Source organism: Saccopteryx leptura, chromosome 5 (assembly GCF_036850995.1).
Source record: "Saccopteryx leptura isolate mSacLep1 chromosome 5, mSacLep1_pri_phased_curated, whole genome shotgun sequence".
Classification (NCBI taxonomy): Eukaryota; Metazoa; Chordata; class Mammalia; order Chiroptera; family Emballonuridae; genus Saccopteryx; species Saccopteryx leptura.
The window spans coordinates 180,929,165-181,044,995 of NC_089507.1; the positions used below are offsets into that span (position 1 = coordinate 180,929,165).

Here is a 115,831-nt window from a genome sequence, read left to right on the forward strand (position 1 = left end):
AAGCCTCTTCAACAAATGGTGCTGGGAAAACTGGAAAGCCACATGCAAAAGAATGAAACTCAACTACAGCTTGTCCCCTTGTACTAAAATTAATTCAAAATGGATCAAAGACCTAAATATAAGACCTGAAACAATAAATTACATAGAAGGAAACATAGGCACTAAACTCATGAACCTTGGCCATAAAGAGCACTTTATGAATTTGACTCCAAAGGCAAGGGAAGTGAAGGCAAAGATAAATGAATGGGACTACATTAGACTAAGAAGCTTTTGCACAGCAAGAGAAACTGACAACAAAACAGACAGCCAACTAAATGGGAGATGGCATTTTCAAACAACAGCACAGATAAGGGCTTAATATCCAAAATATACAAAGAACTCATAAAACTTAACAACAAATAAGCAAACAATCCAATTAAAAAATGGGAAGAGGACATGAACAGACATTTCTCCCAGGAAGAAATACAAATGGCCAACACATATATGAAAAGATGCTCATCTTCGTTAGTTATTAGAGAAATGTAAATCAAAACTACAATGAGATACCACCTCACACCTGTTAGATTAGCTATTATCAACAAGACAGGTAATAACAAGTGTTGGGGAGGCTGTGGAGAAAAACGAACTCTCATTCACTGTTGGTGGTAATGTAATGTAGTACAACCATTATGGAAGAAAGTATGGTGGTTCCTCAAAAAATTAAGAATAGAACTACCATATAACCCAGCAATTCTTCTACTGGGTATATATCCCCAAAACTCAAAAACATTGGTACATAAAGACACATGCAGCCCCATGTTCATTGCAGCATTGTTCACAGTGGCCAAGACATGGAAACAACCAAAAAGCCCTTCAATAGATGATTGTATAAAGAAGATGTGGTACATATATACTATGGAATACTACTCAGCCATAAGAAATGATGACATGGGATCATTTACAACAACATGGATAGACCTTGATAACATTATACTGAGTGAAATAAGTAAATCAGAACAAACTAAGAACTGTATGATTCCGTACATAGGTGGGACACAAAAATGAGACTCATGGACATGGACAAGAGTGTGGTGGTTACCAGGGGGAAGGGAAGGGAGAAGAGGGGGGGGTGGGGAGAGGGGAGGGGCACAAAGAAAACCAAATCAAAAATGATGGAAGATAATTTGACTTTGGGTGATGGGTATACAACATAATCAAATGTCAAAATAACCTGGAGATGTTTTCTCTGAATCTATGTACCCTAGTTAATAAATGTCACCTCGTTAAAACTAATTGTCTAAATAAATAAATAAAATAAAATAAAGTGGAGATTAGTTGAAAAATAAAAAAAAAGGAAAGAAAAGAAGGGACATTACTGCAGATTCTATGCACATAATAAAGAAACATTTTGGGCCCTGGCCGGTGGCTCAGCGGTAGAGCGTCGGCCTGGCGTGCAGGGGACCCGGGTTCGATTCCCGGCCAGGGCACACAGGAGAAGCGCCCATTTGCTTCTCCACCCCTCCTCCTTCCTCTCTGTCTCTCTCTTCCCCTCCCGCAGCCAAGGCTCCATTGGAGCAAAGATGGCCCGGGCGCTGGGGATGGCTCCTTGGCCGCTGCCCCAGGCGCTAGAGTGGCTCTGGTCGCGGCAGAGCGACGCCCCGGAGGGGCAGAGCATCGCCCCCTGGTGGGCAGAGCATCGCCCCTGGTGGGCGTGCCGGGTGGATCCCAGTCGGGCGCATGCGGGAGTCTGTCTGACTATCTCTCCCCGTTTCCAGCTTCAGAAAAATACAAAAAATAAATAAATAAATAAATAAATAAACAAACAAACATTTTGAATAACTCTATGTTTGATAACACAAATTTGATAACTAGATTAATGGTGCAATTCCTTGAAGGACACAATTTACCAAAACTCAAATAAAAAATATACATCTTCTTCTCAGGCAAAGAAAAGATGAAATACTGCCATTTGTGACAACATGAATAGATGTTGAGAATATCATGTTAAATGAAATAAGTCAGACAGAAAAAGTCAAGAAACAAATGATTCCAGTCATATGGGAGATATAAAGCTGAAAACAATAAATGAACAAACAAACAAACAAAAACTCATAGACACAGACAATAGTATGGTGGTTTCCAGAGCCAAGAGGGTAGATGGTAGTAAAAGGTAAAGGAAATCAGAAGACTTGACTTTGGGTGGTGGGCATGCAACACAATATATAAATGATGTGTCACTGAAGTGTGCTCTTGAAGCCTATATAGTTTTATTACTATTGTCACCCCAATAAATTTAATAAAAAAATTTTTTAAATGTAAGCAAAAAAATAAAATAATAATAAAGTGTCTTTAAAGAAAATCGAGGCCCTGGCCGGTTGGCTCAGCGGTAGAGCATTGGCCTGGCGTGCGGGGGACCCGGGTTCGATTCCCGGCCAGGGCACATAGGAGAAGCGCCCATTTGCTTCTCTACCCCCCCCCTCCTTCCTCTCTGTCTCTCTCTTCTCCTCCCCCAGCCAAGGCTCCATTGGAGCAAAGATGGCCCGGGCGCTGGGGATGGCTCCTTGGCTTCTGCCCCAGGCGCTAGAGTGGCTCTGGTCATGACAGAGCAATGCCCCAGAGGGGCAGAGCATCGCCCCCTGGTGGGCAGAGCGTCGCCCCTGGTGGGCGTGCTGGGTGGATCCCGGTCGGGCGCATGCGGGAGTCTGTCTGTCTCTCCCCGTTTCCAGCTTCAGAAAAATACAAAAAAAAAAAAAAGAAAATCGAGTCAAGGAGGAAATCAACAGTTGAGACCATCAGGTGTGGAGTAGAGGCTCTGCCTGAGGGGTAGGATTGGGGTGAGAAGAAGGGACAGTCTCTGCTCTCAGAAGTCCCCTGGCAACTATCACAGATGCACCAACTGCAAATGACAGAAACACTTCATTCACCAAAGACTTGAGGAACTCCACGTGGAGAGGTGAATGGTTAAGGCCTGAGACATGAGGGAGAAAGAACATGTGAAAGATAGGGGGAGGACAGCGTGCACCCTGCACTCTGGATAAGAGAATGACACCAGGTCAGTGGGACTTGGTGTACTTGGCCCTGGTGGGCACCAGGCAGCACTCAGGGAATGTGTGCTGACACAGATGCGCTAATGACCAGGATGATTGAGGGCCTAATAGTGGTAACCAGAAAGCTCCCACAAGAAAAGTGAGTCGTCGACAAGTGGTACCTACAATTATCTGCAGCCAGCAGCACTCCACTTTGGATGGAGGGACTAAGAAGGGAACAACTCATATTTATTATTATTATTATTATTCACACATTGAGCCCAACGATGTATCATCAAGAACCCTCCTTACATTGTCCCACTTATTCCTGATACCACCACAGAACTGTGCATTAACACTGCTGTGTGCACAGGAAACTGAAGTTGGGCAAGGTTAACAACAGTAAACAGCAGAACCAGGTCTCAAACCCAGGTGTTTGGTTCTCCATGCAGCCCCTTTCCCCCTGCGCTCTCGCAGCCCAGGGGCCAAGCACCGGACAGCGGTCAGGGATCCACTGAGAGCCAGTTCGTAGTTTTGCCAAACTGCCTGGTTAATTTACTAAAACGGCCTCTCCAGGTGTATCTTCAACGTCTGAAGTATTTCAGAATCCCTGTTTCCCATCAGCAAAGTTGGAAAGGTTATCAAGCTACAGCAAATATATTTTAATGAAGTCCAATTAATCAATTGTTTCTTTACAGTTAATTGTTTTGCCTTTTACATTCCTGTCTATAATCCACCTTGAATTGATTCTGGGACATTTATCTGCAATGCACTGTATGTGCGGGTACCTGGCCCTAACTGTTGCCCTGTGAGAACATGAACTTGAAGCATGGTACAAACATTGATGCTCTGGCTACTGCTATCACTGTGATTAACAGACTATCCTTCATCTGTGACCCAGAAGACTTGTGTCTCCTACCAGCCTCCGTGAAACTTGCAGGCTAATTTGTTAAATTGGAAATAGGATAAACTCTCTAACCCTTCACAGTTCTTGACATTCATGTGCAAGAAAACTTTTATTATTGTAAATCACCGAGTTGGGGGGTGGTTGTTACACAATGTGATTGTGCAATAGCTGACTAATAAACGGGGTCATTTCATTAGTATAATTTGGCAAACTTTGCCAAAAACTACGACTATTTTAAAGCTCTTCATATGTATTGCCAATTTGCTTCCCAGAAAGGTTGTTCCACAGTCCATTCCCACCAACCAGTGATATTTGAGTGGATTTTCCCACAGAAACGCTAGTCCATTCCCCTGCATGCCTCCCCAAGAAATGGGCCAAACTCACAAGTGAGTCTGTGAAGGCAGAAGCCTGTTAAGTGATCGTGTGAACTGGGGATGGGTCTGTTGCCAGGAATAACATCATGGGGAGCCTGTGCAAGGCCCTGAGTGAGGCCCCATTAACCCATGGCCTGCTAAAACCAGCCCCAGATTTACATAATAAATTGTATCTCTCTCTGGCGCCTTCCTGAGTCATCTATCTGCAACACAAGGTTGGTGGAAAGTGCTAGATGGTACGCTTGCCAGACCGTGGCCCTGAGGCCAACACTTAATAACCTACTTCAAATAGGACTGTTTTGTGACTGCCCCCTGTGGCAGGGAGGGGAGCCAGCTGTCTCTCTGTGTGGGCCTTTAATTACCAGAGGGTATGTTTGCTCTCTCCTCACCTGCCCCCACTCTTAGAGATTAAAAGTTCAAACCCACACCACCTCCCCAAACAAAGGGCCACCATAAGCTTGGCCTACAGAGGCTCTGGAGGACAGGATGAAGGCCAAAGACCTTTGGGAGTCCCAAGGGGGTTTTCACGCAGACTATAATTGAAGCATTTAAACATGCAAATTCCATAGAACCCCTCCTCCAATTAGGTCGGAGCAATCTGCATTAAACCTACAGGCTAAGGCCCTGGCCAGTTGGCTCAGTGGTAGAGCGTCGGCCTGGCATGCAGGAGTCCCGGGTTCGATTTCTGGCCAGGGCACACAGGAGAAGCGCCCATCTACTTCTCCACCCCTCCCCCTCTCCTTCCTCTCTGTCTCTCTCTTCCCCTCCCGCAGCCGAGGCTCCATTGGAGCAAAGTTGGCCCAGGTGCTGAGGATAGCTCTATGGCCTCTGCCTCAGATGCTAGAATGGCTCTGGTTGCAATAGCAACGCCCCAGATAGGCAGAGCATCGCCCTCTGGTGGGCATGCCTGGTGGATCCTGGTCTGGCGCATGTGGGAGTCTGACTGCCTCCCCGTTTCCAACTTCAGAAAAAAAAAAATAAAAAAAATAAAAGCTACAGGGTAGTCTTGTTGATGAAGGGTTCACAAAACTCAGGGCAGGGGTCAGCAAACTTATTCTGGAAGAGTCCACATAAAGTGTTTTAGCTTTTTGTAAGGCATATGGTCTCAACTCTGCCACTGTAGCCTAAAAGGAGCCACAGACAACACACAAACTCATGGGTGTGCCTGTGTGCCACTAAAACTTTATTTATAAAAACTGGTGGCTGGCAGGCTGTAGTTTACTGACGACCCCTGACTCAGGAGATGGTGGTTAAAAAAGAGAACTTAGCCCTGTCCTCAGCTGCTGAGGTAGAAAATTTTTTTCATATATTTATTTAATAAACACTTATATAGCACCACTATGTTCCAAGCATTTGAGGTAACTTTTAAATATTGATGCACTTAATTATCACAATGACCCTATAAGGCAAGTACAATTATTCTCTCTGGTTTGGTACAGAGAGGTTAGTTAACTTGCCCAAGGTCACAGAGCAGTAAATTAGAGTGTCAGGATTGGACTGCAGGCTCTTGTGCTCTTACCCATCACCCTGTGCTGTGAGAGGCAAGTAGGCCTTTGCAGAAGGAGCAGTCACTATATACCCTGCTCAGCAGCAGCCTGGGGGAAATGGGAGCAGTCAGAGGTGATTAAAACATAGTCCCACCCCTAAGGAGCTCCAGCCCTGTTGGAAGGAGGACAGTGCAAATTAACAATGAGAAGAAGTAAAGCAAAGCATGGGCTAAAGGGTTATTCCATTTCTATGAAGACCAAGAGCTAGCAAAAGTCACCGATGGGTACAGAGGTCAGAAAAGTGACGACCTTGGAAAGTGCCAACCGGGAGAGGCACAGAGAACCTGCTGCACACTGGGAAGGACTGACGTCCTCATCGAAGCATCTGGTATACCCAGGTAACATAAATCATCAAGCTGACTCAAGAAAATATAAAAATTTAGAAGAAAAAGAGAATGGTGTTTTTGGGAGGAAGCTGCTCCGACTGCAGCTTCCTGAGGCTGCAGTAGGGAGGTTGTCACAACAGGGCCTTCTGGGCGCTGTCGGGTCCCTGAGCCCCAACCTTACCACCCCAGAGTTTTATGGAAAGGAATAGGGTTCTGGATGAGCTATGAACCAGTGTATTTTGGGACAACACTAGCCAAGGCCTTTCCCACAAACCCCTCTGGGTTGGGCTGAGGTCCTCGACAGGAAGCCGTCTCAGATGCGGGATGTACAATGCAGTCACCCAGGAGACCGCACAAAGAAGGATGGAGAAGGCCTCTATTTGGCAGTCGGCCGAGATGAAGACCAAGTCCTTGACCCTGCCCAAGGCCCTTTGAGGGGAGGCCCAGATTGTAAACTTTTTTTTGTTGTTGTATTTTTCTGAAGTTGGAAACCGGGAGGCAGTCAGACAGACTCCCACATGCGCCCGACTGGGATCCACCCGGCATGCCCACCAGGGGGCGTCACTCTGCCACAATCAGAGCCATTCTAGCGCCTGAGGCAGAAGCCACAGAGCCATCCTCAGCGCCCGGGCAAAGTTTGCTCCAGTGGAGCCTTGGCTGTGGGAGGGGAAGAGAGAGACAGAGAGGAAGGAGAGGGGGAGGGGTGGAGAAGCAGATGGGCACTTCTCCTGTGTGCCCTGGCCTGGAATCAAACCCAGGACTCCCGCACTCCAGGCCAACGCTCCACCACTGAGCCAACCGGCCAGGGCCCAGATTGTAAACTTTTTCAGGCAAGGCTCCTCTTGGGAATCCTGACACTTTACACAGGACTGAAGACTACCTTTTAAAATTGACTCTGGGTACTCCCTCTCCCAAAGGAAGGTACGTTCCAGTCACCATCCCCAGCTCAAAGGTGCAAAGCTGCTCACAGCTCCCTGGTTGGAAAGGCTATCTCATCATGGTGTGGACCTCGGACATCAGGCCCCAAGAGAGGCAACATGGAGGCTCAGGTTTTTTATTTCCTGTCCCTCAACTTTAGTAAACCTTAAAGCCCAAGCAGAGATGAGGTCAGAGCTGCCCTCGCCCCCTCATACCATCTACTTGCCCACAATTCATCTACCCATCCATCCATCCATGTACCCATCACTCACCCAACATGTCCAGACAACTCCCAATCATCTTCCAAGCCATTTAGCCACAAACTCACCAGCACACCACCTCCGACGTGTCATACATCTCTCTTTCGAGGAGCTAAGGACCTTTGGCAGTGATTTTCCTCTGGAGCTGGACTGTGTGTGCCGGGGGTTTTCAGAGGGGGCGAGATGATAAGGGGTGCCATAGTCAGGAAGCTTCAAAGACACAGAAAGGTGGGAAAGGTGATAAATATATGACTTCTCAGGTTCAGATCTGACACTTGGCTTTGTGAGCTTAGATAACTTCAAGTAACTTCTCAATGCCTTGCTCTTCTGACCTGCAAAAGCTGGTGAGGGAAATTAACAAAAAGGTCACAAACCTTCATTCCTCCTTGTATCCATACCCTTTGCAATGTGACTGCAGCTCCTCCTGTTGAAGGATGAAGTCTATTTTCCTACCTCTTGAATCTGGCCTGACCTTGCAACTTGCTTTGGCCAATAGACTGTGGCAAAGTGCTGAAATCTTCTGAGCAAGATTTCAACAAGCCTTGGCACCCTCTGCCTTTCTACCTCTTCTCCTCCACCTGCCTCCCACTCTCAACCCTGCCCCTGCCACAGAAACAAGCCAAGGTGAGTCCTGTGGAGGATGACACACCACATGGACCAAAAACTCCGGCAGCCCAATCAGCAGCCAGCTCACATCCAGATGCTAAGCTCCCTCACTGACCTGTAGCTGAGTACTGACCCATGAGAGTGCCCAGGTGAGACCAGAGGGGCTGCCTATCCTGAATTATTCCTCACAGAATCACAAGCAAATAATCAGTGGCTGTATTAGGCCACGAGTTTTGGCATGGTTTCATGCACCATTGCTGTGGCTCTAGGTAAGTGATAACCAGGATGATACAACAGAGCTGTGGAGGGAATTAAATGAGGTGGTCTATGTGAAAGTGTTTAATTCAGTGCCTGACATGAAGCAACATGCCATGAATGTCAACTATTATTCTTGGTGTAAGGCACCGTGTCCCATTGGAGTTGGAAACTGTGATCTCAGCCCAGTTATTTGTGCTAGAAGTCGACTCCACCTGAGCATCCAGCTGGCTGCTTGTGGACCATATGTGGCTCCACCTACAGAAGCCTGGGCTCTGCCTAAAATTTCTAGCAAAACCTTTTTAGTTATATAATTAGTAGGCACCGGGTACTAGCTGAGGAGGGATGCATGAAGTGTGGTCAACGTGTGGTCATGTTGGGCTCATCGGCCATCTAAAGATGAGGCACCTGCCACAAGACAGCAGGCAGGTTTCAACAGTCTCTTCCTGTGAAAGAGAAATGCGGTGCGGCCAGCTTCCCAGAGGCTGTTGCCGTCATGCTGTGGAGCTGCTGGGCTCGCAGGCCCCTGGGTGCGAGGGGTGCAGACAGCTGTGGAACTGCTGGGCTCGCAGGCCCCTGGGTGCGAGGGGTGCAGACAGCTGTGGAACTGCTGGGCTCGCAGGCCCCTGGGTGTGAGGGGTGCAGACAGCTGTGGAACTGCTGGGCTCGCAGGCCCCTGGGTACGAGGGGTGCAGACAGCCTCCAGAGACCAGCCTGACTCCCACTGCAGAAGAGCTTCCAGCATAGCGAACTGGGAAAAATCTGTGGTGCTACTTGACTCTGATTGATATTCTAATTTCAGAGTGAGTATTTCACAGAGTATGCAGCACCAACACAATGGGTTATTTGTACAAGGATGGTTTCGGATGCCTGGTTTGTAGTGTCCCAAAATGGGGAGCTGCCAGACAGCCACCACAGGGGGATGGTGGGAGAAGCCAGGACACTTCTACACCTGTGAAATGTTTTGCAGCTCTGTCTAAAAGTAAATTTAAACCGATGCTTGTTGGCTTGGATGGATCTCCATGATATATTGTTAAGAGAGAAAATCAAGCTGCACAATTAATGCACAGAGAAAGATCCTATTTCTATAAAACTAAATCCCATCTAAGCGGACAAACACTATGATATGTCTGTGTGGGTGAGATAAAGGTACGGAAGGGTACACCTGGGGAAGACTGGGAGCACAGTATTAGCTTTTCCTTTCTATCTAGTTTGGAAATAAGTTCAAACTTACAGAAATGTTGCAAAATAAAAACAGTACAAAAAGCACCTATATACCCTTTACCCAGATTTACCTAGTAGTAACATTTCACCCCTTGAGTTTTAATATTTGTACTTGCCTCCCCCCCACACACACACACTCATCCTCTCCCTGTCTCTTCCTTTCCCTGGTTTGTAATCTACACACATACACATACACACACACGGGCGCGCACACCAGTTTTGTGGGTTTTTTGCAGGGTTGAGGGGTTCCTTATCCATCTGAGGATAGGGTAAATACATCATGGCAACTTACCCCTAAATACTTCAACATGCATCTCCTAAGAATAGGACTGTTTTTGTAATATCACCACAGCATACCGGTCAGCTTCAGAAATTTAACTTTGATACAAAGTATGTTCTCCAATCCCAAGAGAATTAAACTAGAACTCAATAACAGAAAGGTATATGGACATTTACCCAAGATATGGAAATTAAATGACTCACTTCTAAATAACCCACAGGTTGAAGAGGAAATCACAGAGAAATTAAAAAATATTTTGAATTTAACTGTGTTAAAAAAATAAAATACTTTCAAGGCCCTGGCCGGTTGGCTCAGTGGTAGAGCGTTGGCCTGGCGTGCAGGAGTCCCGGGTTTGATTCCCGGCCAGGGCACACAGGAGAAGTGCCCATTTGCTTCTCCACCCCTCCCCCTCTCCTTCCTCTCTGTCTCTCTCTTTCCCTCCCACAGCCAAGGCTCCGTTGGAGCAAATTTGGCCTGGGCACTGAGGATGGCTCCATGGCCTCTGCCTCAGGCACTAGAACGGCTCTGGTTGCAACAGAGCAATGCCTCAGATGGGCAGAGCATCTCCCCCTGGTGGGCATGCCGGGTGGATCCCGGTCGGGCACATGTGGGAGTCTGTCTGACTGCCTCCCCGTTTCCAACTTCAGAAAAATACAAAAAAAAAAAATACTTTCAATAGCACCCTTTTGTACCTGCTGCAGTGTTGCCCGGCGCCTAACCCAGCTGCCCCAGCCAAGCCCCACCAACGTGCAGACACATGAGAAAGCAATACTTACTGCTATGGACACCTGAGGCTTTTGTGCTTGTTTACTCTATAGCGATGACAGATCAATGAAGTAGTTAATATTTATAAAACAATCTGTATGTACAGATCATTGTGAGACCTTTACTTATATTAAATCGTTCATGCAGCAATCCTTTTTCACAGATGAAGAAATTGAGTGTAAGTTGCTTGCCCAAGGTCATGTAGTGAATAAACTGACAAGGGTTGAGACACAAAAGCACAAAAGCCAGTGAATCTAGTTTTCTGTCTACAGAAGTGCAGAAAGAAAAAGAATAAACATCGATATGATACACGAGTAAAAGTGGTTGTGATGATAAAATGAAATTAAACATTGAGTCAACTTCTACACAGGAGAGGAGAAAGAGGGACCTTCTGCTTCATTCAGAACAGGCCTGTTACCAAACATGGGGACAGACCTTCAGGCTCCCAGGAGAAATGCAGTTTAAAAGTGAGATGAGGAACCTTCAAGGGCCAGGGCTAAGCAAAGGCATGGAATGGTGGGGTGGGGACACGCATGAGAGAAAGAGCACAGATTTCCATCCCTAATTAGTCCCTGCAGCATGTGGGTCTCAACCTTAGCATCCGATAGAACCACCCAAGCTGGGAAGCTTTTAAAATCCTTATGCCTGGCCCTACCTGGGTGGGTCAGTGGATAAAGTGTTGTCCTGGCGCACCAAGATCGCAGGTGCGATCCCTGGTCAGAGAGTGTCCGAGAAGCAACCAATGAGAACACAACTAAATGGAACAACTAAGTGGAACAATGAATTGATGCTTCTCTCTCCCTCCCTCCCTCCCTCCCCTTACCATCCCCCACAATCAATGGGAAATTTTTTAAAAAATCTCTACATCTGGGCTTCACCCTAGACCAACTACAGCTGAACAACTCAGGGGCATTATGGGCACCAGTTCCCCACCTCCTGTGCAGTCAAAAATCCACATACAAATTTTGAATCCTCAAAACCTTAACTATTAATAACCTACTGTTGATTGGAAGCCTTACTGATAACATATACAGTCGAGTTACATATATGCTCACAAAAATTAGAGGATATTTCAAAATCAATATGAAGTGATGAAATACTTAATTTTTGTGATTAGCGTATTTTTTATACGTTACATGCAGTGGTGGGATTCAAATAATTTAACAACTAGTTTCTGCCCTAATGACCGTTTTAAATACAAAAAAAAAAAACGATATACCGAAAGGTAGTTTAGTATTTCATGCATTTAAAACTTAAATAAGGGCCCTGGCCAGTTGGCTCAGCGGTAGAGCGTCGGCCTGGCGTGCGGGGGACCCGGGTTCAATTCCCGGCCAGGGCACATAGGAGAAGCGCCCATTTGCTTCTCCACCCCCCCTTCCTCTCTGTCTCTCTCTTCCCCTCCCGCAGCCAAGGCTCCATTGGAGCAAAGATGGCCCGGGCGCTGGGGATGGCTCCTTGGCCTCTGCCCCAGGCGCTAGAGTGGCTCTGGTCGCGGCAGAGCAACGCCCCAGAGGAGCAGAGCATCGCCCCCTGGTGGGCAGAGCGTCGCCCCTGGTGGGCGTGCTGGGTGGATCCCGGTCGGGCGCATGCGGGAGTCTGTCTGACTGTCTCTCCCCGTTTCCAGCTTCATATAAAAAAAATTTTTTTTTAAAACTTAAATAAGAATAAAAGAGGTACACAAAGCTAGATTATGTCATAAGAGTTTCAAATTATTAATGAAAACGTATTAAATAATACCTGACCAAAAAAAAACCCAATAAAACTGTTATTTAAGATATTTTCATATTGCTTCTTGATTGTCGTCCTCACTTGCAATTTTTTTCACCTCTAGACGGAATGAATATTACTATGGGCGCTTAGAATATGATGTCATGCAGATGAATGTTAAAAAAACAGTAAGAAATGTCAATTTGTGATTTCCAGATTGGGCAGCTGCCCAGACACCCACCTGAGGGAGAACCCTGATTATAAGTGCCATTTTAACAACTGGTTTTCCAAACTCAACAAAATACTAGGTATCGGTTCTGCCAAACCTGTGCAAACTGGCTGAATCCCACCACTGGTTACATGTACTATATAATGTATTCTTACAATAAAGTAAGCTACAGGGAGAAAAATGTTCTTAATAAAATCATAAGTGCCCTGGCTGGATAGCTCTGTTGATTAGAGCATCGGCTCAAAGCGCAGAGGTTGCTGGTTTGATCCCCAATCAGGGCACATACAGGAACAGATTGGTGTTCCTGTCTCTGTCTCTCTCCCTTCCTCTTTGTCTAAAATCAGTCAATTTTTTTTAAAAAAAAGGAAATCATAAATAAAAAGAAATTTACAGTATTTATTGTTTTAAAAGTTCATGTGGTTGGCTCAGTGAATAGAGAATCATCCTGGCATGCGGACATCCCAGGTTCCATTCCCGGGCAGGGCATGCATGAGAAACAACCATCTGTTTCTCTTCCCCTCCCTCTCCCCCTTCTTTCCCTCTTTCCCTCCCACAGCCAGTGGCTCAGCTGGTTCGAACTTCACCCCAGGTGCTGAAAATAGCTTGGCTGGTCTGAGCGTTGAACTCAGGGACTAAGGATAGCTCAGTTGATTCAAGCATAGTCTTTAGACAGGGGTTGCCAGGTGGATCCCAGTCAAGACACATGCAGGAATCTCACTATCTCCCTTTCTTGTGGAAGGAGGGACAGACTCCTTCTTCCCTGAGAAGGAAGAAATGAAAAGAATACAAAGGAGAGGAGCCAGCTGGGGTAACCGAGGCAGACAGTGATAGATTATCTATATCCCATAGTTACAATACAAAACAAGAACAGCAGGATCTGTATGTAACTATGACCAGTGATCTGGAAACCCCTTCCCCCTTGTTTACCCCACTGAAGCTTTCCCTCCCCTCTCCTTGAGTTCTGGGAAACCTTAAACAAAGAGATCACATGCCCATTGCTTAGATACTGTGAAGGTATATAACCTGTAAGAAAGTCAACTTTGGGGAGCCCCTGTTTTGGAACTATAAGCCCCACATACTCTGCTGGCTTTAATAAATCCTACTTCCTTCATCAAGTTGTCTGGGCATTTTTGTCCTCCCTTGATCGTTGCAAATTCCTCACACTTAAAAAAAAGTTCATGTACAAGTGGCCTCACACAGTTTAAACCCATGTAGGTCCAGGGTGCCACAGCGTACCAAACTTTCTGAGAACAGGACCAAAGCTGGAATTTTAGCCGCCAAGGCTGAGATTACAGAGTTCCAGCCTCATTTTAACTGGGGTTTCCACCACCCCCCTGAGAGTAGCCACCATTAGTGCATGCCTGCCCACTACCAGGCAAAATGCCAGTACGTCACATGTTTTCCCAGGTGCTATGTCTTTAACAAATTAGGGAAAACAAAGCACAGCCAGCCAGTACAGGTGCAGGATTCAAGTCTAAAGAGTCCGGTGGCCAAGCCTTTTCTATCCCTGCCACACAGCTCTGCGATTCAAATGACGGGAGAATCAGGAGAGAAAACGAGTTTCTACGAGGTTCAAAAGGGAGCCCAGGCTGGATAGATAGAAAGAGCAATCCCCTGTCACTGACTGGGGAGGACCCTGCAGAAGGACTGGGGTTCCTGGGATGGCCGCCCTGCTGAGAATGATGCAGGCATTCCTGGGGTCTAGGACTCAAGGGTCCCCAACCCACTCTGGGTTCGTGGCTTTGAGCAGGAAAGAATTCAAAGGTGAGCCAGCATGGAGTTTAAAGTGAAAGTGTGTTTGTCAGTGAAGCAGTGAGACAGGGAAGCCCCCCACATTAGCAGAATTTGCTTCCTTTGTTGAGATTCATTTAATTGGGGGTGTGAGTAGAGTATTTAATAAAAGGGAGGAATATTTAGGATTTTCCCAGGATAGGGGTGAAAATTTCTCTGAGAAGCTCTGTCAGTCATTTTATGTCCTTATATAGGTTTTCCATTTTGATCATGGTAGCTCGGGGTGTGTTATTTAGATGATGATGTATTACAATGAGCATATAACAAAGCTGAGGGTTACTGTTGGGTGAAATTAGTTGCCATGTTGGACCGAGCTGTTCTCTGCCAACTTTAAGCCATAAACTTAGTGGTGAAGGTGGTGTTACTATATTCTTGATAGTTCCTGTAGCTTCTATCGACTGCGTCTGTTTCCCCACACAACCTGTCTCAAGACCAGGCATCACGGATAATGGGAGCGGATGAAAGAGGGAATGGGCTGAGAAGCTGGCACAAAGGGCCCCCAGAGACAGAGAAGAGATGGCCCCCTTACAGCCCTCCCTCCCAGGACTCGGAAATGTTGCACTCGCCGGGTAAAACAAGCACTGGAGACGTTTGGAGAGTTTTAGACAAAGTTTTATGGCCAAGAGAAAAAGAAAAAAAAAAAAAAAACCTGCGCAGGGGTGAGCTCAGGTGGCAGTCACCAGAGTCACACCGAGCGCCTACAGCCTAGGGGTTTTTATAGCGTAGCAAGCAAGCGGTTCATATAGAAGCGAATTTTGCGTTTAGCAATTGGCTAGGGAGGTCGTGCACAGTTACAGGGGGGGTATTACTCAGTGGAGAATTTCAAACATAAACTTCTGATAAGGGTCTCTGACTCAATGCAGGATGTTGCTGAACTCTTTGTTCTCAGCGTCACAGGGACCGTGTACACTCTTGGCAGCCCCAGCATGTCAGTACTCCCTGAATCTAACAGGAAACAGGAATGGCAGCTGGCTGAGGACCTGGAGAAACTGCTGCAAGGTCTGCCCTTGGGTTGTTTTGTTTTTGCCATGGTTCCTCCCTCCTCTTGCCCTCCCTCCCCTCACGACCCCCTCCTTAGTAGTCATGAAAGTCATGAGGGACCCTATCCACAAATTCCCCAGATGGGACCGGCCATCTTAGAGTCAGATGAGAATCACCATTTCAGCTGTAGAAAGGACTCATATAAATAAATGAGACACATCAAAATTCCCCTATTCCTTTGAGATTAATAGACAAAGGATATAATTTACATAAGAAGAAATAATACTAGGAAACAATGAAAAATGTTCAACCACACTAACAGTTTTTAAAATGGCAAATTACTGCCTGTTTAACAATTAGAAAAAAAATACCTTAAGTGATAATACCTGTCCTAATAGTTTTGAAGTGAGATTGGTACCTTAATGCATTAATGAGCATACTGGCAATAAAAATTGGCAATGAAAATTTTAATAGCCTTTGACTTAAAAGTTTCATTTCTGAGAATTAATCCAGAAGTAAAAATATCCAATCCATGGCAAAAAGCCTTAAGCACAAATACATTGTTAACCATAAACAAAGGGTGACTAGCAAAAAGGATTTATTTAAAAACAAAGAGCCTGACCTAGTGTGGCACAGTGGGATTATAAACATGATCCTGTGGTTGCTGGCTTGAAGCCCAAGGTCATTGGCTTGAGCCCAAGGTCACTGACTTGAACAAGGGTTCAGCTGTAGCCCCGACCTCCTGTCAAGGCACATATGAGAAAGCAATCGATGTACAACTAAGGTGCCGTAATTATGAGCTGATGCTTCTCATCTCTCTCCCTTCCTGTCTCTCCCCCCACTCTCAAAACAAACAAACAACAAAAACAAGAATTGAAATCTGGCATATGCAGCCATGATGAACCACATGCAAGAAGAGAAACAAGTAAGATTTTTTTACTGGGTTAGAGGAAGTTAAGTGGAGGGACTGTTATAACCATAGAGCTTTGTTTTAACCACAGAGTTCTTCCTGTATGGTGTTCCCAACCCACAAAGGGTGTAAGAGTTCCTCCCATGGGCTCACCTGATTCTTGTCTAGGTTAAGGGCTATAAGCAATTTTAACATGGTTTACTGTAATGTTATTTATAAAAGCAGAAATCTTAATGAGGAACCATAAAAGAATAACTAAGAAAATAGCCACTAAAAATTGGTCATGTAACCCGTTAAGCAACTTGAAAAATATGACTGTGATATGACATTAAATAATAAAAGTCGAACACAAAACTTCATGTGCACCATGATTATGCTATGCTTAAAAAATAAACTAACCTCCCAAATGAAAGCAAATTTAGAGGGTACAATTATGTTTTTCCTTTGTTTTAAAAATGTTCAATAATGTTGATATTAATTTACATACAAAACATCTGCTTTATTTTAAAGAAGCACAACCACTGAGACGCAGGATGAAAGATGAATTGAAAATAAGACAATGAGAAGGCCAGCGCAGTAACTCAGACAAGACCTGCGGAGAGAAGGGGACAGAAAATGGTGAAGAGTTACACATTTAGAGAGCCGAATGGCCAACCTTGGTCTTGATTGGCTAGGAGGGAGAAGAGTGGAGGATTTAGGATTTAAGTTTGGGCAACGCATTGACTAGTGAGTGGTACTTCTCTCTGAGCTAGAAAACACAGCAAGGGGAGAAGACTGGAAGCAAAAAACACCTGCAGTTTCTTCCTCTTTCTTCTTCTTTCTCTTTTAAAAAAGTAACATCTTTATCATGGTATCATGGTATAATTTACATGTCATAAAAGTCACCTGTTCTAAGTGCATGACTCAATGATTTTTCACATATTTACAGAGTCGTGCAACCATCACCACAATTCTGATTTAGAACAATTCCAGTAAGAAGCCTGTACCCTTTTACAGTTACTCCCCGTTCCTATGCCCATACTGGGTAACCCCGATCTGCTTTCTGTCTTTGTAGACTTGTCTTTTCTGGATATTTCATACAAAAGGAATCATACAATCTGTTCCTTTGAGTCCGGCTTCTTCCACTGAGCATATTTTGAAATGTTTTGATGTATGATTTTTTTTGGTCCATGTTATAGAATTGATCAGTACTTCACTCCTTTTTACTGCTGGGTAGTATTCCATTGTACACATATACATTTGTTTCTCCAGTCATCAGTTGATGGATACTTGGATTGTTTCAATCTGGGGGCTATTGTGGTTGTTTTCATTTTTCCTGAAAAGACTGTTGAGTCATATGACCCTCTATGTTTAACATTCTGAAAAACTGCCCAACTGTTTTCCATGTTCCATTCTCACCAGCCACGTATGAGGGCTCTAATTTCTGCAGTCTTGTCAACACTTATCATGTCTTTTCGATTACAGCCACCCTAGTGAATATAATGTGCATTTCCCTAACAATTCATGACACTGAGCATCTTTTCATATGCTTATTGCTCATTAGTGTATCTTCTTAGGAGAGCTGTCCTTCTAAGTCATTTGCCCATTTTTAAGTTGGGTTGTTTGTTGTTTAAATTGGGTTTAATAGACGGTTTTGAGAGCAGTTCCAGGTTCACGGAGAAATTGAGCAGAAGGTACAGAGATTTCCCACAGATCCACCCTGACCCCACATATACAGCCTCTTGCATGATCAACATCCCTCACCAGAGCAGAGCACTACTACAGTAGAACCTACACTGACATCATAATCACCAAAGTCCGTAGTTTACATTAGGGTTCCGTACGTCATGGTGTTCCGTATTCTATGGGTTTGAACAATATATAATGACACATCCACCTATCATACTGAGTAGTTTCACTGCCCTAAAAGTCCTCTGTGCTCTATTAATTCCTGCCTCCCCACTCCCAGAAACCACTCATCCTTTTACTGTGTCCACAGGTTCACCTTTTCTAGTTGTAATCATACAGTATCTAGTAATATGTATTTAAGTTTCCTTCATGGTTTTTCAAGCTCTTTATTTTTTTCTATTTATTTATTTATTTATTTATTTTTATTTTATTTATTTTTTTACAGAGACAGAGAGTGAGTCAGAGAGAGGGATAGACAGGGACAGACAGACAGGAATGGAGAGAGATGAGAAGCATCAATAATTAGTTTTTCATTGCACATTGCAACACCTTAGTTGTTCATTGATTGCTTTCTCATATGTGCCTTGACCGCGGGCCTTCAGCAGACCGAGTAACCCCTTGCTGGAGCCAACGACCTTGGGTTCAAGCTGGTGAACTTTTCCTCAAACCAGATGAGCCCGCACTCAAGCTGGCGACCTCAGGGTCTCGAACCCAGGTCCTCTGCATCCCAGTCTGATGCTCTGTCCACTGCGCCACCGCCTGGTCAGGCGTTTTTCAAGCTCTGTAGCTCATTTTTAGTGCTAAAAAGATTACATTGTCTGGATGTACCATAGTTTATTTATCCGTTCATCTACTGAAGGGTATCTTGGTTGTTTCCAAGTTTGGGCGTTATGAATAAAGGTTCATGGGCAAGTTTTTTTGTGCACATAAATTTTCACCTAATTTGGGTAAATATACTGCTCACAAAAATTAGGGGATATTTCAAAATGACAATGAAGTGATAAAATATCCCCTAACTTTTGTGAGCATAAATAGGAGCTATTTCAAAATTAATATGAAGCGATAATATATCCCCTAAATTTTGTGAGTTGTGTACAAAGGAGTCCAATTGCTGGATCAGATGGTAGGAGAATGTTTAATTTTGTAATAAACTGCCAAACTGACTTCTAAAGTGGCTGTGCCATTTTGCACTCGCAGCAGCAATGATTGATACTGTCACTCTGCATCCTCATCAGCATTGGTGTTGTCAGGGTTTAGGATTTTAACCTTTCTAACAGGTGTGTAGAGGTATTTCCCTGTTGTTCTAATTAGTGATTCCCTAATAATGTATGATGTGATCACCTTTTAATACACTTGTTTGCTCTCTGTATTTCTTCTTTGATGAAGTGTTTGTTCAGTCTTTTGCTAATTTTTTAATTAGGTTGTTCATTTCCTTATTGTTGAGTTTGGATAACAGTCCTTTATCAAATGTGTGCTTTCCAAAGATTTTTCTCTCAGCTTTTGGCTTGTCTTCTCAATCTCTTTTTCTTTTTTTCTTTTCTTTTCTTTTTTTTTTTTACAGGGACAGAGAGAGAGTCAGAGAGAGGACAGACAGGGACAGACAGACAGGAATGGAGAGAGACGAGAAGCACCAATCATTAGTTTTTCGCTGCAACACCTTAGTTGTTCATTGATTGCTTTCTCACATGTGCCTTGACCGTGGGCCTTCAGCAGACCCAGCAACCCCTTGCTGGAGCCAGCGACCTTGGGTCCCAGCTGGTGATCTTTTTGCTCAAACCAGATGAGCTCGCACTCAAGCTGGCGACCTCGGAGTCTCGAACCTGGGTCCTCCCAGGTTCAACACTCTATCCACTGCGCCACCGCCTGGTCAGGCTCTTCTCAATCTCTTGACAGTGTCTTTTAGAGAACAGAACTTTTAAATTTTATTATTTTTTAATCACTGTTTTATTTTTCAATTAGTTGACATACAATATTATATTAGTTCCAGGTGTACAACCCAGTGATTAGACATTATATAGCTTACTAAGTGACCATCCTGTAAGTCTTGTACTCATCTGACATTGTATAATTATTGTAATATTTTTTACTATATTCCCTATGCTGTACTGTACATCTCCATAACTATTCTGTAACTCCCAATTTGTACTTAATTTCTTCCCATTTTCACCCATTCCTCCAATATCCCTCCTATCCAGCAAACATCAAAATGTTCTCTGCATCTATAAGTCTGTTTCCATTCTGCTTGTCTATTTTGATTTTTAGATCCAATCATCAATAGATGTGTATTTATTGTCATTTTATTGCTCATATTTTGATCTGTTTTATTTCATCTTCTTAAGAAGACCCATTAACATTTTGGGTAATACTGGTTTGGTGGTGATAACTCCTTTAGCTTTTTCTTGTCTGGGAAGCTCTTTATGTCCTTCAATTCTAAATTATAGCTTTGCTGGGTACAGTCATCTTGGTTGTAGGTCCTTGTTTTTCATCACTTTGAACACTTCTTGCCAACCCCTGTTAGCCTGTGTAGTTTCTATTGAGAAATCAGCTGACACTCTTATGGGAGCCCCTTGAGGTAACTGCTTTTCTCTTGCTGCCTATAAGGTTCTTTCTTTGTCTTTACCTTTTGCATTTTAATTATGTGTGTTGGTGTGGGCCTCTTTGGGTCTATCTGGTTTGGGACTCTCTGCATTTCCTGAACTTTGTATGTCTATTTCCTCCATCAGGTTAGGAAAGTTTTCTGTCATGTTTAAAAGATTTCAATTTCTTGCTCTCTCTCTTCTCCTTCTGGCACTGCCGAGATGTGAATGTTGATATGCTTGAGGTTGTCTCAGCAGCTCCTTACACTAGCCTCATTTTTTTGGGCGGGGGGATTCTTTTTTTTCTTTTTGCTGTTCTAATTGGGTAATTTTTGCTTCTTTGTATTGAAAATCACTGATTTGATTCTTGGCATCATCTACTCCACTGTTGAATCCTTGTAAATTATTCATTTCAGTTAGTGTATCATTAATTTCCGTTTCTTTTTTTTCTTTATGGTTTCTATGTCCTTTTTCATGCTGTTGAAGTTCTAAGCTTCCTTATAACTATTGTTTTGAACTCTGTATCTGGTAGTTGGCCTCCATTTATTTTAGTTATTTTTCTGGAGCCTTCTCCTGCTCTTTCATTTGGGACATGTTTCTTTATTTCTGCATTTGGGCTGTTTTCCTATGTTTGTTTCTGTATTAGGTAGAGCTGCCATGTCTCTGAGACTTGGTAGAGTGGCCTTGTGTAGTAGGTGTCCTATAGGGCCCAGTGCCATGGCCTCCCCAGTCACCTGAGCTGGCCACTCCAGGTATGCCCCTGTGTGGGCTGTGTGCACTGTCCTGTTGTAGTTGAGCCTTGATTGCTGTTGGCATCACTGGTAGGGATTAGCTCCCTAGCTGATTCACTCAAGGACCAGCTGTGACTACAGCAGAGGAGCTGCTGTGAAGGAGTCAACCCTATGGAGCAGAACTCGCTTCAGTGGGGGCTCTGGTGCTTACCGAGTCTGCCCCTGGAGTGTGTCACTTTTGGAGGTGATAGGGTTGTAATCCAGGTGTACTGGCTCTGGGGCTTCCTGAAAGGTGCAACATCAGCCACTGCCTGTGCCCTGCCTGGGGCCACCTGGCACAAGCTACAGAGCCATGTTCAGATAGCTGTTACTTGCACTGGGATAGAGATATCCAGATGAGACCAAGCTATGAACCAAGGCCAGCTAGTATTAGAGCCAGGCCTGGGACCATTTATAGAGATATGAGGTATGCAGAGGCCAAATGCTGCTTGTGTGAGATTTTAGAATAGTGCAAAGCATGAAGAAAGATCATCTGTATAGGAAAGTCACTGAAAATGGCTTGAGTGGGCCTGCAACTTGGGTGGGGTGGGGGTCTCAGGGAGTCACCTAGGTGGGGCAAACAGTGTAAGCCATGTTGATGGAAACTCAGATTGCTTACTTGTTGGCTCTCTGAGGGGAGGAGTCTCAGAAAAGGAACAATAACCTCTGTCAGCATTTTTGTCTGGCAGAAAGCTGCCTCCTAGCTCTTGCTCTCATGCCAAACAATTCAATTATTCCTTGTATGTCCATTTCTTTTCAAGCTGCTGGAGCCCAGAGGGTATGATCGGAGTCTGTCCATAGGCCCTTTTGGAACTGCCTGGGACTCCAGCAGCCCTCTGTCTCCCTCAGCCACAATCCCGTGGGTTTTTACAGCCAGAAGCTATAGAGACTTCTCTTCCTGGCTCTGGAACCCTTGACCGAGAGGCCTGTTGTGGGGCTGGGACCCATCACTTCTTGGTGGGAACCTCTACAGTCAAGATATCCCTCCCAATTTTAAACCAACACAGGTGGGTGTGGGACCAGCCCATTCAGTGACACTGCCCCTCCTTCCAGTCTCGATGTGGCTTCTTTAAATCCCTAGTTTTAGGACTTCCATTCAGCTAGATTTCAGGCGGTTTAGAATGGTGGTTGTTCTGTAGTTTAGTTGTAATTCTGATGTGGGAGGACTCAAGTACTGCGTTACCTATGACGCCATTTTGACCAGAAGTCAGAACTTTTTGTTTTAATGAAGTCCACCTTATCAAATCTTTATGGATTGTGCCTATAGTGTTGTAACTAAAAAATCATCATACTTAAAATCTGAATTTTCTCCTAGATTATCTTCTAAGAGTTTTACAGTTTTGCATTTTACATTTTAGGTTTATGATCCACTTCGAGTTATTTTGTGAAGGGTATAAGGCAGGCATAGCCAACATATGGCCCGCAAGCCAAATGAGTTTATGCAGCCCACAATTAAATTTTTAATATTCTCCGCACGATGCAATGTGGAAATGAAATAAGTGGTACTTTTAAATTGTTATACATAAACTACAATATCTAACCACTGTACAACAATGAAAGTTAAAATCTCAGCTACTCAGAAGCAGAAGCGTCTTTGATTATTGGAAATCGAGATATTAAGATAGTGATACACGGAAAAGAATTCCACGTGTGACTAATCTAGGGTTAACTTCCAATAATTGACTGAATGGTTTCACGATACTTCTTTATTTTTTTAAAAAATTCCATTATAAAGATTTACAACTTTTGTACTCATCTGTGCAATTTTTATAAGCAATTAAATACTGGAAAATATGGAAATTTTAAAAAACTTGCCAAGAAATATTTAGTAATCTTCAGCTCAACTTATATTTGTGAACAAACTTTTTCTTTACTGAATCTAAATAAAAGTACAAGATCAAGATTGAATGATTTACATTTGGAGGCTGTGTTAAGAATAGCTACTACAAGTATAGAGCCAGATATTAAAAAAATAATAGGCAATGCAGAGCGCCTCAACACGTCACATTAGTTTTTTTGTTAATTTGTTGTACTAAATTACTTACATTTATTCATAAACAAATTACATAATAAAATTTTGTTTATTTAAATGAATCGTTTTTGTATTTAACATTTTTTAATTTTAATATTTCATCTGGCCCGTGAAAAATGTTTCTTTCTAATCTGTCCCAGGGCAAAAACTGTTGGCCACTCCTGGTATAAGGTCTGTCTAGATTCTTCTATTTTTCATGTGGATATCTTCTTGTTCTAACACTTGTTCTATCATTTGTTGAAAAGACATGTTTTCTCCACTACATTGCTTTTGCTTTTTTGTCAAAGCTCAGTTAGCTATATTTATGTGGTTCTATTTCTGGCTTCTCTATATGTGTACATTCTTTCACCAATATCACAATGTCTTAATTACTGTAGCTTTATAGTATAGTGTCGGCCTTCCAACTTTGTTCTTCTGAAATATTGTGGCTATTCTGGGTCTTTTGGCTCTTTGTGTAAAATTTAGAATCAGTTTGTTGATATACAAAAAAATAGAAACTTGCTGATTCTGAAACTGCGTTGTATCTCTAGATCAAGCTGAAAAGAAATGACATCTTCACACAATATTTTTTCTATTCACAAACTGAGTCACTTCCCACTTATTTAGTTGATTTCTTTCATCAGTTTTACAATTATCTTCATATAGAACGTGCACATATTTTGCTAGACCTAAGTGTTTCATTTTAGAGGGTGTGAATATAAATGGTATTGTTATAAATTTCAAATTCCACTAGTTCATTGCTGGCAGATTGGAAAATAACTGAGTAACCTTGTATCCTGCAATTTTGCTATTCACTTATTAGTTTCTTTTTGTTGTTGTTCCGTAATTGCTTTAGCCTGTTTATGTAATAAATTACATTAATTGATTTCCTGATGTTGAACCAATCTAGCATACCTGGGATAAATCCCACTTGGTTATGATCTATAATTTTTTTAATAGTGTTGGGTTTGTTTTGCTAATATTTTGGTGAGGATTTTTTGTACCTATGTTGATGAAAAATATTGATCTATATAAGCGATTTTATTTTTTTAATTTTTTTTCTTATCAAGTGAGAGGCAGGGAGGCAGAGAGACAGACTCCTGCATGTGCCCCAACTGGGATCTACCCAGCAAACCCCATCTGGTGCTGATGTACTGCCCATTTGGAGAAGCTGCTCCATTGCTTGGCAACCAAGCTATTTTAGCACCTAAGGTGAGGCCATAGAGCCATCCTCAGTGCTTGGGGCCAACTTGCTCATTTCAGCCATGGCTGCAGGAGGGGGTAAAAGAGAGAGAAAGTAGGGGAGCGGGAGGGATGGAGAAGCAGATGGTTGCTTCTCCTATGTGCCCTAACTCAGGACTTTCATACACCAGGCCGACGCTCTAACACTGAGCCAACCAGCCAGGACCAGAAGCAATTTTCAATCAGTGTGCCACAAGAATTTTTAAAACATGCAATACCTATTTAGTCAGGGACAGTGACCTCTTCTCCCTTAGATTGTCAAATAAAAATATATAAAAATTATACCTATGTTAGATCAGCTGACTTAAGCCCAAGGTCACTGGTTTGAGCAAGGGGTCACTGGCTTGGCTGGAGCCTCCAGTCAAGGCACATATGAGAAAGCAATCAATGAACAACTAAGGTGCCACAACTATGAGTTGATGCTTCTCATTTCTCCCTTCTTGTCTGTCTGCCCCTGTCTCTCTCTTGCTGAAAGAAAGAAAGAAAGAAAGAAAGAAAGAAAGAAAGAAAGAAAGAAAGAAAGAAAGAAAGAAAGAAAGACAAAGACAGTAAGTTATGGATATTCATCCAGATTTAGCTTCAAGAATGTTCAATACAGTAAGTATTCTTTACAATAGTAAAATTGAAAACAAGGGGGATTTTTAAAATTATTGTACACTACTGTAATGAAATGCACTCCTATCATGTGATTTTTTAAAAATGTATAACTTCAAATGCTGTTTGTGGTGACTTAAAGAAAAAAAAATATATATATATTATAGAACAAGATACATAATATGATCACAGTTCATTTTAAAAATTAGTATATGAAAAAAGGTTGGTATATGCAAGGGCTTGTGTGCATAAAACAAGACAATGGAAGCTTTATACCAACATATCTAAAGTGATTGGCTCTTTTGGGTTTTAGGGCTTCTTTGGTATCTGGTAACAGAAGCCAAGTTGAGGTAAAGCAAAAAAAGGTCATTTGACATGTTGTCCAGAAAAGGCAAACCCACAGACAGAAAGCAGATTAGTGCCTAGGCAGGGCTGGGGGCAGGAGTGGGAGTGAATGCAAATGAGCACCAGGGATCTTTCTGGCCCCGTGTTCTAACACTGGATTGAGTGATGGTTATACAACTGAAACATCACTGAATTGTGCAATTAAAACTACTGAATTTTATAGTATGTAAATTATATCCCAATAAAACTTTATAAGGGGGAAGAGGCCATTTACTGCAAGAATAGGATGGGTGTCAGGGAGGTCTTTCCGGATTCACAAGGACTCACAACCAGGACTCAGGGAGCCTTCTCACCTCACGTCTGTCTGCGACTGTTCACCCTCCTGTTCCACTCCTCTTTAAGGCTGGCTCAGAAACAAAATAGAATCAAAAAACTGTGGCCATCCCAGAGACCCTGCACTATTATGGTCACTAGTAGAATTCCTTACTCAATTCCCAGCATGGATAAGGTGCACCAGCGATGGCACACCCAGAGGCCCAAAGGGGAACGATTCTCAGCGGGACAGTTGCCATGTAAGTATTAGAGCCTTAGATGACTTTTCCCTAATGACCTTTTTTGATTGAGTATGCTTTAGTGCGCACCCATCCAGGAACTACATATCCTGCTCTTTCTCCCTTGTGAAGCCCTACTACCTGAACTGGAAGATGGAACATGTGACTGGCTGCAGCCGATGGGTCAGCAGTAAGCATGTTATAAGCAAAGGCTTAATAAACACTTGCAATTAGAGTCTGTTCTGCAGGAATGTTGGAAGAATGCTCCTTTGTAGAACCCAGCCACCATGCCAGGAGGCAGTCCAAGCAGCCACGTGGAAAGGCCCACCTGAGAGAGAACCGAGACCCTTGGCCAACACCTCCACCCGAGCTCCCAGGTGACGGCAGCTGCCCCAGTGACCCTGCTGGCACAATGTGGAGAGATGTGCCAGAAACCCCACAGGATCCAAGAGAAAATAAACTGCTATGGTGTTCAAACATTAGATTTTGTAGCGGTTTCTTTTTTTTTTAATTTTTTTAATTTATTTTTTAGTTTTTTGAATTATTTTTATTTATTCATTTTAGAGGAGAGAGAGAGAGACAGAGAGAGAGAGAGAAGGGGGGAGGAGCTGGAAGCATCAACTCCCATATGTACCTTGACTAGGCAAGCCCAGGGTTTTGAACCAGCGACCTCAGTGTTCCAGGTCGACACTTTATCCACTGCGCCACCACAGGTCAGGCCTGTAGCGGTTTCTTATGTAGCAATAGGTAGCTAAGACATCCTTTATTCTTTGTCATCAGATAGTTCTGGTAAATATTGAAATGCATAACCTACAAGGCATTGAGTAACTGGCACCAGGCTGAAGTACCTTTACTTTCCCACCACCCTGCCGCGATGCCCTGCAGCGGTGGTGGGCACGCAGGGATACTTGCCGGCACTTCGCTGAAGGGGGACGGACATGAAAGTCCTACTTAATGTACCAGCTCTCACTTGAGTTCAGTGCTCAGTGTATGCAACAAAAGGACAGGCACTGCTGAGCAGCTCTAACAGCAGCTTCCTCGGGAAGCCCGGACAGCTTTCCTCTTCACATCCAGAAGGCCAAAAAAACATTGTCTGTAGGCTGCAACTAGTGGTGGAAAGTTTGAGGAGTAACAGAATATTACATCAACTCAGTGAATCTCCCACAAAATACTTATTTGCAAAAAGGGAAGGATCAAAGTTAACTCTGCTAGAAATGGGACTAGTGGACAGCGCGTGCTTCCTAACTGATACACTTAAGAAGCACTCAGCATCACATTGTGGTATTCCTGCCGAACTGCCCAACAGAACCCTGAACAGAAGGAAACAACAGGCACCTCCAAGTTCAGGACACTCGGCAAGTCAACTACAGTACTCCTTAAAAATGTCCACATCAACAAAGACCAGGGCAGTTCCTGACTGTAGGAGACTAAAGCAGCACGACAACTAGACACAACACATGCTCTTCACTTTCTTTTGCCATAAAGGACAGCGTTAGAACAATTAGTGAAATGTAAATTAGGTCTGCAGATCAGATAACAGCACGGGATCAATGTTAACTTTCCTGATTTTGATCCTTGTACCGTGGCAAAGAACATTATTTACTTTAAGAAATGCATACCAGCCTGACCAGTGGTAGTGCAGCGGATGGAGTGCTGACCTGGGACACTGAGGTCCCAGGTATGAGAGTCCAAGGTCACTGGCTTAAGGTGGGCTCACCAGCTTGAATGCAAGATTATCTACATGATCCTAAGGTTGCTGGCTTGGGTGACTCCCCTACCCCACCTCCTGTGCCATCTAGGCATATGTGAAAAGCAATCGATGGGCCCTGGCCAGTTGGCTCAGTGGTAGAGCGTCGGCCTGGTGTGCGGAAGTCCCAGGTTCGATTCCCCGCCAGGGCACACAGGAGAGGCGCCCATCTGCTTCTCCACCCCTCCTCCTCTCCTTCCTCTCTGTCTCTCTCTTCCCTCCCGCAGCCGAGGCTCCATTGGATCAAAAGATGGCCCGGGCGCTGGGGATGGCTCCTTGGCCTCTGCCCCAGGCGCTAGAGTGGCTCTGGTCGCGACAGAGCGATGCCCTGGATGGGCAGAGCATCGCCCCCTGGTGGGCTTGCCGGGTAGATCCCGGTCGGGCGCATGCGGGAGTCTGTCTGACTGCCTCCCCATTTCCAGCTTCAGAAAAATACAAAAAAGAAAAAAAAGTAATCAATGAACAACTAAAGTGACACAATTGAGAGCTGATGCTTCTCATCTCTCTCCCTTCCTGTCTCTCTCTCTCAAAAAAAAAATATTTTTTTAATTAAAAAAAGAAATGCACATCAAAACATGTATTATGGAGAAAGGAACATGATATATGCAACCTACTTTTAAATGGTTCAGCAAAAAATGTGTGTGTGTATATACATGTTTGTAAAGACAGCAACAAAAAATGCAAATATGTAAAGTATTAACATTTAGGGAACTAAAATGAAGAATACCTGGGAATTCTTCGTCCTCTTATACAACTTTTCCATCAAGCCTGAAATTATGTCCATTAAAAACAAAATATTTTAAAGGCCCTGTTTACTAGGTCATTCCTTTGAACCTTCATCACAACGGCCCAGCTGGGTCTAGAAAGTCCCCCCTCTGATCTGAACAGGGTTTGTTACTACTTTTTGGCTCACACACCCTTTAAACATCTAATGAAACCTCAGGCTCCCTCCACTGAAAAACATTCACTCTTTTCTGTTTGTTTTTTAAGATTTTATTTATTCATTTTAGACGGGGGGAGGGGGGGGAAGAGGGGAGGAACAGGAGGCATCAACTCCCATACGTGCCTTGACCAGGCAAGCCCAGGGTATTGAACCGGCAACCTCAGCATTCCAGGTCAACGCTCTATCCACTGGGGCCCCAACGGTTAGGCATTCACTCTTACTCACACTTACTTGCCTCAGGTTACAAACCCTGACCTGGGAGACCAACAAAGAAATACCCACATGCACCAGAAGTGTGAGGTCCAAGCAGCAGGGGAAGTGAGGGGCTTGGCTCAAAATCACAGGTGCCCACTCTGGGTCCACGGACTCCTTGCCCGGGGAAGGGCTCCGCCTCCATTTCACAAGCTGCAGACAGGGTGGGCCAGTACAGAGGCAGCTCCAGCGCAGAGGGGATCAGCCCTCTGCGGTCTACCTGCCTGCTAGCTGCTGTCTATCTTACTCGGCCTCTCAAGCCTCAGCTTTCTCCTCCATAAAATAGAAGCCATTAGCAGCATCTCCTGGAGTCCTTGGCAGAAGCCGGAGCTCAGCAGGAGCTGCCATTGTTTTAGTACTTTTAGCACGGAGCATGTGTCTGCTCAATGTCCAAGGGACTTCGCTGCTTCTGCCCGACCCCACCTAGATTTGGCTCTGGAGGTGCCAAGTGCTGTTCCGCTGCTACCTGGAGACACGAGGCCAGCGCCCAAGCTGAAGTCCCAGAGGCCTAAATTCCCAATAACTCCTGTTTTCCTAGGAATCTCTGAGATCAAGCCTTTGCTTTTCATCCCACTTGAAGCTTAATGCCTTTTGCTGGACATAATTTTTCATTTAGCCATTAGCTATACTCAGTTTAACTAGAATACTAGACATTTTGGCCCAATGTGAACATATTAGTAGTATGTTTGCTTTTCAACAGCTACTCATTTTCATCTTGAAATTCTCTCTCAAAATAACATGAATTACATGGTATCATTTAAAGTGAAGACAGGAAGTGGTTATGAGTAGCCAGACACAGGGCGTCACGTGCTTCAAGTGTAGGGGTTTCACACAGACATTGGTGGGAGCAGGGGCTTCCGACGCCTACAGCGCACAGGGATTAACGCCTGTGGTTCCCCCTGAAGCACCGTCCCCAGCTAAAGTGACCTGTAGTGACGTGTACGATCACGCTGGCGAACAAAGCCCCAGAGCTGCAGAAGGTCTTCCAGAAGTTGACGGTGTGCACATACCTGAAACGAGGCCTACCTGGCCCCAGGCAGCACTGGACTACATGGCATTGACTGGGGAGGGCCATCTACTGCCAGACTGCCCTCTCCGTGGCTTCACAGGCCAGGGACAAACAAGTTAGGCTGCAAAGAACTGGTGTGCTTTTTGGCAAAACCCATCAAATTGTTATTTTTCATTGTTTCTGATTTAAAGAAAACATTTTGCAAGAAAAAAATAGATATTAAGGCAATATTTGAGTTTTTTTATGAAATGCACATGGCCTATCAGAGCTGAAAGTTAAAACTATTGTGCAAAGAAATGCAGCTGCTCTCGAGTGTGGGCTTGTGCCCTGAGGTTCTGATGAGGGCTGCACACAGGCTCTTAACACGGTCTGCACTGAGCCCCGTGGGGACTCAGGGCGGAGTTTCTGAGCATGGGGAGCAGACGCCTTTCTGGATTCGTATGTGGCTGAGGAAGGAAGACAAAAGCCAAGGCCAGGCGCTGAAATGGAGAGTCTGAATTAGTAGTTCCTCTGGAAATTTTTCCATCTTGCGTAAAATGTAAATAGAAATTATTTGCAGCCTGCCCCCGTTCATCGGGCAGTGTGTTTCAAAGGGCTACTTGCCTCTCAGATCCTTGGTGAAACTTTATGTGCAATTGTTATGTATTTATTCCACCATGGGAACAGAACACCTGTTTACTGATATCTATTTTATTGATGCAGCTGTGATACCAAGTCTCCTTTGCTTTTTAATAATGTTATAAATTTTAAATGATGACTTATTTTGATTGTGGAATAAATACATAAATAACAACCTAAGAAAATAAAATAAGGTGAAGACAAGTCTGCCTTGACCCCTGGGAGCACTGCCGAGGAGAACAGTTCTGTGAGCACAGCCTGCACCCAGGGCGGGTCTGTGCACAGGCAGACTGCCCATTCTCCTAGTGTCAATGCTGCCCAAAGTTCTAGGGTGAAACCATCCATTATTTAAAAATTAAAACATACTTGTAATTTTGAGTAGAATGTAACATACTTGTGATTTTGAAAACCTAAACCTTAAAGGACAGGAATGAGTCAGGTTACAGCTAATCCCATCCTCTGTTGGGGCCTTGCAGGGCGAGGCTGGAAGTGCTGGCTTCGCTCTCTGGAGGGGAGGAAGGAAATGAGGAGCCCAGAGGATTCACTCTCTGCAGGGGAGGAAGGAGATGAGGAGCCCAGAGGATTCACTCTCTGCAGGGGAGGGAGGGGATGAGGAGCCCAGAGGATTCACTCTCTGCAGGGGAGGGAGGGATGAGGAGCCCAGGGGATCCGCCCTCTGCAGGGAAGGAAGGAGATGAGGAGCCCAGAGGATTCACTCTCTGCAGGGGAGGGAGGGGATGAGGCGCCCAGAGGATTCGCTCTCTGCAGGGGAGGGAGGGGATGAGGAGCCCAGGGGATTTGCTCTCTGGAGGGGAGGGAGGGGATGAGGAGCCCAGGGGATTCGCTCTCTGCAGGGGAGGGAGGGGATGAGGCGCCCAGGGGATTCGCTCTCTGCAGGGGAGGGAGGGGATGAGGAGCCCAGGGGATTCGCTCTCTGCAGGGGAGGGAGGGGATGAGGAGCCCAGGGGATTCGCCCTCTGCAGGGGAGGGAGGGATGAGGAGCCCAGGGGATCCGCCCTCTGCAGGGGAGGGAGGGGATGAGGAGCCCAGGAGATCGGCCCTCTGCAGGGGAGGGAGAGGATGAGGAGCCCAGGGGATCCGCCCTCTGCAGGGGAGGGAGGGGATGAGGAGCCCAGGGGATCCGCCCTCTGCAGGGGAGGGAGGGGATGAGGTGCCCAGGGGATCTGCCCTCTGCAGGGGAGGGAGGGGATGAGGAGCCCAGGGGATCCGCCCTCTGCAGGGGAGGGGGGGATGAGGCGCCCAGGGGATCTGCCCTCTGCAGGGGAGGGAGAGGATGAGGCGCCCAGGGGATCCACCCTCTGCAGGGGAGGGAGGGATGAGGAGCCCAGGGGATTTGCCCTCTGGAGGCAGGCCATCACAGCTTTGGGGAACCTGGCAAGTGGGTGACTCTGTCCAACCCAGGGCCAAATGCCACAGAAGTGCTGTGGCAGCCTCCGCTCCTAGGAACCCCGAAACTTCGTTAAGAGAGACAAGTGACACAATAACTTCAAATTGTCTTCACGCGGGGGCATGCCATGTTCCCCCTGAGCCTTTAAAGAAGTTCTTAATGTGTGGTCCACAGCTCCCAGGTGCAAAATTTTAAATGTGCTGGACAGTTCTGTAGAGTGCTCAGCTTTCTTTGGATTCTCAGAAGGAGTCATGTCCCAAAGTTAAGAACCAATGTTCTCGACTGAAGATCTGGGTGTTACAGGGAAAGGTTTTTATTTGAGAAGAGCCAGCAGTGATGGAAATGCTCCTGCTAGATCCCAACAAGCTGACTGCGAGTCTACCTCCAACACCCCCCACCCCCCAAACAGCCCAGTCCGACAGACGACCAGGCCCATCCATGCCGACTCTCCTCCCACGCTGCGCACCTCCACCAGTGGTGCCATCTGTACAGGCTGCTCAGCCCACCAGGCCCCGGCCGAGCCCCTGCTGGGAGATGCTAACAGAACAGGTGCAGCGACATGTAGACACAAACAATTAGTTTATTCTGTGACCAACGTCAGAGAGACAGACACTAGAACCTCAGTGACAACACAGCAAGGCTGGGAGAAGGACTGGCACCCCGTTATGCAACCTCATCGTCGCTCATCATCCCAGGCCAGGACAGCACCTCTCAGACACTGTGCTCACCCTCTAAATCAGGACAGATTTTTTTCTCACCAGGGGGATCAGTTTAGATACTCTCATTCATACAGACCGTCCAGTGGAAGGACAGCAGCATCCCCAGGGTCAGGTAACTGTGGAGTCCCACGATGTGGGCCGAAGGCCACTCCACAAATGAGTGCACAGCGATGCTGCTGACAGGCCACTCACTCCTCATTCCGCCGCCCACCTCTCCTCTCCTCTCAGTTGAGAGTTTGAATGAATGTCTAATCACAGAGATTAGAACTCACAGTGAAATGAATAAGGTCTATGTGATTGATGACCCATCTCTAAGAGCAGTGTGTCTCTCTCTGTGAAGAGCTGTAGTCAAGTCACATCAGCGTCGGAGCCTCAGAAAGAACGCATGTTTGCACTCTGTGCTCTCTAATGGGTAGTACTTATCATAAAAATCTAACACGTATTCCTCAGTCTTGAATCCAAACTTCTGGTACAGCAGCATAGCGGGGTTGCTTGCCGAGACGTGAAGGGTTACATCCTTGCCCATGCAGGTCTGCCAAAAGAGTGGAAAACACAGGATGGAAAGGAGGAAGCCCGAGGGAAATGAGTAGGTGAAGAAACTCTTTTTAAGAGTAGGTAGGTAGTTTTAGAAACCGGAGAAGTCAGGGACTGAAGCTGACACTCCACAACACCTAGCAACAGCTGGCCACCCAATGGCATTCTGCCACTGATGAAAACATTCACTGAAGTGTCCATCAACACTAAGGACACTGACACGTGCTGAGTGCTCTTTTTCTCCCTAAAACAAAGGGCCAAGGGAGCTCTTCTATTATCAACTGTATTATTTATAATTCAATTACATTTAAATATATCAAACATACCTATACAAAACCCTGGCAACCTTGAAGAAATAGTAAACAAACTATCCTAAAGTAAGTTCTGCTTTTAAAAACTAGATGTTAAATTATGTGACCAGGTATGAAATATTAGGACTTTCATTTAATTATAAAATCTGAAGAATCTAAATAGAGCTTCAAAACCTGGATCCAGGCCCTGGTCAGTTGGCTCAGTGGTAGAGCATCAGCCCAGCATGTGGATATCCCAGGTTCAATTCCCAGTCAGGGCACACAGGAGAAACAACCATCTGCTTCTCTACCCCTACTCCCTTCTCATAGCCATGGCATGACTGGCTCAAGAAATTTGGCCCTGGGCACTGAGGATGGCTCCATGGCCTCACCTTAGGTGCTAAAAATAGCTCAGTTTCCTAGCAACAGAGCAACACCCTAGATGGGCAGAGCATCACCCCATAGGGGGCTTGCTGGGTAGATCTTGGTCAGGGCACATGCAGGAGCCTGTCTCTCTGCCTCCTCTGCTCTTACTTAAAAACAAACAAACAAACAAACAAACAAAAACCCTAGATCTAAATAGTCTTATTTTAGAGGGGTGATTTTTTGTCTGTTTTAATAACCTCATGAATGACGGTTACTGGCTTTCTGTCCCTTGGTCTCACATTACACTGGGCCATTTTGGAAGGGTCTCACTCAGACTCACCCCTCCTCCACGTCTTCCCAAAGAGCCCAGAAACAAGTGGGCAAATGAGCAAAGACAACATACCTGAATCAGATGATAAATCATGAAAGTTGCAATCCCTGATCTTCTCCACTCAGGATGGACAAACAGAAATGAAATGTAAGCTTCATTGTACTTCACGTCGGGAACCATGAAGCCGAAAGCAATGATGACTTTTTTATACAGGACGACAACACTGAAGTCTGGGTACTGCAGGCACTCAGACAGGTCAATGCCTAAAGAAAAGAAACCATCAGAGTCCAACCATGTGCCTTTTGGAATGAATGAGCACCAAGCTGTTCAGTCTGTACTTACAGCTACACCTGCATGCTAAGAAAAAAACAAAACAAAAAAATTAGATAAAGATATTATCGTAGACACCACACATTCAGATCATAAAGTTAACAGTGAATTTTAGAATAAATAAAAATGAACATCATCTTTTCTAAGTACATGTTAGAAGAGGAGAGGCAGGAGAGGGTGGGCAGTCGAGTGAACAGGTTCAGAACCGGACACACCTGCTTTTAAACTCAGCCTCCTAGCTGTGTGTATCAGTGGGAACATCTCTAAATGTCTCGGCCTCAGTTTCTACAATGTTTAAGATGAACCTGTACCTAGACCTCACAGTGTTGGGGTAAGATCCCCTGTCCAGATCATTGTATTCTTCACCTCAGACATACTTAGTTTATAAGCCCTTTTGTACAAACGCTACACTTGCAACAAACAGGTTAAATAAAAAGTGAGCCCTGGCATAGTGTATGGAGTTCTAGTGTAAAGGCCGGAAGCAGTGAATGCTCCTGGAATGTTCCTTTCAGCCCCCACCACTCCGAACAGAGCAAGCACAGCTCCGCCACCACATGCACTGTTACATGACTGTCAGGCAACAAAGATGGCAAAGCTCTTGTCCTGATTAAATCTTATCTAACATCTGGGAGACATATTATTTCCTTTATATTTCAAAGCACAGTAGTAAAGCAGATCAACACAAAAAAATGTGTTTACATTTAACAATGAAAATGTGCTCCTTTAATTGATGGCTTTGGTCTCTAGAGACCAAATCTATTGAATTAAAGTCTGTAATTAGGATATTTGGCTTTTTAAAAACACCCTTTGGCTGTACTAATACTCTCTATGGAACAGCTAAATAAACAAAGCATACAGAATTATTAAGCAAAATCAAAAATGTCTAAATGCCCCAGCTAGCAGTCTGTGTGTGGCCGAGAGACATTACCTGGTATCTAAACCCATGGAGAAGCAAACAGCATGAACCTTTTATTCTGGAAGCAGAGGCAAACAGGGAAGAGAAACAAAAACACTGTTTATTACTTTATATGCAGGTTTCTTCTTGATCTTAGGAAAGAAAGAGGTATTTATATTTTAATATTTCTGTATTAGTAGAGACAAACTGAATAAAATCATGAATAAAGGTTTTAGGATCACATGACATACACTACTTTATGAAATTACTACGGTTACACAGAAAACTGATCTGCCCAGTGTGAGAAGGGGGAACATACCAGGCCAGAAAAACTCCTGACACATAGAGTTTATCGTTGGGATGTGATTTGGCTGGACATAGCAGTAATCAAGAGGCGCATCGGGCTCTGGCGTCCAGTGAGGGTCACCTCTGTGCAGGTGGGAACGAATCTGTGACAGGAGTTGCAGTTTGGGTGGCTTTGTTTCATAATCACGCCTCCAGTACCACAGAAAATAAACAAATTCAAGTCAAAAAATACCCACTATTATTCCTAGCCATTTGATTCACACAAATTCCTTGATCTGCTTGAAACTGTGAGCTAGTTCGCATTACTTTATATGGCAGCTAGCTTGACAACAGCTACAGTCCTTTTTGGTAAGAATTTAAAACTCTTTCAGCATTTGTCAGACAAGCCCCTCTGCACCCACCAGGAGCTCTCCCAGTGCTGGTGAGGAACAGAAACTGCCTCCTAATGTTCTAACCAAGAGCAAGGGCAGGGCAGGTCCTACTATGCCAGGGCCGCTGGGGACCACCAGTGACCCCGGGACACAGCGGCTCACACACTTCCTTTCCACGTGCCTGCCTGGGAGGATCGCTGCACGCGGAGGACCTGTGACTGTGGAGCAGCAGGCAAGTATGGTCACCAGGACTATGGGCGCTGTCAGTCACAGCCAAGACCGCACTGGCGCCTCTCCTGTCAGCTCGGCTTCGCTGCATGGCCTGGACTCCTCACTAGAAACTGTCCCAACATCCAGTCCAGATACAGGTCTGACTGGGACATCTACCCATTTTTTTTATTACACAGACTACAAAATACATACAAGTCTAAAAGTTAAAACAATGAGTATGATCATCATAATTAAATCTAACAGTTAACTTATCCTTGCTTTTTATGTTTCTATCAAAGGACCATTCTTTCTGTAAAAAAAGTAGAGTTGAAACAAGTCCAGGTTGAGGCCAGACCCAGAGCACAGACTCAGCCCTTAACGACTCCTGCTCACAGGTTTTGGGATGTATTCACTCCAACAGAGGGACAGGGGCAGAAACACAAACACACTGCTCCTGACATACAGCAGCGCAGCGCTTCTCCGCATACCTGATGTACGGTTTCAAGATCCGGGACGTGTAAGGGCTGACAATGCTCTGGTCCACAGCCAAATCTTCTGATCCCACCAAACGATATAGAAACTTGGTAGTTTGGTGCCGAAATCCTTTCTTGGATGGTAGGGCAGTCTATGAAAAAGAAACAGTGGTCACATAAGAACAAAATATTGGTTTAATTTCCACAGAAAATTAGTACTTATGATATTTTTATGTATCAGAAAGTAGGTCTTTTCATATCATATATTTAAAAAGCTCATTTCAACAAAAAAAAATGCATACACATCTTTGTGCAAAATTACATATGAAACACTCGATTGTAAGAGTTTAAAATAAAAATAATTTTAAAAATTTTTAAGTTATTTAAAAATGTTTAGCCTGACCAGGTGGTGGCGCAGTGGATAGAGCGTCAGACTAGGATGCAGAAGATCCAGGTTTGAAACCCGAGGTCACCAGCTTGAGCCTGGGCTCATCCACCTTGAGCAGGGGCTCACCAGCTTGAGGTGGGGTCGCTGGCTTGAGTATGGAATCATAGACATGACCCCATGGTTGCTGGCTTGGGCCCAAAGGTTATAGTTTGAAGCCCAAGGTCGCTGGATTGAGCTCAAGGTCTCTGGCTTGAGCAAGGGGTCACTCGCTCTGCTGTAGACCCTCCCCCCCTCTCCCCACCGTCAAGGCACACATTAGAAAGCAAACAATGAACAACTAAGGTGCTGCAATGAAGAATTGATGCTTTTCATCTCTCTCCCTTCCTGCCTGTCTGTCCCTATCTGTCCCTCTCTCTGTCTCTGTCACTTAAAAAAAAATGTTTAAAGTCACTGAAGTGAGTGAAATGCAGGACTGAGCACAGGATTTACAGCTTCCATAGGGTTCACTTTATCTATACATACCTTCAGTCCATTCATCAAATATTTACCAGCACTAGTGTCGTAGAGGTACAAGTATACATGGGTCAGGTTTGATGAGCAGTTTTTGTCCTAACAGCCATGGAGGCCAATTATTCAGTACCTATATATGGGTTTATTAAAATATATCTCTATTCCCATGAGTAAATTTGACAAAAGTAGGACTGATATAGATTATCAACCCTCCAACAAATCCCACTAGTGGGGAGGCCCTCCCAGAGGTCCACTGAGGATGTGGGCTCTGCCCCCCAGCCAGTGTCCTGCTTGAACAGGTAGGTTTCACCCTGGGAGACCAACTGGGGATGTCTGTTGTTCAGCAAGTGCTGCTACAGGCCCCAGTCATGTAGTAACAGAACACGGGCAATTAGGGTTTTACAGCAAAGAGCTCAAATGAGAGATTAAAAAGCACACTTATAAAGTGGTTTGCCAAGGGTTGGATAAAGTTTAGAAACTTGAGTTGTTTTTGTAGAATCAGTTTGCTCTTAGCCCAGAAAATAACTTTGTTGGAAGAAGAGCAAGAATTCCTTCTTTTATAATTTGCTCTCATTATTTTCCTAACTGGACACCAAAACTTTCAAAAGCCAACTTTGAAATTCTTCCAGGACTTTAAAGTAAGTTTCAAAGTGAAATTGAAAGCTGTGGTATACAGTTCCCAAATATGGCCCGTCACTTCCTCCCATGCCTCTGGGCACGGATGGCTCCTCATATCAAAAGGCAGTCATTTCCCCTCCCCTTGAATGTGGGTAGGTCTATGACTGGCCAATCAGAAAGTGACTAAAGTAGCACTGGAACTACTGGGACTGCTGGGTCCAGGGCTTAAGGGGGATGTCACTTTTTCCCTCAGGGAGTCCAACTTCCTCGGTTTCCAGGTCAGACCACTGAACAACCAGAGGCCACAGAGGCTCTGGCAGAAGAGAAGCCATCCTATTCACTTCAGTCCTGACCCAGTTCCCAGCTAAATGTAGCCAAAGAACCACCCAACTGAGCCCAGTCACCCCAAAGAATCAGAATATCGAGTAGTCAGTGTTTAAGTTTTGAGATGGTTTGTAATGCAGCAACAGGTAACTGAAACACCAGCCACTTAGCCGCTAGCCCACAAAATACTACCCAGGTAAGGTCTCAAGATGAGTTCTGTGGAACTCTATGGATGTTATATAGTATCCCAACCTTACTGCCCTGCTCTCTCCCAAGTCCACACCACCCTCAGCTTCTGCCCAGGCTATGACTGCCTCCTGCTTGTCCCCCGTGGCCTGCGGCTCTCACCCCATATCATCTATTCTCCAGAGCCAGATCCTTCTTTTAAAAACTAACGAGTCCTGGCCAGGGTGCTCAGTGGATAGAGTGGCATCCCAGCACTCTGAAGTCCTGTATGTGCCCAGTCAGGCACACACAAGAAGCAACCAATGAGTGCACAACTAAGTGCAACAACGAGTTGACGCTTCTCTCTCTCCCTTCCCTTTTCTCTCTCTCTTTCTTTCTCCTTCCCCCCTTCTCTCTCAAATCAATGAAAACATTAAGAAAAAAAACTAATTAAATTCTTCTTCCTTGATGGGAACTCCTATCTGGCTTCCCACTGTCACTGTATGTTCACAATACAATTCAAACTCCTTGCCGTGACTGCAGGATCTGGCCCGTCACCTCTGTGGCCTCATCTCCCATTACCCCTTCCTCTGTCATCACCATGTTCCAGCCCTAGACACCAAATTAACTTCTGCCTTCGGTCCTGGGCCTGGGTCTTCTGCCCTGACCTTTCCTCAGCCTGGCTCCTCCTTGCGGATCAGAACTTGGTTCCAATGTTGCCTCTACAGAAAGGCCGTCCTTAGCGACCCTGTCCAAAGTGGCGCTGCTGCCCTCCACCCCACACTCCACTGCAGCGCTCGCCTTGTCGGGAGTGATCCTATTTGTTCAGAGTTAGTACTGTCACCTCCCTGCTCACCAACGGCAGCTCCATAAGGGTGGGAACCTTGTCTGTGTTAATCCACTGCAGTACCGCCCAATAGACTGGTGCATGGCCCACATGAAGTATTCAACTTAACATCAGTTCAATGACAAAATGGTGGAGGGAAACGTCCCAAAGTCAAATACTTCTGGTTCTAAACAAAATGAGGAGTTAGATAGGCTGCAGAGGCCCTTCCCTAAAACCGAGCTGGGAGAAACTGAACAGTGAGAAGGAAGACAGAACGCAAAGGCTGAGAGAAACCCCAAGAGATATCAAAGGTGGCCGAGTACAGGAGAGCTGGCCATGGCAGGCCAGAGCAGAGAGGCACTGCACCATGACGGGCATGGTGGTGTTTCCTGATTAGGCCACTGTCTCCTGTCTGAATAGATCTCTGTCAAGCAATGTGGCCAGCAAGCGTACTCTCAATGCAGTGGATGCCCCTGGGACAGCCCCAGAGCACCCTGTAACCCAGGCAATGACAGAGAGACATGTAAAAGTGCACAGGGGCTGCTGTCCTAGGACTTCCTCTGAGGTGAGGTTGGCTGGTTGTGAACAAGGTGAGGAAGGTAAGTGGTTGAGCCCAGTGCCTCCCATTTTATACAAGTTGCCAAGAAGGTGACAAACTAGAAACCAGTCTCTGCCCTTCCTTCCAGGTGTAAACTGCCAGCAAAGGCAACTAGTCAAGCTAAAGGAAAATGCATTCTCAGGGAAAGAAATCAAGACATACAAATGAGAGTAAAACAAACAAAAAAGGGGCCCTGGCCACTTGGCTCAGTGGTAGAGCGTCGGCCTGGCGTGCGGGAGTCCCAGGTTCGATTCCCGGCCAGGGCACACAGGAGAAGCGCCCATCTGCTTCTCCACCCTTCCCCCTCTCCTTCCTCTCTGTCTCTCTTCCCTTCCCGCAGCCAAGGCTCCATTGGAGCAAAGTTTGCCCGGGCGCTGAGGATGGCTCTGTGGCCTCTGCCTCAGGCGCTAGAGTGGCTCTGGTCGCAACAGAGCGACACCCTAAGATGGGCAGAGCATCGCCCCCTGGTGGGCATGCCGGGTGGATCCCGGTCGGGCGCATGCGGGAGTCTGTCTGCCTTTCCATTTCCAACTTCAGAAAAAATAAAACTAACAAAAAGGAAAGATAAACTGTACTAGAAAAGGCAGAAATGATCAGACCGGCAAGAATGTTGTAAAAGCACAATAAATAGTCGTCAGGGAAATGCAAACTGAAACTACAAGATACCACTTCATATTCACTAAAATGACTATAATCAAAGAGATAGATAATAACAAGCATGGTAAGGATGTGTGGAGAAATCAGAATCTTCACACAGCACTGGTGGGAATGCAAAATAGCATAGCTATTTTAGAAAATAGTTTGTACTTCTTCAAAAATTTACACATGATGTTAGCATTTGACTGGGCAATTCAACTCCTAGGTATACAGCCAAAAGTGAAAACGTTATGTCCACACAAAAACTTGTACCGATGTTCACAGCATTATTCATAGTAGCCAAAAGATGCAAACAACCCAAATGTCCACCATCTGATGGATAAACAAAATGTGGTATATTCATACAATGGTATATTATTTAGCCATAAAAAGTAACAAAGTACTAATATATGCTACAGCATGGATGAATCTTGAGAAGATTATGCTAAGTGAAAGAAAGTAGTCAGAAACACCACATATGGTGAGTCCACTTATGTGAACTGTCCAGAATAGGCAAATCTATAAAACAGAAAATAGATTAATGGGGTAAGTGTAGGGGGCTGGGTTTCTTTTTAGGATGATAACAGTGTTCTAAAATTGAGTATGGTGATAGTTATACAACTGTTACTGTATTATAAACCAATGACTTGTACACTTTAAGTGGGTTAACTGTATGATATGTGAATTGTATCTCAATAAAGCTGTTTTTTTAAAAAGCATAATAAATAGGTACCAAGGTAAAGAAAGAGCCTGTAAACAGGAATAAGTCGTGAAGCATCTCTTATTCATATCAGATATTAAATGCAAGATCACTGAAATAAAGCTCTCAGTGAATGATATTACAGACAGGTTGAGGATCTCTTCAAAAAGGCAATGGGAGAGATAAAGAAGTAATGGAGTATATAACCGTATGAGGAGTTCACACAGATAGGAAAAAAACATAGAGGAGGAATATTTAAAGGAGAATGATGAAGAATTTCCCAGACTAAAGAAGCATAGAAGAGAACTTTTAGTTTCTACTTTGGTATATAAATAGATTACATCTTAACAACAAGTAGAAAATTGAGTAAACTGAAAATCAACAACTTCTTAGACCCACCAGAGAACTGAGGTCCCAAGGCGAACAGCTGCCCCAGAACTGGAGACAGACAGGAGGATACAGAGAATCACAACCTACCAGAGCAGAAACCCAGAACAGAGAGCCCAGGGGAAAAGAGCTGAGTGAAGAAACTTAAATTGCAATTGAGAAACTGCTAGAGGCTCAGTGTGGACAAATCAGAAAGAGAAATCTCCGGGGGGAGGGAGTACATTTTTGTGAGTTTTCCCCAAGGGGAGGGGGAAAGCAGCCATTCTGAAATACATCAGAGCACAATGCACTGTTCTTAACAAGGCCTGCCCTTAAGAGAAACTGGTTTTCTCAGAGCGTAACCTATTGGGTTGTTTTAAAGTAGCTTGTTAGAAACATTTTCCCCCAGTTTTATTGAGAAATAACTGACATACACCACTGTACAAGTGTGAGGCGTACCTGATAGTCTGATACACCTTTACTGTGAAATGACTGCCACAATAGGTTCAGCTAACATCCATCTTCTCACATAGGTATGATAAAAAAAAAAAAGTTTTTCCTTGTGATGATAACTCTTAAGATTTACTCCATTAACTTTCCTGTATATCATATAGCAGCACTAGCTATAGTTACATTGTACATTACATTCCTCGTACTCTTTTATCTAATACCTGGAAATTTGTGCCTTTTGACTACCTTCTTCCAATGCCCCTTCCCCCACCCTCTGCATATGGTAACCACAAGTCTGATCTCTTTGTCTAGGAGTTTTTTTAATTCCACACAGAAATGAGATCATACAGTATCTGTCTGACTTATTTCACTTGGCATAATGCCTTAAAAATATGAAATACTTCACAAATTTGCATGTCACCCTTGTGCAGGGGCCGTGCTAATCTTCTCTTTGTCATTCCAATTTCAGCATGTGCTGCCAAAGCACATTGGGATTTGATAAGAGCCTAACCAACCTGTGGAATGGGAACTACCCAGCTGCAGCTCCCTCCAGCCATCCCATCCCCACTAGCTGAGGAGGAAACACTGAGATGCCCTTGTGAAATTCACAGCCCAGAGACACATGTTCACTAAAAGAAGGATGAAAGTTGTGTGCACAGCATAAGATGCCCAAATCCCACCTCAACTCCCTGCTGCCGTATGGCTGCCCTCCCCAGTCTGGAGGTCCGACCTCTACACCAGGTGGAACCAGCCTTCTGCCGGGGCAGCTCACCTAGCACTGCGGTGTGAGTACAATACAAGCTAAAGGCGAAGGTCCCTTTCCCCACATGGCACAGGCTCTGAGACTGGAACAGTCCTTTATGGGGATTCTGACCAAAGAAGAAACACGGGGCATCCCTACAGAGAATTGCTCCATTGTCTACTTGCTTCCAGTACTGCTGTTAAACTGGCTCCCAGCTTGACCCAATGCTGGCTTGGGATTTCGGCTCTAAATTCCAGGCCTTTTAGACATAGAAGGCCTCAGCGCTTCCCAGGCTGCTTTCCTCAGGAAGCCACCAACGATGTACTGCACTAAAACAGGGAGTCAGCCTACAAAAAGGTAAAGCTGCAGCCCAGGAAACAGGAGATTCAATACAGAGAAGGGACAAATGAGTTTCCAGTGAGGGGTGACCCCAGGACCGCTGAGCACCATTCACAAAAGGCAGCAGTAGAGGGCAAGTGTGATTCCAGAGGCAGACATACTGCGGCTGCCACCACCAGGTCCCTGCTACTACTGGACCACTTTTAACCCTGAGGAATAGTGGTCCAGAATCTGTGTGCTGCTTGGCTTCAGCATGTGCTCTGAGACTTCTACTACCTCCATGCCCGCTCCCTGGGTCAACTGAGGAATCTCTCCCCATGAATAACTGCTCTGACTCACGATGAGCCGGAAGGAAGCATGTCAGCCCAGGCAGGAAATACAGAGGACCCCATTCCCACGGCCCAGACTTCTGTCACAGTCCCCGGTATACATGCAGCTCAGATGCTGGTGAGCCTTATGTTTCCCAGGACTCCCTAATGACCTTGCCCACTGACTTCTCCAGGACAGGCTCATGGAAGATACAGACAGAACAGGCCTGTGTGAGTTTCCTGGAGCTGTTGCATCAACAAGGGTGACTTAGAACAGAAATTTATTCCCTCACTATCTGGAGGCTGAGTCAGAAATCCAGGTGTCAGCAGGACCAGGCTCTCTCTGAACACTCAGTGGGGGAATCTGTCCCCATGCCTTTCTCTTGACTTCTGGTATTGCCAGCAATTGTTGGCATCCTTTGGCTTGTAGACTATCACTCTGCCTCAGTCACCATATGGTGGTATTATCCCTGTTTGTCTCTGTGTCTTCTCTCTTATAAGGACACCAGTCATATTGTATTCAGGGTCCATGCTATTCCAGAATGACCTCATCTTAACTAATTATATGTATAAGGAGCCTCTTTCCAAATAAGGTCATATCCATGTGTACCAGGGGTTAGGACCTCAACATATCCTTCTGTGGGACACAGTTCAATCTACAACAGTGACCCATAGAAACTACTTAGCTTATCTTCTCCTGGAAACCTTCATCTGGGAGGCAGTCTCCTTATTTCCCACTTCACTTTTTAAAAACAAAAGTATAGTGTTGAGGGATATAGACATTTTAAAAGTAGAAGAATGATTAACAACAATAGTCAGAAAATGACTCCATCTCGGGAGAGCAGGAAATATATAGGACTGCTCGAGTATCTGCAATGCTGTTTCTAAACCCAGCACTGAAGCATAGGCACTTATTTTATTAATCTCTAAACTATACCCATGTTCTATGCATTCTTCTATGAGTATGGCATGGTTCATAATTAAAAGATAAAGTACAGATATTAAAAAGACAAACCCATTAGAACAAAGAACAGATGGCAACAACAAAAGCGTATGAGTAAGTGGCAAATGACAGACCAGAGACCACAGCCTAAGGCAGCAGTGAGGCTAGGCCAGAAGCAGCATGGCTCACAGGCCAGAGCCTCAGCAAAGGATAGCAACTGGAGACACCTGCTAAAGTTGGGAGTCTCTTTAAGAGGTTAAAGACCCTACTGCCTATATCCAGAAGTGATCTTGCCCTCCACGGGCACAAGAGTAGACTCTGCAGAGGCTCAGAAGAGAGATTCTGGACACTGGGGCACCTGACACAGCCAACAATGGAAGTACTGTCCTAAAAACAGGGACCTGGTGGAAATTTACCAGCTGAATGGAGGCTCTGAGCCCCCCTAATTTAGTTCCTTGGATGCAGGCAAGCAGAACGCTACTTCCCAGGAAAGGAAAGATGGCGAATAGGAGAAAAAAGAAAATGAAAGGGATCCATCTGGAGTAGAGGTCATTGGCAGACTACAGCCCGCATGCCAAACCCGGCCTGGTCCAGTGAATGACATTTTCCTGGCACACAGCCACATCCATTCATGTCTTTCCTGTGCTTTCACTCGGGAGCAGCAACGCTGAACAGCTCCTCTGAGACCCGACGGCCTGCGAAATGGACTATTTACTATCTGGCCCCTTACAGAAGTTTGCTAACCCTTGATCTAACAGCAGGCCTCTGAAAAGACAGAAAAGAAAAAACAGAATACAGGAAATTAAGAAGACTTCCCAGAACTCAAGGAGCATTTCAAATTGAAAGGGCCCGCCCACCCACCAAATGTTGAGCACAACGAAACAAAAAGCCCCACATGTGGTACATCACTGAATAGTATCAGAACAGCGGCAGCAAAGAGAAGAGGCCACTAGTTGCCAAAGAACAAGACAGAAAAAAACGTGCAAAGAATCCAAATAGGCAATTCACAGAAAAATCACTAGGGAATGTGAAAAATGTTTAACCTCACCTGTAACCAAAGTAATGTAAACTAAATACAAGTTTTCCCTTCACAGCTCTCAGCTAAACTAGGTAAAGGCTGGGTAAGAGCAAGTGCTAGCAAAGACCCGGGGAACAAAGGACCTCTCCTTCCGTTGAAGGTGTGCTCTGGCCGGTCCGAGCGGAACTCACTGTTCCAGAAGCACGTGTAGACCTGGGTTCCACCAAATCACCGTGAGCGACACCACAGTGACCCCTTGGCTGCTATGTCTCATGTTGTCTCTGAACCACACAGATGCTTCCTCCATATTTTCAGATCCTGCGGAGCAGAGTCTGGTGCACTTAAGTTCTTAACAACTGTCAATCAAAGGTCTAACACAAACCACCTACAGCTACCCTCAGGGACTAAATGATACAATTAAAATGTCCAGATTCTGCCTTAACTGCCCAAAGAGAAAAAAGACCCAGGTGTACTGAGGGATATTCATACTAAGCAATTTTGAAAATTAAAGCCCAGCATTTTGTATTTTTCTTTATTGCTGTTTTCTTCTCTCTCTCAAAATTGCTCAGGACTTTAATAGTCACAGCATAACTGGGTCCACTCCAAGGTACTGCCTGCTCCACCTCCTTTCCCGCCCCAAGTCTGAGAGCATGTGCCAACTCACCTGGTACCGGTCAAGGATTCTGAAGTCCTGACAGGTGGTTCTGTATGTGGCTTGGCCAGCTGGAAGCCTGGAAACCCCTCCTTCTTTGGCTCCATAAATCCCATCAACTAATAGAAGAGCAGCATTTACAACTTGATCCAAGTCAAAAAGTGGTAATCCCCTATCCCTTTTCGCTTGTCTGACAATCAATTTCCGCTTCAGTCTCCGAGCTTCCGGTGTCATGGCCACAGCGCTGGGACACGCTTCCAGCCTCTTCAGGAGCAGCTTCTCCTCGTAGATGCTCACAGCAGTGTACTTGGGCCCTTTCGGCTTTCTGTCCTTCTCCAGTTGCGGCTTCCCCTTTTCTCGAGCCCTTGTTTGCAAAGATGTGTTGGAATCTGTGTCTTCGCTGTCAATGTCCATTCTGTCAGGCTTTTCCTCCTCACTCTCTACCTCCTGCTTTATCTGTTCGGGGGCTCTGACCTTCTTTCTGCCCCCAATCATTGTCCCAGTAGCTGCTGCCCCAGCTGGGGGCGGGACATACTCCATCCCTGGGTCTATGACTCCGTCACCTTCCATCTCATCATCATCTGCGCAGAGTAAAAAGGGGACAGGAGAAATGCAGAGCACACAACACAAGGTGAAACACACATTTATATCATGAGCCACACATCAAATACAAGACCCAAGAGAGGCAAGTCTTACCATGAAACAAGGCTTGTGGGGGCATCACATCTGGGATTAAATCTGCTTCGGAAAGCAAGCTGGGCGTGGCTGAGTGAGAGGCAGGGGTCCCCGGGGCAGAGAAATCCAGAGACGGAGATGGAGACGGGCTCGTCAGCGGGGTGCGGTCAGAGGAGCTCAAGGAGGAGAAGTCGATCACTTCTCCTTTTTCTAGAATCACATCAGGCCTGCGGCCTCGGCTTATGAATTTTACAGGGGTCGAAGAAGTGCTCCTGTCAAGAAAGCCAGCTGCTTCCTTCTGGGCTCTTCTAATGTCTTTGGCTTCCTGAGTCCGAGACCTTTTCTCCTTCAGCTCCATGGCTGACTCCACAGGGTTGCGGCTCGCCCGCTTCCTAAGGCCCTCAACAGTGATGATGGGATCCAACGTTGGTTTGGAGGCTGCTGGAAAAGAATGAATAGCTAAATTTTTCAACAACCATTCAACTTTTGTTTCTTTTGCTAATTTATTATTGTAAACCTACTACCACATTCAAAATAGTGAAATGTTCAATGACTACCTTAAATGAGGACTTATATATACTGGTACCTCTTAACAAGAAAAAAAATTACCATGCACATTTAAACAATTAAATGCTATCTTTCACCTATTGGAATCGGTAAACATTGAAAGTTTGATCATGCTCAGCAAGCGTGTGGGGAAATGAGCATCTTCATACCAGGACATAAATTTTATTACAACTTTCTGGGGGATAACTTGCAATGCTGGTTAAAGTTTTGAATGAGCATGCCTTTTGATACAGCAACATTTTTCGAGGAATTAATCACAGAAAATTTTGTATATGTACACAATTGAGTACAATTGTAATACTGTTTAAAATAAAAACAAAGAAAGGGTTTTAGAAATAACCGAAATGTCCATCAACAGGAGTTTAATAAACTACCATAGCCATGCAACAGAAGGCAATGAAAGAAAAGTCAACAGGGGCGATCCACATGCACTGCTACGGAAAGCTATCCAAGGTACCCAGGTGAGCAGGGAGAACATGCAGAACAAGTATTTTGAGTCCATTTGCAGTTTCTCTTAAAATAAAACCAGGAAATGTGTAAACGTGCAGAGGATTTTTGAATGCATTCCCGAGTCAACAGTGGCTCCTCTGGGAGTCGCACCTGCAGGCAGGGCTGAGTGCAAGGACCACTTCCAGACTTCGCACCCTTCAGTCCCATTTCATTTCCTCCCAATCATATTTTTAAAAATGTAAAAGCTCATTAAAAACTTTGTAGAGGTGAGGAAGATGTAGGAGGGAAAGTATGTAAAGAGGGACAAATATGCCTGACCAGGTAGTGGTGCAGTGGATAGAGCGTCGGACTGCGATGCCAAGGACCCAGGTTCGGGACCCTGAGGTCGCCAGCTTGAGCGCAGGCTCATCTGGTTTGAGCAAGACTCACCAGCTTGGACCCAAGATCACTGGCTCAAGCAAGGGGTTACTCGGTCTGCTGAAGGCCCGTGGTCAAGGCACATATGAGAAAGCAATCAATGAACAACTAAGGTGTTGCAACGAAAAACTGATGATTGATGCTTCTCACCTCTCTCCATTCTTATCTGTCTGTCCCTATCTATCCCTCTCTCTGACTCTGTCTAAAAAAAAAAAAAAGAGGGACAAATATAAGGTGACAAAATTATTTGGCTTTTTGTACTTATTGATCTATGTACTTATTGATCAATGTCACCCTGTTAAAATTAATTTTCTAAATTAAAAAAAATTAAAAACTGAAAACAACTCTTTAGATTAAAAAAAAATTAGGCCAATATGTGATAGTTAAGGAGTTACTATTAATTTAAATGTGAAAATGGTATTATGGTTAGATTACAAAAAAGAAAGAGTCCTTATGTACAGCTACAAAAAGAAGTATTTAACCCTTTAAGTAGTGAGTTTTTTTCATGCTTGCTGACCCCCAGGAGTGAGTTCTTTTGCAAAAAGTAAAATTAGTTCCAGTTACAGTTTTATTAACTTAAAATCATGTTTGTTTAATAACTAATTTATGAAAACAAGAAGAACATAAATTTGCCTCTTTTTAATGTTGCCTTACACATTTTTAAAATAAAAATTTTTGTACGATTGTACTCTGGATGGTCAGGAGGCACGAGGACGTACATGAACGTTCGTACCCCTCAAAGGGTTAAGAATGACGTCTAGAATTGCTTCTAGATAATCCAAGGGCGGGAGGGTGGAGGGCTGGGGAAGCACTCAGGGTGAGACTGCCAGCTGCCACTGTTGACATTGACATGAGGTGAAAGGTACGTGGGAAGTCATTCTATTACTCTCTCCACATTTGCATGTTCAAATTTTTCCATAATACAAACTTTAGAAACAAACTCAGATTGAAAATTGAGAACCTTTCAGCTATCAAAGGAAGTTTATACAACTGGTAACTTGATTAGGCAAATATCAAATATTTTTATGGATTATTTATTTACGGCATAAAGAAAACGTGTCACAATAAAATGTCACGCAGTTGCTTCAGAGGCAGATGAGCGATGCCTGTAAAAGTGGAACTGTCTCCCGCGCTCCCACTGCTTGGCCTGGCGAGTACCTCCTGCACTGCGCTCAAAACAGTACCTTTTACTTTCAAAGTGGAGGCAGACAACTTCTCTCCTTCGGGTTTCATCGTTGGGGGCTTGTTGTGAACAAGTTTCCACCATCCTGGTTCTCCAAATTCCTGAGCCCCTGAGCGGAAGTACATAGGACTTCCCACGCTGAGGCAGCCCGCTACTGTGCTCCACCAGGTCGAAGTCTTTTTCCTTCAGAGCCCCAAAATTTTAAATTTTATTTAATTCCATCATTATATGGAAGATACATTCTAAGTATACTCTATGACACATAGCTCACAATCTGCTACAGAACCTGCAATCTTTGAAGGAACATAAGTCAAGAGAAAGGCTGGCTTCAAATCCTTGCTCTACTACCACATTCTAGCTGCCTTTGTTTCTTCATCTTTAAAATTAGGATCACAGTCTGCATTCCCACCAGCAGTGCAGGAGGGTTCCCCTTTCTCCACATCCTCACCAGCACTTATCATGTGTTGTTTTGTTAATGACCACCATTTTGACTGGTATGAGGTGGTACCTCATTGTGGTTTTTATTTGCATTTCTCTAATGATTAGTGATGTTGAACATTTTTTCATCTGTCTATTGGCCATCTGTATGTCCTCTTAGGAGAAGTGTCTATTCATTTCTTTTGCCAATTTTTTGATTAAATTGTTTATCTTCCAGTGTTGAGTTTTACTAGTTCTTTATAAATTTCAGCCATCCCACTTTTATGAATATATCCCAAAAACACCATATCACTGACTCAAAAAAAGAAATGCACCCCCATGTTTACGGCAGCATTGTTCACAATAGCAAAGATCTGGAAACAGCCCAGGTGTCTGTCAGTGGATGAGTAGATTAAAAAACTGTGGTACATATATACAATGGAATACTATGGGGCCATGAAAAAGGAAATATTACCTTTTGCAACAACATGGATGAACCTGGAGCTATTATGTTAAGTGAAATAAGCCAGGCAGAGGAAGAAATATATCATATGACCTCACTCATTTGAAGAATCTAAGAAACAATGTGAACTGAGGAACGGAATTGAGACAGAGGAGGGTTCAAAGGGACTAAAGGAAAAGAGGACAGAGGGAAAGGGGATGATAGGATGGGATAAACCTGAAGGGAAGGGCGGAGGGAGATGTTGGGAAGGGGGCAAGGGAGATGCATTCAAGGCGACACTAGAATCTATGTAAACACAATAAATTAAATAATAAAAAAAGAGTCCCTCAAGGCTAATAAATAAATAAATAAGTAAATAAAATAAAAGGATCACAGAACTTACCTCGCTAGGTTGCTATGGGAATTAAATGAAATAATTCAAACAAAGTTCCTAAAATACTTCTCATCACAACTATCACGATTATAGAGTTCTACAAGTTAATTTTAATTAACTTGAGTTGCTTTTACATGTGAATTAAACAGAGCTCTCAAGCAAGCAAGCAAGCAGGAGAACCATCAGCCCTGGTAAACAGTTCATTTCACCCATAGTATCAGATACACGTCTCATTCTGGTCCTACTGCGTTTACACGGTGGTGTGGGAATAAACTATACTGTATGTACCACAAAGAACTGAACTTTGGGGGGGGGGGGGAGCAAGCATTTTAAAATAACTACACAAGAGTATATGAAACAAAAATTTTAAAATATGTAAAATGTCAACTACTCAGGTTCCTGTTGAAAATTGTTTCACAGGCAATGGTTCTATTCCACCTTGAAAATATAATTTAATTCCCAGAAATCCCTTCATTAGAAGGACAGTCTAATAGTTTAAAAATATTGCTAGGAGGCAAAAGAAAAAAGTATTCTTAGGAACAAAGAGGTGCTGGAAAACAGAAGAAACAAGAAGATAAGCTTGAGCAAGCTAAGCACTCTGTGCCGGGGCAAACAGCTGAGCTTTCACAGGCAGTGTTCTGGTCCCAGCACCTCTTCTCAACTCTTGACTTTTTCTTTCCATGCCCCCTTCTCTTGCCCAAAGAATATGACCAACAGAGAAGCCATTCCACTTGCTTTCTCACACAAGGAGTATGTTAGTCCAGTTGGTGTCCACAGGTCCCTTAGGCTCTGTTCACTTCTTCTTCTTCTAGAGAGAGGCAGAGAAAGAGGAATACTGTTCCTATATGTGCCCTGACCGGGGATCAAACAGGCAACCTCCGTGCTCTGTTCACTTCTTCATTTTTTATTTCTGTTCCTCAGACCTAATAATGCCCATGTTCTATCCTCAAGGTCACTGAACCTCTCTTCTGCCTGCTCAAATCTCCCTTCAATCCCTCCAGAATTTCACTGCAGTTATTGTACTTTTCAATTCCAGAATTTTTTTTCTTTTGTATTTTCTGTCTCTACTTTTTCTTTTTTAGCAAGAGAGACAGAGACAGAGAGAGGGACAGACAGGGACAGACAGACAGGAAGGAAGAGAGATGAGAAGCATCAATTCTCTGTTGTTCATTGATTGCTTTCTCATATGTGCCTTGACTGGGGGGCTATAGCTGAGCCAGTGACACTTTGCTCAAGCCATTGATCTTGGTCTCAAGCCAGCAACCTTTGGGCTCAAGCCAGTGACCATGGGGTCATGTCTATGATCTCACACTCAAGCCAATGAGCGAATGCTTAAACCAGATAAACCTGTCCTCAAGCTGGTGATCTTAGGGTTTTAAACCTGGGTCCTCAGTATCTTAGGCCTATGCTATATTCACTGTACCACCAACCTGGTCAGGCAGATTTTCTGTCTCTTTATTGATATTTCTATTCTGCTCATACATCGTTTTCTAAACATTTTCCACATCTTCCTTTAGTTCTTCAAATATCTTTAATACATTTGTTTACAAGTCATTGTCTAGTAGAGGCACCATTAGGTCTTTTTCAGGAAGTCCCTGTTGATTTATTTTTTTCCCCTTTGAATGGGCTATGCTTTGCTGTTTCTTTGTAGTATTACTTCTAATTTTATCGAAAATTGGACATTTGAATTTAGCAATGTACTAACAGTAGAAATTAGATTATCTTCCTTTTCCAAAGTTTGGTTTTTGACTTTTGATTGCTACAGGCTGTCCCCCGTGTCAAAGATCAGCGTGAATTGTTATAAACTTAAGGACTTCTCAGGTCATTTCTGAGCTTGCGCCTCCTCCTGAGCATGTGTAGTGACTTTCTAATTTTCCCTGTATATATAGCTACTTTTGAATGTCTTAGTCTTCAATGTCTGGCTCCAAAAGGGGAACAAACAGAAAACTGAAGGGGGGAGTGGAAGGTACCAGCCTGTTAAATCCCCTAAAGTTGGTTCAGCCAGGGCGGAAGGGGCTTACAACAATGGGGGAGGTGCAACAATAATGGCTGCCCTCCTCTGTCTGCACTTCTGTAATTAGATGCAGTGATCAGAGCACTGATCACAATATTTGGAGGACAGGGTCCTTTATGTCCAGATGGGTCCCAAAGCTGGGTGCACGCTGCTCTGAGAACACACACATTGCTGCCTGCCACAGGCTGAAAGATGTGGGACAGACAGAAGCTACAGTGTTAAAAGTTGAAACTGACTGAAAATCATAGCAATTTACTGCCCCAACCTTCCCCTGCAAGCTTTCAATAGACTCCAAAAATCCAAAACAGTTACAGCAGACAGATTCTGTGACTGCATCTGTTGTCTAGGTAAGGAGGCAGATTTTTGTTGCTTCCCACTCTGTCATCTTCCCAGGATCCTCATATAATTTTTTGAATTTTAAGTACTATGAATGTGTTGCTTCATATTTCATCAAATTTAAGATCTATTGATTTTAAGTACATTTTTTTTGTGTATTTTTCTGAAGCTGGAAACGGGGAGAGACAGTCAGACAGACTCCCGCATGCGCCCGACCGGGATCCACCCGGCACGCCCACCAGGGGCGAAGCTCTGCCCACCAGGGGGCGATGCTCTGCCCCTCCGGGGCGTCGCTCTGCCGCAACCAGAGCCACTCCAGTGCCTGGGGCAGAGGCCAAGGAGCCATCCCCAGCGCCCGGGCCATCTTTGCTCCGATGGAGCCTTGGCTGCGGGAGGGGAAGAGAGAGACAGAGAGGAAGGAGGGGCGGGGGGTGGAGAAGCAAATGGGCGCTTCTCCTATGTGTCCTAGCCGGGAATCGAACCCGGGTCCCCCGCACGCCAGGCTGACGCTCTACCGCTGAGCCAACCAGCCAGGGCCAAGTACATTTTATTTACAAGAAAACTTTCAAATTTTGACACACCATCACCTGTAAGACATATCCAGCTAACAGAAAAATAGAAATTTGAAATACCGTGCTTCTTAAAATCAGTGAAATATGGTAACAGAATAAAGTATTCAAACTATCATTCACTAATCAAAGTTATACCTTCTGGAAGAATTCAAGGCTAGGATTGTAAAAGCAAATTAAATGATCAAACACACAATGTCAATTAAAATGTAATTAATAAAGCTTTTGTGTACTTTTTGTTTCTACAATAGGTACATAAAGTTATTTGGGTTAACCCTAAATAATCCTCTATACACTTAATCTTTAATAGAATTTAAAGGCATAAAAGCAAAACCTGTAAATTTCTGAAAGAAAATGTACTCAAATTTAGAACTTCATTATATAGTACACTATAAAATATGGTCTATGAATAACAGAATTAAAATCTTTAATAGCTAAGAAAAAAGTTTGACTGTCCCGGCTGGGTGGCTCAGCTGGTTGGAATGTCATCCAGATGTGCCAAGATTGCGGGTTCGGTCCTAGATAGATCCTAGCACATTCAGGAGTCAACCAATGAATGCATAAAATGGGTGGAGCAACAGGTCAATATTTCTCTCCCTCTTTCTCTCTCTCTCTCCCTCTCTCTCTCTTTCTCTCTCACTAAAATCAATAAACTGAAAAAAAGGAAAAAGAAGAAAGTTTTGACTGCAAATGCTCGTTGCTGCCCGGCTCTTTGCGGAGCAGTGACTCTGTGGGTGTTCATACACAGAGACAGCTGAGCGTGTGGTGCCAGCACGGGTAGCAGTTTCAGACGACTTTTCAATCACTGATGTTTAAAGCAGAGTTCCCAAAGTAAAGGTTAGCACTGGACAGGAAACTGAATGACAAGGAGTCACCGGGTAATTTTTAATTCTCTTTCCCTCCCTCAGGTTATATCAAGAAGAAAGTGTGTTGCTTGAAAGTCTAACATACGTAGCCTCCACTCTGATCAAGAAAGAGGATTTCAGATTGCCTCCACAGGCCATGGGCTCCAGCTACAACTTCATAGAATTGTTTTACTTTTAGTGCATTTATTTTTACAGTTTAATTCTATTCATGGCAAATAATATGAGTTTTTCACTTATCAGGGTGGTGTGAAGTTTCTTTTTAAAGTGAATGTATTTTATTCAAGTCATCTGATATGAATAATGATAATTCAAGTGATACATTAATATGACCAAAACCACTAGTCTAATGGTTAAACTACACAGCAGCTGGGAAGTAATTAAAGCCATTCAGTAGACATATTAAAAAGAACAGGCTCTAGAAATGAACAAATGAAACTGAACTTCTGCTAAAATAATAGCAATTGCCTTAAAAACAGGCAATTTAAATCCAGTTTCTTCCAGAAGACAATCCATTAAACAGAACAGCAGTAGAGATCATGAAAACATTCCAAGATCTAATTTTATCCGTATTTTTCCTTTCTTGTCCCTTTATAAATGGGATATATTTAGTTCCACAAATAGTGCTAAATCATTAAACTGAGACAACAGATCTACTTTCTTGGAGAAAAAGAACCAGTTATACTGTCAATTCTTTTCTTAGTATCACTAAAATACTGAAGAACAAAAATAACTCCTTTATAAAAATGTACTGAATCTATTCTATTTTTTCCTCGCGGCAAGGCTTCAGAAGGTTGCCCCTCCTTCCAAATGCCTGCCCTGACTTCCCAGCAGCATGAGCAGAGCTGTGACTTCTCAGCACTGGAGGAAACAGACGCTGCAGAGAGTTCAGAATGAGAACAGGTACAAATTCCCTGCTCTGTCCTGATGTAATCAGAGGCTTTGTCTTGTCTACACTGACCCACTAGGCAAGATTTATGAATCTCACACAGGACTTCAGATAGCAATCAACAATCAGATTCTCAAACAGAATTCACCAGTAGAGTTGCAAACTCATTAATTCCTAAATACCAACAAAGATGTTACGGGGTGCACATGAACCTTTAGTTAAAACATATCGTCTCCCTGTCTGTGCACAGGCACAGATGCACGGGCATCCCTAAATCTGACGAAAGAAAGCAGTCTCCACGGAGGAGTGCCCTCAGCACCAAAATCAAAGCATTATCATGAAAAGAGGAATAATGAATGAGTAAACCCTATGTGTATCAATGTACCTGGACTTCATCAAGCACTGTAATACCAAAAGGTATGCAACTATTTGTCCCTTTCGGTAAATAAAAATAAGTACTAATAACGTAAGGCTCTATTAAGGAAGAGCAAAACAAATGGGTACAATCAATAACTGCTATTATGTTTCTTCTTCTGGTCTCCTATAAGGCACTGATTTTAAAAGGATAGTAATAATGCAATCTCCTCTAATTAAATAGTTCCTCATCTAACTATTAAACAGCCTCATTTAATCAAACTTCCTTAACATTCTACAAATCTTTTCAAAATTTCTTAATGCTCAGTATAAACTAAGTTTCCTCAGGAAAAATGAATGACTACATTTTTTTTTCCTTTTTATTGAATTTACTGGGGTGACACTGGTTAACAAAATTATACAGGTTTCAGGTCCCCGATTCCACACTGTCCTATGTGTTCACCCAAAGTCAAGTTTCCTTCTATCACCATTTACCCCCACTATACCCTCCTTCCCCTTCCACCCCCCCAAGTAACTACACTTTTAATAGCATACACTTCCACTTCGATTTTTCATAAACAAGTTTTTTCATTTAAAAAGAAACATTTTGAGGGCAGCAAGATGGCGATGGAGTAGGCAGACATTCCAACTTCCACCTCCTAGAACCAAAGTGGATTACAACTTAATTTTAAGAACAATCATCTGGAAAAACCAATTTTGGACTAAACCAAATGGAATCTATAACCAAAGATCACTGAAGAAGCCACACTGTGACTGGTAGGAAAAGCGGAAATGCGGAGAGGGCTGCCCAGCTCCCAGGAGTGAGCAGTGGCTGGGAGGGACTCACATGGTGGTGGGGTTTTACCAGAGAGGGGAGGGTCCTGGGACCCAGGACAGAAGCCCCAGCCTGCAGGCCCAGAACCTAGAAGAGGCGTATGGACAGTATTTAGCTGCAAAACAAGCCACGATACTGTTTGCGAGAAAAAGATTTCTCAGACCCAGAATTCGTCTCAAAGGGATCGCTCAGAAAACCTTTCACAACCACTTACCCCCAGCTCCAGGGGAAGGGGAGAGCTGAGAGCACCAGAGTAGCAGGAAGAGAGTGTAATCTAGGAGGCACAGGGAGAAACACTTTGAGGGGACAGCCACCCTAACCCCTGGGCTGAGTCACTCCCCAAATCTAAAGTGAATATTTTTCCTGGAACCAGCAATACCAGCAAAGAGAAGCAGGTCACCAGCCAAACAGAAGCTCTCCTGATACAGTCAGAGCAGAGTCCCTTATAAGCAAGGAGCCCATCAAGGATACAGTATTGAGCGCTGAGGTCTGAGTTACCCCTACCCTGCTAAGTGCTCTCCAGAGGGCAGGCGGCGGTGGGACGGGGAGTGTGGTCTGGTCTGTCCACAGGGCCAGAAACTGGGAGCCAGAGGGGCTCAAACGCGTGAATTCAGTCCCGCCTGGGAGGGCGGGGTGGAAGCCGGGGTGGCCAAGGCCTGCAGCTCTGACATGTGAACACAGTCCCGCCCGCGGGGGCAGCCAGGTCTTGCAGACCTGACACACGTGCGCAATCCAGCCCGCAGAGGCAAGGGGGAAGCCACAGCGACCAGAGCAGCGGGCCAGTGCCAGAAACGCCCATGCCTGAAAGCCACAGGCGGCAGTAGCGGTGGTGGAGGGCCTGCAGACAGACCGCACCTTGCACCTCGGGAACACAAAGGCCACACCTATTGGACTCCTATAGCTACACCCTTCTGAGGGCTGAAAAGAAAGAAAAATAATAAAATAAAATAGAAGGTTGGATAGAATGACTCCTGAAGCTAAGGGGCAAGCCACATCCAATACCTTACCTAAACCCTGATTTATAGTACTGAGCCCAACAAGTAGCCACCAATAAGAGGTGGCAGAAAGTGGATCTCAGGGGAACCTGAACATTTAAACCAGGGGTCCCCAAACTTTTTACACAGGGGGCCAGTTCACTGTCCCTCAGACCGTTGGAGGGCCACCACATACAGTGCTCTTCTGACTGACCACCAATGAAAGAGGTGCCCCTTCCAGAAGTGTGGCGGGAGCTGGATAAATGGCCTCAGGGGGCCGCATGTGGCCCATGGGCCGTAGTTTGGGGATGCCTGATTTAAAGGAACATCCACTAGGCCAAAAGTAGATAAAAGCCAGCCTAAGTTGATATTAACAATGGCACCTGGGCTCAGCAGAGGCAGCCAGAGGATATGGATTGTCTGTTGCTCCAAAAAGAGATAAGGGACAGACATAGGCAATGATCCCCACTGTTCTGCGCCAGGCTCTGACCAAGAAAGTCCAAGGAAGGCATATCCAGAGGCCAGATACAGAAAGTTCAGGACCTAACAACCCTTGTAAGACTGACATCTTAAGTAAGGGCTCCTCACACCTGACCCAGTTAAGATATAGAAAACAGAAAAGCAGCTCTACTAGTCAAAGGGACCACAACTCAAACAAGCCTGCAAACCACAAACAAACAATGGGAAGACAGAGGAATGTAAGCCATATGAATCAACAAGAAAAACCTCCTGAAAAAGATCTGAATGAAATGGAAGTATTCAAATTACTGGATGCAGAGTTTAAAATAATGATTGTTAGGATGCTTAAGGATCTCAAAGCTACAACGGATGGACTTAATGAGTGCCTAAATAAATTGTAGGCATCAAAAAAGACACTGAAATCATAAAAAAAAAAACACCAGACAGAAATGACAAACACAATATCAGAAATGAAGACTACACCTACTAGAAGGAATTAAAAGCAGGCTGGATGAAGCAAAGGATCGAATCTGCAACATAGAGCACAAGATAAGTGAAAGCCTGGAAGCAGAACAGCAAAAACAAGAGAGGATCAAAAACTCTAAGAGAGCTCTGTGACAACATGAAGAGAAATAACATCCGCATAATAGGGGTCCCTGAAGGAGAAGAGACAGAACAAGGGATAGAGAATCTGACTGAAAAAATCATAGCTGAAAACTTCCCCTTATTAATGAAGAAAAAAATCACACAAGTTCAAGAAACAGAGAGAATCCCATTAAAGTAAAACCCAAAGAGCCCTACACCAAGACACATCATAATCAAAATACCAAAGCTAAGAGATAAAGAAAGAATACAAAAAGCAGATAGAGAAAAACAGTCAATCACCTACAAAGGAGTTCCCATAAGGATGACATCTGACTTCTCAACAGAAGCACGTGAGGCCAGAGGGAATGGCAAGAAATATTCAAAGTAATGCAGAACAAGAGCCTACAACAAAGACTTCTTTATCCAGCAAGGCTATCATTTAAAATTGAAGGAGAAATAAAAAGCTCCCCAGACAAAAAAATCTCAAGGAATTCATCACAACCAAACCAATGCTGCAAGAAATGTTAAGAGGCCTGCTGTAGACAGAACAAAGCAGGGGAAAAAATCTAGTGAAAGAGGAATGTAGTTAAAAAAAATGGCAATAGACAACTACATATCAATAATAACCTTAAATGTAAATGGATTAAATGACCCAATCAAAAGACATAAGGTAGCTGCTTGGATAAGAAAACAGGACCCATACATATGCTGTCTACAGGAGACCCACCTCAAAACAAAAGATACACATAGACTGAAAGTAAAAGGTTGGAAAAAAATATTTCATGCAAATGGAAATGAAAAAAAAAAGCTGGGGTAGCAATACTTATATCTGACAAAATAGACTTTAAAACAAAGACTATAGTAAGGGATAAAGAAGGTCACTACATAATGATAAATAGGGAGCAATCTAAAAGGAAAAGATAACTATTATAAATATCTATGCACCTAATATAGGAACACCTAAATATATAAAGCAGATTTTGACGGACATAAAGGGCGAGATCAACAGCAATACTATAATAGTAAGAGATTTCAATACCCCACTAACATCACTGGATAGATCCTCAAGACAGAAAATTAATAAAGAAACAGCAGAATTAAGGGACACACAAGATCAACTGGATTTAACAGTTATCTTCAGAACCTTTCACTCGAAAGCAGCACTTTTCAAGTGCTCATGGTACATTCTCTAGGATAGACCACATGAGGCACGAAAAAAGTCTCAACAAATTTAAGATGATTGAAATCATATCAAGCATCTTCTTTGACAATGGCATGAAACTAGAAATCAACAATAGAAAAACTGAAAGTCACTCTAACATTTGGACTAAACAGCATGTTATTAAATAACAAATGGGTTAACAATGAGATCAAGGAAGAAATCAAAAATTTCCTTGAAACAAATGAAAATGAGCATACAATAACTCAAAACTTATGGGACACAGTAAAAGCAGTCCTGAGAGGGAAGTTCATAGCATTACAGGCATACTTCAAGAAGCTAGAAAAAAGCTCAAATAAACAATTTAACCCTGTAACTAAAAGAACTAGAAAAAGAACAGCAAGTAAAGCCCAGAGGAAATAGAAGGAAGGAAATAATAAAGATCAGAGTGGAAATAAATGACAAAGAGGCTAAAAAAAAACAATAAAGAGGATCAATGAAACCAAGAGCTGGTTCTTTGAAAAGGTAAACAAAATTGATGAATCTTTAATCAGACTCACCAAGAAAAAAAAGAGAGAGGACTCAAATAAATAAAATTAGAAATGAGAGTGGAGAAGTAACAACTGACACAGCAGAAATACAAAGGATTGTAAGAAAATACTATGAAGAACTATATGCCAAAAAATTAGACAACCTAGGAGAAATGGACAAATTCCTTGAAAAATATAATCTTTCAAAAAACAATCTGGCCTGACCAGGCGGTGGCGCAGTGGATAGAGCGTCGCACTGGGATGCCAAGGACCCAGATTCGAGACCCTGAGGTCGCCAACTTGACCGTAGGCTCATCTGGTTTGTGCAAAAGCTCACCAGCTTGGACTCGAGGTCACTGGCTCAAGCAAGGGGTTACTCGGTCTGCTGAAGGCCTGTGGTCAAGGCACATATGAGAAAGCAATCAATGAACAACTAAGGTGTTGCAATGCACAACGAAAAACTAATGATTGATGCTTCTCATCTCGCTCCGTTCCTGTCTGTCTGTCCCTGTCTATCCCTCTCTCTGACTCTCTCTCTGACTCTGATAAAAAAATAAAAAAAAATCAATCTGGAAGAATCAGAAAATCGAAATAGACCGATTATATCAAATGAGATCGAAACAGTTATCAAAAAACTCTCAAACAGCCTGACCAGGCAGTGGCGCAGTGGATCGAGCATTGGATTGGGATGCGGAGGACCCAGGTTTGAGACCCCGAGGTCGCCAGCTTGAGCGCAAGCTCATCTGGCTTGAGCAAAAAGGTCACCAGCTTGGACCCAAGGTCACTGGCTCGAGCAAGCGGTTACTCAGTCTGCTGAAGGCCCACAGTCAAGGCACGTATAAGAAAGCAATCAGGCCCTGGCCGGTTGGCTCAGCGGTAGAGCGTCGGCCTGGCGTGCAGGGCTCCCAGGTTCGATTCCCGACCAGGGCACACAGGAGAAGCGCCCATCTGCTTCTCCACCCCTCCCCCTCTCCTTCCTCTCTGTCTCTCTCTTCCTCTCCCGCAGCCGAGGCTCCATTGGAGCAAAGATGGCCCGAGCGCTGGGGATGGCTCCTTGGCCTCTGCCCCAGGCGCTGGAGTGGCTCTGGTCGCAATAGAGCAATGCCCCGGAGGGGCAGAGCATTGCCCCCTGGTGGGCAGAGCATCGCCCCTGGTGGGCGTGCCGGGTAGATCCTGGTTGTGCGCATGCGGGAGTAGTCTGTCTGACTGTCTCTCCCCGTTTCCAGCTTCAGAAAAAAAAAAAAAGAAAGCAATCAATGAACAACTAAGGTGTCGCAAGAAAAAACTGATGATTGATGCTTCTCATCTCTCTCCGTTCCTGTCTGTCCGTCCCTATCTATCCCTCTCTTTGACTCTCTCTCTGTCCCTGTTAAAAAAAAAAAAAAAAACTCCCAACAAACAAAATGTCCCCATGGGACATATAGCTTCACAGGCTAATTCAACTGAACATTCAAAGAACTAACTCCTACCCTTCTCAAAATATTTCAAAAAATTCAAAAGGAGGGAAGACTTACATGCTCCTTTTATGAGACAAGCATAATTCTGATTTTAAAACCAGGCAAAGACAACACAAAGAAAGAAAATTATAGGCCAATATCCCTGATGAATTTAGATGCTAAAATTCTCAACAAAATATTAGCAAACCGGATCTAGCAATACATTAAAAATATCATACATCATGATCAAGTGGGATTTATTCTGGGGAGACAAGGCTAGTACAATATTCGCAAATCAATCGATGTGATTCTTCACATAAACAAAAGGAGAAAAACCACATGATAATATCAATAGATGCAGAAAAAGCATTTGATAAAATCCAGCACCCATTTATGATCAAAACTCTCAGCAAAGTGGGAATACAGGGAACATACCTCAACATGATAAAGGCCATCTATGACAAGCCCACAGCCAACATCATACTCAATGGGCAAAAATTAAAGGCAATCCCCTTAAGATCAAGACAAAGGCAGGGGTGCCCTCTTTCACTACTCTTATTCAACATAGTTCTGGAAGTCCTAGCCACAGCAATCAGACAAGAAGAAGATATAAAAGGCATCCAAATTGGAAAAGAAGAAGTAAAACTATCATTATTTGCTGATATGATATTGTATATAGAAAACCCTAAAGTCACAGTAAAAAAACTACTGGAATTAATAAATGTATTCAGCAAGGTGGCAGGATATAAAATTAATACTCAGAAATCATAGGCATTTTTATACACCAACAATGGACTGTCTGAAAGAGAAACTAAGAAAACAAGCCCCTTCACTATTGCAACAAAAAAAATAAAGTATGTAGGAGTAAATTTAACCAAGCAGATTAAAGACCTGTACTCGGAAAATTATAAAACATTGATAAAAGAAATCAAGGAAGATACAAACAAGTAAAATTATATACTGTGTTCATGTTTAGGAAGAATAAACATCATTAAAATGTCTATATTACCCAAAGCAATTTATAAATTCAATGCAATTCCTATTAAAATACCAATGACAAACTTCAAAGATATAGAACAAATATTCCAAAAATTCATACGGAACCAAAAAAGAACACGAATAGCCTCAGCAATCTTAATAAAGAAGAATAAAGTAGGTGGTATCACACTTCCTGATATCATTTATACTACAAGGCCATTGTACTCAAAACAGCTTGGTACTGGCATAAGGACAGGCATATAGATCAATGGAACAGAACAGAATACCCAGAAATAAACCCACACCTTATGGACAATTGATATTTGACAAAAGAGGTAATAGCATACAATGGAGTAAAATATGGTTTTGGGAAAACTGGACAGCTACCTGTAAAAAAATGGAACTAGGCCCTGGCCGGTTGGCTCAGCGGTAGAGCGTCGGCCTGGCGTGCAGGAGTCCCAGGTTTGATTCCCGGCCAGGGCACACAGGAGAAGCGCCCATCTGCTTCTCCACCGCTCCCCCTCTCCTTCCTCTCTGTCTCTCTCTTCCCCTCCCGCAGCCGAGGCTCCATTAGAGCAAAGATGGCCCGGGCGCTGGGGATGGCTCTGTGGCCTCTGCCTCAGGCGCTAGAATGGCTCTGGATGCAACAGAGCAACGCTCCAGAGGGGCAGAGCATCGCCCCCTGGTGGGCATGCTGGGTGGATCCGGGTGGGGCACATCCGGGAGTCTGTCTGACTGCCTCCCCGTTTCCAGCTTCGGAAAAATGAAAAAAAAAAAAATGAAACTAGACCACCAACCTACACCATTCACAAAAATAAACTCAAAATGGATAAAAGACTTAAATGTAAGTCGTGAAACCATAAGCATCCTAGAAGAAAACATAGGCAGTAAGCTCTCCGACATCTCTCGCAGCAATATATTTGCTGATTCATCTCCACGAGCAAGGAGAACAAAGGACTGGATAAACAAATGGGACTATATCAAACTAAAAAGCTTTTGCACAGCTAAAGACAATATGAACAAAATAAAAAGACAAACCACACAACGGGAGAACATATTCAACAATACATCTGATAAGGGGTTAATAACCAAAATATTTTTTTTTTGTATTTTTCCGAAGCTGGAAACAGGGATGCAGTCAGACAGACTCCCGCATGCACCCGAACAGGATCCACCCGGCACGCCCACCAGGGGGCAATGCTTTGCCCATCTGGGGCGTCGCTTTGTTGTAACCAGAGCCATTCTAGCACCTGAGGCAGAGGCCACAGAGCCATTCTCAGTGCCCGGGCCAACTTTGCTCCAATGGAGCCTCGGCTGCGGGAGGGGAAGAGAGAGACAGAGAGGAAGGAGAGGGGGAGGGGTGGAGAAGCAGATGGGTGCTTCTCCTGTGTGCCCTGGCCAGGAATCAAACCTGGGACTCCTGCATGCCAGGCCGACGCTCTACCACTGAGCCAACCAGCCAGGGCCTTTTTTTTTTTTTAATATGTTTTTAAATCTTTTTTTTTAATTTTTTTTAATTTATTCATTTTAGAGAGGAGAGGGAGAGACAGAGCGAGAGAGAGAGAGACAGGAGAGACAGAGAGAGAGAAGGAGGGAGGAGCTGGAAGCATCAACTCCCATATGTGCCTTGACCAGGCAAGCCCAGGGTTTCGAACTGGCGACCTCAGCATTTCCAGGTCGACGCTTTATCCACTGCGCCACCACAGGTCAGAATAACCAAAATTTATAAAGAACTTGTAAAACTCAACACCAGGAAGATAAACAATCCAATCAAAAAATGGGCAAAAGAAATGAATAGACACTTCTCCAAAGAGGACATACACATGGCCAATAGGCAGATGAAAAAATGCTCAACATCACTAATCATTAAGAAATGCAAATAAAACCACAATGAGATATTACCTCACACCAGTCAGAATAGCGCTCGTTAACAAAACAACACAGAATAAGTGCTGGAGAGGATGTGGAGAAAGGGGAACCCTCCTGCATTGCTGGTGGGAATGCAGACTAGTGCAGCCACTGTGGAAAACAGTATGGAGATTCCTCAAAAAATTAAATATAGAACTGCCCTTTGACCTAGCCATCCCACTTTTAGGAATATATCCCAAGAATACCACATCAATGATTCAAATGAAGTAATGCACCCCCATGTTTATGGCAGCATTGTTCACAATAGCCAAGATCTGGAAACAGCCCAAGTGCCCATCAGTGGACGAGTGGATTAAAAAGCTGTGGTACATATATACACAATGGAATACTATGGGGTCACGACAAAGAAGGAAATCTTACCTTTTGCGATAACATGAATAGACCTGAACACTATTATGTTAAGTGAAATAAGCCAGGCAGAGAAAGAAAAATATCATATGACCTCACTCATTTGAGGAATCCCATGAACAATATGAACTGAAGACCAGAATTGAGACAGAGGCGGGATCAGTGAGTCCAGAGGGAAAGCAGACAGAAGGAAAGGGATGAGAGGATGGGATCAGAGAAGGGAAAGAGATTGGTGAAATTATACACACATAACACAGCGTTAGAGAGCAAAAATGCTAATTCTGGAGGGAAAGGGGGAGGTTGTTGCAGGGAGGGTGGAAAGGGGGATGTTGTGGGGAACACGGGGTAGGAGGGATGCATTCTGGGGGACACTAAAATCTATGTAAACACAATAAATTAAAATTTAAAAATATAAAAAGAAACATTTTCTGGATTACAAAATTCTCTGAAATTGCCACAAGTAAATACATACTCTAATTCAGCGGTTCTCAACCTGTGGGTCGCGACCCCGGTGGGGGTCGAATGACCAAAATACAGGGGTTGCCTACAAATATGTATTTTCCGATGGCTTTAGGCGACCCCTGTGTTTTGGTCGTTTGACCCCTGCTGGGGTAGCGACCCACAGGTTGAGAACCACTGCTCTAATTCTTTAGAGCAGCGATGGTCAACGGTTGTAATGCAAATATTTTGAAACATGCAATATCTAACTATGTAGTCAAGGGCAATGGCCTCTTTTTCCTTATACTGTCAATTTTAAAAATGACAACAGTCAACAAAACAACAGCCATCCAGTTGAATGAACCAAAATTATACCTATTCTTTGGTCGGACTGGCAAAAAAATATATTTTTTGGTGTGCTGCAGAATTTTATTAATTAGTTCATGTGTACCATGAAAGGAAAAGAGGTGAAAATCGCAGCTCTAGAGAGCTGCATTAGGCTGTCTCAAATCTTATATTGTTCATTGTTTATCTTTTTCCAAGTATAAAATTTTTTGAAAATCACGTTACCTATTCCCGAGTAAAAAAGTCCAATGTTTCTCAATAAAAGCGCAGATATCCTCTTTCCACCTGAAGTAACCTTGACGTCCACTTCCTTCCAGAGACAAGTTGTACATTGCCAACATGACAACCTGAAACACAGATGAAACAAGGGCTGGGAGAAAGGCATGATTACAGGGCTTAATCTTTAGGTGGAAAATTCTGTTTCATAATCTGGGTAGTAATGTTGGAACACAGAGGGGGAAAAGAAGGACGTATCTCGGAATAGTTGCAGTATAGAATTTCACTTCTGCGTTTGCTCTCAGACGAGTAGCACTAACCCACTTAAAGTATACAGTTTTCCCTCACATGTTCTATATGCAGGGCTAAGGTGCAGGTGAAGTGCTTAGATAAATAGCCACTGTCCGGGGTAAACTCCAGCCCACCGTCCCTCCCTCCTGCACAATGCACTACTGACAAAGGTGTTAACTACTGGCCATTGGGGAGCCTCCAGGTGTCTATTCCCACCAGCACCTTCTGAATGACAGTGATAACTATAAAACGTGTGGAAAAATCACCCCAGCATATATATTTCCCTAAGCTCTTTAGAGGACAGAAACAAATGACTCTCAGAATTCCAGAACTGAAAATACTGTGACATATCATCTACTCAGTATTTATCCACGTTTAGCTGTGGAAACCTCTCTTCAAATGAAATCAGCATTCGACAAGATCAAAGACCAGAGAGGCCTGACTGCTCAGCCCATTCTCAGCAGGCTCACTCCCCACAGCTCACTGTGTAAACTCCTAGTCTAGTCCAACCTGGTTATTTTACAAATAAGGAATTCATGGCTCTGAATGGGGAAGTATTTATAATATAAATAGCACATGCTCATTGTAAAAAACTTCAATAAAGAAAAGAGCAATATAATCACTTTAAATCCACCATCAAGAAATAATCACTTTTGCCCTGGCAGGGTAGCTCAGTTGGTTAGAGCGTCATCCCAATATGCCAAGGTTTCAAGTTCGATCCTCAGTCAGGACATATACAAGAATTAACCAATGAATGCATAAATAAGTGGAACAACAAATCGATGTTTCTCTCCCCCAGTTCCTCTCTCTCTCTCAAATAAATTCATTAATCACTTTGAACATTTTCAGTGACTGTCCTTTTTCTCTTTATATCTATATGTAATTTTGTAATTATGTAATTTTATGTAAACAGACAAAACTATACAAGCTATTCAAAACCTAGTTTTCAACCTATAAAAATAATGATTCATTTTGGGCCAATGAAATTGAAAAGGGGACAGAGAATCAAAAGGAAAAACATCCTTGAATAATTATTTCCCCATAAGAAACATCCTGAAGCTGGAAGGAGTCTAGTAAAGCGCAATTCATGCCCCCACAGCATTAACTCTCATGAGAAGACCGAAGACTCAAGGCAATTCTGATGCTTCCACTAACTGAGTTTCAATTTCCCCCATTCTTAATCTTGTAATACTTGCAGATGGCCTAACAACCCCATGAACGTATTTTTCAAATTCTTCCACTTATTTTTGCATCAGGTCTGCATCAACCAACAAGCATCTTCCTTTAAGCAGTTATTGTTCAAAGGGAGTTACTGTTTAATGGATATGGATTTTCAGTTTGGGAAGACATGAAAGTTCTGCAAAGGGATGGTAGTGATGATTGCTAACAATGGGAATATACTTCATGCAACTAAATTGTACACTTACAAATGCTTAAGATGCTTGAAATTGTAAACTTTAACTAAAAAGTTTTTTAAACATTTTAGGCCCTGGCAGATTGGCTCAGTGGTAGAACCTCAGTCCAGTGTGTGAATGTCCGAGGTTCAATTTCTGGTCAGGGCACACAGGAGAAGAGCACATCTGCTTCTCCACCCCTCCTCTTCCCCTTCTCTCTCTCTCACTCTCTCTCTTCCCTTCCCCGCAGCCATGGCTCCATTGGAGCACATCGGCCCCAGGCACTGAGGATGGCTCTGTGAAGCCTCTGCCTCAGGTGCTAAAAATACGTTGGTTGCAAGCATGTCCCAAGATTGGCAGAGCATGGCCCCAGATGGGGGTTGCCAGGTGGATCCTGGTTGGGGCGCATGCAGGATTCTGTCTTTCTATCTCCCTTCCTCTCACTTAGGAAAAAAAAAAAATGAATCTCAGTTCAGCTTTCTGCTCTCACACTATCAGACCAAGCACAACGGTACAGGCCAGCCTGGGAGCCAGGGTATCCCCAGGGCCTAGCTCAGGGCTGGCACAGCCCCAGCAGGCACTTCACAAGTATCTTGAAAAACAATCATGGTGTCCTTCTTTATCTGCAACATAAGAATGACTGGCCAGGACAAGAATGTAAAAACTACACTCTTCTCCCCAAACACATGATAAAGTTTCCTCTGCATTGCAAACTGCTGTTCAAAAGTCACCAACATGGAGGGCTGGAGACAGGAGAAGGGCATGGGAAAAAGAGGCCTTTTACTCAGGAGACCAGACCTCTTTGCTGCTGGTACTTTGTAATACAAGCAAGCACTTCTATTTGTTACTTTGATAAATCAACAAAGTTTAAGATTAACAACGAACAACAAACACAAACAGATAACCCTCATTCCAATATACCTATAACCAGTATTTGATGATTTTAATGGAATCTATTCAAGATCAACTGAGTTTCTTTCAGCTCTTCCATGAGACTTTTTAAGATGCAACCAGAAACACTGGTCAGTAGCTTGCCAAGAACCAGATGTGTCTGATCTAAACTATTACTTCATTATACCAGTATTATCCATCACCAATATGTCTTTAGAAGTCAAAAAATAATTTTCAAGTGATGACAGTCTATTTAAATGTGATAGTTGAGCCAATAGTATATATTCTGAGCAACACAATCAAAACCTAGTTTTTCTTTTAAAAAACAACCTCCACAGAAAATTCAGATTCTTGAAAATGACAAAATATATACACAGGAGTGGGCAAAAGTAGGTTTATAGTTGTGAGTACACAAAAGTTTATTTTTATATTATTATTTACTATTGTATTACTTATTTGTATTATTTGCCTCATTATCATTATTGTTGTTATTTCTTATCCTTACCTAAGATTTATCTTTTAGGTAATGATGACTGATAATTTAACCTACTTTTGCCCACTGCTATATCTGCTCTTCTTCCATTTTATAGCTTTTCAGAAGCTACTTGCCAACCACATGCAAATTTACCACACGTGTATACATCAGAATAATCTATTACTCTGATCACGCCCAGATGCAGGCCCCATGTATGCTTTGAGAAAAATACTGGAATTACAATATTCATGAGACTATATCCTCAATAGAAACTTCCTTTCATTTTCTATTCATGTATTTTCAGATATGTCAAAAAGACTCCCTCCATTCATCACTAACAGATTTCATTAAGAGATATCCTAATAAAGCTCTGATAAAATAATCTAAGGCTGCTAAAGCAACTACAATTTACAAGGAACCTTAAGTGGCTTAGATGGTATAATCTACAATCTTTTCCATTACCCTGTTTATTTGCTTCATAGCCAAGAAGTGCTATGGGTAATGAACTTATTTGTCTGCCTATAATCTAAAATAAATGTCTAGACTGTCACCGCTTAGGGCAGAGGTCTGAGCTGTCTCATTTCTCACAGTAGTCTCCAGGCCTAGAACAGTGCCTGGTTTATCACAGGCACTCAGTATTAGTTGAATCAATAAACATAAAACTGAATATGTATAATTCATTCCTTTTTAGAACTTCAAGATTATATATACATTGTGCCTACTATAGACATATTAATATAAAAGCAAAACCAAAAATATTAATACAAACAAGGATCAGTAAAAAGCTATCGTTCAGACTGTATGGTTGGATTAGGGTAATGGTACTGAATATGGTTAAAAGTTGACATAAGTATTCATCAAACAAAGAAATATTCAAATGTGTCTGAGTTCCAATGCAGAAAAGCTGGATTACGTTGCCTTCTGCAATCAGCCACATTATGTCTTCCAAATCTGCATGTGGCTATCTACATTTTAAAAAATGGTTTCATTGTTCCAAAAAAGGATACCAGAAAAACATGAACATCATTTTCTTTTTTCTTTTTTTTTTTCTGAAGCTGGAAACGGGGAGACAGACAGACTTCCCGCATGCGCCCAACCGGGATCCACCCGGCACGCCCACCAGGGGCGACGCTCTGCCCCTCCAGGGCGTCGCTCTGCCTCGACCAGAGCCATGCTAGCGCTTGGGGCAGAGGCCAAGGAGCCATCCCCAGCGCCCGGGCCATCTTTGCTCCAATGGAGCCTTGGCTGCGGGAGGGGAAGAGAGAGACAGAGAGGAAGGGGGGGGGTGGAGAAGCAAATGGGCGCTTCTCCTGTGTGCCCTGGCCAGGAATCGAACCTGGGTCCCCCGCACGCCAGGCCGACGCTCTACCGCTGAGCCAACCAGCCAGGGCTATCATTTTCAATTCATATCAGAGTTCAGCATTAAATAAAAATGAAACTGAGTTTTCAAAAATCTCAAATACAACTCACCGAGTTAGCAGTGAGAGCCATGAACTCCTTTCTCCGCACAGTCTATAATATTCACGGGGAGATAAAAAGTGACACTCAAAACAGCTCCAAAGCTCATTAGTTCCTCTTTCTCTAGATTCCAATAAATTCCTTGGGGGACCAAGCTCATGAATTCTACAGGAAGAGCCTTTTACTCACCTGCTGCCAGGTTAGTTTTAGCCTCTCATACTGCTCCTTGCCATCTTCTGAGCAATCAGAACAAGTAAACCTAAAAAAATTATCACCCTTAAGGTAACTGAGCTGCTCCCTCAGCTGACCTAGGAGAAAAACGAAAAGGCATATGATAGGTTTATCTGAAGCAGCACTAACTCAAAGTTTTAATTCGTTATGAACTTGATTTTCCAAGTTTCCCATGCCGTTTTTCCTTTTTTTCAGCCAGTTCATGATAGGAGGCGGAGAAGGGAGAAGAAAGATATTTATTCTTCCAACATCAAGTGTATGCCCACTAAGAGCACTGGTTCCCTAACTTTTAGGAGAAAAGTACTGGGAGAAGCAGGCATTTTTGCTCACTGAATTTTCCAACTGTTGAATGACTCTTATAGGTGTCTTCACACATTCGAAAAATATTTGAGCTCCCAGCAAGTATCAGGCACTGGGCTAGGAACTGGAAATGCCACATATAGGACAGACCTAGTAAGTGCTCTCAGCAGTTTGCAAATTCTGTAAGGGAAACAGGAGGAATTAAGTAATCACAACAGCACAGTGGTTCTCCATCCTCACTGTACATCAGAATCACCCAGGGTGGTTTTTGTTTTTAATGGCTTGGCCTACCCCACAGGAATCACAGTGGGGCCAGGGTCTGCATTTTTAGTTCCCAGGTGACAACATGCTCTGGAAGACGTGAAAATCCCTGCAGCAATAAGGGCAATGTGAAGGCACATAAAAGGGGTGCAGGAGCCATATTGGGAAGATAGGAGAGCTAGAAAAAAGTGGGTTCTACAGGACAACCAGAACTCACCAGAGGGTAGAGGTGCTTGTTGGGGGGGGGGGGGGGGGGACGGGATCCTGGAGACTATGGAGATACACATTCCAGAAAGGAAATTAAAATGTGCTAAGTCCTAGGGATAAGAAAAAACTTGTTTGTAAGAGAATTAAAAGCTCACCCTGACAGCGCATTATTTGTGTGTGAGGATAAGAGGATACTAGTGAGACAGACTAAAGACATTAGCAGGGGCACAGTCATAAAGGATAGTTTAAAATGCATCCTGTGAGGACAAGGGGAAAGCCGTTGAGATTTTCAGGCAGGACCCTGAATTAATAAGCAGAAAGAAACAGCTCACATGCAAAAACCACTTAATATGTAAAAATTCTGTTTGTTTTCTGTGAAAAGTTATGTATTAGTAGTAACTGCTAATCTAAATAGTTGAATCTTTAACAAAAACATTTCCACATACCAGAAAATGGCCCACTTCACAATTATATATGTGTAGGAACTTCCCTGACCCAGTTACAAATTCTATTACACAAAGAATGCCTCTAGTACATGCCTACTGGTCTCTGCTGAATGGAAAAATCCTGTTTTGGTAAGACTCATGACTGACTGACAAAGCATACTCTTCCCTGAGAACAAGGAAGCTAGCAGCTGGACTGAATAGAAAAAGTAAAGTATCAGGGAAGCATGTGTGTATATTTCTGGCCAGCAGAGCAAAAAGGCCAACAAGTAGACAAGAATGGTCCTAGAAAACAGGGCACAAAACACTTTTATTCTGCTAATTCTGACCTTACTTCAGTATACAATAGCAGCAGTTTTCCACGTAAGTTAAACATTGAGTACTTTTAATGAACTTTAATTCTACACAGGGCCTAGAATTTGGCCCCAAATTCTTAACATAGCCTTGTTAGAAAAATCTGGCTAATTCTTTAAGTAACACAGGATTTCCAATTTTCTAATCTTTATTGGGTTACCATCAAGAATGTTAATTTAACAATGTGATAGATGTTGACAGTAGTTTTTATTAGTACAAATGTGTCTGTTTTATATAAATTTTTAATCAATTAAACTAAAAATAAATATTATAATTATCTTTTCATTTAGGTCTATTTTACATTCATGTTTCTTTCACAGGTTAGAAAAACCATGGAGAAATTGACTAATCAAAGGAATTGAGAAGCTCCTTACTGGCTGGTATCCATTTCTGGCATTTGTCACAGAAGTAGGACAGCTGCTCCTCCATCCAGGACACATCTCCTTCATCACTGTTGAGGGAATCCCCACTCTGGTCATGAGACAAGTCCACTGATGCCTGGTCCTCCGATTCAACAATCAGGAGAGTCTCCCCCTCCACCTCACCCTCCTCCAGTCCTTCTGAGGTAGATGTTCTTGTGGCTTCATCATCATGGCGGCTTATCAAACTACTCAGGTGGATGTTACTATCCATCCCTTCTTTTTCACAGGGTCAGAAGTGCTTTTTGTAACAATCCTAAATTCTGGACACCAAGCTCAAAGGGGCTTTTATCAGGATTACACAAACAAAATTCTTCACAAGCGTGTCTGCCTACTTCTCTACTCAGATATAATGAACTCTTAAAGCAATAATTGAGAATATATAATTCATTGTCCTTTTACTTGACTGAGTTTAAAAGGACGGTGACCAAAAAAAGATTGAAGATCTTAATATACTTTTCTCCATCATCACACCAACAGGCATACACATTCAACACTAACTGTCCCACCTATATTTCACATTCATTTCAAGTCATGTTTTTTTAAATCCTTTGCCAAAAACGCCTTCTCTCTTTCTGCTTCAAGTTGCTCAGTCAAAATAATCTGTTCTCCCAAAAGACGAATGTTTTCTTTTTTCCGATTTTGCCTCTCAATGTCTCTGATCACTCCGTCACGAAGCCTCTAAAAACGTTAAGAAACAGATTTCAGTAACACCCTGAACAGGTGGTTCCCATCCTTGTGCCATTCAAATTCAAGTAACTGTTACCAAAATACACTTAAAACTTTCAGATTCCAAATACCCAATTACTATTTTAACTTTCTGTATAAATGTAAAATGTAATAAACCATCAAATTAATCTGGTACTGTGCTACAATGTTATCACTTCAATGACTTTTTACCATTTTTAAAGAAATTCTTGAACACTTAGTACAGAAAACTTAATTGGAAATAACAATTTTTTTAAGAAGTGCTACTGTGTTGAATTCAAGTTTAGTTGATATACAGCACTTAAAAACCCAGCTTCTATTATATAAATAGAAAAACATGGACCTGGCACCTAAGATAAGACTTTTTATTTGTTTATTTTTTTTTAATTTTTTCATTGATTGAGAAAGAGAGAAGGGGAGGGAGAGAAAGAGAGAGAAGCATAATTCATTGTTCCACTTTGTTGTTCCATTTAGTTGGGCACTCTTTATTTTAAGATTTTATTTATTTATTTTAGAGAGAAGAGGGAGAGAGATACAGAAAGAGAGAGAAGGAGGGAGGAGCAGGAAGTATCAACTCCCATATGTGCCTTGGCCAGGCAAGCCCTGGGTTTCGAACTGGCAACCTCAGCATTCCAGGTGTTTTAATCCACTGTGCGACCACAGGTCAGGCTAGCTGCATACTCTTTGATTGCTTCTCATTTGGGCCCTGACTAAGGATGAAACCTTGGTGTGCCACAGCAACACTTAATCCACTGAGCCACTCGGCTAGGGCCTAAAGCGAATTTTTTTAAAGTATCAATCCAGTCAGGACTAATTAACAACTTTATAGTTACAGGTCAAAAAATGCTCTAGTAAGTTTTTAACAAAGAGGGACAAGATGGCCACAGAGTAGGCAGATGCTCCAACTCCCACTTCCCAGAACCAAGCTGGATTACAATTTAATTCTGAAAACATTCATCTTGAAAGACCAATTTTGGACTAAACTAAGAAGATTCTTTAGCCGAGGACCACCAAAAAAGCCACACTGAGACTGGTAGGAAAGGCGGAGACGAGGAAAAAGCTGCCTCTCTCTTACAGGGAGGGTTGCCCTGTGAGTTGTGGGTCCTCAGCCCCAAAACCAGAATCCCAAGACCCAGACTGCATATTAAAGGGCCTGCATGGAGAGCCTCGCTCACAGCCACTTTCATGGAGTTCCGGGGGGGGGGGAGCACTGGGAGGACTGAAGTTGCCAGGGGAGAGAATGGTCTTGGAGGCACAGAGGGAGACACTTTGAGGAATGGACACCCTAACCCCTGAGATGAGTCACTCCCCAAATCTAAAGTGAACTTTTTCCCTGGGAACAGCATCACCAGCAAAGAGAAGAAATTACCCCGTCCACCAGAGGCTCTCCTGCCCCAGTTAGAACAAAGAGGCGCTTAGAGGCAGGCAGCACGTTAGGGACAAAAATAGTGAGTGCAGAGGTCTAAGCAACACCACTCCCACCCCGCGCTGAGTGCTCGCCTGCGGAGGCGAAAACCGTGGTGGCCGAGGCAGAGGTCCACCCTCACACACAGTCCTGCCTGCGGCGTGGGCCTGCCCTTGGCAGGGGTAGAGGCCCGAGCGACAGCAGACGGTGTACATGCGGGCTTGCGGGAGCCAGCCAGCGAGGGCAGAAGCTGCAGCGGCAGTGGCTGCAGCGGCAGTGGCTGCAGCGGCAGTGGCTGCAGCGGCAGTGGCTGCAGCGGCAGTGGCTGCAGCGGCAGTGGCTGCAGCGGCAGTGGCTGCAGCGGCAGTGGCTGCAGCGGCAGTGGCTGCTGCAGAAGTCCAGGCCAGCAAAAGGGCATACCCTCAGCGGCAGCGGAAGCCGGGCGACCTCCGGGGTGGACCCAGGGAATACACGCCCCTCAGGCCACAGAGATGGGAGCCGCAGTGGCTACTGAAGAGGTCTAGGCTGAGGCACAAAATCCCTAGTGAGCGGACCCAACCTTGGCAGCAGCAGAAGCCAAAGTAGCCCCAGAAGCGGTCTGAGCGAGCATGCACCGGCCCACCAGCAGAGGCAGAAGCCCCAGCAAACACTGTGGAAGCCCAATCCCAGGCGCAAACTGGCCGGTGGCACAGGTCTGCCCTCAGGGGCAGCGGAAGCTGGGGAGACTTTGGAAGGGGTCCTAGCAGGGGCAGCTGCGGAGGCAGGCTGGCCCCAGGTAGCAACAGGGGGCGCGTGGACAGACCACACAAGGGAAGCACAGGGGCCACACCCACTGGACCCCTGTGACTACATCCTACTGAGTGCTGAAAAGAAAATACAAAACAAAACAAAATAAATAAAAAGTCTAGAGAGAATGACACCTGAGGCTAAGGGGCAGGTCATATCCAATACTGTACCTAATCACTGAATTACAGTACTCAGCCCAACAAGTAGCCAGCAATAAGAGGCAACAGAAAGCGGATCTCAGGGGAACTTGAACTTTTAAAGGAACTTCCCCAAAGCCAAGAGTAGATAAAAGCAAGCATAGGAGTGCAGCTGATATTTATTTACAATGGCACCTGGGCCCAGCAAAAGCAGCCACAAGATCTGGATCGCCTATAGCTCCAGAAAGGTTGGTAAGAGCCAGTACACAGGCAGTGACCCCCACTGATCTGCACCAGGCCCCGGACAGGGAGGTCCAGGGCAGGCACATTCAGTGGCCAGATACAAAAAGTACCAGTTCAGGACCTAACAACCCTTGTTAGAGTGCAAGCTTAAGGAAGGGCTCCTCACACCCGACCCAGCTAAGACATAGAAAACGCTAACACAAAAGCAAAAAGAACAGTGATAGCAGATAAGTAGCCCACAGCAGATTAGAAACAACAGCTGATGCCAACCAAGAAGATCTAGATGAGGCCCTGGCCGGTTGGCTCAGTGGTAGAGCGTCGGCCTGGCGTGCGGAAGTCCCGGGTTCGATTCCCGGCCAGGGCATACAGGAGAGGTGCCCATCTGCCTCTCCACCCCTCCCCCTCTCCTTCCTCTCTGTCTCTCTCTTCCCCTCCCGCAGCCGAGGCTCCACTGGAGCAAAAGATGGCCCGGGCGCTGGGGATGGCTCCTTAGCCTCTGCCCCAGGCGCTAGAGTGGCTCTGGTCACAACAGAGCGACGCCCCGAATGGGCAGAGCATCGCCCCCTGGTGGGTGTGCTGGGTGGATCCCGGTCGGGTGCATGCAGGAGTCTGTCTGACTGCCTCCCGGTTTCCAGCTTCAGAAAAATACAAAAAAAAAAAAAGATCTAGAAGTAACACAACTGAAAATTGGAGGCAGACAATACCAACCCTAGACTTAGCTAGCTTCACAAACAACACACCCAAACGAGGAGTGTATACACAGACAAAATGGGAAGACAGATAAATGCAATCCAAATGAATAAACAAGAGAAATCCCCAGAAAAAGAACTGAGTGAGATGGAAATAATGAAACTACCAGATGCAGAGTTTAAAATGATTATTAAAATGCTCAAAGATCTTAGAGCAACAATGGATGGCCACAATGAGAATCTGACAAAGAGATAACAAGTATCAAAAAGGACATTCAAATAACAAAAAAGAATCAGTCAGAAATGACAAATACAATATCAGAAATGAAGACTACACTAGAAGGAATTAAAAGCAGTCTGGATGAAGCAGAAGATCGAATCACAATTTTGATGACAAGATAAATGAAAGCACAGAAGCGGAGCAGCAAAAAGAGAAGAGGATCAAAAAGTCTGAAGAAACTCTAAGACAGCTCTGTGACAATAATATAAAGAGAAACAATTTCTGCATCATAGGAGTTTTAGAAGAAGAAGAGAAAGAACAAGGGATAGAGAGCCTGTTTGAAGAAATCATAGCTGAAAACTTCCCTAAATTGATGCAGGAAAAAGTCACACAGTTCAAGAAGCACAGAGAATTCCATTAAAGAGAAAGCCAAAGAAACCTACACCAAAACACGTAATAATTAAAATACTAAAGCTAAGAGATAAAGAAAAATACTAAAAGCTGCAAGAGAAAAACAGTCAATCAACTACAAAGGAGCCCCCATAAGGATGACATCCAACTTCTCAACAGAAACTCTTGAGGCCAGAAGGGATTGGCAAGAAATACTCAAAGTAATGCAGAACAAGAGCCTACAATCAAGACTTCTTTATCCAGCAAAGTTAGTGTTTAAAATTAAAGAAGTAAAAAATTTCCCAGCCAAAAAAAAAAAAAAAACCCCTCAAGGAATTCATTACAATCAAACCAATGCTGCAAGAAATGTTAAGGGGCCTGCTGTAAACAGAACAGAGGGGGGGGAAATATAGTAAAAGAGGCAGGTAGATTTAAAGAATAAAATGGCAATAAACAACTACATATCAATAATAACCTTAAACGTAAATTGATTAAATAATCCAATCAAAAGACATAGGGTAGCTGCGCTGATAAGAAAACAGGACCCATACATATGCTGTCTACAAGTGACACCTCTCAAAACAAAAGATACACACAGACTGAAAGTAAAAGGTAAAAAAATATATATTTCATGCAAATGGAAATGAAAAAAATCTGGGGTAGCAATACTTATATCTGACAAAATAGACTTTAAAACAAAGGCTAGCCTGACCTGTGGTGGCGCAGTGGATAAAGCGTCGACCTGGAAATGCTGAGGTCGCCGGTTCGAAACCCTGGGCGTGCCTGGTCAAGGCACATATGGGAGTTGATGCTTCCAGCTCCTCCACTCCTTCTCTCTCTCTGTCTCTCCTCTCTCTCTCTCTTTCTGCCTCTCTCTCTCCTCTCTAAAATAAATAAATAAAATAAAAGGAGGGAAGTTTACAAAAAAAAAAACACAAAAAAAAACAAAGGCTATACTGGCCGGTTGGCTCAGTGGTAGAGCGTCGGCCTGGCGTGCAGAAGTCCCGGGTTCGATTCCCGGCCAGGGCACACAGGAGAAGCGCCCATCTGCTTCTCCACCCCTCCCCCTCTCCTTCCTCTCTGTCTCTCTCTTCCCCTCCTGCAGCCAAGGCTCCATTGGAGCAAAGATGGCCCGGGCGCTGGGGATGGCTCCTTCGCCTCTGCCCCAAGCGCTAGAGTGACTCTGGTCACAACAGAGCGACGTCCCGGAGGGGCAGAGCATCACCCCCTGGTGGGCAGAGCGTCGCTCCTGGTGGGCATGCCGGGTGGATCCCGGTCGGGCGCATGCGGGAGTCTGTCTGACTGTCTCTCCCCGTTTCCAGCTTCAGAAAAATACAAAAAACAAAACAAAACAAAAAAAACAAAGGCTATAGTAAGGGGTAAAGAAGGTCACTACATAATAATAAAGGGAGCAATCCAACAGGAACATATAACCATTATAAATGTCTATGCACCTAATATAGGAGCACCTAAATATATAAAGCAGATTTTGATGGACATAAACTGCAAGATCAACAGCAATACTATAATAGTAGGAGATTTCAATACCCCACTTACATCACTAGCTAGATCTTCAAGAAAGAAAATTAACAAAGAAACAGCAGACTTAAAGGACACCCTAGATCAACTGGATTTAACAGATATCTTCAGAATCTTTCAACCTAAAACAGCATAATATACATTCTTTTCAAATGCTCATGGTACATTCTCTAGGACAGACCACATGTTAGGGCACAAAAAGGGTCTTAACAAATTTAAGAAAATTGAAATCATATAAATCATCTTCTCTGATCATAATGGCAAGAAACTAGAAATCAACTACAACATAAAAACTGAAAAATACTCAAACACTTGGAAACTAAATAGCATGTTATTAAATAACAAATGGGTTAACAATGAGATCAAAGAAGAAATAAAAAAATTCCCAGAAATAAATGAAAATGAGCATACAACAACTCAAAATTTATGGGACACAGCAAAAGCAGTCCTGAGAGGGAAGTTTATAGCATTATAGGCATACCTCAAGAAGCTAGAAAAAAGCTCAAATAAACAATTTAACCCTGTAACTAAAAGAACTAGAAAAAGAACAGCAAGTAAAGCCCAGAGGAAGTAGAAGGAAGGAAATAATTAAGATCAGAGCAGAAATAAATAACACAGAGGCTAAAGAAACAATACAGAGGATCAATGAAACCAAGAGCTGGTTCTTTGAAAAGGTAAACAAGATCAATGAACCTTTAACCAGACTCACCAAGAAAAAAAGAGAGAGGATTCAAATAAGTAAAATTAAAAATGAGAGTGGAGAAGTAACAACTGACACAGCAGGAATACAAAGGATTGTAAGAAAATACTATGAAGAACTATATGCCAAAAAATTAAGACAACGTAGGTGATATGGACAAATTCCTTAAAAAATATAATCTTTCAAAAATCAATCTGGAAGAGGCCTGACCTGTGGTGGCGCAGTGAATAAAGCGTCGACCTGGAAATGCTGAGGTCGCCGGTTCGAAACCCTGAGCTTGCCTAGTCAAGGCACATATGGGAGTTGATGCTTCCTGCTCCTCCCCCCCTTCTCTCTCTCCTTTCTAAAATGAATAAAAAATAAAAAAACAACAAAAATCAATCTGGAAGAATCAAAAAATAGAAATAGACCAATTACAATAAATGAGATCGAAACAGTTATCAAAAAACTCCCAAAAAAAAAAAAAAAAAAAACTCCCAAAACAAAAGCCCTGGGCCATATAGCTTCACAGGCTAATTCAACCGAACATTCAAAGAACTAACTCCTATCCTTCTCAAAATATTTCAAAAAATTCAAAAGGAGGGAAGACTTCCATGCTCCTTTTATGAGGCAAGCATAATTCTGATTCCAAAACCAGGCAAAGACAACACAAAGAAAGAAAATTATAGGCCAAAATTCCTGATGAATTTCGATGCTAAAATTCTCAACAAAATATTAGCAAACCAGATCTAGTAATACATTAAAAATATCATACATCATGATCAATTGGGATTTATTCTGGGGAGACAAGGCTAGTACAATATTCGCAAATCAATCAATGTAACTCATCACATAAACAAAAGGTAGGAGAAAAACCACATGATAATATCAATAGATGCAGAAAAAACATTTGATAAAATCCAGCACCCATTTATGATCAAAACTCTCAGCAAAGTGGGAATACAGGGAACATACCTCAACATGATAAAGGCCATCTATGACAGACCTACATCATACTCAATGGACAAAAGTTAAAAGCAATCCTCTTAAGATCAGGACCAAGGCAGGGGTGCCCCCTTTCCCCACTCTTATTCAACATAGTTCTGGAAATCTTACGCACAGCAATCAGACAAGAAGAAGATATAAAAGGCATCCAAATTGGAAAAGAAGTAAAACTATCATTATTTGCAGATGATATGATACTGTATATAGAAAACCCTGAAGTCTCAGTCAAAAAACTACTGGACCTGATAAATGAATTCAGCAAGGTGGCAGGATATAAAATTAATATTCAGAAATCAGAGGCATTAATATACACCAACAATGAACTGTCAGAAAGAGAAATTAAAAAAACAATCTCCTTCACTATTGCAAAAAAAAATAGTACCTAGGAGTAAATTTAACCAAGCAGATTAAAGACTTGTACTCGGAAAATTATAAAACATTGATAAAAGAAATCAAGGAAGATACAAACAGTGGAAGCATAACCATGTTCATGGTTAGGAAGAATAAACATCATTAAAATGACTATATTACCCAAAGCAATTTATAAATTCAATGCAATTCCTATTAAAATACCAATAACATACTTCAAAGATATAGAACATATATTCCAAAAATTTATATGAAACCAAAACAGAATACGAATAGCCTCAGCAATCTTGAAAAAGAAGAATAAAGTGGGTGGTATCACATTTCCCAATATCAAGCTATACTACAAGGCCATTGTACTCAAAACAGCTTGGTACTGGCATAAGAATAGGCATATAGATCAATGGAACAGAACAGAACATCCAGAAATAAACCCACACTTTTATGGACAATTGATATTTGACAGAGGAGGTAATAGCATACAATGGAGTAAAAACAGCCTCTTTAACAAATGGTGTTGGGAAAACTGGACAGCTACCTGTAAAAAAATGAAACTAGACCACCAACCTACACCATTCATAAAAATAAACTCAAAATGGATGAAAGACTTAAATGTAAGTTGTGAAACCATAAGCATCTTAGAAGAAAACATAGGCAGTAAGCTCTTCGACATCTCTCGCACCAATATATCTGCTGATTTATCTCCATAGGCAAGTGAAATAAAGGACAGGATGAACAAATGGGACTATATCAAACAAAAGCTTTTGCACAGCAAAAGACAATAAGAACAGAATAAAAAGACAAACTACACAATGGAAGAACATAGTTGACAACACGACAATACGTCTGATAAGGGGTTAATAACCAAAATTTATAAAGAACTTGTAAAATTCAACACCAGTAAACAATCCAATCAAAAAATGGGCAAAAGAAATGAATAGACACTTCTCCAAAGAGGACATACAGATGGCCAATAGGCAGATGAAAAAATGTTCAAGATCACTAATCATTAGAGAAATGCAAATTAAAACCACAATGAGATATCACCTCACACCAGTCAGAATGGCGCTCATCAACAAAACAACACAGAATAAGTGCTGGCAAGGATGTGGAGAAAAGGGAACCCCCCTGCATTGCTGGTGGGAATGCAGACTGGTGCAGCCACTGTGGAAAACAGTACAGAGATTCCTGAAAAAATTAATAATGGAACTGCCTTTTGACCTAGCCATCCCACTTTTAGGAATATATCCCAAGAACACCATAGCACTGTTTCAAAAGAAGAAATACACCCCCATGTTTATGGCAGCATTGTTCACAATAGCGAAGATCTGGAAACAGCCCAACTGTCCGTCAGTGGACAAGTGTATTAAAAAGCTGTGGTACATATATACAATTGAATACTATGGGGCCATAAAAAAGAAGGAAATCTTGTGGTATGATACTAAAGAATAGAAAATTAATATTAACATTTTAGGGAAAATAGGTTTCTTGTCCTCTCCTTTCTGTAGGGAGTGAAAGTAAAGGAATGTGAAAGTTTCCTAGCTTGCAGAGACATACTGTTCCTGAGCAGGCATCAGGAACCTATGGCTCACGAGCCAGATGTGGCTCTTTTGATGGCTGCATTTGGCTCGCAGACAAATCTTTAATAAAAAAATAATAATGTTAAAAATATAAAACATTTTCATGTATTACAATCCATTCATTTCCTACCGCTCATGTTCATGGTTGCAGGTGGCTGGAGCCAATCACAGCTGTCCTCCGGGACAACACCAAATTTTTATTGGATCATGCCTAACGTACACGGGTCGTTGTATGGCTCTCACAGAATTACATTTTAAAATATGTGGCATTCATGGCTCTCTCAGCCAAGAAGTTTCCCGACACCTGCTGTGTAGGAAACCCTTTTTACCAGGAAGCTTAAAGGGCATTTTATAATTTGGGCTAGGCATACAGAGAGATTTTGTAAATATGGTTTTTATACTTGTGTGTGATTTGCACCAACTCCGGATAAACAACATTGTATTGTAAAGAGATTTTGTGCTGGGAGACTTAGATTCCCCCTTCCCCACCTCTGTGAGAAGACGGGGAAACACCAGCCCAGTGTGGGGAGGGGAGGGAGAGATAAGGCAAGCCACTTTCTGGTCTCTTTCTTTCTTCTTTAATGGATAATTTGCAAAAGTTTATTCCCTGGGGCCATGTAGGCTCCCGCCTCAAGCGTATAGTTAATGCATATACCTCCAGAAAAATAAATAGCAAATAAACACTGAAAAATTCAGAAATGTCTTTTAATATGAAAAACATTTTTCACTATGGTGTTACCTTATAAGTTTTAATATGTAGAAATGTTTTTTATAAATCCTATAGATGAGTGTTATAAGCTTGCTAATGTATTATGTCATTACTGCCCCTCCCCCTTTTCCCACCAACCTGTGTTTGATCCAAGCTATATAACCTGTCTCAGGGCTGTGCGCAGGGCACATGATTTGGGTCAGCTTTGCCCTGTGTTAGCCATATGCGGCCGGCATATTAAATTTCCTCCTTTTAATAAAACTCCTTAAAAATTTATTTGGACTTGGTGTCTCAGTAAACCCAGCAAAACAGTACTTTATAACAATCTTACCTTTCGCGACAACATGGATGGACCTGGAAACTATTACATTAAGGAAAATAAGCCAAGCAGAGAAAGAAAAATATCATATGACCTCACTCATTTGAGGAATCCAATGAACAATGTGAACTGAGAAACTGAATTGAGACAGAGGAGGAATCAAAGGGACCAGAGGAAAAGAAGACAGAGGGAAAGGGGATAAGAGGATGGGATAATCCCAAGGGAAGGGGGGAGGGCGCTGTGGGGAGGAAGGCAAGGGAGATGACACTTAAGGCCTCTTCACTATTCCAATTATAATATCCAAAACTCTGGCTCCTCGTTTAGTAAGTACTACCTGTACTGCTGGGTTCCCGAGAGGATTAAAGATTATGTCTATCAAGTGCTTAGTATAGTACCTGGTATGTGGTATACAGTCAAGAAACAATAATCATTATTTTATGCCTTACTTCCTTAAACCTTCCTACATATCCACCATGTCAATCATTTTGCCAACTCTTTCCTACTGCTAGAAAGCCCATAATGAATGACTCGGTATAAGATAAACACACAAGTCATTGTAGTTAATCTTTTCTTCAAATCTCTAACTTCCAGGTATCTAAATCTTCCTGTTCTTCCACTCTCTAATACAGTGGTTCTCAACCCTGGCTGCGCGACAGAAGCCCCTGTGTAGCTTTTAAAACATATTTAAGCAAGATCCCCATCTACAAGAGATTCTGATTTAACAGGCCTGGAGTAGGGTCCAGCCTCAGTTGCACTGTTTTAAAACTTCCCAGAAACATCGTGTGTAGTTAGTTAGGTTTCAGAACCAAGCTTTAATGACCCAGCCTGACCTGACACTCTTTGAAAATCCCTGGTCACTGGCCTCAGAGGTATATCTGACATACCATCCTTTCCTCCATCTCAATATTTCTTGGAATCACCATGTTTTCCTTCTTAGAGAAGGGAGATTCTTGTCTATTACAAAAGATACTCCCTTAGAACTCCAAATCTCTAATCTCTTCCATGCCCTTATTTCATCATTCATCATCCCTTTCCCTCCTCCCAAAAATTCTTATGACTTTCTCTTTTCTGGTTTCCACGGACTGTGAACACGGAGGACGAGACCTAATCTGCTTCATACCTGGTATACCCAGCACCCAGCACTGTCCAATGCAAGAAATGAGTTGACTACTGATTCAGGTCATTACTTCCACCCTTGGCAAACTCGGCTCAACCAATCCCCTCACCATGTTGTTCTCTGAGAGGTCACCGGGGACCTCGTTCCCGCCATCACACTCCACATTCAGCCCTGCTCTGAATCCTTCCGTCTCGGGCGGCTGTGCTTCCTTATCTTTAAGTCCCCAAGCACCTGGTGTGGTGTCTGGCGCGCAGTGGTCAATCATTAAACGTTTGCTAACTTGAATGAGAAATAAAATAAGAGCTGAGAGACAGAATGTGCGGTCAGACCCCTGACCGGTAAATCACGGATATTTCCAGACATAAAAGTACCAAAAAAAAAGAGAAAAACTGGAGGCTGGTGTCGCTAATGTCCTCAGAATCTAGTTTTCATAGCAAACTGCTCCTTTAAAAACAAAACAAAAAAACATCATACACGCATCTCACCACATTACCTTGGCCAAAGGCAAGAGCGTCTGCGGGGATGCGTCTCCACCAAGGGATAAAGCCTTACCGGCCTTTGAACCCCGTCGGCCCCAAACTGGGGCGTGGGGAGGAGACAGGCCGGTAACCTGCAGGACGCGCCCCAAGGCAGCTGCGGCCCCGCCTCCACTCTGCCGCGGCCCTAGGGGCACTCGGAAAGGTCGCATCCCTGCAGGCTGGCTGTGACCCGAAATCGGGGCCGCTGACCGGGCAACCTCAGAGGGAAGGGGCGGGCTCCCCGGCGCCGCTCAGGGGAGGGTGGCCGGGCCTCGAGGATGCACGCGGCCGGGGCCTGCAGCACCCAGGGCCGAACCGGAGGGAGCAGGGCAGCGCTGTGGGGAGGAGAGGCAGGGAGAGAAGGGAAAACCAGACGGAGCGGGGAACCACGCGGAGACCAGAGCACCCGAGGCCGCCCCGCGCGGGCCTTAGAAGGCCGTAACGTGACACCGACCTGCTGGTCCTGCCGCTGCTTCAGATGCACGCCAACCACGGTGGTCGCCGTCAGCACCACCGACAGGCCCAGCACCAGCTTCGAGGTCCTCGACATCCCCACGCGGCCACGCTGTCTCACCCCCGCGAGGCCCCGGCCGCCGCGGAGCGTGCGTCGCTACCGGTGCAAGCCAGACCCGACGCCGAGAACGCCGAACCCCGGCCTTTGCGAGCGCCGCCTGCCGCCGCCAGGCGCGAGCAATCGAGAGCCGAGCGGCGCCCCAGCTCCGTGGCAAGTGCGGCTCTGCCATAGCTTGGGGAAAAGCGGGATCCCTTCTCTACCCTGCGGGCGGCCGGGTTAAAACACTCCCCATTCAAATTCTGTAGAGTCCTAGCCCAAAGCGGGTTCCAGCACCTTGCCGGAGGGGGTGTGGAGGGGTGCCATGCCTGAGCCACTTCATTTTATCACCGCACCACCACCACCAGCGGTCGGGGCCTTCGCGGGGTGCGGGATTCCCACTAGGGAATTTGACCCAGGTGCTTTGCTTAATACCAACTTCACCAAACTCAGCCCTCATTGTCCCTTTGGTGGGGGCGGTGCCTCCAGGAGATGGAGCTTTGCTAGTTAAATGTTGTAGACACAGTCACCTGCTTTTACCTTGACGCTGTGGGATGGTTGGTCAGGGTCTGATTTTTCTTAAAATCGAAAAGTTTTATGACTAAAGAGCTTGCTAGATGGGCAGCGACACATCTTTGCCTCCTTATATGAAAAGAGCTGGTCACCTTCTTGCCCGTGTAATCCATAAGAGGTCACTTTTGCACCCTTAGCGCCTTTGCAAGACCATTCCTGAGCCCACATCACCGGGAACATACCGTTCCCATGTATAAGACGCACCCTTTTCTGAAAATTTTGGGGTCTGAAAACTGGGTGCATCTTATACAGTGGTTGTGGCATTTCAAATGTCATAGATGGAACTGAGGACGAGGCAGTCTATGAAGACAGTGATTTGTCATCAGACACAGATGAGGACAAGCTAATGAAGGGAGTTTTGACAGTGATGAAGAGTTGTATGAATTTTATGATGAATAAAACTTGAGTTCAAAAACTTTATGTAATACTTCTTTTCAATTTCAGGCCCCAAAATTAAAATGCGTCTTATACATAGGGAAATACTAAACGATGGAATGAAGGAGCGCTTTGAGAACAGTGTAAGGTACTGTCCAAGGTGTCCAAAAGATGTTTGGCTTTCTGATGAAGAGGTATCATCACTGAATTATTCTTTCTCATTAGAACTCACTAAGAACAAACTTCCTGTGGAAACAACTTCGGATGGTATTGATTTGGATTCGGTCTTAGCCTCACCCAAGTGCTTCTTCAACATTCATCTCTGCATTGCTTTACTATTCCAGCCTAAATTACACAAGCATAAATGGCATGAGGTGATAGTGCTCTTGGGAGATGTAATATAATAAAACTTTAAACAATAAAATTTTTTTAAATACCCTTTTCAAATGTCATTTTGTCCGCAACATGTTTCTCAGCTGGAGGAATGTACCATGGAATTGGAAATGGGGTTCCTTCCCTAATAAACCTTGAAGTTGGAAGCAATTTAATTCAGAGTGTATTTGCATATTTCTGTAAAGGAATAAAAACTATATTAGACTACTTTTAATTGTGGTCTTCAGATACTTTTCAACTCAGTCAGTGAGACTTCAGCTTGTCCTTAGAATATACCTACCCCAAAGGGTTAGATGTTTTTTTATTCTATCCTCACTACTTTTTCAACTTGTCTTTTGAAATATTTTGTTTTTCTACTTTTGAAAGATCCTTTAAATGTTAACTGTCAAAATTTTAAAAATGGATTATCTGTTTAAATATTTATAAACCTAGGCAGGATGTATTGTGTGGTTATTGTCTTATAAATTACTGGGTTATGAGGGAATGACTGCATACCATCAAACACTGAAACCAACTTTTTTTTTTATTAAAATAATTTCCATCAGCCCTGGCTGGTTGGCTCAGTGGTAGAGTGTCAGCCTGGCGTGCAGGAGTCCCAGGTTCGTTCCCAGCCAGGGCACACAGGAGAGGCACCCATCTGCTTCTCCACCACCCCCCCTTCCTCTCTGTCTCTCTCTTCCCCTCCTGCAGCCAGGGCTCCATTGGAGCAAAAGTTGGCCCAAGCGCTGAGGATGGCTCCATTGCCTCTGCCTCGGGTGCTAGAGTGGCCCTGGTTGCAGTGGAGCAACGCCCCAGATGGGCAGAGCATCGCCCCCTGGTGGGCATGCTGGGTGGATCCCAGTCGGCGCATGCGGGAGTCTGTCTAACTGCCTCCCCGTTTCCAACTTCAGAAAAATACCCCCCCAAAAAATAATAATAATAATAATTTCCATCTAGTCTAAGTATACTTTTAAGTGTGTGCAGTGTGTTTGAACAAAAACAATTTTCTTGGACAACTTGAAGAGTTTCTACTAATGAATACAAGTTCAGATTTGCTGATTGGCATCCCCCCCCTCAACAAACTGACTGAATGTGCAAGGAGCAGAAGATTCAAGATACCCTCACCCCACCCTATTTCTCAAGCAGCTCAATTCCTGCAAGGAAGACAGGCTGGCATATCAAATAATCACATTTTTAAAAAGCAGTTTACAAGCAGCAATTGTTATGGACTAGATGTTTGTGTCCACCCGCCACCATTTTTATGTTGAAATCATAACCTTCAATGTCATGGTATTAGGAGGTAGAGCCTTTAGTATACCTACTTAGTGAAGAGTAGGTTTAGATGAGGTTATGAGGGTAGAGCCCCCTAATGAGATTAGTGTTCTTGTAAAAAGAGAAAAAGGCTAGAACTTGCTCTCTACCATGTAAGTACACAGCAAGAAGGTGGCCATCTGCAAACTGGGAAGAGGACCCTGACCCTGCCAGTACCCTCATCTCAGTCTTCCCAACCTCCAAAGCTCTAAGAAATAAACATGTTTAATCACCCAGTTGATGGCATTTTTTATTATAGCAGCCACAACTAAGACAGCAATGAGCTGTTCTCTCAAAGTTAAGTGTGGGTGTAGATCTACTGCCCTAGAGACAGTCTCAGCCAACACAGAAGATAAAGACCCAGTGCTCTGTCAGAACCTTCCAGCAGCTCTCCTCTAGGAAGGAGCCAGGTGCTGGTTGGTCTTCCTCACTCTCTTCCTCTCAGTGGTAAACCATCTCTAATGCTAACTAAATGGAAAAATCCTGCTTAATCATCAGAGACTGGATAAGAGGAGCTCCTGAAATAAGCACAGAAATAAGTACAGGCAGAGTTCCCACTACAAGGTCTAAGACTTAAAATTGAGGCCCACTTACCCACAGAGAAGGTAAAAAAAAAAATTTCTTCATAATATTAGCAGGCACTTAGCACATTCAGGCACACATTTGAGAGCTGTTTATCCTTTGGCTAGCATCTCCCCATTTCTCACATCCCCCACCCCCAGCAACCACCATTCCACTCTGCTTCTATGAGTTAGACTTTTTAGATTCCATATATAAAAAGTATTTGTCTTTCTGTGTCTGGCTTACTTCATTTAGCATAATGTCCTCCAGGTTCATCCATATTGTTGCAGGTGGGAGGATTTCCATCTTCTTATGGCTGAATAATCTTTCATTGTGTATATATACCACAATTTCTTTATACATTCATCTGTCAATGGACACAGGTTTTTCTACATCTTGGATATTCTGAATAATGCTGCAATAAACATGGGACCCCAATTTCATTACCTTTGGATATATATCTAGAAAGGGTTTGCTGAATCATAAAGTAGTCCTATTTTTTATTTTTTGAGAAATCTCCATACTGTTTTTCCATAGTGGTTGTACCAATTTACATTTACAGCACACCAGGGTTCCCTTTTCTCCACATCCTCACTAGCGCTTATTATCCCGTGTCTTTATAATAATTGCTATTCTGACAGGTGAACATTGATATCTCATTGTGGTTGTAATTTGCAATTCTCTGATGATTAGTAATGTTGAATACCTTTACACATACCTATTGACTATTTCAGTTATAAGATGAATAAATTCTGGGGATCTAATGTACACCACGGCAACTGTAGTGTGTGTATACTTGAAATTTGCTAAGAGAATAGACTTTAAGTGTTCTCACCTCACACAAAAAATGTGTGTGAAGCCATGGTCAGTTGACTCAGTGGATAGAGTGCTGGCCCAGCGTATGGACGTCTGGGTTCAATTCCTGGTCAAGGCACACAAGAGAAGTAACCATCTGCTTCTCTCTCCTTCTCCCTTCTCTCCACCTTCTCTTCCCACAGCCAGTGGCTCATTTGGTCCAAGTGTCAGACCCAGGTAGGTGTGAGGATAGCTTGGTTGATTTAAGCATCAGCCCCAGACCGGGGTGGGGGGTATTGCCGAGTGGATCCCAGTTGGGGCACATATGGGAGTCTCACTATCTCCCTTCCTCTCACTTAAAAAATAAATAGGCCCTGGCCGGTTGGCTCAGTGGTAGAGCATCAGCCTGGCGTGCGGGAGTCCCGGGTTCAATTCCCAGCCAGGGTACTCAGGAAAAGCACCCATCTGCTTCTCCCCCTTCCCCCTCTCCTTCCTCTCTGTCTCTCTCTTCCCCTCCCGCAGCCAAGGCTCCATTGGAGCAAAGTTGGCCCGGGTGCTGAGGATGGCTCCATGGCCTCTGCCTCAGGCACTAGAATGGCTCTGGTTGCAACAGAGCGACGCCCCAGATGGGCAGAGCATCACCCCCTGGTGGGCATGCCGGGTGGATCCCGGTCAGGCGCATGCGGGAGTCTGTCTGACTGCCTCCCTGTTTCCAACTTCAGAAAATACAAAAAAATTAATTAATTAATTAAAAGTATGTGAAGTGATGGATGTGTGTAATTAGCTTGACTGTAGTAATTAATTAACCTTTATACTATATCAAATGATCACATTATACACCTTAAACATGTACAATTTTTATTTGTAAATTATGCCTCAGTAAAGCTGGAAACAAAATAAATTTTAGGTATTTTTAAAGCATCAAGAAGAAAAAATTATCTATATATATATACACACATACTCAGGAAAAAAAAAGAAATGAAATACTGATACATGCTACAACATAGATGAAACTTGATATCTTGAAAACATTATTCTAAGTAAAAGAAGCTAGTCACAAAAAACCAGATATTGTATGATTCCATTTATATAAAATGTCCAGAATAAGCAATTCCTTAAAGACAAAAGGTGTAACATTGGTTGCCAGGGGCTGGGGGTGTTGAGTGATGGAGACTGCTAATGAATTTCATTTTGGGGTTATGAAAATGTTCTAGAATTAAATTATAGTGGTGGGTGCAAAATTCTGTGAAGTTACTAAAAACTATTTTAAAACGGTAAATCTTACGGTATATTATTATCTCAATAAAGCTGTTAAAATGATGTGAAAAATAAAACTGTTTATATATATATAAAACTGTCAGAGTTTTATATATATATAAACTCATTTAATCTTCACAATAATCCTATGAAACACATGCTGTTAGTGTCCCCATTTTCCAGGAAAGAAAATGAGCCACAGAGGGGTAGATAACGTGCCCAGAGGCCACAAATTACAGAACAATCTGCTTGGTTTTTAGTTTTGTTTTCAAAAGGCATAAAAGATTAAATTTGCCTGGTTTAAACATTTAAAACAGAGAATATATATCTTCAGTCAATGGAGGCAAGAAAAATGTGTATATTTAGAATTTTCCAGTTCCATATTTTAGCTACTTTAAAAGGAGGAGAGAGACAGGCAAGAGAGGGACGGCACTATGAAGAGATACACAGAGGGGAGGAGAGAGAGATAAACAGAGCAGAACAGAAAAACAGACAGGGACTCTAAGTGCATTCTGAGGTACAGCACTTTCCTCACGGAGGTGTTCCCTTGAATAGACTTCTGAGAGCCACGCCCATTCACGTGGCCCTTTGCAATTCCATTTCCGAGTGTCTTCCATTACTCCCTTTGATGGGAGAGCCCTGCTGCCCTCCCTCAGGATGGCATTCTTAGCAGGTGACCTCTCTGAGCCAAGCTCTGCTGCAACAGAGGTGGAAGAAGGACTTTTGACTTCACTCAGGGGACAGTCCCTTAGGTCTGGGGCCTTAGTTTCCTCCTCTGTACTATAGGGACAATGATATGTCTGCTACCTCCTTGCTTGCTGCTTGAGATGATTAATTAGTAACATGACTACAAACAAATCAGCCTGTGGTGATAAGTGGGCTCAGCATCCCAGCCAGTGAGTCTCCAGTGGCCCCTCCTTGAGTCATAAGACTCACTGCTGCTGGGGGCAGTGGTCCTGAATCCTTGTCTTCACATATTTAGGAGAGGTCTGTTTTCTTACAGCTAACTAGGCCTTTTGGTGAAATGCCAGCATGAGCACTCTCACCTCTCAATGTGCTTGCCCAAGCTTGTGGATTCGAATTTCTTTCCAAATATTTGATGAGATTGAGTTCTTTCAGATTCAAAATCCCATCACATTGTCAGAAAAATGTCAACATTACCATTGTTAATGGAAGAAGAGAACTGTTAGATCTTTTCAATATAATTTCTGACTGCTGTAAATTTATGAACCATTGTTAAAACAAAACAAAACAAAACAATGGCTTTAACTAACAACAGCATATGTTGGCAAAGACATGAAACAGCTGTAACGCTCTGTACTCCTGTGGGAGTGTCATTGGAAACACGTTAGCTGTGTTTGCTGGAACTGAACTGGTGCAAACCCTATGACCCAGTAACTTCATCCCTAGATTCAGACCCAACAGAACTGCATACATGTGAGCACCAAAAGACATGTGCAAGTACACCGGTATGAATTCCACTTACAGAAGTCAGCGTGGTGGTCACCTCGCTGGAAGAGTTGAGATAGTATTCATTGGGAGAAGGCAAACGGGACTGCTGGATGCTGGTATCATTCTATTGCTTGATCTGGTTGCTAGTACTAGGTGTGTGTGAAAATTAATTAAGTGCCACACACATTTTGTGCTCATGTCTATATGCATGGCCGACATCTTTACAAAATCTTATGTAAAATTAGAAATTGAAAAAATGGTTTTAGGCCCTGGCCAGTTGGCTCAGTGGATAGAGTGTTGGCCTGGCATATGGACGTCCCAGGTTCCATCCCCAGTCAGGGCACACATGAGAAGCGACCATCTGCTTATCTCCCCCTCCCTCTTCTCCTTCTTTCCGTCTTCCCCTCCCACAGCCAGTAGGTCAATTGATTTGAGCATCAGCCCCAGACAGGGGTTGCTGGGGGATCCCGGTCAGGGCACATGCAGAAGTCTGTCTCTCTATTTCTCCTCCTCTCACTTAAAAGTTTTATCATTACTTTTTTTGAGAGAGAGAGAGAGATAAAGAAAGAGAAAGGGGGAGAGAGTCAGGAAGGGAGAGAGAGGGAGGGAGAGAGAAGCATTAACTCATTATTGCTTCACTTTAGTTGCGCATTGACTGCTTCTTATATGTGCCTTGACTGGGAATCTTACCGGTGACTGCCGAAACCAAGCCAACGACCCTTTGCTCACGGCAACAACCTGGGGCTTCAAGCCAATGATCTTTGGAATCAAACTGGCAACTTCTGGATCATGTCAATGGTCCCACAATCAAGCCAGCCACCCAGCACTCAAGCTAGGGAGCCCATGCTCAAGCCAGAGAACTTGGGTTTTGAACTGGTGACCTCAGAGTTCTGGGTCAACGTTCTATTCACAGTGCCACCACTAGTCAGGATATTGTTACTTCTTGCACCAAGAAAGTTTTTTCTCCATGATCACTATTAAGAATTGAAGAGATGCCCAACCTGTGGTGGTACAATGGATAGAACGGCAACCTGGAATGCTGAAGTTGCTGGTTTGAAAACCTAGGCTTGTCCAGTCAAGGCACATATGATAAGCAATCAGTGAATAACTTAAGTGAAGCAACTATGAGTTGATACTTCTCGCAATACAGCCCCTCTGTAAAATCAATAAATAAAATCTTTAAAAAAAGAATTGAGCAGATTATCAATCAAAATAGCTTAAATGAGAATTATGTGCAGACTTTTTAAACATAAAACTTGATATTAAAAAGTTAGACTCAAAGAAGTAGATCTAGTTTTTCTCTTTTTTTATGGTGCCCAATTAGACAGTTTTATTTAAGCCACTACATTTTCCACTTTACAATGCAGTGCTTAAAAGGTGCATTGTTATTTCCTTTCCCTGTGTCTGTTTAAATCTGCCCCAATATTGTTTGTATTTTTTCTCATAATTTATAGTATCATAGATGTTTTGTTTTTAGTTTTATATTAATATTATATAGCCTGACCAGGTTGTGGCACAGTGAATAGAGCATTGACCTGGAATGCTGAGGACCCACATTCGAAACCCCAATATCATAGGCTTGAGCACCAGCTCATCTGGCTTGAGCATGGGCTCACCAGCTTGAGCACAGGGTCACTGGCTTGAGCGTGGGACCATAGACATGACTCCATCGTCACTGACTTGAGCCCAAAGGTCGCTGGCTTGAGACCAAGATTGTTGGCTTGAGTAAGTGGTCACTGGTTCAGCTGGAGCCATCCCTCCCTCCCCACGTCAAGGCACATATTAGAAAGCAATCAATGAAAAACTAAGGTGCCGCAATGACGAGTTCATGCTTGTCATTTCCCTTCCTGTTTGTCTGTCCCTGTCTGCTCCCCACCCCCTCACACTATACACACAAATTATATAAAGAAATTGTGAATAATTATTATCCACGAACTCCATTTAATAATTATTTTCCAAGCTCCCTCAAGTTGATCCCAGTGAACTATACAATTACCCCTTTTTAATGTTTATCAGGGTGAGACAAAGATTAGGAAGCATGACTTATCTAATACAATTTGCTTTTCAGGCCAGAACTTCTAAACCTTGTGTATCTACCTTTATTCTATTCTAGTGTCCCGGTATCCTGAGATCACATTTGCTCCCATCCCTCTCAGCTTTGGACTGACCCAGATGTGACCAGAGTGACCACTGCTTTCCTGGAGGGCACAGTGGGTGCACATTCACAGCTCCTGTCCCTTCTATGTCAGTTCTGACGGGAGCTGGAGAAAGGGCTAGTGGTGACATGAAAACAAGAAGCTTTAGGAGCAATCTGCCCAAACTCAGCTGTACCGGAGACCTAGGATCTTCAGCATACCCCACCCTCACGGAGTTGTTTGCAAAACTCCTTTTGAAATTGATTGCACCCTGGCCAGTTGGCTCAGTGGTAGAGCGTCGCCCTGGCAGCGTGCAGAAGTCCCGGGTTCGATTCCCGGCCAGGGCACATAGGAGAAGTGCTCATCTGCTTCTCCACCCCTCCCCCTCTCCTTCCTCTCTGTCTCTCTCTTCCCCTCCTGCAGCCAAGGCTCCATTGGAGCAAAGATGGCCCGGGCGCTGGGGATGGCTCCTTGGCCTCTGCCCCAGGCGCTAGAGTGGCTCTGGTCGCAACAGAGCGACGCCCCGGAGGGGCAGAGCATCGCCCCCCGGTGGGCAGAGCGTCGCCCCCTGGTGGGCGTGCCGGATGGATCCCGGTCGGGCGCATGCGGGAGTCTGTCTGACTGTCTCTCCCGGTTTCCAGCTTCAGAAAAATACAAAAAAAAAAAGAAAAGAAATTGATTGCATGCATGATAATTCTTCTTATGTAAAATCACTGGACATAATCACTTATCAGATTGAATCTGCTTTCTCAGAGAAAAATATGAAGTCAGCCTTCTTAAAAACCTCTCCGTGGCTCCCCATTTCTATAGGATAAAGCCCCAAATTCTTAAGACTAGCATTTTGCCCTCCCCCACTTCAGCTTCTTCTAAGTAAGAGGAAACATCAAAAACAAGGCTGGGAGAGGAACCAAGAAATGAAAACTAAGTGGAGGGAGTACAGTCATCTCCCTGTGTTTGATCAACATAGTCACAGAATGCTTGTTCTACCTTCACTCATACAAGGGTGGGACTTGAAAAATGCCTTCACCACCAAGTGTGTAATTTGGCTTGTGTTATGTCGGCTTGAATCAGGGCCAAGTCCTCACAGCTATTATGGGAGAGCTGGTTTCCAAGTCACTTCTTTCTTAGAGAACATTAATCATCAGTACTCTAGTGGAAAGTATTAATAGGATCACATTGGTAAGTTCAAAGTGAAAGAGAGGGCGGGAACAACCATAATAGGTAGGGGCAGAGGCATAAAGCAATGAGTTAGAAAGTTGTATGGGATGGGGCTGAAAAGAAAGAGGAGGCAGGGAGAGACAGTTTGTTTAAGAATAGGGTGGAAGGTGTCTGCTGAACTGACAACAGTAACCAACTTTTCTGTAAATGTTACAACTTCAGCACCCAATGATTGTAGAAATAATGTACCACATGGCACTCCATAATGCACCATTATGACTATTTAAAAAGCAAATACAGCCTGACCTGTGGTGGCGCAGCACATATAGCATTGATCTTGAATGCTGAGGTCTCCAGTTTGAGACCCTGGGCTTGCCTGGTCATGAGTTGATGCTTCCTGATACTCATCCTCCCACCCACTCCTCTCTCTCCTCTCTCTCGCTCTCTAAAAAAAAAAAAAAAAAAAAAAAAAAAAATGGAAATACAGAGCCCGGTCTCATGTATGACCCTATCATGGGGTCTACAGGTGGTTAATACAATGAAGTCCCAAGTTCTTCAGGCTTAGGTCCTAAAGTCAGCCATGAACTTGTAAGGCAAAAATCACAGTCAAACTACCCTTGAAAATCCCTTAGGAAGGTGACATGCTGGAGATAATAGACTTCTGGCATTGAAACTGATTACTGTGTTCAATGGAGGGGCTACAGAACTCATTTGGAATTCTGCACAGATTTGTCTCGTCCTCATTTATTAATTTATTCAATCACTTATTTATATCATTTTGGATTCATGATACTTCTTTTATATTTTGGGGTATAATGCAATGTTACTTTCTTTTGTTGCTCAAATTGCTTCAGCTTTGGTCACTGGGAGATCTTTTAGTTGGCTCCTGGGCCCTTTGACATATCCCAGTCACCGGGTTTTTCTTTTTTCACACTTTCTTACTTTCTGGCACTGTAGGATGCCCCAGGCTCATCTTATCTATTTCCTGTCCAAATCTTAGAATCAGCTGATTCTCTAAAGAACCCTAGTTCCTTTTGAGGAATAGTATTAAAAACCAACACTTGGGCCCTACATGTGCTTGTTGCCACTGGAGTGGGTTTCATTTAGGCCCTGTCAGATGACAGACCAAATAAATATATGTGCGTGTACTAAACTGTGTATATTCACGTAGCTATATAACCATCTGAATCTGTATTGAGTTAAACATGATGTCTCCAATTCTGATCCACCACGTCAGGGATCATTCTAGTCTCCTCCCCTTGTTTATCTGTAAATCCTCATCCCAGCAGCCCATCACCCACCATCCATTTATTTAATTGTTCAATTTCAGTATACTTGTAGAGCAGCTTTAGGATTGTTAACCTGTACCCTCATGGGAAATCACTTTATCAACTAGAGTACCATGCTTTTTTGCAGTTCTTTTAATTTTACAGATTCCATGATTTTCCAAAGTTACTAAGTCAGCAACTTTTCTCCCACTTCTGTCCGTGAGGCTGTTTCATACATTTACATGCAATTGATTAGATTTTCTTGTCACATCCTGTATTCTCTCCTGGGATCTTCCTGAGAGTATTTTTCACACAATTCTATAAACATGATGGAATTAGCATAAATCCACTCTCCCTACCACCCAGTTGTAGTACAGTATATAATACTGTTTTTAACTTTTACCTTTTAAGCTTTAAATACATTTAAGATTGCTGTACTCGATTTATCAACTTAAATGATATTTTCTAACTGCCAGCTCTAAATATTGAGGAAATCAGTGTACTTACTCTACTTTCCATTTTTTCTCTCTTTCTCAATTTTTGTTAGTTATATAATTTTTTTCACTGCAAAATGGGTAATATGTACATTCTATTTTGTGAGCATAATTTCCACATTTGTTTATCAGTCCTTTCAGTGTTGCTTTTCTATTGCCTATTAGCATCTTCAAAAAAAGGTAATAAAAACTGTATATCCTGAATTCTTACATGCTTAAAAATACTTTTTTGTTGGCTTTGTACATACAGCACAGTTTGGCTGGGTATAAATTTTTTTTATCTCACTTTTTTCCATGATGACTTTATTGACTTTGCTCATCTATCTTCTTTATTTTATTTTATTTTATTACTTTTTCCCCTTTTTATTGAATTTATTGGGGTGACATTGGTTATCAAAATTATATGGGTTTCAGGCACACAACTCTACAACATATCATCTGCACATTGTATTGTGTGTTCACCACTCCAAGTCAAGTCTCTGTCCATTACCATTTATCCTCCTATATCTTCCTCCACTTCCCCCCCATATTTTCTAATATTAAATAGCTGTGGAGACTTGTTCATTGTTCATGTATAGAAATGCAAATAACTTTTGTACATTGATTTTTGTGTCCTGCAACATTGCTGAATTTATTAGCTCTGTTTTATTGTGTGTGTGGAATATTTAGGGATTTCTACCTATAAAATGTTATCTTTGAATAGAAATAATTTTACTTATTTCTTTCCAATTTAGAAACCTTTTCTTTTTCTTGCCTAATTGCTCTGGCTAGGATTTCAGTACTTTGCTGAGTGGCAAAAGTAGGCATCCTTGTCTTGTTCTGATCTTAGAGGAAAAACTTTCAGTCTTTCACCATTGAGTATGATGTTAGCTATGGTTTTTTCATATATAGCTTTTACTGCATTTAGAAAGTTTCCTCCTATTCCTAGTTTATTATGTCTTTTTTTAAAATTTTATTTATTTATTTATTTTAGAGAAGAGGGGGGGGAAAGAGAGAGAGAGAGAGAGAGAGAGAGAGAGAGAAAGAAGGGGGAGGAGCAGGAAGCATCAACTCCCATATGTGCCTTGACCAGGCAAGCCAGGGTTTTGAACCGGCAACCTCAGTGTTTCCAGGTTGACGCTTTATCCACTGCGCCACCACAGATCAGGCATTATGTCTTTTTTTAATCAATAAAAGCTGTTTAAAATGTCGAGTGCTTCTTCTGTATCAATGAGGTCATCGTGTAGGTTTTTCCTTTATTCTATTAATATGGTATGTTACATTGATTGTTTTCATATATTGAACTAAGTTTGCATTCCAGAAATAAATCCCATTTAGTCAAAGTGAATAATCTTTTAAAATATGCTTCTAAATTCAACTTCCTATTGTTTTATTGGGGCTATTTGCACCTGTATATTTCTTTTCTTGTAATGTATTTGTCTGATTTTGGTATCCAGGTACTGCTGGCTTCCTAGAATGAGTTAAAAACTGTTCCCTTTTCAATTTTTAGCAGAGTCTGGGAAAAATTTAAAAGCAGAGTCACTCTTCTTTAAATGTTTGTTAGAATCTATCAGTGAAGCCATCTGGTCCAGGTCATTTCTTTGTTAGGAGGCTTTTGATTACTGACTTAATCTCCTTAAATCAATTCAGACTTTCTATTTTTTTTCATAATTTAGTTTTGTTAGAATGTGTATTTTTAGGAATTTGTCTATTTCCTCTAGGTTATCCAATCTATTGGCATATAAACATTCAAAGAATTCTCTTAAAATCATTTTTATTTCTGTTAAATCTGTAGTAATATCCTCATTTTTGTTTCTGATTTCAATGATTTGAGTCTTTTTTCTTAGCCAATCTGACTAAATGTTTGGACTTATCTTCATGAAGAACCAACTTTTTATTTTGTTGAATTTTAAAATTATTTAACTCTCATAATTAATAGTTCAAATGTTATAAAAATGTTCACCTGAAACCTATGTACTCTTTCTTAAGATTAATATTTGTTTTATTGATTTTAGAAAGAGAAAGGGAAAGAGAGAAAGACAGGAACATTGATCTGTTCCTGTATGTGCCCTGCCCAGGGATTGAACCGGCAACCTCTGTGTTTCAGAACAATGCTCTAATCAACTGAGCCATCTGGCCAGGCAAAACTTATGTACTCTTATTGATCATATCACCCCATTAAATTTAATTTCTAAATGAAAATAATTATTTATCTCTGCCTTAACCTTTATTTATTTTTTTATTTTTCTGAAATAAGAAGCAGGGAGGTAGAGAAACAGATTCCCACATGCTCCTGAGTGGGATTCACCCAGCATGCCCACTAGGGGGCGATACTTTGCCCATCTGGGCCATTCCTCTGTTGCAACTGGAGCCAGTCTAGCACCTGAGATGGAGGCCATGGAGCCGTCCTCAGAACCCGGGCCAACTTTGCTCCAATGAAGCCTTGGCTGTGAGAGGGGAAGAGAGAGATAGAGAGGAAGGATAAGGGGAGGGGTGGAGAAGAAGATGGGCACTTCTTCTGTGTGCCCTGGCAGGAAATTGAACCCAGGACTTCCACACGCCAGGCTGATGTTCTACCACTGAGCCAGCCAGCCAGGGCCTCTGCCTTAATCTTTATTATTCCTTTCTTTCCTCTAGGTTTGGATTTAGTTTGCTCTTCTTTTCAATGTAATGTTAGGTTATTAATTTGAGCTTTCTTTTTTTAAAAAAGAAAAAACTTTATTTATTCATTTTAGAGAGGAGAGAAGGAGTAGAGAGAGAGAGAGAAGGGGAGAGGAGCAGGAAGTATCAACTCCCATATGTGCCTTATCTAGGTAATCCCAGGGTTTCAAACCAGCAACCTCAGCGTTCCAGGTCGACACTTTATCCACAGCATCACCACAGGTCAGGCTCTTCTTTTTTTAGTATATACATTTACAACTATAAAGTTTATTCTTAGCACCACTTTCAATGAATCCCTTACCTTTTGGTATGTTGCATTTTTGTTTTCATTTGTCTCAAGGTATTTATTAACTTCCCTTATAATATTTTTCTTTGACATATTGTTTGTTTAATTTACACATACTTGTTAATTTTCCAGTTTGTTTGTTTTTTTACTATTAATTTCTTGCTTCATTCCATTGTGGTCATAAAAGATACTTTATATGACTTCAATCTTTTAAAATTCATGAAGACTTGTTTTGTAACATAACATATGATCTTTTGGGGGAATGATCAGGAAGTCACTTTAAAAATGTATATTCTGCTGTTGTTGAGTAGAATGTTCTGTGTACGGTCTGCTTGGTCTAGTGGTTTATAGTGTTGTTAAAGTCCTCTATTTCCTTATTGATCTATTATTGTTGAAAATAGTAATGTTGAAGCCTTGGCCGATGGCTCGGTGGCTAGAGCATCGGTTTGGTGTATGTATGTCTCGGGTTCAATTTCCAGTCAGGGCACACAGGAAAAGGGACCATCTGCTTTTCCCTCACTCCCTCTCCCCCTTCTCTTCTTCTCCCTTCCACAGCCAATGGCTCAATTGATTTGAGGGTTGGTCCCAGGCACTAAGGATAGCTCCATTGAAGCACATCGGCCTCAGCTCGAGCATCGAGTGCAGATGGGATTGCTGGGTAGGTCCCAGTCAGAGTGCTGGTGGGAATCTGCCTCACTATCTCCCCTCCTCTCACCTAAAAAATAAATAAGTTCCTGACCAGGCGGTGGCACAGTGGATAGAGCGTTGTTCTGGGATGCAGAGGATCCAGGTTTGAGACCCCAGAGTCGCCAGCTTGAGTGTGGGCTCATCTGGTTTGAACTAAGCTCACCAGCTTTGACCCAAGGTTGCTGGCTCGAGCAAGGGGTTACTCGGTCTGCTATAGCCCCACGGTCAAGGCACATATGAGAAAGTGATCAATGAACAAGTAAGGTGTCGCAATGAAAAACTGATGATTGATGCTTCTCATCTCTCTTCGTTCCTGTCTGTCTGTCCCTATCTATCCTTCTCTCTGACTCTGTCTCTGTAAAACATACATACATAAATAAATAAATAAATAGTAATGTTGAAGTTTCCTACTATGACATAAGGTTCATGGTTAATGATTTCTTTTAACCTTTACCTCTCCTCAGCCAAGATTGATACTTCATCTGCTCATCTTCCCCCACCTCACTGATAGGTTGCTTCTACAAATAAAAATTCTGTGGTGGTTTCTCATTAAGTCCTGCCCTCATTCTTTTCGATTTTTTTTAAAATTTACTTTAGAGAGGAGAAAGGGTTGGGGGGAGAAGGGGAGAGGAAGCCTCAACTCTTGTATGTGCCTTGACCAAGCAAGCCCAGAGTTTCAAACCGGTGACCTTCCATATTCCAGGTTGACAACTAATTTATCCAACACTACTGGTCAGGCCTGCCTTCATTCTTTATTCATTCATGCGTTCATTCAACAAATATTTGCTGGGTGCCTCTCATGAGCTAAGTACTGTTTTACCTACTTGGGATATATGCATATGAGCAAAACAGAGACAAATCTTGCTTTAAGGAATTCTTGTGGAGAAAACAGATAATGCAAGTAAACATAAATAGATAGCTTGTATTGTGTGTTAGAAATTGATAAGAAAAGCAGAGCAGGGTAGGAAGATTAGGAGTACCAGTGAGGAGATAAAGTCAGATTACAAGTAAGATGATCAGGGTAGGCCTCTTGACTTGTGATAGTTGAGCAAAGATGTGAAGGAAACTAGGAAGGATACTTGTGGGCATCTGAGAGAGGAGTGTTCCAGACAGAGAGAACAGCGGGTGTAAAGGCTCCGAGAAGGATCTTGTTTGATATATTTGGAGCGTAACAAGGACTATGTGGCTTGGGTGGAGTGGTCAGGGCAAAGAATGATAAGGAGGGGAGCATAGAGGTAACGGTGGAGCCAAGCCATTTAGGGCCCCATAGAACACAAGAATGATTTTGGCTTTTACTCTAAATGCAATGAGGGCTATTGCTGGGTTTTCAGAAAACAACCAGCACAATCTGATTTAACATTTAAGACATCACTCTGGCAACTGGTTAGAGAATAGACTGTGGGAGGTCACGATACTATTTTAGTAATCCAGACAACAAATGATGGTAGCTTGCACCTGGGTGGCAGCCGCCGCAGAAATGGTGAGAAGTGAGTGAATTCTAGATATATTTTAAAGATGGAACTAATAAGATTTGCATATGAGTTGGGTATGGGGTATAAGAGAAAGAGACCATCAAAGATGACTGCAAGGCTTTTAGATTGAGCAATTAGAAGAATGAGGTCACTGCCACTGAAATGGGAAGCTGCGGATACAGGACCTTGTGGGCAGAGAACAATGGTTCAATATTCACACAGTAAATGTGAGTTGTCTAGTTAGAACTCACATGGAGATGTTGAGCAAGCATTTTAATACACAAGTCTGGAATTTAAGATTGGAGTCTGTTTGGATCTATAAATTTGAAAGTTTTTAATATACATGGAATTTGAAGTCATGTGATTGGATGACATCAGCAAGAAAATAAACGTATATAGAAAAGGCTAACGACAAGGTCCTGGAACACTCCAGTGTGAAGTGTCTGAAGATGAAGAACCCACCAAGGTGCCTGAAGAGAGTGGCCAGTAAAGTAGAAAGAAAACTGAGGCCAGAGGCCCCAAGATTTGGTGAAGGAGAAGACAATGATCAACTATGTCAAATGCTAATAGTTCAAGGAAGAAGAGGACGAAGATTTCTTCCTAACAAATCCAGGGGCACTGGATTTCCCCATGTGGAAGTTTTTGGTAATCATGAAAATAACTATTTTGGGCATTTTCTCTGTGGGTGTGAAAGCCAGATTGGAGTGGATTTCAGAGAGACTGCAGAAAGAAACTGAAGATAGTAACACAGACAACCTCCAGAGGAGTTTAGCCGCAAAGTAAAGACAGCATAGTAGGTGATGGTTAAAGTAATATTAAGAGACTCTATCTGTTTTGTTTTGTTATGTTTTTTAAGGTATGAGCAACAATAGCATACAGTTCTTGTACCAGTTGAGAATGACCCAATAGAGAAGGAAACACTGGAGTGATTTCTTTGAATGATCAAGAGAGGATGGGCTCCGATGTACAAGGTGAGGCTGGCTTCATTAAGAGCATGAATAGTAATTAGAGCATCTATGGTAACCAAGTATATGAGTGCCGATGATAAAGGCACATCAGATTTGGCAGCAGGAGTGTGTAGAAACCACAAGCTCAGATTCTAAGATGCCTGAGGTAGGAAGCAAGATCGTCAGTTGAGAGTAAAGATGGAGAAGAAGGCACCAGTTGTTTGGGGAGGAAATAGATGTCTAGGAGAACAGGAAGTGAATGAATAAGGGGAGTAGACTGTGAATCCTAGACAGCATAAGGATCCAACTGAAGCTCTTGACAGGTATTTACAATGTTTTCTCTAGCCCTGGCTGGATAGTTAGGTTGGTTAGAGCATCACTTTGACATATAAAAGTTGCTGGTTCAATCCTCAATCAGGGCACATAAAGAAACAGATAAAGCCCTGGCCGGTTGGCTCAGCAGTAGAGTGTTGGCCTGGCTTGTGGAAGTCCTGGGTTTGATTCCCGGCCAGGGCACACAGGAGAAGGGTCCATCTGCTTCTCCATCCTTCCCCCTCTCCTTTCTCTCTGTCTCCCTCTTCCCCTCCTGCAGCCAAGGTTCCTTTGGAGCAAAGTGACCTGGGCGCTGAGGATGGCTCCATGGACTCTGCCTCAGGTGCTAGAATGGCTCAGGTTGCAACAGAGCAATGGCCCAGATGGGCAGAGCATTACCCCCTGGTGGACACGCTTGGTGGATCCCAGTCAGGTGCATGTGGAAGTCTGTCTGTCTGCCTCCCCCAGCTTCTCACTTTGGAAAACTACAAAAAAAAAATAATTAAAATATGAATGTTTTTCTCTGTCTCTCTCCCTTCCTCTCTCTCAAATCAATCAATAAAAAATATTTTATTTTATTTTTCTAGTGATTACGTTTTCTTCAATTTTTTAATTTATGTATTCATTTTTTTAGACAGGAGAGAGAGTGACAGAGAGAGAGAGAGAGAGAGAGAGAGAGAGAGAGAGAAAGGGGGAAGGAGCAGGAAGCTTCAATTCCCATTTGTGCCTTGACCAGACAAGTGCAGGGTTTTGAACCGGCGACCTCAGTGTTCTAGGTCGACGCTTTATCCATTGCACCACCACAGGTCAGGCAATAAAAAATATTTTAGGCCTGACCTGTGGTGGCGCAGTGGATAAAGCATCGACCTAGAAATGCTGAGGTTGCTGATTCGAAACCCTGGGCTTGCCTGGTCAAGGCACATATGGGAGTTAATGCTTCTAGCTCCTCCCTCCCTTCTCTCTCTCTGTCTCTCCTCTCTCTCTCTCTCTCTCTCTCTCTCTCTCTCTCCCTCCCTCTTCTCTCTAAAATGAATATAAATAAATAAATAAATAAATATTCTATAAAAAATAAAATAAAATAAAAAATATTTTAAATAAAATGTTTCTCTCCAGCTTGTTCAGCTGCATGGGCACAAACCCAAAACAGGTGGAAAGGCGAATTTAATCAGTTTGGAGGTTTTGCCACGTGGGTATGAAGCAGTGAATGAGAAATACAGAAGGGGAGGGTGTGCTGATAATCACTGTTCATGGTAAGCAAACTGGGTGAGGTTGGGGCAAAGGGCAGAAAAGTGGTGCAAAAGTAACAAGATTACTGAATTGGAGGTTCAGGTGGGTTAAACAGTTGTTGACTATCCAATAAGGGATGACAAAAGTGGAATTCGTGAAAACAGAGATTATGTCACAGAAATAGTTACCGGCACTGACAAGGTCTAGGCAGGGCCTTTCAAGCCAGCTGTGGTGATGACCAGGTCTTTTTCTTTCTTCCCCTTATCCAAGCTGTCCCAACCCCCCCCCACACACACACACACACACACAACTAGAACAAATGGAAAAAAAAGTTTTTAAAGACATGTAAAATACACTGACCAAAAAAGCTCTGATCGGCCTGACTTGTGGTGGCGCAGTGGATAAAGTGTCGACCTGGAACGCTGAGGTTGCTGGTTCAAAACCCTGGGCTTGCCTGGTCAAGGCACATATGGGAGTTGATGCTTCCTGCTCCTACCCCTCCTCTCTCTCTCCCTTCTCTAAAATGAATAAATAAAAAATCTAAAAAAAAAAAAAAAAAAAGCTCTGATCACATGGTTGGATGTCACAACAATGTCCAAGTGCTATAAAAGATTTCAAATGCTTACTTTAGATTTTCCATATTTATCTCATGTGGACCACTTAAGTTTGCCCACTAGCACTGGCCCATGGCCCACACAAAGCAGCACTGATCTCAGGTATGACCATAGAAATAAGTGGCTACAGTAAGATATAGGTCAAATTCGTCAGAAAAGCTCAAGAAAGTGAAAGGCCAGAGAGGCTGTAAAGATCATCTACGTGTTTATTGAAATCACTCAGCATTAAGATAGAAATAATGTTAGAATGATTCTGAGCCAAGAGTGAAAATTGTTAAGAAGGAGGCAGGGGAAGTACCCCAGGGGTGCAATGACAGCAAGAGTGGGGTAGTGGATGATACATGCGCAGAGATGACATGTAAAGCTGAGGTTTGGGGAGAAGAGAGGGAGGATGATCTGAAAGCAGTGATGAGGAGTAGGGAGGACACCCATCACCTCCAGCCCAGTGTGGGAGAAGAAAAAACAACCACCCTTGGGAGGGTTGCAGGAGACACAGTGTCCTCGGAAGAAAGTCAGATTTCTACTAGAGTAGGAAGGGCAGGACTGTGTAGGGAAGTTGAGGATACGGCCTCTTCATTGCTGCACAGTAGAAGACAGGTTTTATGAGTAGATGGAGATGGGAGAGGGACTGGACGAGGAATGTGCAAGGCCTTCCTTGAACTCCAGTGCAGAGATGAGGGCTCAGTGGCCTCCAGGGCTCCTTAAACATAAGTCAAGGGCATAAAGAAATAAGTCCTGGATTCAAGGCAGGTCGTGAAAAGGCTGAGTGTTGGGTACAGACAGGAATGGAAGTCTGGGGATCTCTCCTGATCCTCACGCATGGAGGTAAAGAGGTCTTAGGGAGCTGGGTTCCCTCTTTATTCCAATGATGAGGATAAAAGGCCTGAGAACGTGTGTGTCTCAGACTTCTAGTGAAAGGGTCCAGGGAAGATGCCACCAGCAGCCTATATTATTATATATATGACCCTCTCCTGCTTTCACAGATAGGAAGCTGTTGGTTTTAGTACCTCAGAATTCAACACTTATTTTGGGAAAGTATTCTTTGTTGATTATTTTCTGATCTCTGCAATTACAAGTATCCTCTACTCAAATTTTTCTGTAGTTGGGATTGACTTCTGGCTCTTCTAATCCCATATTTTGATTTAAGGTTTCAGAGCAATCTTAACTTCCTGATGATGAATTTGCATTTCTGTTTTTTTATCTCCATGTTGAGTCTGGATATTCCACGTCAGAAAAAAGAAGTGTTGACTCTATTTCATTATTTTTTTTTACTCATTTAAAGAGCTCTTCTTCTTGTTTTATTTATTTATTTGTTTGTTTGTTTGTTTGTTTATTATTTTGTACAGGGACAGAGAGAGGGATAGATAAGGACAGACAGACAGGAATGGAGAAAGGTGAAAAGCATCAATCATCAGCTTTTCATTGGGACACCTTAGTTCTTCATTGATTGCTTTGTCATATGTGCCTTGATCACGGGCCTTCAGCAGACCGAGTAACCCCTTGTTCGAGCCAGCGACCTTGAGTCCAAGCTGGTGAGCTTTTTTGCTCAAGCCTGATGAGCCCACACTCAAGCTGGCGACCTCGGGGTCTCGAACCTGGATCCTCTGCATCCCAGTTCAACACTCTATCCACTGCATCACCGCCTGGTCAGGCTCTACTTCATTATTTTAGAACTGGAATTTCTTTTTTTCATCTACAATCTTTTTTTTTTTTTTTTTTACTACTTCACTCTTTATTTCATTGAGGAACCCTGAATGTTTTATACCATTAGTTCTTTTCTCTTATGTTAAGAATTTCTCCAGGAAAGAATCCTCTAATGTCTTCCCTTTCAGATAATAGGTCTGGAGATCAGCATCCTAGGAGCCCAGTAGAAGAAGGATGCCATGAATTCCCCCATCCCCTGCCCATTAGTAAGCAGACTTCTGTTCAATTCCTCTGTTTCTAGTACGGTCTCATCTGTGCTTAATGTCCCTGAACAGAAAGAGTCTGTTTCAGATTCTTCATTTGTTGGGCTAGGCAGGAGTTGATGGACAGCGTGGGAGAGGAGAGCACTATTAGGGTTCTAACTGCCCCTTCCCTACATGGATATCCCTATATTATGCCCCACTCCTTAACCCTCTGCACAATTATATTTTCCAAATAGCCACACCAATATATATCCAACACCACAAACACTTTTCACAAACTGATATTGACATACCTCCATTCCTTCCTCTTGAATCTGGGTGGAACTTTGTAACTGCTATGACCAATGGAATGCAGCAGAAGGGATGCCCTGTGACTTCCAAGCAGCTGATATGACTTCATCCTGGCCCTTTCTTCTCTTGTGGGATGTTCACCATAGGACCCAGTTGCAAGGAAACCCACGCCCATGAGCTTGTTCTGCCCAATGGCCCTAGCTTAGATCCTGACCAAGAGCCAGCATTAACTACTGGACATGTGAGTAAGTAAACCCACAGGTGACTCTAGACCTCACCTTTGAGTCTTTCAGCTAAGCCCCAGGCACTGTGGAGCAGAGACTAGCCATACTTACTGTGCCCTTGTGAATTCCTGACTCACAGAAACCATGACAAATAATAATTATATTTGGCCCTGGCCGGTTTGCTCAGTGGATAGAGCATGGGCCTGGCGGGAGGACATCCAGTGTTTGATCCCCAGTCAGGGCACACATGAGAATTGACCATCTGCTTCTCTTTCCTTCCTTCTCACTCTTCTCTCTCTCTTCCTTTCTCCCCCTTCTCTCTCTCTTCCCCTCTCCCAGCCAGTGGCTGGATTGGTCCATGTGTCAGCCCTGAGCACTAAGGATAGCTCAATTGATTCCAGCATTGGCCACAGAGGGGGTTGCTGGGTGGATCCCAGTCAGGGAGCATGCAGGAGTCTGTCTCTCTATCTCCCTTCCTCTCACTTAAAATTATTATTATTATTATTACATTTGTATTAAGCCACTAAACTTTGGGGGTAATTTTTCATTCAGTAATAGATAACTAATACACCCCATCTTCAGCAGTCTCTTGTATCTCTAATTTGTGATATTTTCTAGTGTTCTGATGCATAAAACAGCTTCCTTCTTTTTTATCCCCTTGCCTTCCCCCACAACCCTGCCCCGCACTGTGCATTTGGTTAGAGCTTTCTCTGATCTACTAAGTTCATTCCTACTGTCTGGCTGCTTTCCATCTCTCAGAGCTGTTGACATCTCGTGTCTGCGTATTGTCACATCCTCTGTTCTTTGTGTCCTAATAGTATATACAAGCAAATACAAATATTTTTCCTCCTTTTTACCCAAAAGTTAACATAATATACCCATTGCAACAGCTTTTTTAAGTTTTCTTTATTTTCTTTCTTTCTTTCTTTTTCTTTCTCTTTCTTTCTTTCTTTCTTTCTCTCTTTCTCTCTTTCTTTCTCTTTCTCTTTCTTTTCCTTCCTTCTGTCCTTCTTTCCTTCTTTCTTTCCTTCCTTCCTTTCTTAGAGAGAGAAACATCAAATTGTTGTTCCACTCATTCATTACATTCATTGGTTCATTGTTGTATGCATCCTGACCAGGGATCAAACCCACAAAACTGACATATTAAAATGATGCTCTAACCAACTGAGCTACCCAACTGGGGTTTTGCAATAGTTTTTAATCATTTCTGTCTACTGGTGTCACTTCCCTTGCTCTTGATGTCTTTGTAAAAAAATAAAATAAAATAAATTTTTTAATTCTTATATAATCATGTATGGTTTATTTAATTCTTGTATTATTATTATTTAATTTGACACACACATAGATCTCTTTACTTCTGTCATATTTTTCTAATATTTCTTAATTTATTGACTTTAGAGAAAGGAGAGAGAGAAAGGGAGAGAGCGGGAAGCATAAACTTATAGTAATTGCTTCTTGTATGTGCCCTGACTGGGCAACCCAGAGTTTTGAACCAGAGACCTCAGCATTCCAGGTTAATGCTCCATCCACTATGGCACCACAGGCCAGGCACTGCTGGCATATTTTAAACTCCTGGAGACAAAAGTGGTATCTTATTTATTCTTGAGCCATAAGATAAATGACTTTCCCACATGATCAGTAAAAGTGAACTAAATTGAAAAGATGATGATCAGATTGTTGTGGAATAAGTGATTTAATATTAAGAAAATATATGCAACACCTATTCTTTCCTAATTGTAACCAATTTTATAAGCATTGTGTTTTTTAAATTATTTATAATATATAGTTGTCTCAGTTACTTTCTGTTTGATATTATTTTTTTCACTTTATTTTAAGATTTTTTATTGATTGATTTTAGAGCGAGGAGAGAGAGCGAGAGCTAGAAGGTGGGGGAGAAGCAGGAAGCATCAGCTCATAGTTGCTTGTCATATGTGCCTTGACTGGGCAACCCCGGGGGTTTTGAACCAGTGACCTTAGAATTCCAGGTTGACACTTTATCCACTGTGCCACCACAGGTCAGGCTAGTATTCTTCTTATAAGAAACAAACTTACATTTTTTTTTTTTTGACAGAGACAGGGAGAGAGTCAGAGAGAGGGACAGATAGGGACAGACAGACAGGAAAGGAGAGAGATGAGAAAAACATCAGTTTTTTGTTGTGGCACTTTAGTTGTTCATTGATTGCTTTCTAATATGTGCCTTGACCAGGGGGCTACAGCAGACAGAGTGACCCCTTGCTCAAGCCAGCGACCTTCTGTCCAAGTTGGTGAGCCTTGCTCAAACCAGATGAACCCGTGCTCAAGCTGGCAACCTCGGGGTCTCAAACCTGGGTCCTCTGCATCCCAGTCCGACGCTCTATCCACTGCGCCACTGCCTGGTCAGGTCAAACTTACATTTTTATTTGAAAACTTTTTGAGAGGAACATGGAGGCATAAGAGAAAGCAAGCATAAATCCAGCTAACATGGGGACCAAGAGAAGGCACACTGTGGTCCCAGAAAGCTCTGTTAGAAGCTGAACAGCACTCAAAACCCTTGCTCCTCTGAGCATTCTGGTGTGAATTCTGACCCATGCTTTCTCGTAGACCATGTCAAATCTTTCCTTTAGGAGTGGTCTGTAGTAAGTAAGGTCTAACTGAGGGGTCCCCAAACTACGGCCCGCGGGCCGCATGTGGCCCCCTGAGGCTATTTATCCGGCCCCCACTGCACTTCTGGAAGGGGCACCTCTTTCATTGGTGGTCAGTGAGAGGAGCATAGTTCCCATTGAAATACTGGTCAATTTGTTGATTTAAATTTACTTGTTCTTTATTTAAAATATTGTATTTGTTCCCGATCTGTTTTTTTTACTTTAAAATAAGATATGTGCAGTGTGCATAGGGATTTGTTCATAGTTTTCTTTATAGTCCGGCCCTCCAACGGTCTGAGGGACAGTGAACTGGCCCCCTGTGTAAAAAGTTTGGAGACCCCTGGTCTAACCCCTCCCAATGGTGGTATTATAAGTCCTTTTAAAAACTTCTTTCCTCCTGAGGAAAACGGTCATTTGTTCTCACGCAGCTGCGGTTTCACCAAGCAGGACAAAAATGTCATCTGTAATTTGGTGCATTCCAAAAATCATCCCCTTTGTGAGTGACAGCAAGTATTTATTGAGGGAAGAGACCAAGTCTTTCTCCTGGATCCCCAGAGCCTAGAATAGTGCCCTATCCATGTTTGTCAAGTGAAGCTGGGAAGCCTGCTCTCAGGGAACCGGCAGTCCCCAGTGAACTTCAGTACTTTTGCACAACACCACCTAGACATATACAAAGCAGATTAAAATAATTCCTTAACATTTTAAAGCATTTAAAAGCACTGCAGTATTACTTATACAAGTCACAGTGTAAATCTGAACTATACAGCTTAATGAACTTTTACCAATGAATACCTTCATGAAGCCACTACCCAGATCAAGATAGAGCACATTTCTAACACCCCACAATGCGCCCTAATGTCCTGTCCCCATCACAATCCTGCTTGTATCACCTTAGAGTCATCTTGCCTGTTTTTGAACATTGTATAAATGTGATCATACAATGTGGCCTCTTTTATTTAACATGGTGTGAGATTCATGTGTGCTATTGCACATACCAGTAGTTCATTGCACATACCAGTGTTGGAAAGTGTTTCTTAGTATAAACATCACAATTTACATGCCCATTCTCCTAAACGGACACTTGGAAGGTTCCCAGTTTAGGCTTTCATAAATAAAATGCTATGAACACTTGTACACATATCTTTTTAAAAATTATTTTCATTTATATATTGACTTTTTGGTATACTGTGTATGAATTTTAACATGTGTATGGATTTACACAACCACCAAACAATCAGGATACAGTTCCAACACCCCCAGAAACTCCCTACTAGTCCTCACCTCTAATCCCTGACAGTCACTAATCTAGGCTCTGTCACGACAGCTTTGTCTTTTTGAGAACATCACAGAGATGAAGTTGTATAGTATGTAACCACTGGAGGCTGGTTCCTTCCACTCAAAGAATTCCTTTAATAGCCATCACAGTACCGTATTTCCCCATGTATAAGATGCTCTTATGTATAAAACTCATCTTCATTTTGGGATCCAACATTTGAAAAAATGTATTACATACAGTTATTGAACTCAAGTTTTATTCATCATGAAATTCATGCAACTCCTCATCACTGTCAAAATTCCCATTCATTAGCTTGTCCTCATCTGTGTCTTCATATATTGCCCCGTCCTCAGTTCCATCTACCATCATTTGAGATGGCACAACCACTGTATAAGATGCACCCAGCTTTTAGACCCCAAATTTTTCGAAACAGGGTGCATCTTATACATGGGGCAGTATGGTACATTTCTTTTCATTGCCAACATTATTACATGTTTTTTAGTGGACATAGCACTCATTTCTATTGGGTATACTTTTTTAACTTTTAAAATTATTATTATGTATTGCTTTCTGTTGTACAGCTTAGTGGTTCGACAATCATATACTTTACACAGTTTTCCCTCAATATTTCCAGTACCTAACTGGCACCATACATAGTTATCACAACTATTGGGCATACTTTCAGGAGGGGGCAATTGCCAGGTCATAATTTCACCACACGTCTAACTTCAGTAGGTATGGCCAAATGTTCCTTCTAAGTGGTGGAGCCAGCAGAGGAAGATAGTTTTGCTTCCTGCCTTCACCAGCATTTGGGAAACATTCTGGTCAGTGTGATTGTATATTTTAGTTGTTCTTATAGGTGTGTATGCAGATGAGATTTTAAGGTTTGTCATAAATCATGGAAAGGCTTAGTCATCGTTTTTTAGCAGATGCCATTAGGGCCCTGCCCAGATCCCCCGGGGTCCCTTTTACTGTCCCACAGCTGCCGCAGGTGCTGTTGCTAAAAGCTCACACCTGCGACTTTACCCAGCACTGTCCCTTTGGGCCATTAGAGCTGCCACACAGTTTTCATTGCCCGGCCCCAAACACACTGGGGTGGTCACAGGCCATGCCGACTGCTGTGGGGTACAAAAGCCCAGTCCCTTGCCCAGGGCAGACATTCACAATGTTGCAATTTATACTTTTGAGTTCCCGTCGGGAACAGACCGAGAATGACTTCACCTGAAACCACATCCTTGTTCAGCTTTCCCTCCTGCCCTGTCCTGCTCCCCTCACTCCCTCCCAAGGCTTTCCTGAGAGCGCCACCCCAGGAAAGAAGTCAGACGAGAACTCCCATGTCGGCTCTGCCTGTAAGGAACCTGACCCCACACAGCTTTGCAGCATCCATTTCTCCACCTTTCAACCTAAAGGCCCCGTTTTCTGTGCATACTGTTAGAAAAACTAGATGTTCGACTGTGACTCACAGACAACCTGATAAGCAGTGGCTTAAACAAACAAGGGTTTGTGTGTTTTCTCAAGTCACTTTTGCCTCAATGTGATGAGTACCAGTCAAGCGGCAGGTTTACAGGCAGAACTATGAGTTAAATGGAATTGCCCTTAACCGTCTCAGTCGCTGATCAAGACCCTTGCTTCTGCCTGTGTTGGTCGCCCTACTGCATTCTCTCACGAGTCCCAGTGATCTCCTAATGCTCACTCCAGTCATCTTCAGTAAAAAAGTGATCATTTTTAGGTTGCCTGGGGTGCTTTAAAGACTCTGCACACAGCCTGACCTGTGGTGGCGGAGTGGATAAAGCGTTGACCTGGAAATGCTGAGGTCGCCGGTTCAAACCTCTGGGCTTGCCTGGTCAAGGCACATATGGGAGTTGATGCTTCTGGATCCTCCCCTCTTCTCTCTCTCTGTCTCTCTTTCCTCTCTCTCTCTCCTCTCTAAAAAAATGAATAAATAAAAAAAGGCTGTGCACACATAAATTAATATCTTATGCTAAATAATAGAAAAGTTTAATTCCTGAGATTTTTATCATTAGGTAAATTAATATCTATGTAGTTAATTTTACTAAACTTTTAAAGAAATCCCTCTAGTTATTTCACTTCAGAGAAAGTGATCATATAAAGTCATTTGTGCTCAGGTTTTAAGACAGTCATGCATTCTTTGGTTCCATTAGTGTTTGTAGAGGGCCTGACCCAGGCTCCAAATAAGGTGCGGGGATTACAAATATGAATAATATATTGACCTCTCTTTTTTTTTCTTTAATTAATTAATTTTTTTTCTTTTCTAAGTTTAGAGGAGCAAAGATAGAGAGGCACACTCCTGCATGCACCCCGACTGGGATCCACCCAGAAGCCCCCGTCTGGGACTGATGCTCTGCCCATCTGGGGCCATGCTCACAACTGAGCTATTTTGAGCACCTGAGGCAAGGCTCCAGGGAGCCATCCTCAGCACCCCAGGACTGGGCTGCTAGAGGGGAAAAAGAAAGAGAGAGAGAGAGAAGTGGGAGGGGTGAAGAAACAGATGGTTGCTTCTCTTGTGTACCCTGAATGGGAATCGAACTCAGGACTTCCACATGCTGGGCTGACGCTCTACCACTGAGCAAACTGGCCAGGGCCATGATCTCTCTTTTAAAGATTCCGCAGTAAGCCTTGGCTGGTTAGTTCAGTTAGTTAGAGCATTGTCCCAAAACAACAAAGTTGTGGGTTTGATCCCAGGTCAGGACACCTATAGGAAGCAGCCAATGAATACACAACTAAGTGGATCAACAAATAAATGCTTCCTTTCTCTCTCTCTCTCTCCCCCTTCCTTCCTCCCTGTCTCTCTAAAACAATCAATTATAAAAAAAGACTGCGTGTACACATATCATTGTACTTTTTACCCTATTGTGATTGTCGGTTTGCTGGTTCTTATCCATTTAGATTGTAAGCTTCCTGAGGTCAAGGATTATGTTTTATCTTTGCTCCTATATTTAGCATAGTGACTAGAACATCCCACGCACATTTGTGGAAAGCAGAATGACAAAGAAGGATAATGGAGAATAAAGAAAGGCTTCAGGAAGGGAGGAAGGTGGGGTACATTAAAGATGTCACCAATACTTTGTGTTTTCCCCATGACAGGCAGAGTCTACTTCTTCTCTCTCTGAAGGTAGGCTGATCTTGTGACTTGCGTTGACCAGCAGAATGCAGCAGACATAATACTATTCCAGGCCAAAGCTTTAAAAGGGTCTGGCAGCTGATGTGTTTGCTCCTTGAGGGAAATCAGCCTCATGTAAGAAGTCCAACTATCCTGAACTACCATGCTGCGAGGAAGCCCATGAGAACCTCGTGGAGAGGCCATTCAGAAGGGAACTGGAGAACCCAGTTGACAACAAGGACTGAGATCTAGACATGTGACCCTCATTCCAAACAGACCTCAGCTATGTGAGCCATTCCAGCTGAGGCTCCAACATTACAGAACAGAGCTGAGTTATTCCCACTGTGTTCCAATCAAATTACTGACCCACAAAATCATGTTCATAGGAAATATTCTTTTAAGCTAAGTTTGGAGGGGGGGTGTTACACAGCAAGAGCTATCTGAAGCAGGAGGTATTCACTACCAAAAGGACACTTTACTGTTTTATCATTGCCTATAGTTTTTATTCTATTTAAGATATGCTTGTAGGAAGAGAGCAATTCTTAATATAAGTAAAATTTGTAATAGTGGAGATATTTTGGGTCAGAGAAAATATTTCTGACACATTTCTCATATCCTAAAAAGGATAAAGCATGTCTTGAGTGGTCACGTTGGAGGACTTGTTCAGGGCAGGATGGAAGCTGGGAAGCCTAGTGCATGTGTTGAAATTTAATTATATATTTACTATGGTCAGGGAGATAAG

General features: G+C 43.2%; 2 protein-coding genes and 1 pseudogene across 7 annotated transcripts; all 3 read right to left on the bottom strand.

Moving 5' to 3' along the window:
- Positions 1–32,381: 32,381 nt before the first annotated feature.
- Positions 32,382–72,967, bottom strand: KAT14 (lysine acetyltransferase 14). 4 transcript variants are annotated; one of them, XR_010751723.1, is made up of 11 exons: positions 72,709–72,967; positions 70,728–70,846; positions 66,039–66,160; positions 49,521–49,702; positions 46,924–47,343; positions 46,240–46,808; positions 36,660–36,796; positions 35,604–35,779; positions 35,318–35,363; positions 34,402–34,416; positions 34,285–34,322 (listed from the first exon to the last, which is right to left on the bottom strand). XR_010751723.1 is itself a non-coding variant. In XM_066387067.1 (10 exons), exons 1-10 carry the CDS (start codon positions 72,965–72,967, stop codon positions 32,897–32,899), a joined length of 2,346 nt encoding a protein of 781 aa, XP_066243164.1. In that variant the 3' UTR covers positions 32,382–32,896. The 4 variants fall into 4 exon arrangements, 3 of the variants coding, with proteins under 3 accessions (XP_066243164.1, XP_066243163.1, XP_066243165.1); XM_066387067.1 differs by lacking the exons at positions 34,402–34,416; positions 35,318–35,363 and adding an exon at positions 32,382–33,070 and having other exon boundaries at positions 34,132–34,322; positions 46,924–47,340; XM_066387066.1 differs by lacking the exons at positions 34,402–34,416; positions 35,318–35,363 and adding an exon at positions 32,382–33,070 and having other exon boundaries at positions 34,132–34,322.
- Positions 42,612–42,712, bottom strand: LOC136407282 (U6 spliceosomal RNA; annotated as a pseudogene).
- A 308-nt stretch (positions 72,968–73,275) lies between the features above and the next one.
- PET117 (PET117 cytochrome c oxidase chaperone) lies at positions 73,276–86,118 on the bottom strand. 3 transcript variants are annotated; one of them, XM_066387069.1, is made up of 3 exons: positions 85,618–86,118; positions 84,755–84,924; positions 73,276–73,434 (listed from the first exon to the last, which is right to left on the bottom strand). In XM_066387069.1, exons 1-3 carry the CDS (start codon positions 85,904–85,906, stop codon positions 73,276–73,278), a joined length of 618 nt encoding a protein of 205 aa, XP_066243166.1. In that variant the 5' UTR covers positions 85,907–86,118. The 3 variants fall into 3 exon arrangements, with proteins under 3 accessions (XP_066243166.1, XP_066243168.1, XP_066243167.1); XM_066387071.1 differs by lacking the exon at positions 84,755–84,924 and having other exon boundaries at positions 85,618–85,834; XM_066387070.1 differs by lacking the exons at positions 84,755–84,924; positions 85,618–86,118 and adding an exon at positions 85,139–85,611.
- Positions 86,119–115,831: the final 29,713 nt, after the last annotated feature.

Bases quoted from the DNA above. Each gene is read 5' to 3' on its own strand.
- KAT14 (XM_066387066.1), bottom strand. From the start codon at position 72,967: ATGGATAGTAACATCCACCTGAGTAGTTTGATAAGCCGCCATGATGAT. The intron at 49,703-66,038 runs GTAACGTGATTT...GGGGCTCTGAAG, and splicing joins ACTTTTTTACTCGGGAATAG to GAAAAAGACTTCGACCTGGT. The intron at 35,780-36,659 runs GTATGCGGAGAA...GTGGTACTGGAG, and splicing joins ATCTTGAAACCGTACATCAG to GCGTGATTATGAAACAAAGC.
- PET117 (XM_066387069.1), bottom strand. From the start codon at position 85,906: ATGGCAGAGCCGCACTTGCCACGGAGCTGGGGCGCCGCTCGGCTCTCG. The intron at 84,925-85,617 runs GTCGGTGTCACG...TTCTCATTCAAG, and splicing joins AGCAGCGGCAGGACCAGCAG to TTAGCAAACGTTTAATGATT. The intron at 73,435-84,754 runs GTGAGGGGATTG...TAACGTTTTTAG, and splicing joins ACCTCTCAGAGAACAACATG to AGGCTTCGTGACGGAGTGAT.